Consider the following 144,179-nt stretch of genomic DNA (forward strand, 5'->3'; position numbering starts at 1 on the left):
CTGTAGGAGCAGGAGGTCAAGTTGCTCAAGGGAAAGGAGAAGGGAGATTGCTGTCCACCCGAGCAGGAAGCAGGGTTGGGCACGGTGCTAAGAGAACGAAAATAAACTTTTCGTTTCCTTTCTCTCCAAGGTCTTTAGAGTCTGTGGTAATCAATTTTCAATGTCAACTACGAGTAGAAATAAAGTCACCTCGGAACACATCTAGGCGTGTCTGTGGGTGTTTTCAAAATGGAGCTACCCCGTTTCCTGGGTTTTGATTCCTTCCTGGGCCGAATAAAAATGAGAATTTGAGGCGGGCACCAGCCTCCATCCCTCACTGCTACCTAAGTACAGATGCAAGGTAAGAGCTGCCTTGCCTCAAGGCTTCCCCACTGTGTTGACTGTACCCTCAAACTGGGAGCTAAAATAACCCTTCCTCCCTTGAAGTGCTCTTGTGGGGTACCCCTTCTGGGATTCAGCAAAACCACTGCTCCCTCCACATAGAGGAAAATGGATTGGATCTCGAGAGTGCAAGGCAAAGAAGATCATTCTGCTTGCATGCGCTGACCTTTGTCTGCCATTCTGTCAGCGTCCTGGAGCACAAGCCCCTGGGCCTTCTCCGCAGCTGCTCCTGTGAAGGAGGCCAGTTCCTTTTTGGCTCCAGTCCACAGCGTCAGTCTCAAGCCTCCAGACTGGGGAAAAGCAAATTCTAACCCATAGATTCTGGAAATGTAGTTAGAGGGGAAGCCGTAGGAGACAATGAACACAGCAGTCGGACTGCATGAACCTCGGGAGAAAACTGATTCTCAGCCACTGACTGAAAAAAACAATTACATTTTTCAATATTCCTCTGGCGGAGGCTGAGATTTAGCACCACAGAATGCAAAAACCATTGGTCTGAGCCTCTTTTTTTGCAGTTTGGTTGGGTAATCAGGAAAAATTGGTTACACAACACACACACACACACATAAGCACATAAGCAAATGCCAGGTTACTAGGATTTAAAGACTGGGCAACATTTGACTAAGAAAAATATTTATTTGCAAGAAATGGAAATACAAATGCATTACAATTTCAATTTTTTTCAAACTAAGTACAAGTATACTACAAAGCTTCATTTTATTTTTTTTTTATCTTTTGGTATTTTATTAGCTATGATGAAGGATAAGAAGCCATAAAACAGTGCAAAAGGTCAGGTGACAAACTTGCAATGTGCTTGGATTTAAACAATGCTGAATTCAGTGTTTCAAAAGAGAGCAGAAGTCAGTTGCCAAACTAGGTAAGGAAAGCCAGTCGATAACCACATTACCATCTGGGCACCACTCTTCCGTGTAGGGAGGGTCACCCACAGGGTGTCCCAGTGCTGGTGTTTGCCAGAGACCCACAGTGTGCTTTATCTGAAAGGGACAGTCTCCACGCTGTGCCCAAAGGGCCCATGGTCACCCTGCTGATGAGCAACAAACAGAGCAGAGCAAAGGAGCCTGAAGCCCTGGGTTCCCTTCACCCAAGCCTGTGTGCTGTGCTCTCCAAAGACAGGATGAGAAGGGCAGCCGCCAGCCCTGCAGATGGCCCTTCAGAGACAGGCGGAGAGCTGAGCACTGCACAGCAGGGTCACTGCAGGGGATGGCATCGTTTCTGCCCAGAGAGCCAGGCACCTCAGAAAGGACTCCACAAACTACCATGCCTCCCGCGGCATCCACTTCTCAGGGTGCTGAGCCACCTTTGCTCTCTGTTCCAATCAGGTTCAAAGGCTCCAAGCTTACCGAGCACAATACACAACACCTCGGTAAATACTCTGGCAATAATACCTCCTTCCTTCTAGAAACCAAGACAAAGGAAGGCAGTCCTGAATTTTATGTTGCCACAAACAACTGCTAATGCTTTTCTCCCTAGTGCATAGTGCTGACCTCTTGGCCCAGAGGCACGGAGTATTAATCTTCAAATGGCCTAGTGCCTTTGCGTCCAGAAAACGCTCTGTGGCGAGGATTTAGAATACCTTTAATCCTGCCTGGCCATGCTTCTGAAGGTGATTGCACCTCTGTCTACATATTCCTAATGGATATAACCCCATTTCTTTCCCCCAGACAGGCAATTCTAATAGTGGCTTCCTTTTAGGGAACAATCTCTGAGCCTCTGGAGAAAGTGCCCATCCTCAACTTCAACCTAATGCTATATGGTAATAAGTGACACATTCCAGGGACAGGAGATTCCTGCCGTCCTGGGTTCAGATACAAGGCACATTGGAGGCATAAGTACCTAGGAGAGGAGGGGAGGGGAGGGGAGGGGAGGGGAGGAGAGGAGAGGAGAGGAGAGGAGAGGAGACTAGCATTAGTACTTGGGTCTTCCGAATGGCTACCGACAAACTGGCTTTCCAAGTCCCTCTTATTCTCCAACCTTTCCTAGGTCTCAGAAAGCCTGCTCTTCCTTAGTAAAACTGCAAAGTCTAAGGAGTGAACAAATGAATGAGTGAACGAATGAATGAAGCTGAAATCTGTGTCTGGCTCCTTCCAGCCCCTGCTTCACTGCTCTCTCCACGCCTGCCTTTGGGGGTCGGAGTGTAACTTATCCTATCACCCGTGTGCTAACTGCTTCACCTCAAGTGGCTCTCGCTAAGACCCCACCACTGATGGCTCCACAGGTCCCAACAGACTGCAAGCAAGTGCCGATCTCATCCAGGTTTCTCAAACACTTGGCTCAGCGGAAACAAATTAGCAACTAAAAGCATCTCTCCCATGTCCATGCCTCCACGCTGGCCAGGGTCAGGCAGATGTCTGCTCCTCAGGCGGGGGACAAGATGTCTCTATTCCTCCACTGGGCTCACAGACACACCTCACAAGGCACGCACGTCCACAGAAGCTGGCTCAGAGATACTTCGATTCTGTTTTGTTGCTTTCCCTGGGCCTGGGCACATGGGATGGATGAAGTGCTTGAAAGAACGCTAACGAAACATCCATGGTAAAAATAATGACGTGGGCTCTGTACCGGCACGAAGAGGAACTGGTTCAGTATTCCCGCTGTGTGGGACAGAGATTCATAGCCACTATGGGGCACCCAAGTAGAACTGATGATTGAGGGGGGCTATCTGTTAACCTGGCATGAACAGCTTAAAAATGATGCTGCCCTGAAGCTGTTTTCCCAACCCACACACATTCTTGCTATGGACCGAAAGGTTATCTAATTTTGCCTGATGTCAGATCCCAGCCCGCCCCCACCTTGGGCCAGGAAGGAGCAACTGAGTTCAGCTGTCGGATTTTTATAGAACACTCTCTTTCTGTGCGCTACACTCCAGAGTCCTGACACTTCAGAGGCTCTTCCTCAATGCCCGGTGCTGGCTCCTGTCATTTACAAGATCCATTTCCCAGTGTGAAGTTGGAAGTCGTGAAAAGACCCGAGGGAGGGGGCAACTGGGTTACTCGGGTTTCGTCTACAGAAAAAAGATGACTTGTTCTCTAAATCTTTGTAAGACATCTCCATCACTAAAGTGATCTTAATGTGTGTGTGTGTGAGTGTGTGTGAGAGTGTGTGTGTGTGTGTGTGTGAGTGTGTGTGTGATCTTAATGTGTGTGTGTGTGTGTGTGTGTTGGGGGGATTGTTTACAGGATAAAAAATACAACCAGCGGACTGATTGTTCCGGCTCCTCTAACGGTCTAGCAGTCTCAGGCATTTTCGAAATTTCAATTTAAGGTGTAAAGTCTGCCACTATTCAAAACCTTCAGAGATATTCGGAAGTTATTGACTGGTCTACGGAACAGCTCAGCTGGTGGGGAAAAGACCAATATTCGAGACTTAAACTTTGAACACGAAGTGTGCACACACCCATTAATTATTAGCCACCCCTCCTGTCTTATGCCACTGGGGGTCCCCTGACTGAGTATCCCAGAGGGGTCACTGCTCAGTCCCCTCTAGTCACCCAGCAGGCAGCAGAGGGCAGAAGGCCGAGTTTTTCTCAACAGAGTGGCAGTGTTGGCTGCCGAGGGCTCCTTTAAAGGGCTGTTTGAGTCCTCTGGCTAATGTCCCACGTCTCTAGTTACAGATTCTATTCTGGAAGGCCAATTTCCCGCAGACAAAGGGCCTTGCTGTCTGGAGAGAGTGACATCCAAGAGTGGGTAGAGAAGGAAATAAAGTTGTCAGAGAACTAGACACGACGAGTCATTTCCTTCTCCCTCCTCATCCACAAACGGGGTCTCCACCCTGGACCTCCAGGGACATCGCAAACCAGGGCTCAGCTCAGCAGATGTAGAGACATCAGTCTAAAACCAAACTTCTACCCTTCACTGCGAACTCCACCTTTCCCACCACACAAATACTACCTCACCCTGGTTTCTGTCTCCCTTCTTAGGCTCTCATGGGCATGACATTTTAAATGTTTACTATGTATAAACATATGGTATTGTAAAGAACAGGATGGGCCAGGCCCAGGAAGATCAAAGGAAGACAGAATACCAAGGAAAACAGAAGCAGGGCACCAGCAACCCTCCTCTCTGTACAGTCCCGGTATCTGAGCATTTAAGGGACAGTGACAGCCCTGTGGGCAGCAGGGCTGCCGGGATCACAGTGGCCTTGAGGGGCGTCTCACACATTACAAGGTGAGTTTAGCCATCTGTTGGCTGGGAAGCTACCATGGGAGGGAGGGACGTGCCGAGGGAGGACTCCCTATTATAACCTGGGCAGGCCAAATAGGAAGCTGCTCATGGAGCACCGCAGCAAACACTCATGACACCAAATCCTGTATGTGACATAGAATGCAAGGACCAGTGTGGACATAATCTCTCTCAAATAGCCTCAAACAGTCACACCGATGACAGAGGAAAAAAATGAGACAGAGAGAGAAAGAGAGAGACAGAGACAGAGAGAGAGAAGAGAGAGAGAGGCCAAAACTAAAGGCCCTTCAGCTGCTGCTAAAAATAAAATACAAAGTGTAAGCACATTTCTTACATAAAATCTTTTACAAGCTAGGAGGAAAACACTTAAAAAGAGTCTTCTACCTTATACAATAAAAGAGTAATTTCCATTTCTTATTTGTATGAAAGAGAAAAGGATTTTTTTAACTACAAATTTTACGATTTAATCATATAAAAAAAAGGAAAGGAGTTTGAGGGTTCGTCATATCTCTTTGGGTGAGCTGCAAAGTAGCCAAACCTGACTGTAAAAGGTATGACTGTGGGTGCACAAATGTCCCCAACTCCAGTCCCCCCAGTTAAGGCAGGTGGAAAAATGTCCCCAACTCCAGCTCCCGCCCCCCAGTTAAGGCAGGTGGAAAAATGTCCCCAACTCCAGCCCCCGCCCCCCAGTTAAGGCAGGTGGAGCGAGGGCAGAAGCAAAGGAGGGAGGTGAAGGAGGAGAGCAGGCAGGATGCAGGACAAGCTAGCAAGGTTGTCAGCAATGCCTATTGTCAGGGGCAGGGCTTCCCTTCTCTGTCCCAGGAACACACAGAGAGAAAGCGAGTGGCCATGGAGCCTGGAGCCTGAACAAGAGGACAGCATTCCATCATTCCCCATGGATTCATCCAACAGGGGACACATGCTTAAGGGGATTTCCCAGTGGCGATTATTTTATAGGTTTCCAATTTTCAAAAGGAAGGAAAGGGAGACAATAAGGCATCAGCTAAAAAGACTGGGGGTGGTGGTGTCCCAGGTCCTGGGGACTCTCCTGTTCCAAAGGCCAACAGAAGACTTTGCTTGTTGGAAGGGGTCATGGGATTTCTTTACTACGGTCAGCAGGGAGCTTCAGCAAGCTAATAAATACTATTTACAAATCGGGAGGGGAGGCCAGGGAGACAGAGTGGCTGTCCAGTGGGGATGCAGGCTGTGTGTGTAGTGTGTGTGTGTGTGGGGGGGGTATCCTACAAGCAACACAGTGGGCAGGGTGGCCTGGAGGAGAAGAGCCTGACGCCTTCAGGAATTGCACTTGCGGCCTGAAAATATGGTGGGAGTCCTGTCTGCCTGTGCAGGCATCCAATGCGGGTTCCAGGAATGGAGAGAGAGGCTGGAATGGCATTCAGGCACTCTCAGTGGGGACAGGGCCACACTGGAGTCCTGGTGAGCAAGGGAGGTCAGCAGACGGTGCTTCGCCACTCCCTGGTGTGCTGGTGGCATATCTGTGGCCAGAGTCTGGGGTCTCAATTGAGCATAAGTCATGCAAATCTTCTTCGACGGGGTCACATCTCACAGGGAAGGATCACGCAGTATCTTCTTGATACCAGTGGAAGCAAGCCTGCTCCTCCCACCCCTACCTCACCCCTACAATACTCTCCTATGGCGGCAGTAAGAGAAAGGAATGAGAGGTTGCCAGCTCCTTTCTGTAGAGCCATAGGGTCAGGCAAGAAGAAACTCCTAGGCTGGTCTCCCATACCAAGCCACGAGCACTAGTCCACATCCTCCTCAAGGTCCAGGGGTGACGGGGAAGCTTATGGGCAAGACAGTCTGGGGGTGCACAGCTGGAGTCAGGAAGAGAGAAGGCTGGAGGCAGCGCCCTAGAAGGTGGCGTTCACTGGCCGCTCGAGTTCCACGACTTGGAGCGTTTCATTCCCTTCCAGTTTGCTGCTGACCCTGCGAAGGCATCGCACGGAGAACGAAGCATTAGTCACGGGATTCTGCTAACATTCTCAGATTTTGTATCACGGTTCAGTCACACCTTTGTGGGCTGGCCCTGGCAATGTCTTTTAAACCCCTAGTGTTATTCTTTGCTCCTCCAAATCTCCCACTGGTCACATGCTCACCTCTACATCCCCACTTTTATCTGGGCCCAGAGGAGACCCATGATTCTTAGATGCTGACTTATTTTAAATTGCTTTCAAAGTTGCTACCTGTTTATTAATGGCCTCAATACCGTAAGTTATGGGAAGGAGAGTGAAGAGGATAAGGGCTGACATCTTCTCTAGGATTAAGAATCTCAACAAGGATTCTTTTAAAGAGTCAACTTAAAATAACCCAAAATATATACCACAAAATAGATACATGATCCAGGCCTCGCAGCATTATGACGGGAGCCAGGAAGACTTTATGATTTGAGAGACATTGTGGTAGACTGAGAGAGCTGAATGGGGCTTCTACACATTGAGCCAGGAGAGCAGACGGCTACGAGCCGTGTTATCTGACTGCTCGGTCCCCTAGGGCTTCCAGTGCTGGCTCCAGGTTCTCTCCATAATGGGGATAAAGTTGAGGCTGTACGTTTTGGGATACTTACAAGGTTTGTCATGATAACACATATGGGCAGGGGTGAGTACTAGGAAGTGCTAAACATGTGCATGTCATGTATACATACAAAAGCACCTATGATTATGAACTCTACCACACAGAGTTAGGAAAGAAGTGAAGAATCCGAAGTGAAATCTCTGCTACGGACCCTGGAGCAGCCCTGCTTCTGGGCCATCTAGGAGCACAGATTAGCTAATGCATCAGTTTAGCACACAGTTTTAGCACACACGTGCTTTCTGTGTTGACCAGAGCCCCAGGTATCCTCATGCACGATAACAATACCTTGAGATCGCATCAGCTGTTATGTTTTCAAAAGGATCCCCACCCACCAGATGTGGGAGAGGAACAATGCATGCAGAATTAGAGCCACAGGTGGATGATTTTCAATGGGGAAGACATACAGAGTTTCATCAGCACTGCCCTCAATATAAGCATATAATGTACACAGGTGAGCATCCCCCATCCCAAACTGCTCTAAGTACGAAAACTTTCTTACCTAGCATAGATAAATTGCACATTTAGACTTGGGTCTCATGCCCAGGACACTTCATTATGTATATGCAAATATTCCAACACCTGGAATATTCTATTCTAAGTACCTTGTGGTCCCAAGCATTTTACACAAAGGGTGGTCCCTTTGCAGTCACAGCTGATTCCTGTACACTGATATGTAAATCGTTGATTGTATTGATATCCAGCATAACATTCTCTTCCTCTCTAGAATTGGATCAAAGGTGCATTTGCAGAATAAGCTCTCTGATGTCACCAGGCATTTTTTTTTTTTTTTTTTTTTTTTGGAGACAGGATCTCATGTAGCCCAGGCTAACTAACCAGGAACTCACTATGAAGTTGAGGCTGGCCTTGACTCACTGACTGAGAGGACTCACATCCCTCCTCCTCTGCAGGGCCAGGGCTGCCAGCTCTGAACTGACGGCCTGGATACTGGATTAGCTCAACTTAGACCTTTTCTCTGTTAACAGCCATCAGCAGACTCTCCCCGGTGCCAATGCCTTAAATGGATCCCGAGAGAGCTCCGGGAGAGTAGACGCCCTCCCACTGGGGCTGAGTCATATTCCACCACCAGCCACAAGGTCTGCGCCTACGGGACTCACAGGTGCTGCTGCAGCGCCAACAGCACTGACTTCTCCAGGCTGGTCTCATTGGAGATGATGAAGTGGGGAAGATCCACCTCTGGCAGGGCCTCCAGTCCAGACGCCCTGAGCAAGGAGGAGCCTCTGTCCCAGCCCCCAAGCTCTCCGGCGGAGGCTGGGCTGGACGACTCCTCCAGGGGAGAATGTTCCTCATAGATTAGCAGGTTCCTGGATCTCACTGGAGAAAGAGCAACAGATATTAACAGAATAGCATAGGAGGCCCATGCGAGCCCTTTACTCCCAATGCCCAAGGCCAGTGGCGGATGACAACATGTTCCCATCCTCTGGGCTGGAGAGGGCTAGCTGGGTTGGGCTCTCTGGAAAGGCTTCAGGTTTCAGAGTTTATGCAGCAAAAAAGATACCAATTATACAGGCTGGAAGGACAGCATGAAAGCAAACCACTGCAAAACCACCTTCCCCCCTCACTGCCTTCAGGAAAAATGTTTCTCATCCCTACCCATAACTGTCTCAGGGAAAAGAGTTCGTGGGAAACGTGGGTCAAACACTTGGAGTCGTCAAAGCCCAGACAAACAAGGAAGCATCCCCCAGAAAGCAGGTCTTAGAGTCTGCAGAGATAGCCCAAAGCTGAGCCCAAAAGTCGGAGGCAGACAACCCCTGTTTCATTATAGGGCCCGTCACACAGATGACTCTGTAGCCATTTCCTGGACATAGAAACTGTGTGCCCATTAGCTTCCAAAATTTAGACCTGTTTCCCTCAGAAAAAAAAGTTCCCAAACAGCCATTGAAATTATCTTAATGGAATGTCATTTTATCATGCATCTGGCTGGGATATAGCTAACTGCTGAAAAACACAGGCTTTCTGAGGATGGCAAAATTGCCCCTTCCTCAGAGTCTGTATCTCCTAACTGTGTGTGTTGTTACTAACACAGCTGTGCCTTTCTGTGCATATTCCTTCTTTATTATCCCTCTGTTTTCTAAATACTCAAAAGACATCTTTGGTCAAGGGGCGGACAGTGTGTGCTGCCAACGTGAACACCAGAGCCTCCGACTTCTCTAAGTCTTGGGCACGGGGCGGGCCAATGCTTTAATTCTGCTGCGAACTCCTACTGCAGTGGCATGTAATTCTGCTCAGGGAGTCAGAGGTACAAGAGTGATCCCGGGATGTCAGAAAAGTTAAATGTCCTCCCTACTCTCTAGTCTTTCAAGGGTCACATCTCCTCACATCTGAACCCAAAGTTGGGGGATGTGGGTCAGGCTTCCCTGGTGCTACACAAGGGTGTCCAGTGGCCACTCCCAGAACACCCCACCTGTAAACAGAGCCTCTCCGCTTTTACACACTGGGCTTTCATAGGAGATTCCTTGCAGAAAGCCGGGAAAGCCAACTGTAGGCAAACAGAACAAGCTGCCGACTTACCCACGGAGGCTGTGTATGGCTCCGACAGGCGATGCTGGCTGGGCAGAGCCATCTTGGTGGCTGAGGGATAGGGCCCATAGCCTTGAAAGAAGCTGCCAAACGCAACAGCAAAGCACAGCACAGCGACCTGGAGACAAGGACAGAACGTGGGGAGCTGTAGATCCCAGACTGTGGGGAGCAGACTCTCGGGAACAAGCCACCGGGAGCACTGGGAGAAAGAACACCCCTCTGCCAGGGGACAGATCATACCCTTAGTCCTGTCCCTGCAATGACATGCAGAGGGGAAGCCTTGGAACAGAATGTATGGTCCCTTTGGCTTCATTCACTCTTTGCATTTTCAAGGTAGGGGAATTTGGACATAGGGGGCTGGCCGGAGGGAGTCCCTCTGAGAAACTCACCATGAGGCAGGTGCCAGTCTGTGTGCCGGCTAACTTGCAGGTTCGAGAGACCTTCCCCATCACCAGAGCCTGAAGCTTCTGAAGTTGCTGAAGGAGAGTCCTGCCGAGGTGACAAACGAAAGCCAGGAAGGGGCATGTGAGATAGCAATGCTCTGAACGACCTCCTGCAGAAGTCATGGAGGCTTGGCATCTGCATCTGAGCTGGGTCCAGAGGGGCTGCTTTTCTGGGGGAAAGATACTGTCTGAGGACCACACCTGCTGTTGTCATCACTACAGAGCCCTCTGGAGCTTCAGATAGAGCCTCGATGACAGCACCACAGCCTGTCCTGTTCTTTAGCTGCTTTGGGGAAGAGAGGGGCCCCCAAATTACCCAGACAGGCAGAAGCTTGTTTGTCAGTTAATGAGGAAAAAAAAAAAAGACAGACTGATTGGATGGTCACCATACTTTAAAGTTTCTGTGTCCCCTCTAAGTCCATATGTTTCAAGTGAACCTGCCATATGATGTTAATAGACAGGGGTCTGGGGGAGGTGATCAGACCGCGGCAGTGGAATCTTCATAACAAGATTAGTACCCATATAAGGGGCTGTAAGTAGATATCTTCACTTTCACTACACGAGGACACAGCGAGGAGCTACCTTCTTTTTATGCACCAGAAGGCAGCCCTCGTCAGACACCAAATCTGCCAGCACCTTGATCTTGGCTGCCTCGGCCTCAGGAACAGTAAGAAATAAATTCCTGTTGTTCCTAAGCCGCTCCATGTATGGTATTGTGCTACAGCAGCCTGGACGGACCAGGGCAGTGGTGATTGCAACGAGACTCATTTCACCAGGAGATGCACTGAGCTCTAAAAACCAAACTGTGAGAAGGAAGAAATAAAACCAAAAACCAGCAGAGAACAATTGAAGGAGTGGCCAGAGGTGGTGACTGTGACTGGAAATGGCCAGTGCATCGCTGAGAAAAAAGTGTCCAGGGCACACCGCAAACAGAGGGAGGGAGAAGGAGGGGGGGGAGAGAAAATGGGGGGGGGCAGGATTTTTATTCCCCAGACAGGATAGGAGGTGAGTACAGCAATACATGCTCCGCATACAATCAAGATGTAGTCAGAGATCTTCCCTGCAAATCCTAAACCAAGAACGATAAGACATAGCGGGGCTCTGGCAGGGGTTAGGGTGTCCCCCAGGAATTCAGTGTAACTATCAGGAAGCCCAGGAGGCCCTCCTCACCCTTATCTCCTCTGCCCAATGCAAGAGTACACGACCAAGTGGAAAGGTTTTATGAGAAAAATGAGGTCTCCTGGGTATCAAAGATTTTCAGGAAAATGCATACCATAATGTCATGTGTCAGGCAAGAACAATTCTAGAATTTCTTTCAGGGCTTCTTCCCATCATAGCTATCCCCACAAATGGCTTTCCAATGCTGGAAGCACTGGCAGGCTTTTCTAAGGTCTGCTACCCTTGGCCAGTAACAAAGGCTCAAGCTCTCTTAGTTTAAACACAACAAGTGCAGGCTGGCTTTAAGGGTGGTTTTGCCTTCTGCCATTTAAGTAGTGGTGGGATTGGTCAATGAATTGGAATAGCCCTCAGCACACATAGTAGAAGCTTTCTGGACTCAAAAGAAGATTCCCCCTGTGGTCCCATCTACCTTTTTTTTTCTTTGTGGAATAATCTCAAGATAGTGAAATAATATTGACTACAGAAGACTATTGTACTTAATCATACTTTTCATTTTGGCTATATAAAAGCATGGCCAGATGTGGTTAGACACAACTCGTGTTCATTTATCAAAGTAGGATATGTTTTAAAAGCACACTGCATGTTGTCAAAGCTTGAGAAATACTGATTTTATACATCTATTTTAAATTCTACTCTTAAAGTTTATCCCCAAGAGTTCCCGTGCTGTAGAACCTTTCTTCTGTCATTGAATTTATTCTCTCTTCTACCAAAATGTCCTCAGAACACCTCTGCACAGCCCAAGAGCACAAAGCCCCACCACAGCATCAAATACTGAGGGATTTACTGCCTGGCCACTGGCTGAGTAGAGCTCCTTCTACAGATGAGATTCTGCAAGACATGGCATGCATGGGATAGACTGTTATCCGAAATGCCAGCCCCCAGTTCTAGCAAGTCCTGGGGCTTATATACGAGCAAGCCCACAGACAGAGCCACATCTTCCAAGTAATCAACTCCTAATGTCTTAGCTGCTTGCTAAACTACAGCAGAGACCTCACTGTTTCCAGTGTCAGCTGACACTCACTCGGTGTCTTGGCTCTGCCTTGAGCAATCTTGAGCCAGCACGCAAACTCAGCTGTCCTCTGCCCAGAGGTAGGTGTCCTCTCACCATCCAGCCTTCAGCTAGACAGACCCTTCCCAAGCTGGACCAATGCCATCTAATTTGCTCCAGTGTCCTCTGGTGTTTTGGAAGCAAAACTGTCCGGGCTATTTTTTTTCCCCAACAATAATCCCTGTTTACCATCAAACATTCTACACTTCCTCTTCACCCACTCCATGGTCCTTGCCCAGCTTCCATATTTTTTTAAATTTTATGAACTGATTAATTAATTCATTTCTTCCCAGCCTGGTCACAGCCCCTCTTCCCTCTCCCCAGGCCTTCCCCTCAACCTCCTTCCTGGCGCCCCCATCAACACTCCCTCTCACCTCTCCCCAGAAAAGGGCGCACATCACCCAACCCTGGTACACCAAGTCACAGCAAGACCAAGCACCTCCCCCCACCAAGGCTGGACTAAGCAACTCAGTAGGAGGGCGGGTCCCAAAGAGGGATAACAGAATCAGAGACAGCCATTGCTCCTCTGTTAGGAGTCTCACAAGAAGACCACAACTGTAACCTATGTACAGAGGGTCTAGGTCAGTGCCCTGCAAGCTCTCCGGTTGACAGTTTAGTCTTTCCATATTCATGGGAACTGCTGAGAGAAGAGATTTCCCAGAACAGCAGAAATACCCCTCCCTTCCAGTTTCTAGATGAGATTACTGGGGTTAGTGTCCCCTTCCCTAAGACAAACATTCTCCCACCAGGTCTTCCCCCAACAAAGGACTTCTAGCAAGGCAGATATACCTAAAGCCCCTTGAAGAATAAATGCCACAGGTTCCAAGCCAGACATCCACTCCAACCCTCCCGGTTACAAGTGCCAAATGCTGGAAGTTTGGGGGAATCACTGAAGCCTGGCTGGAGGAAGCTGACTGGAGGGGCTTCACTTGGCGACCATCAGCTCATCCTTTCCAGACTCAGAGACATCATACACCGAGTCAGCTGGAAAGGAAACAGTCATTTAATGGGTCCCAATTCCTCACAGTTTATAAGCCAGATCTTTAAGATGAGCAAACACGCAGTCTCAAATACACAATTTTAGTCTGGCGTCCTGGCAGAGTGCGACAGCTTGATGATGTGCGGTTTGCTGCTGCTTTTCCTGCTGGAGTTGGTGAAGGTGAAATGAAATGATGACAGATGTGCGCACGGGCACACATGTGTGTATGCCCAGCACCCCAGAGGCCCTGCCGGTCGGCACCCCTGCAGCATCCTGTCAGTGAAAATCAGAATAACTCATTCACCTTGAGCCTTCATGTATGTTCCTTTGAGCCAGCAAAGTTTGGAGAATTCATGGAGAATCCTACAAAACCACCATTTTCACCTTAAGAAAGTGAACAGTGAGTGAGTTTTAGGGGCTAAGCATGCTGCAGTGATAAGCAGCGACCACAGAGGACTGTAACTAGCGAGCCCCTGGGCCAGCGTGCCAACCACCTGACTCCACAGCCTGCAGACCTTCCAATATGTACAGCAAGTCCGTTACTCAACAACCTAATGCGATTCACAGTAAAATACTTTTGAATTACACTCTCTTAACATCCAGTCACATTAACGTGACAGTAATGTGACTGGAGCGCAGTTTGCACTGCGACATAAAATGTCACTATTACAGATGACCACAAACGGGAAAAACCGCAACAAAACCCAGGCGAAAATAAATGGCTACGGTAACAGTCGGTCCAACGGCAGTGAGGTGTGTACCAGCTAACACTCAGTTAATAATGACAAGAATACATGTGTGGGATACATGTTTATATGTGAGTGTACATGTATGTGATTGTGTGCTTTTGTGTACCTGTGTGTACCTGTGTGCATGGTGTGTGTACATGTGCATGTGTGTACATATGTGTGTATGCATAAGTGTACTTGTGGGTAATGTGTATATATGTGCTCCCATGAGCATATGTATACATGTGTGCATACATGTGTATATATGTGCATGTGTGTCCATGTGATACAAGTATGTATATGTGTGTACATGTGCATATTCATATGCTGTGCATATATGTGTATACCTATTCATATGCATAAGTATGCATATGTATATTTCTGCATATTGATGTGTATACCTATGTGTACATGTATGTGTATATGTACGTATGTATGCATGCATGTTATATGTGTGTATAAGTGTGTATACTTGTGTGTGTTTATGTGTATGTATATATGTACATTTGCATATGTGTGTATGTGTGCATGCATGTATATGTACATGTGCATGTATGTGTGTAATAGAAGCAGAAAGGGGACCAGGAGAGGGGAGAGAGAATACCAAATGCAGGTGACTGGACCACGGAAGGCAGACAGAGAACAGCAGTGAAGAGAACAAACAAGAAGCAGGCACAATGAGAAACAAGAGAATGCCATGATGGAAACTTCCTTTAAAACACTCATAAACAGTTCAGGAAAATAACCCCTTATGGAACTGCTTTATGTGCGTTCAAGATAATGCAAGCGATGGGCGGGGAGGCTGCGATGAGCCCTGCACAGGTTTCGGTGTTGGGAAGTCAAACCCAGGATTTATTTGTTTATTTATATTATTTATTTATTTAGATAAATGGAAGCGATGAGACCTCTTCTGTCAGACGCCAAGTGTAATGTAATCAGGCAGGCCAGTCCTGAAGACCTAAGACCTTTGACCTCATGCACTACTTGCAGTGATGCCATAAACATTTGAATTGCACCAAATATGAAACATGTGTGGAACCTCTGATAATGATAAATATATATCCCTAATAAGTCAGTATCCATAAAAGTATGGATCGCTCTAGTGCTGCTGAGCGGAGCACGGATGGCAGGACAGGAAGGCTGGCTCTGAGAGCGGGGGGGGGGGGGGGAGCCCGAGTTTAGACCTCACCATGACAACTCGGAGCCTCTAATCAAGTTACTTAAGCTGTGTGTGCTTCAGCAGCTAAGCAAAGCTAGTTCCGTAACCACATCAGCTAGCAGGATCACGGAAGAATCACTCTGCCTGGGGAAATCTGGTTTGCTGGAGCAATGCATCTCTGAAAAGCACTTGTCTCTTCACGGCTGGCAGACGAGGCAAGAGCCCTTCTCTGGAAAGCCTCAGAATAGAAATAATATTCTGAGGTGATGTGGGGCGTTCTATGACGCCACCAGGACAGATGTCACCACCTACAGCACTCAAAACTTGGATGACAACAGCCAATCAACCAGCCTGAAGGACTTGATGTAAGAAAGATCAGGTGAAAGAGAAATACTGCTTCAGAACGAGAGTTATGAAAAATGGCTAGAAGACCCCAGCAGTCCTCCAAAGTGCCATATGCATTTCCCATATTACTGTATTTTGAATCATCACGGAGTAAGACCAATTATGGCTTAATGAATTCTTGGGCTTCTGGGATCAAGGTCTTAATTTAGAGGGAGAAACACTTAACATACATTTTTATCTGGGCCAACAGATTTTCCACAACTTGTTAAATTGGAGTGCCCTATGCTTGATTGGCAATGTAGATTCTTGTCCTATGCTGAAACGTAACAATAAACTTAGTGGCTCTCTTCATACATATGCTTGCAAAAGAGCATCAAAGGGAGTTACATCCTTGTCCCAAATAAAGTTTCACCCTGTGTCCTGCACAGCCTATCAAAGAAAAACATTCAAAGTCCACGAGTACGAGATGCAATCTTACAGATGCAATGTCGCAGTCTCCAGAAAACGACACCAATGATCTGGTTTGTTATCTTTCTATTTGGCCTAATTTAGTTTCCCGATATATCCTTTATTTCCAAGATGGAGAGAGCAATAGAAAGTCTGAAAGATTACAGCTAGTATGGGTAAGCCTTTGAACAGTCGAGAAATTCATTTCTCACTCAAGTCAGAAACCAAGAAAAAGAATAAACTGATGGATCCCAGTCACAGAGTGGAGAGTCACCAATACCCTCTCCGTGGACACACCTTCCATTAAATCTCATATCATACCTTACTAGAAATATGCTGTGTGTATGTGTGTGTGTGCGTGTGTGCGTGAGAGAGAGAGAGAAAGAGAGAGAGAAAGAGAGAGAGAAAGAGAGAGAGAAAGAGAGAGAGAGAACAAGTGTATGAGCTACTCTCTAGGTGAACCAGCCTCCTTTAGAAGACAATGAAACATCCTTCCTTCCTTCCTTCCTTCCTTCCTTCCTTCCTTTCCATTCTTATGAGTACATAGAGCAATACTCTCCAGATGCCGAATTATGAACCTTTAGTGAGACATAAGATCAGCTGGGTTATAACTGGTGTATCATTTTAATGAAATGAAATCAAACAGAAAATACAGTATTGAAGAGCAACTGACAGTGACTAATAATAATGAATAAAAGACTCACATTAGTTAGTTACAGCACATATACATATATGTTTTGTGTTATGTCTGCTGTAGTTATTATAAAATGTGAGGTGATTTTCAAAAGAAAAAAAGTCTCAGTGTAACTTAACCAGCTCTCTCTCTCTCTCTTTCTCTCTCTCTCTCTCTCTCTCTCTCACACACACACACACACGATACCAATGCAACAAGTCAGGGTCTCAGTGGAAAAGATAAGTACTCATGTCCCTTTGGAGCAAAACCCACCACATTCCTCCTAGTGTGGCCCTGACCACATTGCCCCTGTGCAGTCATACAAAGCCAGTGTCTGACAAGTTCTGAGCCTCAGGGAGTCCCAAGGCCCAAATACCTACCCTGTTGGGTGGCAGAATGCAATATTAACAATTAGAAATTCCATGAAGATCTTTCAGAAGGAGCATGAACTATCTCAATACCTTAAAGAGTAGCAGCTACAAAAGACAGCGACAGCTAAAACTCTTAAACTTTAATTCCTGCTGGTTATATTCTTTTGGTTTCTGACAGTCATTTATGGGACTCCGGCCTAAACAAAAAAGAGGAAGTGGTGTATGGGGGTGGGGGAGGTAAGTATTGCTGTCTCCTTTATCCGAGTAAATTATTTTTTAAAAATTTTATTTTTATTTTATGTGTATGGATATTTTGCTTCTATGTATCTGTGTGCATCACAGATGTACCATGGCTGTGGAGACCAGAAGAGGACTTTGAATCTCCCGAAATTGGAGTTATAGACAGTTGTGAGCCATCATGTGGGTGCTGGGAATCAAACCTGTGTCCCCTGGAAGAGCAGCCATTGTTCTTAATTACTGTGTCACCTCTGCAGCCTTCTTCCTGAGGGACTGATTTCTATTTATAGAACATTTATTTTAAAGTACCAGAAAGCATTTCTGAATTACTGCATCAGCTACTTCCCTAGGAACACACAAAAGAGAATTTTAGAATATTTACCAGGTCTGTGTAGTTTCTAAACTCACTACTAAGGCTCACTAAGATGCTCTTCTGAACCCTCCAGGGGTTCTAGGGTAGAGCTCTCCACACCTCTTTGAAGTCTGTGATATTTCCATATGAAAAGGAAACACACTGCATACAACAGAGGGTATATACAGGAGATATAAAAAGTGAATTAAACCAAGATGAAATTCTAGAGAAACGTAATATGGGTAATTTCTCTGTGGCAGAGGGTGGGCTCAGCCAATAATCTGTCCAAAAGAGATGAGATGAACTCGTACAGAGAAGACACGGTAGTGTGTAGGGGGGAGTATACAAAGACAGTGCAAACTAACACAGATTTGTAGGCTCAACAGACAGCCCTGGAGGGCCAGGCAAAGCCCAGCAGACTTAACTGGGAAGAGCTGCAGTGGGAACCCTTAAACAGGGTCTAAAGACCAAGAAAAGCACACTAAGAGAGGATGTGGTAATAGAAAGCTCAAAGAGTGAAATTGGTCCATTTTTCACTGCTGATCAAATACACACCCCAACTCCTGTGCTCTGAGGAGAGGCTTTTCCTCACGCCACTCCAAGCTGGCCCGACGCTGTCTAGAAGACACTATCAATACCGGCCCCTTGCAGTTTTTTCTCTACTATGTTTGACATTGGGACTCGTGGACTCCCCAGATGTCTTCATTCCAACATTTTAAACCTGGACCTGGGCTGAGCCTGCTTCCCTTGGTTTTCCAACCCTGGCTCTACCCCGCAGCACAGTACAGCACAGCACAGCACAGCACAGCAAAGCACAGCACAGGGAAAGGACAGTACTCTCTAGTATCGTGAAGAAACACCAGAAGCTTAACAGTCGATCTTCAGTGTCAACTTGACTAGATTTAGAGTTGCTTAGGAGACACACCTCGAGGAATAACGGGAAGTCTTTCCAGAGAGGTTTAACTAAAGTGAGAAGATCCACCCTGAGTGTGCACGGTCCCAGCCCGTGAGCTGCAGTCCACGACTGAATGAAAAGTAGGAAGGGAGGAAGCCAGCAGAGGACCAGCAGGCACGGTGTGACCAATTGCCTCACCCTCCCACCATGGCTTCATGTTAGACTGTTGCCTCCGACCATGAGCCAAAATAAACCCTCCTTTCTCACAAAGTTCCTGTCAGATATTTTGTGACAACCAAGGAAGGGACTGTTTCGGGACGGGAGCAGGTGCGGCTCTCTGGGCAAGCCAGGACTGAAAGGTCTGTCCGCCCTTCCACACGGGCCCCTTCCCAGGCCCGATTAGTGAAGCTGGCAGCCTAGAGGGACAGAGTAATGGCTACCACTGCGCATGAAAGCAGGCTTCTTTGCAACTTGCTATAGAAACAGGGAGCCCTCAAGCCCGTGGCCTTCTTAGCCTTAGCCGCTGGGAGGGCAATGTCCACCCCTGGCCCTTTTCTGGAAGGGAAGTAATACTAATGTGTCACCGGTCACACTGCCTGCTATGCTGAGCACAACAAAGGCCTCTGTCTTCAACTCCAGAATCTCAGGTCGTCTATAGTAAGGTCAAGTGAAACCCCAAGCCTGACACTTCAGGAACATTCTCATTCGCTGCTCCTTCTCCCTACCCCTCACACCTGTCTCACACAGGTTCCTACCACACACAACCTTCACAGGGGACTATCTCTGGTACTCCTTCGGCTTCGGGAGTCCGTGGGTCCCCTCGTTTACCCTTCAGAGAACAGACTCGAAGCAGAAGTCCACGTAGACCCTGGAAATGAGTTAAGAACATCTGGACAGAAAAAATTCCAGGATCCTGGGTACCAGTACGGAGTGTGAGCTCTGGGGAGACACAGCCTTCTGGTCTTGCTGACCGTTCATTCCATGGAGAAGGTGTGGCTCTGGAGAAGAGGAAAGCAGCATCCTCTAAAGCAGAGGCTCTCTTAGCCAGGTTTGTCCCACGCTGGGTAGAAGGAGAGGGCAGCAACAACGCGGCACTGGGAGGCACATCAAATTAGGGTGACAGTCAAGGGGCTGAATTCCGGTCCCCTTGCTATTTTCCGCTACTTTTATGACTTCAGCCTTACTGCGCCTTACAGTGACTGGCAGGGAACCAACACGTTCTCCAAGATGCATTTTAAGACCAACTTCCTAAGAGTCTGAAAATCGAGGCAGGAAGAGAGGGACCGGAGCCCATAGGCTTTTAGAGGCAGAACAAAACAAGCGATGATTGGAATGGCACAAACTGAGCCACAAACACTTTCTCGTGGTGGGCTGGGTGGGATATGTGCATCACTTAGGCGAAGCGGCCACAGGGATAAAGAACAGGATGTTCTCGGGAGTGAGACAGGGGTGGGTGGGGCCTTCCCCGAGAGACCAGCGGTAAGCTCGGAGAAGCAGAGTCTCCAGCAGCCCCAACTGGCACAGCTAAGTGCAAATGTACTTGCTGACGGAGCTTAGGAGGAAGGGTCCCCTGGGACACCATCTCACTTCCCTCTTCGCTTCCTGGATGGCATGCAATTAGTGGGCCATCTTACTAAAGGCGGCACGTAGGTACATAAGCACCATGTGTCAGTTCCGGGGAGAGAGGAAACAGGGACACTACCCTCATGCCCGCCTGGCCTCCACCCAGGGTCTTGCGCTCAGAAAAGGGAGACCTTTCCCCTAGACACCAACATGCCAGGAGTCTCTTGCTGAATTTGGTGCACACAGAGCCCAGGTTGGCTCAGAACCCCAGCAGCACTCTTTGCCTCTCATAGCTAAGATACCCAGGTATCTTAGCTATGAGAGGCATTCTTTCCCTCTAGTGATGAAACGTCCACTCCTGTGTCATGCATGTCCCATGAAATGGAGCCACTCCATGTCTCCGGCCCGCTTCTTGTAACTGAGTCCCCATCGACATTTGCCTTCTGTTTCTACGTCTGCCCAAAGGACAGTGAGGGGAGAAGTGTCAACAGTAGCAAAAACACAGCTGTGTGTGCATCCAGGCCAGGTCTGTGCTCAGTTCAAACACTATGTGATGTGATGAGGAATCCAGAAGCCTCCCCGGCCACCTGCCTCTCTGCAGCTGGGGTCAGGGCATGGGGCATCGGGGATTGCATCATAGTCATTAGCAAGGGGAGGCCCTTGCAAGACACAGGAGGAGGGCAGAAGAGAAGAGGTGGGGTGGGGTGGCAGGCTGCACCAGAGCCCATGCTTCAGCAAGAACAGCTCTTCTACACATTTGCCTTTTCAGCCAAAGTACATGAAATATGGGTCATGGACTTGATGACCGGAGGAACTTCTCGGTAAAACTGTCAAGGAATCAAATTCTAGACAACACCATCGCATAAAGGTTGCTCACCGGAAGCTAACTTTGAACCGAGAGAAAAGGAAGAGAGTAGCAGGGACTCACAAGGAAGCCACACGGAGGTTCTTAGCAGTCAAGGCTAGCAAAGTGTGGGGCTGGCTATCCAGAGAGGCTCCCTGTGAGAGAGTGAGAGAGCCTAGACAGAGCAGAAAAATACTATGGCACTGTTTATATACAGAATGATTCGCTAAAAAGCCATACTCAGAAACAAGAATGTGACATTGGCTCAGAGGACTGGGAGCTGGGGAAGGAGGGAGAGGGTTGTCAGAGGCTTTGAGGTGAGAAGCTTCTGTGAGTACAGAGGGTCACTGCAATTGATGGCCCGGGAGTAAGACTTCTGCTAACTCTTATGTTGACCTTAAGCATCCACATGACAGAAAAAGAGAGATAAGCACATGTGTGGTGTGTGCTGGGGGTTGTAATCTACTACACTATGATAACCATTTTACAACGCACACATATGTTGAGTGATGATGCTCCAAACTGTACAGCTTTATCTGTCAGTTACAGCCTAGTAAAGCTAAAGACACAGCAAAACAAGCTAAACCAGTTCTCTGCTTTGGCCAGTGCCAATATACGAGCCCTGACTGCAATCAGTGACAGCCACTGCCAGGGAAGGGCCAAACGCCAATGGCCTGAGCCAGAGTTCCAGATGAGGAGCTATAGCAACATGTCCATGGAGTATGTCCAGCGTATGTTGTTCAATGAAAAATTTTTAACAAAGAAATATGTACAATACAAACACAAACATATAAATTATCCCAAGAAGTAATGATAGAGCCAAATCCAAAGAATTCTGAGGTTTAAATAGGCATTTGATATAAGTATATATCGAATGTGTGTATTTGTGTGTGTGTGTGTGTGTGTGTGTGTGTAGGCCAGAGGTGTCCCCCTTGCTGCTCACCAAGTAGGTGAGGCTGACTGGCCAGTGAGCCCCAGCGAGCACTCCAGTCCAATGAGTAACGTGTTTGCCACACAACCATGGAGAATTTGGATGGCCAGTGTCCCTTTAAAAGATGGGTGTCATAGCCGGGTGGTGGTGGCGCACGCCTTTAATCCCAGCACTCGGGAGGCAGAGGCAGGCGGATCTCTGTGAGTTCGAGACCAGCCTGGTCTACAGAGCTAGTTCCAGGACAGGCTCCAAAGCCACAGAGAAACCCTGTCTCGAAAAAACCAAAAAATAAAAAAATAAAAGATGGGTGTCATAGTGTGCTCTAGATACCCCAGCTCTGGTGTTTGGGGGAGTAATGCAGAATCCTGGGGACTCTCTGGGCAGCCAGTCTATAGAAATGGCAAGCTCCAGGTTCAGTAAGAGAGGCTGTCTCAAAAAACAAGGTGGAAAGTGAGAGACAACGATACGGATTTCAATAGCTAGCCACATGCATACACATGCATCGGGCCCCACAACGCTATTAATAAAAATATAGATCCCTTCCTCTAGGTACTTACTAGAAACTGCTGATAACCAGAAAAACGAGTGTTCCCATACCTCCCGAGGAAGATGAGAGGACCCTAGAAGGAATTCATACCTAAACTCAAAACCAAAGCAAAGCAGTCCACAGTGAACACAGGACTGTCTAAAGGGCACCACAGGCATGCCAGACTTGCGGAGGCCGTGGGATGACTGGCTGGGCTCTGCACTAAGCAAATACAGACTTGGAAGATAATCTGCATGTTAAAGATAAGAAGACAAGCAATGAATGCCTACGCTGATTTGAACCTTTTGATGTGTGGATACCTGATTTAAGTCAACACACAAAAATTTAAAAAAATGTTCACGCCTGGACGTGGGGGTGCACACCTGTAATCCCAGCATTTAGGAGGTGAAAAGCATGGATACATTTTTAAACGTTCATGGCAATCAAGGAATAAACAAACAAAGCAAAGTGTAGCCAGATGGAGAGGGGAGGAGACCCCCCCCCCCCAGGGCAGTAGGTTTGTGGGCTCTTTTTAGCAGGCTTCTTCTTGGTCCCCACACAGCCCTGTTGAGGCTTTGCTGCCCCCGTGTGGCCAACTGGATGTCTAACAGCCGAGCCTGACAGACACAAAGTGCAAGAATAATGTTGATGGATTTCCTCCTGGGCCTTCCCCAGCCCAGGGCCAAGTGACAGGCAGGAGACAGAACGCTAAAGGAATGGCTGAGGTGGAGGATCCAGAGGACCAGAAGCGCCTGGGAAGAAGGTGACTCAGAAGAATGGGGGTCAGAGACGAGCAGCAATGAAAACAGAGTTTTACAGTATGAGGAAGTTCCACCAGGTTGGGGTGATGTCACGGGCGGGTGGGGGGACTGATCCTGCCTCAGGCAATCTGAGGACACACAGGGGTCAGGTAAAGAGCACCTGACCCCCTCTGTGAGTATCAGATAACCAAGAGGGGATCTAGTGGACTCTCATTGAGACCAGTTCAACTCCTCAGCCTACTGTTAAAGCAAAAAACCACAGAGCCACAGGACACAGACTTCAAATGCAAAGTCGCTGTTGAGAGCTCAAAGTCACTGCTGAAGAGATTTAGTCAGACCCCTTAGCCTTTGAAATTTTGTTATTAGGCATTAATGCTCAACAAATTAATATTTTCTTAGCTAATTCGTATTTTCTTAGCTCCCAGTGAATTTTTCTGTTTGTTTATTGAACCTATAGTTATCACTAAGGGTAGCAGTTCTCTCTGACAAACAAATGACATTTTCAGAACACAGGGAGGCACCATGCATGCCCACATTCTGAATCATGCATAACATACCTTATCCCATCCCAGTCCCTTGTATGAGCCAGAGTTAAACCGAGTAGGGTCCTTCTGTATTGAAATCCACAGGGATAAATTGTTGAGCAGTGCTGGGCAAAACATAGCCTTTTTGTGTCCCAGACCTCATCTGGGTAACGGGGATAATCTCATACCATCTCACAAGAATGAGCCAATATCTCCGATGTGCCCAAAAAAAGTAACTGACATAGAAAATGTCAATAGAATTAAGGACGATAAAGCAACTGAGAGCCACAGCTAATTTTTCAAAATGGGACTGAAATGTAAGTCATTGGATTTTGAAAACAGGCTTCCAAAACCATGAGTCTCTTTTTAAACTAATAAACGTGATGATCGTTATGTTTAACTGACACTAAATCCCCGTGCTTCCTCGTCCACCCCTGAAACCAAGCAGCATTTTCAGGAGAATCAGACTTAGGGACGCCATCCTGCTCCAAGCCCTCCCAACATTTCCTTATTCATTTCTGTTCTGTGGCACTCGGGACTGAACCTGGGGCCCCATGCATTCTAGGGCAGGCATTCTAGGACTGGGCTATACGCACGGCCCATTCTCTTTTCGCTTCCTTATAACTGTCCGTGTTTGATCGTCCTCCCTACCAGTCCTTCAAAAGGAAGGAACACGCATGTGGTATGTGCACATGTGGATTGGTATACACCTGTGTGTATGTGAGGAGCCCATGAAACAGAACCGCTGGGTGGTGCCCAGCTCCTTGAATATCCAAGGTACAGCCCCATTTATAGCAGAATCCCCCTTCCCTCCTGCTCACTGGACATAGCCCAGGACAAAGGTCCTCCCACCTTCTTCTGGCCACGCTCACCTATTGGTGTTCTCCAACACCTCCACCTTCTTCCGAAGTTCCAAGTTCTCAGTTGAACAAGACTCCACCCTGAGGGGAGAGAGCCAAGACACACAGTCACTCTCCAGAGGGCAACTGCTCAGCCAGGAACTAGTGTAGAGGTGATTGGCATCACAGAGAAAGAGGCAGGAGTGGTCACTGAGGAAGAGCTGAGACAGTCTGAGTGGAAGAAAGAATGAGAGTTCAGAGGGACAGCATGGCAGGCCAGGGCTCTTCTTAGGGAGGAGCACGGGGCGGACACAGAACCCCTGTTAGGCAGCTCAATCTGGTTCCTCATCTCTTCCCACAGCTCTCAGTCATCACTGCACTACAGGAAGGAGAGCCACCAGCGAGCGGCACTTCTGGTGAGGTCTGCTACAGAGCTTAGAGCTTGTGTGAAAGGCAGGACCAGAGCCCAGGCCAGTGAAGTGCTGGGAGCCCACGTGCCCAGAGAGGCAGAGAAGAGAGACCCGCAGAAACAACCTTGATTATAGAACAGGACCTAAATCAGGTCACAGACACACTGCTTCCCATAGAAACTTCTAGAATCAGTTGGAAGCTAGCCAGTGTCTTAGCGCACATGCGCGAATAAGAAAGACTCAGTTATGCGTCTTCTAGAACCTCCTCCCTATCTCAAAGTCACACCAACGTCCTAGAGATGGTAGAGATGGGGCTCAATTCACACTTCCCTCTGAGCCCTCGGGGCATACCAGGGCTTTCAAAAGAACAAAGGGTGCCTTCATGTATTTTTACAAAAAAAAAAAAAAAATTAAAAAAATTTGTCTGCCCACGGCATGTATTGCAGAGTAGAGGAAATACCAGAGTGTGATTCGTGTCATTCGAGGCCAACAGGACCTGGGTAAACAACACTGCTCCTGTAGGCTGAAGCTGGGCGTCTCTGAGGAGTTTCAGGTATGCTAGTATCTAAGGATTGCTCAGGGAGCCTAGCAACAAGTATTCAAGATCAGGGTCAGAAAGCGGGAGATTCACACGCCATAGTTCTAAGCAGATCCTCCCACATGACCACTAGGGGGCAGGCAAACACTGCCAATGCACTGGGGGAGGGGGCATGGTGGCCCCCAAGCAGCCCCTCACCCTGCTTGGTGACTATTACCTAAAAATACCACAACCAGTCAGTGAGCAGGCTTACTTTTTCTCCAGGCTGTCCATGTATTCTTTCTTCTTTCGCCTGCTTTCCTGGGCAGAAATCTGTGAGATGAGGGGTAGGGGCGTGAATTTCCATTTTTGTAAGTAAAACAGAGTGGATGGAACCCCGGAGGTCACCTGGACAACTTAGGCTGCCAGCTTCTCTTTAGCCTGTGGACTCTCGTCTATTTATCACCAGCTCTGTTTCTGGCTCAAACGGATCCTCCCAAACCCGCCAACAAATGCCTGGGTCACAGACTGATCATTGAAATAGCCCAGAAACATGATGTCAGCTCTCTGGACCTCGGCTGGCTCGATTATATATAAAACCAGCCAAGTGGGCCTGGATGTGTATAAACTGTCTGCTGGCCCTGTATGAGAGCACAGGGGTGTGACTCTGGTTCTCTCTCTGCCTTCCTCTCCTGCTCTTGGCCTGGGTCACAGGCCTGGGCCCCACAAGCTGCCTTCAGCCGTGGGGCAGCAGTTGAGTTCAGACAGAGACCAGGTGGCTACTGAAGATTGTTTTTATCACAGGCCACTATCAAGGAAAACAAACCTTTAAGTAATCCAGCATAAAGCTACAGTTGTTTATAAATTACGTATAGAGCAACTAGAAAAAATATTATAGACATAAAAATTGGAAGACTTGGATTTTCAAAAAGACACATAAAGGGAGATTCTTGTATCTTTTCCTGCTTCTGAACAGGCTATCACATAACAAGGAGTATACAAGTTTAAGAGCTCACACCCACGCTGGGCAGAAAGAGCTGGAAAGGATGGGCAGATGGTGTCTGTGCTCCTGGCCTGGCTCTGGGAAATCCCACTATGACTCTGGGGTGCAGGTGAGGGACTCTGGGGTGCAGGGGAGGGCTCAGTTCTTCCTTGTTAGTCATGGCTCACCTTATTCTTGATTTTCCTCCGGATTTTCTTCAGGGCCTTCTCCTCAGATTTTGTCAGGGGCAGCTTGGTAGGAATAGGATAGCCCTCAGCAATCAAGGTCCTCTTCTCTTCCTCTGTCAGGACCAGTGGGCCAGATCCCTGCAGCTTCTGTGCAGACAAAGGGGGGCAGAGAATGGTCAGACAGGAGTGGCTGGAAACTGACCTCAACATAGAGTACGGAGAACCCGTCACAATGGCTCCCTAATGGTGGGTGCTTTGAGTAAAAGACAAGAGAGATATGCCTTTATAGGAGATTTATTTATTTACTTATGTGTGTGTGGCATGTGTAGCATGTGCTATGTATGTGTGTGTGTGTGTGTGTATGATACATGCATGCAGAGTATGCATGTGTGCCCATGCAAGCACATATGGAGGCCAGAATAGGACATAGGTCATCTTCTAAATTGTATGAGACCACAAGTTTGATGTTTTCACCTAGGTTGGCTGGCCAGTGAGCGCTTGGTATCGATCTGTCCCAACCCCCAGTGCTAATGTCATAGACACAGGCAGCCTTGCCTGGCTGTTTTTATGTGGGTGCTTGTGATTCAAACTCAAGTCCTCCCGCTTGCCAGGCAAGTGCTCTCATCCCATGAATCACCTCCCCAGCCTCCCAAGTGGGGGTTTTCAACCCAAGAGCCCTAAAACAAAGGGAAGGCTGAAGAGGCCTCCATCCACTGTTTCCCGGGAAACACCCCATATCGAGCACACACAAAGTAACAGTATAGAATCCGCACCCCATATCCCTGGAGGCTTAGGGGTGATGGAAAACTCCCTCGGAGCTCGGCTTCATTCAAGATTTGTATTGTTCTCCTGCTGAAGGGCTAATTTTATAACCGGTTCTTTCCACACCACAGTAGCTCTTCCCCTCGGTTTACAGCTAACAGGCCTAGAGCCCCAGAGAGTCACCAGCAGGCATCTTTCATTGAAGTTCAGGCTTCCGGGAGTCCTGCGCTACCCGTTAGCAATGAAGATGAGAACCACAAGTCCTTGCATTTAGCCCAGGACAAAATGACGTGTTTATGTTAGTCATACAGGCTGACTCACTGGGGTTAATCTCCATGCTCCCTGTCACTGGAGCAGGGGTGGGACGGGGGAGGGGGGGAGGGGAAAACTGAAAACAAACCCCATCTCTGAAGTGGCTCGGGATCAAGACTTAGGGCAGAAGCACCACCCGTGAAATCTGGAGAGCAGTTCAGTGCTAAGGGTGATGTTGACTGGAGGAGCGTTCAACTTCTGGAGAGGGAGAACCCGTGTGAGTTCACGGGAGGAGAGGAGCCTTAAAGTAGGAGATGGGAAAGGCTGCTTTCTGGAGAAGTGGTGCCTTCTGAGGATGGCGTGGGGGGCGCAGTCTGAGCAAAGCGAAGGGCAGTGCTCTACTTAGAAAAGGAACGGGAGATGCCTCAGCCCAGGGCAGGTGGGCTCATGGGGCAGGGACGGCAAAGGGTGACCTGTTTAATACAAGCAGAGGTTTCTGGGCCCCACAGGGCGCCTAGCTGGAAACACTGCCTGACTGCTAGCAAGAGTACAGGGATAGGGGCCTCCCCCCCACCCCCCGAATGTGCAAAACAGGTAAATCGTGGAAGGAGATGCAGGTACAGAAGATGAAAATAATTCCAACAACCTAAAGCCAGGTTCAAGTAGAAAAGGCAAAAGGGGGATGTGAGTTCTTTTGTTCGAAGGAAAGGTGAGAGACACATTATTAAGATCTAACTCAGGGGACAAATGAATCTGACTTTCGACATTATCTTGGTTCCCATACTTTCTTAAAATATTTCATTTATATCTGTTAGTCATATACATTGTGGGCATGCACAAAATTCTCAAAAAACAAAATATTATCTTTAAAATTTGTTCTTTGTGATAGCATAATTTTTAAGACCTCATAGAAATCAGATTCCCTCTTCAGACCACTAAAATGTGAATTCCCTACCCCTCCTTTTACATGTGTGTGGGATGAATAATGACCTGTGATTTTTGTCCCAGGACCCTGGGTTAAGAACCCCCAAACCCTCAACACACACAGAGATTAAACTATGTTTCTGAGCTTTTGACATCAAAGAACTTAATCTCAGAAAGAGAGACTTTCTTTTCAAATTTCGCCCAAGAACGCTTATCTGAAAGATGAAAGGCATTCCCTAGTACACGCTAAGTAAGCATCATCTACACAGACGGCGAGTGTTTATGCTGGCACATAGAGGGGAAAGAACAGAACAGAAGCCTTAGGCTTCCAGCCCTGGGAAACAAACGAATGTGTAAGAACCAGGCCTGTGAACATGAAAACCAGAATTACTGAGATCTGCAGCCACGTCTTCACAAACACGTTCTTTAGGGCTCTTACTGACCCACTTTGGTGCTGCATCTTGGACCAGTCTGTCCCCACCTGGAGGCTTGGTCCCCAGTGTGGTGCCACTGAGAAAAGTGGACATGAAGAATACATGTCATTGCCTTTTTGCAAAAGTGAGTTGGGTCTCACAGGCTTGGATTAGTCACCGCGGGGGTATGCTGCTACACAGGTTCCCTGTCTCCTAGTACATGTGTTTTCCCCTCTTCTTTCCGTTTTCCTGCTAAGCACGGAGCATCCTCTCCAGAAGCTAAGCAGATACAGGCGCCATGCTCTTGGAACTTACCACCTCCAGGACTGTGCACCCAAACAAACAAAACCCACAAAATAATCTTTCCTAACTTACTCAGTCTTGGTTATTTTGTTTCAGCAAGACAGCATGGACAAAGGCTTCTAATCACTAAACAAACATTTCATTACAATGAGAAAAATGGTACTGAGAGGATTCCTGGCTCCTCAGAAGGGCCACTCAGATACTTACATGTGGAGCTGTGAGGAGAGGAGATGTGGACAAGGCAGAGGGGCCCCGGGGCATGGCTCTGGCCGGGCTGTGGGCCTGAGACAGGCTGAAGGGATGCAGGCGTGGGTTGGGGCTCAGGCTGCCCTCAGAGTCGCTGCTGTGGCTACTGGGAGGTGTTGGTGGTAGGTGCAGTTGATCCACGGGAGCTGAGGAGGAAGAGAGCGCATTTCATCCATCACAGAAAGGGAACACAACACGAGACCCAGTTAAACACACGTGTGTCTCTGCACCCGAAGACTGGGATGGGTGCACAGGTGGGCACTCTCTCTAGGCTGACCTGAAAAGTGCTTTAAGACATGGTGAGAAGGGAGCCAGGCACAGAATGGTACATCCAGTTGTCCTCTTCTTGTATGACAAGGGAGAGAAGGTGAACATAGAGCCACACTTACCAGTCCAAGCACAAAACTACCCCGGGCAGGCATGTGTGTGAGACACTAACAAAAGGTTGACTCTAGGGGTGGCCTGGGAGGGTGGGTGCCCCCGGCATGGTGTTGAAAAGACTGATCACTGTGTTCCTTTGTAATTTTATTTCTGCAACATAATTTTGAAGCAGGTACTCATGTTCCCCAGTCTGGCATTGCATTCTGGATAACTGAAGATGACCTTGAGCTTCTACTCCTCTTGCCCCCACCCCCTTTCTGGAATGTGGAAATTGAAAGTGCACTCGGCCATGCTTGGTTTTATGTGGTACTGGGGGTGGAATCACAGTCGCCATGCATGCTATGCTAGCCCTCTACCGGAGCGACATGCCCAGCCCCACTGTATTCTTTTTATATGGTTCACACAGGTTGATGTGCAAACCGCGTTAGCCATATGTGGTTGGTTTAAAACAATCTTTTAATAAACTGCCAACCTGAGAGGGCTCGTGGAATCCTTGGAGAAAGACTGCTTTGTTTCTGGAGGAATGTGCCTGGTGGGGCCTGCAGGCAGGAGGCCAGGCATTCTTCATTCAGAAACCCCACTTCTACCATTAGGCAGATAAGTAGTCAGAGGAAAAGAAAATGGGGGTACAAGGTACCGTCTCTCCTAAAGTCATTCTTTCAGGGCATATTATTAAGGCTGAGAACACCGCACAGGGCTCAGGCCAGATTCCCAGGGCAGCTGGAATCCCATAGCTTCTGGATGGGGAACACACCTGGGCTCCACCGAGGGCTCCCCCCCCCCCTTTTCTTCTGAACAGGATTTTTCTGTTCTGCCAGCCGCTGCTGCTGAGGGAGTTTACATCCGAGGGTCCCTCACCCCAAGCCCCTCCAGGGGGCCCAGCTTCATGCAGCATCTCTGTAGCCAGAGAACGCTTGTATGCCCACTGAGTAGCTCAGGGGTAGGCTGAGTCTGTCCCCTCAGAAAGTAGGCATGTCATAAGTATCAGCCAAGGTTACCAAGGCGTCCCCTCTGCCAGGAATATACGACACCACGAATCAGATTAATCAACCAGAGACTCCAGCTGAACTCCCAGGGACACCAAGAGTTCTTCGGCCCCCTGGCCTGGCACAGGCGAAGCTATGCTTTTCTCCTTTCTAAGCCGAGCGCAGTCCCCAAAGGAGAGAAGCCGGCTGACAGGAGGAGCCTGCCCATCTGGACACAGGTGTCCCGGGATCAGATTTCTAAACATCATTTGAAACGCTGCTCCTAAGCTGCAGAAGGAGCTGGGGACAGCAAGCTATTCTGCCTAGAAACTTTGATGTCCGCCAGAATATTCAATTTCTTCATCTGTCTTTATCCAGGATAACGAGGGAGGATTGCCCTTTCTCCTCTGGTGACCCTAGATCCCGCCGCCACTATGGGGCTCTATTGTTTGAGTTGTGACACTTTCTGAGCCGCGTCACAACAGAGCGAAAAGAACAAGATCCATTTGGCGGTGGTGAGCAGCCATAAAGATGAAAGAAGCTGCCTGGAAGCAGACGCTAGGGCTCAAAGACATGAAAACAAAGGCGCGATACAGACGGAAAATATTAACTTTTCACTTCTTTACACACAGTGAAGGCAGTCATGGCCAACCCTGATTCAGGGGTCTCCAGTCCAGCCCTGGGTGGAGTCCTGAAGGAAGGAAGGTAACACGCGAGCCTTCTCTGCAATTGTGTATGCAGACTGCTTTGTTGACCATGCAATGAACTGCACATCTAAACATATGTTGAACGTGTAGCTAAGGAAGGTGCAGCACCAACAGACACAGAATTTTAAGAGGAGTGTGCGCCAGGCTCTGTGTAAATGAGGTACTGAGAGCTTCCTGTGCCCCCCTGAGGCGGAGGGTCTGCATCCAGGATCCCAGCACGGCTATATATGAGAACACAGAGGGGGAAGCCAGAAAAAAAAAATGATGTAGAGAATGAACACAAAGTAAACAATTCCAAGGCGTAGTTAGGCTCTAAATGAACGACAAGAAGCCCAAAGAGGTGCATCATCAGGACCACAAACATTACTAAGCAGAAAAGGGGCGGGCTCATCACAATTGTGACCCAAATAGGACAGCTAAACTCTGATTGTACAGACATGTTACAGCTTCATTTACAGAGGGTTAAGTTTTAATTGAGCCAGAGTCACTGTGGACTGCGGTGTACCCGTGGGGTGCTGGTGGGTTCACACTAGGGGGTGAAAGCATGGGGCGGGGGGGGGTCTCATCAACCTCATGCATGCCATGGCAGTCGGAAATGGCTCTAAAAGCCCATCCTTGGTGAGCATTGAACCCCACTAATGCTCGGGTGGCTGGCAGTAAAGAACATAAAGAGGAATAATTTTATTATGGAAATGTTTAGTTCTCAAAATGTTTCTTTGGAATCAAGATTCTTAAGAACAGGATTACTCCGTACAGCCAGTTACCTCCTTAATCCTGGAATGTACTGGGCTCCCTTCCCTTTAGAATGGGCACCTGGAGTGACGGAAAAAGGGGTGAGGGAGGAAGGGGTGAGGGGCATACCTTCCTTATGAGAGAAGTTTAAGAACTGATCCACTTCATGAGGTTCCAACTTAATCTTAGGGATAATTGTCTGGCAGGAGGAATCCACCTGGGAAAGGAATTTCAGACATGAGTTTATAACTTAGTAACAGCCTTTACAGAACGGGCGGGGGCTATCTGTCTGTCAACTGTGTCTTACTATGGGCCAGCGCGGTAAGGCATGGGCTACATCATACCTTCTCACAGCCAAACCTGAGATCTGATAGCTCTAGTCAAAATTCAAGGCTCAATATTATTATTATTGTTGTTGTTATTATTATTATTATTGGCGGCAGTGGCAGCAGTGCTATAATAAAGACATCTATGGTAAAAATACTTTGGTAAAACTTCAAAGAGTCACAGGCTTCCCGTTTGTCCTATCCCTCCAGCCTCCTCGATGACTGACGGCAAGGTCTAACTAAAAAATACCCACAGGGAAAGGGGAGAGAGAGCAGAAGGACAGAATCCTGACAGTGAGTTATGCACATACTTCAGAACCAACCAAGGCCTGAAGAGGTGGCTCGGCAGTCAAGAGTGCTTGCTGCTCTTGAAGACCTGGGTTCAGTTCCCAGTACCACCCAGTGGCTAACAATCACCTGTAACTCCAGTTCCAGGAGATCCAGTGCCCTCTTCTGACCTTGTACCTCAACCATTCCCCTCCACTGGAATGAAGGCCAATGCCACGCACAGCTTCTCTACTGTGTTGTCAATTTCATAATAGCAATTAAGGAAAAAATTAAATCATCTTTGCTACTGATTTTTCTGTACAACACCTTCAAAAGTTGCCATAATCAATGTTGCTAACAACAACATATTCTTGATACGCTCATGCATACAAACATGCCTGAATGCATGCATACATACATGACTATGCCCCCTCAAAATACATGAATCTCCTAGGATAAATGTTTTATTGCAGACCAAAGATCTCTACCTTTCGATATCTATATTTATAAGGAAGAAAACTGGACATACCCCAGCATTCATATCCAGAGGAGACTCTTCTTTCTCAAAGGGAGTAGAAACGGCTGTGATGGTCAGAGTGACAGAGGGGACAAGTCCTGGGGGTTGCTCCTCTGTGATTGGCTCTGTCTTGATGGTGGCTGAAGGAAAGTCTGCAGACAGGTACCACTTCTCACTCTCCACTTCCTCTGTGGGAAAAGGACAACCACACGTGAGCACATCTGACACGTGACCGCCGGCCACTCCCCAACCACAGTTCTAAGAAAGGACTACTGAGAAGGCAGTGAAGGGACACAAGCGTGTGAGAGGAGAGCTACACGGACGGGGAAACAGAGAGCAAGGAAAGAATTCTCTTAGCTGTGTATGGCCAGACATGATAAGCCTGAAGAAATGTTGGAAGGGTTACACGGAAAAGACAGAAACCGGCTGTGGCGGTTTGAGGTTTGAATAAGACTGTCTTCGACAGGCTCCCGTGACTGGATACTTGATTTCCAGTCGGTGGAGCTGCTTGGGGCTGAGGAGGTGTGGTCTCGCTAAATGAAGTGTGTCACTGGGGTGGATGCTGACGTTCCAAACACCCATGCATGCCAATCACAGGGCACTCCCCATCTTCCTGCCTACAGCTCAAGGTGTGAGCTCTCAGCTCTCATCTCTTCTTGTCACCATCTTATACCTGCTGCCATGACTCATTGCCATGAGGGACTCGAACCCTCTGGAAATATAAACCCAAGTAAACCCTTTCTTCTATAGGCTCTTGGCCATGCTGTGTTACCACCTGATAGGAAAGTAGCAGTGCACTGGGCATAGCAAGAAGGGGTTATGCACATAGAGAATGAGATGGGAGGAAAGGCTTTTAACCATGTAACATGTCACACTTTTGGGGTTTCAAACCAAATGAATATGCTATTTAATAATAAATAAGTATAGTCAAAAGAAAGAAGAAAGAGGCTAATGTTTGGCAAATAAGGCCTCAGGACAGAGGACTTCTCCACAGGTATTTGTCTCCTTCCTTCTTCCCTCCCTCCCTCTCTTCTTCCCTTCCTCCCTCCCTTCCATCCTTCCTCCCTTCATTTTTTTTTTAGTTCCCACTCCCTAGTTTTCATCCTTTCCTATTTTCTCCATCTACATCTCAAATCTAACTAGGCACCCAGAGCCATTGCACAGACCCCTGGGAAAGTTCTGGGTTTGCTTGGCTGAAATGGATGAAATACTCATCTAGGGAGGAGAGCAGGGTCTTGGTGAGCCTGGGCTCTGTCTTGTCACCCAGGTTTTCATGATGATCACCGGGCCTGGGGAGAGATAACTGCTAAGCAGCAAGATGGAGCTAGTGGGGCTCCTCAGACCCTGGACACACTGCTCTGAAACTTAAGCTGCACCAAACTGCTTCAGAGCAAATGACTCAGCCCGGCCCTGCAGGAATAGAGGGTGGGGTAAGGAAGGAGAGCCAAGAGTCTGGAAACATGCAGAGAAAAAGGAAAGGCCAGCAGTTCCCGAAGCCCACAGCCCTCAGCAGACACCGGCTTTACTAAGAAGGGGCACACACAAACCAGATGTGCTCCTCTGCTCTTTGAAAACAAGCCCCGCCTACTCGGTCACCTAGCAGTTCCCACCATGAACACACACTCAGGAATTTGGCTCCAGTTTTCTTATTTAAAAAAATGGGGGGTGGGGAGAGGTATACAATCACACAGAGGAGCATGGGAACTTGGCGAAAGCAAAAGCTCACAAAGATAAACTCCAACTCCATAAACTACATCCTTTGAGCACAGAAAAGGTTAGGTTCCCACTCACAAGGTGGCATTCTGCTTTCAGAGCCAGTTCTATAAGCTGCCCAGTGTCTGGTGTGATGGGGGGATTTCCGCCACAGGGTGTGGGCTACATCCTGGACCAGGAGGGGCTGGGAGGGAACAAAGGACCTTTTAATGGCTGCTAGAGGGAGGGGACCACACTGTACTTACACCCAGTTCTGCTGGCCAGATGGGCACCCTGCTCAGCTTATAGAAACAACTGAACCACAGGCCAAAAGAAGACTAATGACTCGGGGCTGGAGAGATGGCTCAGGGGCTAAGAGCATTGCCTGCTCTTCCAAAGGTCCGGAGTTCAATTCCCAGCAACCACATGGTGGCTCACAACCATCTGTAATGAGGTCTGGTGCATACATAATAAATAAATCTTTAAAAAAAAAAAAAAGACTAATGACTCTCCCGCAAGGAGGCTCGGTACAAGAAGACTGTCCATAGCTCAGAAGACGGGAGGAAGGTGTGTTTAGGACGAAATGAGGGTGAGAGAGAGAGGCAGAGAGAGGGTGTGGATCACTGTCTTCAGTCAGCGGTGAGATGCCAAAGCTGCTGCTCGTAGAAATCACACTCACAGCTCAAACTGAACATGGTCTGCCACAAGAGGCTATAAGAAACATAGTAAGAAGAAATGTAGCTCTGGGTATAATAAAATGAAGAAGAAGGGTCACTCCTGGGAAGATGGCTCCATGCAATGACCAGCAAATTGTGAGGTAGGGCCACATATCCTAATGTTACAATCAAAATGACTGTGACCCAGTTTAATTCCCAATAGACACACCAGGCAAAGTTAAATGAAGAAAGTACACTTGAACTTGAAGGCCGAAAGGAAGATGAAATTGGTTCTTCTATTGGAGCAAAACCATTGTCAATAGATGTATGTAGAAACAGGGAAGGAGTTCTTTCCATGTTCTTCATGCTCAGCACCATGGTCCTATCTAAAAACATCATCACAGCTGCCTTGGGAGCAGAGGCGAGGGAGCCAGCAATGGTACCTGCCTGCAGAAGGAAGCATCCTCTCTTTTTTTTTTTTTAATTTTTTTTTAAATGTTTATTTATTTATTATACAATATTCTGTGTGTATGCCTGCAGGCCAGAAGAGGGCACCAGACCCCATTACAGATGGTTGTGAGCCACCATGTGGTTGCTGGGAATTGAACTCAGGACCTTTGGAAGAGCAAGCGATGCTCTTAACCTCTGAGCCATCTCTCCAGGAAGCATCCTCTCTTAAAGACTATAGGAGTCATCCAAGTGAGGAGACCAAGGCTCTGATCCCCTAAGCTTAGATGAGGAAAAACAACTGGTGTCGCCATCATGCGTCCATTCCAGTACTGCCGTTCAGTCCTCCATCTTGAAGCTGCTCTGAGTTAAAATGAAGCCCAATCTCAATGGTGTCTTTTCTACAGACTGTAAATCTCCTCATTGCCACCTGAGGCCCCTTGTTGTCACCTGAGGTCAGACCCAGATCTCTGCATTCCTACCAGCATTCTTTCCAGGAAGGAAACAAGTCAACATGTGGATCAAAATTTATACATATGCTCAGTACACTCTTATTTAGAAAGACAAAATGTAGGAAACAACCAATCCATGAAGGAGAAGATGATGAGGTGGATTATGGTTTGTCTATACAATGCAATATTTACACAGACATTGGCGTATTTACAAAGCCTTTTCAATAATAAAGGAAAGGTTCGTAATACGCTAAGAAAAACCTTGGCATAATGATATACTATTGATGAAGAAAAGAGATTGTGGTAGTTTGAATGAAAATGGCCCCCATAGACTCAGAGGGAGTGGCATTATTGGAGGTGTGGCCTTGTAGGAGGAAGTGTGTCTCTGGGGGATGGACTTTGAGGTTTCAGAACGTCACGCCAGGCCTAGCGTGGCACTCTTTCATGCTGCTCTTTTGGGTCTGGATGCAGAACTCTCAGCTATTTCTCCAGCACTGTCGGCCTGTATGGCGCCATGCTTCCCACCACGATAACAATGGACTAAACCTCTGAGCTGTAAGCCAGCCCCAATTAAATGTTTTTCTTTCTAAGAGTTGCTATGGTCATGGCGTCTCTTCCCAGCAAGAGAACACTGACTAACACATTAACAAGAAAGAGACAAAAGAAACATGCCTGGACAGCAAACATAGATAACCATTCAGAATATTGCGGCTTCCTTCTTATTCTTTAACGTTTTTATAGTATTTCTAGAAGCCTGTATTTGAAACTATTAATATCATTCCCAGTTGCCACTCATGGACATGCCGGCCTTGCCTCCTCTTGCTTTGGGGTGGCGATCCCCGGACAGAAGCTGGAGTGGCCGAGAGACCCCACTGCTGACTCCAGTTGACTTTTCCACTTTGTATAGCTGCTTTTGTTATTTCCGCAATAAAATATCCAGACAAAAGCAACCTGAGAGAAAGGATCTGGGTGGCTACAGTTTGAGAAAAATCCATCATGGGTGGGGACGACATGGTGGTTAGGAGCGTGAGGCAGATGGTCACATAGTACCCATGAAGTAGATAGAGGGAATGTTGGTGCCCAGCTAGCTGTTGGCTTCTTAGGTAGCCTAGGATCCCAACCCAATGGGGGTTCCCACATTTAGGGAAGTAATCTGCCCCAATTAACTCATCAAGACAATTCCTCACAAGAATGTCCCATGGCTCTTTTCCTCGGTGAATCTTGGTTTAGTCATGCTATACCGATATAAGCCAGCACACCCTCCAACTGTGTCTTTTGCTATATGAGTGTTCAATACCCCCCAGCTTTGCCCTGCAACTTAACCTAACCAATGGCACACTAGCTTCTTAATACAGCAGAATCTTGGAATGTTTTAGCGAAGGTCGGGTTTATGTTCTTATGGTTTTTAATATCACATAAGATAGTGCCAGCGTGTGCCAGGATAATTGATCTCTTGATCCTAGATGAAGGAGCACAGCCTCACAGATCAAAGGCATGCCAAGGGGAACTGAGCCAAGTCATCAACTCTTGACTAGCCTTAAGATGAGAGCGAATGCAGCTGGAACCAGCAGTTGCTAAAACTGAGCCCATGTCCATCAGTCAGTCCCCAGCAGTGGAAATGTACAACCTCAAGTAATACATGATATTTACTCCAAGTACTGAGATTTAGAGCTGGGAATATAGCATAATTGATACAGTGTTTACCTAGCATATACAGAGCACCAAGTGTGATTCCCAGTACCACATAAACACTGGTAATCCCAGTGCTCAAACGCAGGAGGCAAAGGCAGGAGGACCCAAAGTTCAGGCTCATCATTGACTTCAGACCAAACTGGAGACCACCCTGGAATAGGCTACCCCCACATACACACAGAAATTAAAGTACGGGGTCTGAGATGGCCTCTTAGCATAGCTAGTACAACACGGCTAGAATTACGACATCAGAATCTACCGCAATAAGATAACTGCATTGATTTTTCAGAATAATTCCTCTATGTTGTAAACTGGAGGTGGTGTTAATAAATATTTGTAGGAGCCGGTGAGGTAGCTGAGCAGGTCAGAGCACCTGCCTCACGAGCCTGATGACCTGAGTTCGACTCCTACAAGCTACAGAAAGCTGGAAGGGGAGAACCAACTCCCAAAAGTCGTCGCCTGGCTTGCACATGCATGATTAATGAAAATAAGCAAGCATTTGCAGACTGGCCAATCCGACCCACCAGACACACTGTAAAAGGACTGAGGTTAGATTAAGGAAGTGCAGTCAGTACGAAGCTTGACGAGAGCAGCATTCCAGTGTGGCTGAAATCAGAGAAGAGAGCTTGCATTCCCAACCCTGAGCTGTTGGCCTAAATTTTATCCCCAGTGGAATTAAAGATCAAATTAGAGAAAAGAAAATTACAAATGCAACCCATAAGGTAGAAGGTAAAGAAAGGAGAGAATTAGAATAGGAGTGGGCTCTGCAACTTGCCCGGGGCCTCAGTTTTGTAGCTGAATTTTATTGGCAAAAAGACCACTAAGGCTTAGAGTTAGACACATCCTCAGCTATTTGCATAACTAATTGATTAAACAGAGAGATAACTAAGTACTTGAAATACTTCGGTCTGCAACTTTTCTAAATTCTGCACTTCAGACTTTGAGTCAAACAAAGGTGTTTTTTTCTGAATTATACTTACAGACCTTTTAAGTTTCATTTGAAATGAAAGACATCCTCCCCTAATTTTAATATGTTCTGCATGATAAGCATCCTCTAGAGCATCAGGTTTTATTTGCACAGCTTTCCCTAGAGGTTGATTTCTGAGGCTGCATCTCCTCGGTCTCATGGTAGAGAAGATCAGGTGGCCTTGGAGACCAAAGGACAGAGAGCTGCTTAAAGGCAATGAAATGATAGCATCAGGAGTAGAGCCTCAGTCATTTCCATATGCAGACTTGTGTTTTATAGACACATACACAGGCAATACACACACATACACACACACACACACACACACACTACAGAACATAGAATAGGAATAAACATATATTCCTAAGAGAAATCACTTGGTACAAATAGCATCTATATGATTAAAAAAAAGCCCTACAAGTTTCCATTTATCGTCCAAATAGTATATATAAACTGAAGAAAGTAAGTTACATGTCTCCTCTAAACTTTCATTTTATTTCTTTACTCTTTGAACATGTTGAAAGAAATTGACAAATCTTTTTCCCCCCACATAAAAATCTCCTGTGCCTAGAGACAGCTCAGTGGGTAAGAGCACTGGCTATTATCCCAGAGGACCTCGGGGCCATGCCCACCACTCACAGGACAGCCCACAACTGTCTGTAGCTCCAGTTCCAGGAAGACTTTATGTCCTCTTCTGGCCTCCATGGGTACGAATAAATAAGAAAAATTCCAAGGCTGAGATCTGGAAGGCAGGACGCTGTGGGGTAAGAATTCTGTGAGACGTGTCAAAACAAGGAGAAAAAACTATGGCTCATTGCGTAAAAGCCAGCGGCCTGTCTGCCCATGGTGCCCTAAAATGAATTCTCATATAGAGTGGTGTAAAGAGGTGTCCATGGTAGGAAAATCAGCATCACCGTATTTGCTATGGGCCGGATATTGTTCTGAGTACTTTGGAAATATTAGCTTAGTCCTAAGAGTAACCACAGAGGTTAAGACAACTATTGTTCCCATTTTAAAAACAAGGAAACTGCAAGATTAAGTAACTTGCCCAAAAGTGTGCATCCAGCTGGTGTGTGGCAGACGGGGAACTCACATAGGAATGAGTCCCACAGCCTGGGCTCACTCTCATGGGCACACGCTGATTTCCAAAGCAGCAATGGTTTAATACAGCTCTAGCCTAGAAGGATTACATTTGAAGAAAAAGATACTGATTACTCCTGTCCATGTTTCTGATCTGAAGAAGCATTGTTTAAGACCAATGCATAACAGCTCAAATGTGCTGTGCTTAGTCTTTGGCAGACACCCAGGCTGTGCTGCAATGGACCTCGGAGACCAACACAATCAGCTATCTCTGTCACTCTGTGTTCTTTCTGTGCCTGTGTCCATGGAAGCTCTCCCTCCGCGCCTGCCACTCCTATGCAGCCACGCGGTAAATTATGTATTTAATTATAGAGCACGCCACAGAAGAACAATGGCAATAATAGCTGATACTTATTTGGTGCTTGCAAAGTGGCAGGCGCCGTTCTAAGTGTTCAATAAATATTAACTCGGTGAAGCCCTCCAGCAAAGCTGTGGAAGTAAATATTATATTCTCATTTTAAAGATCAGGGATGGGGAGACCAAAGAGCGAAGCAACTCACTCAAGATCACGTCATTCATAATCCGGGCAGCGCCGAGACTCAAAGCTAGAGTCATACACAATATAACTCTAGCGATCCGCACTGTACCTGTACTTGAATCTTTCAGATTCACTGTTTCTCCCGCAGGATGCTGTGTTTAGAGCACGAACCACGTAAATACCATGGAACAAAGGGCTGATTTGAAAAGCCTAATTGAGTACACCGATGTGCACAAAACTCCCACATATATTTAATTTTTCTTCGTCAATAATAGAGCTGTTATTTCCGAATAATCCAAGTAGTTTTACTTGACAGATGGCTGTCAACTCACTGCTGGCTGTACTATCCTAACTCCACTAGACTAACTATTCTAGACTGCAGGGGTTAAGCAAAGGGATCACTGCTTTGCTGTTCTGGGGGGAGCACTGTTATATTCCTCCCCTGTGCTCCCACCCAAACACACGCAGGCTCTTTCAGCACCCCAGCCAAGGCAGAGGACCCAGTATAACCACATCATCCTTTTCTGCCCCTCTAGAATGACTCACACTGATGCTCTTGACACCAGCTCAGAGCAAATGCGATTAGCTATTTATCTCATCTCTGGGTCTTATTTTTTTCTGGGCCCCACTTCCTGGGAACACGTCAACACAGAGATCCTTCCAAGGCTAGAGAGCAGAAACCCAAGTCACCTGTGACTCACCCGTGACCTTTCCTCACACACACAACCCTGTGTGAATCCTGCAGCCTATTTCTCTAATCAAAAAAACAAAAAAACAAAAAAACAAAAAAAAAACACTTTCTTTGCCATTGGTTTCTCTGCAGCTAACTCTCTGTGCATCCCTCCCCCGCTCTGCAGCCTCAGCCTCAGTCTCTCCTATGACTCTCCAACAAACACCCCCCTCTTTGCTCCAACCCTGTTTCCCAATCCTCTCACTGTGTTCGACTCCGGAGTCCTCCTCCTCCCGCAGCCTGTCTCATTCTCCCCTTATGACGTCACGCCAGCACCAGTTACTCACCTCCATCCAGCTCACTGAGGTCTTGCTCCCATCTGTCACTGTGGAAACAGCCCCGTAAATTGAAAGGATCAATACTGAGCCCACCCAGCTAGCTCTAGCTTTTGCAAACCCTGAGAAACCCCAGTGGATTCATCAGCAGGACAACTGGTCACAAGAGATATCCCTGGCCTGTCTAGACTCTATAGACCTGAAACAGCAATCATCTCTTTTTTTTTTAATAAAGATTTATTTTTATTACTAATTTTTAAATTGAGTTAAAAGGACAGGTAGGTGCACAAGAATGCAGTGCCCATGTGGGCCAGAAGAGGGTGCCAGGTTCCCTGGAGCTGGAATTTACAAGTGGTTTTGAGTCACCTGATACACGTGTCAGGCACCGAGGTCTGGTACATGCCCTTAGCCACTGGGTCAGCTCCCCGCTATTAGTCTCTTATGAAAGTTACCTTGGCACAAATGCATTATCTACCCCTTCTGATTAACCTGCTGATATTTTATAGACTTTTATACCCTATTCTTACACAAGCTTGGAGGACAGGGGCCACATCAAGTTCTCTCTGAATGGCCGGGTCTAGCGTTACTAAGTTTCTTCTTCAGGAAAAACACTAAAATAACAGAACAAAGCAAATGTGTACCTTGTGCTATAGTTTACAGATTCTTCAACTGAAAGTCACATAACTGAACACGGAGATGTGACAAATTAGGCAACAGTAAAAGGCTTCTCAATGCACAACAGACAGAAATTAATTTAAAAAATCAAACTTACGATGGTGGCGCACGCCTTTAATCCCAGCACTCGGGAGGCAGAGGCAGGCGGATCTCTGTGAGTTCGAGACCAGCCTGGTCTACAGAGCTAGTTCCAGAACAGGCTCCAAAGCCACAGAGAAACCTCTCTTGAAACACCCACCCCCCCAAAAAAAATCAAACTTACACTGTGGTAGTTTAAACAAAAATGGTTTCTATAGACCCATAGGGAGTGGCATTATTAGGATGTGTGACCTTGTAGAAGTAGAGGTGGCCTTGTTGGGGGAAATGTGTCACAGGGAGTGGGCTTTGGGTTTTCAGAAACTCAAGTCAAGCCCACTCTTTCTTCCTGCTGCCTTTGGATCTGGGTGTAGAACTCTCAGCTACCTCTCTTGAACCATGCTGTATCTGCCTGTGTGCCACCATGCTTCCCATCATGATAATAATGGAGTAATCCCCTGAACTGTGTGCCAGCCCCAATTGGATGTCGTCCTTTATATGAGCTGCCATGGTCATGGTGTCTCTTCACAGCAAGAGAATCCTAACTATGACACACACTATATCAGAGGCTCTTCTTGCAGGGCTCACCCAGTGTTGCCCTGAGCAACTTTACTGCAGCTTTGGTTATGAATATACAATGTGTGTGCCTTGCCCTGTGCAGGATGTTATACCACGAATCATCATCAGCTGAAGCCCCAAATTCCTCAGCTCAGCTTCAGGACCACTGGCTGTCCCGGGCTCAGTGTCCATACAAAGTTTCTTCTTATAGAGGCAGACCAGTTTAAATACAGAAAACAAAGGTCTTTAGTACTTCCCAATGTCACTCTTCAGCATGCAAGTAACAAAATAGCGCATCTTTGGAGTCTATTGTGTTAGTATGCTTGATTTTAAAAAAATTGCTGTTAGACTTTCTGACTTGTTTCATTTTTTAAAAAATTAGCTCACAGCTAGAGAGATGGCTCAGCAGTAAAGAGCACTGGCTGCTCTTCTAGGGGTCCTGAGTTCAAATCCCAGTAACCACAACCATCTGTAGTGAGATCTTATGCCATTTCTGACTTGGGCACACATGCAGATAGAGCACCCATACAAAAAATAAATAAATCTCTAAAAAAATGGTTAGATGAATTTGACTTGGGATTAGGATAAAATTTCCAATAATTTCTGAAAAGGCTTAAAATGCATTTGCCATGCTGCAGTTCATGTTCATGCAAAACAGCATTTTCAGTGCTGATGTTTTAAAATCAAAATACTAACCAACTCTGAAAACACTGAAGACACACTATACCTTTTAGCATTTGGCCGATTATTCTTTATATAATGCTTTACATAAAGTATGTTTTATATAAAAATAACAAGTATTGCCAATTCTCCTTAACTGAATATTTGCCTTTGTCTTTAATAAATGGTAAAATTATATGTATACTAAAGAACTGTCTTAAAATCCATTTATCATTTATTAAGGTAGATGTTTGCTTTGCATGACTATTTTATATACCTACACATCAAGGGTCATGCAAAAATTTCTTGAGCAAAACGTTGCCCTTGAGAGGGAAAAGTTCAAGAAGGCCAGTTATCGTGTGGCTCGTGTCTTCCGGGGTGCATGTGCTTTGTGTCTGGCACTATTGGAAGGTGGTGGAGCTATAGGAGGTGCAGCGTAGCGGGAGGTTTGGGGTCAGAGGGTGTATGTTCTTCAAGGGGATTATGGGACCCCCAGTCTCATCTTCTTTCTCTTCTCGGCCTTCTGGTTCCAAGGCGAGCAGTTTTGTCTCACTATGTACTTCCGCTGTGATGTGTCGCTTCACCAGAGACCCCTCAGCAACTAAAGACACAATGGAACCTTTAAAGCTGTCACAGGGAACGGCTCTCCTCACAAGGTGAGTGTGCACCGGGTATCTGCCATAGTAACAGAAACTGCTCTCTTCAGAAAGACAATAAACCCACCAGCCCAATTTGATTACAACGGAATACGACCCCATTTCAATGATTACAAAGATGATGACCCCTTGGGGGTCACACAAGGTCAGCTCACCCCAGTATCGTAAGCATAGCCAGGAACGTTTTACTGGGGAATTTCTTTCAGCCTCTTAATTTTTCTCCTTTTTATACTTTACTTTTATTGTTGGACAAGAAGCACTCTCAGCAAATGGTCACCAGTCTGCACCCTGAGGAGAGGTGGCTGAACGGGGTGGACACTGCCTCCAGTGTCCATGAAGGCCAGCCATATTCCCAGGCTTGGCTTCTGTGGCCTGAGCCCTATGCAACTCTGTAGCTCCAGCGTTTCAGAGACGTTTCTAGTTAGCTCTGAAATGGATGAGCCCTGTGCTGCATCAGACCAGGGGTTCTTGACTTTTGTCATCATGGGATCTTTCAAGAAGCTAAAGTTATCAAAGCCCACAGCACAGATCAGTGAGTAAGGGCACTTGCAGTTGAGCCCAGTGGACCTGAGCTGGATCCCCAGAACACATGTAGTGGAAGGGGAGACTTCCACCTCAGCATTTGTGGAATATATATACGTACACACCCTTACATGGGGGCGCGCACACGCACACACACACACAGCATACACACATACACCATATACACACATACAATAATTGTAAAATATAAACTAAAGAAAGCTATAAAGCCTCTTACCAGGAAAGCTAACAAACATAGACAGCCCCAAATTTGGTGCATATTTTAGGGGTCTAGAGTCCACTGTGTAGGGTACAAGCATCCATTTGTTCTGTATGATTGCTCTAGAACTCAGGGGAGGCAAGTGGAAGTAAGGAGGAATGGCCAGGGATGGCAAAAGGGTTATGGCAGGAGAAAGGGAAAGTTAGGAGGGACAGGGAGGGACGTCAGAAGGGTTATGGCAGGAGGAAGAGAGGAAGATGAATAAAAAGGAGCCTCTTTCTACACTAAGCCTCTCCTTAGCTCTATGTCCCAGCACGGCTTTCAAGCTTAGAAACACTTACAGAAGAGCGGCGTTTGCTCTAAGCAAAACTGGACAAGGAGAGCTGTATCACTGGCTTTCCCAAGAATGAGATTCTCATTATCCACCACTAGAAGTTAGGGCTCCTACTATTGTTTCACCTATTGGGGACTAAGAGGTAAGGAATACTAGATTTAGTGCCAACAGCTGCTCTTAAACACCACACATCTGCATGTTTCCTAAAGAGAAATCATAACTTATCTGGGTACTCACCTGCTCTGAATGCTTGGATCTGGAAGGGTTGACTCCTGCTTTGGAGGGATATAAGGTATGGCCCAAGAAAATAAAATAATATTATTACTACACACTTGCTCACTCTCAAATCTCAGCGTCACAACTGTAGCTAAGACCCAGGGGAGGCGATGCTGGATAAGTCTACCCTCATCTCCGTTCACCCATGCCTTCGATGGCAAACACCTCAAACAATTCCTATCCCATACTATTGCTTCCCACTTATAAACATGAGAGAAAACACCAGAACTTCCCAAAGGTGAACTGTGGATTGTATGCCCTTTGCAAAATGCTTCTGAATGCCCCCTGCCTCTTTTCAGCAAAGAGCAGCATAAACCTGTCATGGCACAAAAGCTACAAAGGGAACTGGGTGCCAGTTGGGGTACCCGACAGTGTATTTTTGGTCTTACTCAACAAGATCTACCGATTGTTTCTCCCCACACTGGGTGTTTAGCTTAGGTGCATGTATGATCCCTTCATGTGGAAGGCCAGTAACACAGTGGAAGGAGGGTTGCCATCTTGTATTTGTTGTGTTTCTTTCTTGTGCTTTGAAAGTCTGTAGGGATGAATGGGTCTCCTAGTTAACTCCCTGCCCCCTTTCTAATTCTATTTGGTTCTTTTGCTTTCTGGGAGTCCCCCAAAGGGATGTCTTCGCCATGACTCAGTCCCAAACTACCAACTCCCCATAATGAAACCCCAGACACCAAGACGGCAGAAATGTCCTTGATGAATTCAGAGTTCTTCTTTTAACAGAATTATGTCTATATAGATGACTCAAATAAGCAGGTGTTCTAAGGAAGTCTATCTCCTGACAAGACAGTCCCCAAAGTGAGCAGAACAATGAATTGGAGAAGGAAGTCCAAAAACAGAGAAAAAAAAATCAGCAAGGAAATCGAACACGCAGTTCTGTAAGTGAAAGAATCAATTGGTTAAATAAAAGCTACATTAAAAAGTGTCGGCACTAGACAAGCCTACACAGAGGAACGAATTTCAGAGACAGAGGACAGAGTAGAGACAATATGCCCAGACACAGACAAAGGAAGACAACTGATGAACGGAACAGGAAGGAACCCTGAACCTTTGGAAATCTGCTTTGTGTACGAGCTTTTGGCTGAGGATCTTTTTTCAAAGTGCTGGTGTGTCCTGGCCTTCTGCTCCTCTGCTCTCTGTCTGAGGCCCTCGAGCAAGCCCCAGGGGCTGACTCCAGGCAGCAAGCCAAGGCCCAGCTGAAATCCTGCTTCATTCAGGCAGCTCTTCCTGACTCCTGAGTGGGTGTGCTCCCTCTCTCTCTCCTGGAAACTCCTACAGTTTAATTTCCTCTTGGAACGCTCCTCAGAATCTGCCTAATATGGTAGCAGGTACATTATGTTTTCATCAGACCCTGATTCCTCCTCACAGGCAGGGTCTACGGGTCACTGCTGGGTTTCCTGAGTATCTAAGTGGGAATCTGGTACATGATATGTGTGCAGCCTACATGTGGAAGGGAACCAAGGTTAGTGTACTGAATGTCATTAGACCACCTCCAGCTCGGGTTCTGAGCAGCAAACCGCAGGTGTGAGACACACACCTGGTGCTTCCCCGTCCACTAGTCCTTGTTTGTGTCACCTGTCACAATGTCGAATGTCAGCGCTCTCCCTTCCTTGTCCTATTTTTCCATGTCACTGATTGACACTTATAAGATACAGTACTAAAAAAAATTGCTATGATATTAGTTTGAAGATGAGCCACAAAGCATTAACAACACACCTGCTTCTCTTTGGCACCATGTTTGATCTGCAGATGGAAGCTGCAGTCAGCCAGGAGCTCGCACTGGTGAAATCCTGCCTCTGTCGTGTGTGCAGAGGCAACAAGTGGAATGGAGCAATCGCCTCCGTGGTATTACCCCACAGGTCAGAGATGGATACTCCATCTCTCGTATCGTCTTTTACAACTGGCTATACAAGTCAATGGTATAAATGTTTCCTGAACAGCTTCAGAGTACCAAACATCATGCTAATTGCCAGACACAGAACGGATCGTGCCCTCACACAGCTCAAAATACAGAAGGAACCCAACAATCACATGGGTAATTGAAATACATGGATAACTAGTAATCTCCATGCAACTAAAAAGTATTATGTTTACAGTTCATTTCTGTCCCCTAATCAATTATAATCTGGGGCTCATTCTCTGGATCTAGCTGACGTATTAAAAACGAACTAGCAAAAATTAAAAAAAAATCCACTAATAAGTACCTACTAAATTTCATAGGCTGCTAAATTGCGAGGTCCTCTTTCACAGGACCAGGAAGATGGCTCAGTGGGTAAGGGCACTTTCAGGGAAGCCTGATGACCTGAGTCCAATTCCTGGAACAGGCATGGTGGGAAGAGAGAACTAACTCCTGCCAAGTTTCCTCTGACCTCCACACATGCATGCTGTGTGCACACTCATGCTCCCCAAAATAACTAAAGTTAAAAAGAATCCTCGACAATGTCTGACTGAGCGTCCTGTCCTCGCGCAGACCTCAGCTGTAAATAACAACGGCAACAGAGCTAAGAGCTTTCCTGCTTGCAGCCGGACACTGGGAGGCAATGAAATCTATTATCACACTTAATCCTCAGAACAAAACATGAAAGCCATTCTCACCCTTGTTTTACACACAGGGAAGCAAGGCTTGAAAAGTTAAAGGACCCTTCCAGAGTCAATCGGTGTGATATAGAATTTGGAACACGTATGAATAGCTTCCACTAGGGTTGACACATGTATAATGTTTTTATAATCGGTTGTGTACTGTACACTTCCAATCCTCCCCTCCTGACAAATTCTGGGAGACCAATGGACAAATGTCATTTTCTTTTTATTTCTTCAGGGTCTTGAATATAAACATAAGAGCCTCCGTACCAATGAACAGAAAGTGTGTAGCCTAGTAATACCAGGTAAAGGAATCCAGACACTGAAAAATCACTTCACTTCACATGTGGCTGCCAGCACCCAAGACGGTCTCCAGCACCTCCTGCTAAATGCCTTCTTGTGCAGTTCCCTACCACAATGAATCAGTGCTGTCCTGTGGGCAGCTGGGTCTATTCCCTGGCTGTGTCAGGAAAGGTAGCTGACAGGTGGGAAAAGCCGACAGCCCCATGGGGAGACCCATAGGGCAACTGACTTATCACCTGTGGCTGGTTGACTACTGCAGATAGCTGCTTTTAGGGTAGCGTGTCTTACCCTGGAATGTCTCGGTCAGCATTGGATTCTAATGTCAGGATAAATTATGAACCAAACCCACAGAAGTATCACTTCAGAGGACTTAAGTACAGAACATTTGTTACACAGCATACATGGCCAATGCAAAAGACACTGAAGATTATGCCACAAACAAAGAATGGTAGGAGACAGAGGCTCCAATGGAGTTATGAGAAGAAAATAGATAAAGCAATGACAAGAACATGAGGGAACCTTGCATGAAGGCAAGCACATCCCCATAAAAAAATCTCAGAGTTAGAAGAAATCTTAACAGCCATTTTGTTTGACCACTCACCCATTTAAAAAATACTGAAGTTAACTCAGGGCTTGCACGAATTTAACCTGAAATCCAGACAACTGACTTCCTTGAGCTGGCCCGCACACAGTGAGGGCTGGGGACACAGCCGCTCCCTGTTACCTATGCTTCATTTTCCATGGTCTTAGTTACCTCTGGTCAATCACAGTCTAATGATATTACATGGGAATCAGAGAAATATGTAGTTCATAAGTTTCAGATAACTTTCGCTGCAGTATGCTGTTACAGTAATACACCTTTAACAATGAGGCTAAGGGAGAACACGGCACTAGTCACAACAGAGAGCACAGATTCTGCATCTGATCTGATGGCATTTCTGAAATGAACTGCACAAACTGCAGGATGGGGCAGGCACCGGAAGAATATGGTTTGCTGAGATGCTACGCAGAAGACATTTCTCTGAGCTTTTTAAACATCAAATTTTATCCTCCAAAGCACCCATATATTCTCGAATTAGCTAAGTTCTCTGCCTTTCTTTCCGGGAAGCATGACACCTCATCCTATTGGTGCAAGACAGGAATAACTGACAGACCCTAGCAGAGGGCTAAATCCCTATGCTCCCAAACTCCCCATAACAGAGGGGAAATCAGAGCATCAGGGTGAGGTGCCAGCAGGATAGAGAGAGCCCACTCCCAGGTTCACAGCACCCCTGTGCTGAGCATGGAACCACACTCTTCCCCATGTTGATGGGTGTGACTGTTCCATGAAAGAATGTATCCTAGGGAGGAATGGGAATTATTCACACTCACAACATTCTGTGCCCCGAGAGAAAGGTGTGTTACTGGTACAAGTTAATTATTTTAGGAGCTAGTAATGAATTCCTCTTTGGGGGGGGGGGCTTCCTTATGCATGTGGATATAGGCACTGGCCTTTAGCCACAGGGAAGCATTAGGAAATGCGTTAGGTGGGGAGCAATCTGTAAAAGACACCTGTCACACACACATGGTATGAAAGGGAAGGCGGGGGGGGGGCTCAGAGCAAAACCCAAAGAGATATCAGTTTAGTAGCCACATCGTATGACATCATCCTCCTGCGGAAAAAAGTATCACATGCTGGAATGAAAGTAGGAACAAGGTCTTTAGAGTTTACTTAAAATAGCTGGCTGTCCCTCTAAGAAAATAAAACACAGTTCAATTGTGTGTGTGCACGTGCACATGTGTGTAAACATGTATGTGTATGAATGCATGCACACATGTAAAACTGGCAAGGTAGAAAATACAGCAAATAAAGGCTTATAGAGGAATGATCCAGACATCTTAGCACCTCTGGGGTTAGAAAAGCCAGTCCTCCAACAATGACAAGCTGCAGCACTGTTTATGGGAATAGGCATGAAATGGATACCAACAAGAGAGTCCAAGAACATTCACCAAGATCCCATACACGTAGGGTCAGTGGAACTTGCTGGGAAACGAAGAGGATGCCCCCAGAGGTTTCTCTAGATAAGAACTGTCATAAATAATCCTTTGTCAGGAAAACGATATGATCCTTTAAAACAACTAGCTAGCTCCCCATACTGCTGGTATCATCAGCTGAGAGGCCAGCTCGGTTGCACAGAGGGGCTCTGCTGCCCAAGGCCCATGCCAAAGAGAGCAAGATGATTCAGTAACAGCAAGTTCCCTGAGAAGCAGCCTAGCAGAAAGAAGGGTATGGTGTACCCCCTGGCATTTACAGCCTTAGCACCAGATAGTGGGTGTGTGGCTAATGCGGATGCTAACAATTACAGAGCCCACACCCTGTCTCCTCGACAAGCTAGAGTCAAAGGGGTTAAGGCCCCCCTGTGTCTCGGTGCTCTCGGTTTTTACCGTCATTGAAGTCATCGCTGGCAGCCGCATGGGTGAACGGTGACTGAGCCCGGGGCTCCTCGCTCAGGGAGTAGCTGTGCTCAGCCTGGATGAGAGGCGCTGGTGATGTCGGAGATGGCTCCACCTCCATTGACACATTCTTCTCTGAGAGGAAGGGGTCATTCAGGAGCTGACCCAGGACGTTCTGGGAAAACTCATCCAGGAGCTCTGAGAAGTGCTGCAAGAAGCAGAGGAGGAAGAATTCATGTTTTCTTCATCTGACACTCAACACATACTTCAGGGCAAAGAGACGGGTGGTCACTCGCAAAATTCATTTGTCTGTTTCTGTCCATCAAACCATGGCAGTGGAAGCCGGAGAGATGACTCAGTTGGCAAAGTGCTGGCTATGCAAGTATGAGGACCTGAGTCTGATCACCAGTACATACATGAAAACACAGGCACGGTGCTGTCTGTAATGCCAGGGCTGGGAATCAGAGACTGGTGGACTCCAAAGGCTGCTGGCCAGTCAGACCTAATTAAGGAGCCCCAGATCCCTGTATGAGACACTGCCTCACAGACACAGTGAGTAGCCTCTGAGGGCACTAGGGTTGCCCTCTGGCTGTACATAGTTAGTGTTTTCAACTAATCATAACCTATCATTCTTTGTCGTTCTGTGGGTTGTCTGGGTGAGAAACTGACTTCACAGAGGTACCATGATACAGTCACACTGAACTGCATGCTTGGCTAGGGCCTGGGCTCAGGCAGCTGGACACCTGGGCCCTCAGTCAAACCTGTTATACACTAAGCTAAGGTCAGTGTATGGTTCCCTAAGCAGCCTACACTTCTGGCCTGATGGACTGACCGACGGCGAATATTATGAGGTGTTGGATGGTGTTCCCTTTGAGAACAAAATCACAGTAACGGAAAGGGAAGTAAATAATGCAAACCATAAGATTCAAGAGCAAGAACTGATCAGAGCCTGCCCGTTTCCAAACCACAATTCCATCCCGAGCTACAAGGTCGACGCTGGCTTGGACAGGCTGGCTCTGCTAAGCCTCTAGAACACCGTTCCATCCGGAGGCAAGGCAAAGCTGCCTAGGCTGGCCTGCTCTGCTGACACCCTGTTTTCATTTCTGGAGCAGCACTAATGAATGTTTTCATGAACATCCTCTCGATAACCAATAATAAACCCCCGGCTCTGTTTGCCCTCCTCAGGCTCCCCCTACTTTGGATGATACAGTAATTATCATGTTATGAAACAATTTAGCCCTAACGACAGTCAGCCCTGAAAATTCAGTTGTTACACCATAGCCTCCCCATCTGGAGAAAAGGAGCTCCCCAGAAGCAAAGACCAACAGTGCCTAGCCATGCACCTTGAAATAACCACTGAGTGGGTTCAGGGACAAAAGAGATGGTGCTCAATCAGTTCTACCAGATGCCACAACTTAGCCCAGCAAAATGGTGCTGGCCAGGTCTACTTGGCAACTTTGGTCTTGGGGACCTGGCAGACAGGTCAACCTCCTACAGCTGGTGAAGCGCTCAGGCCAGTAGCAGCCCATCACTGATACCAGCATTATGGGCTAGTGGTCCAAAATCAGAGAAAAGAATGAAGCGGGCTTCAAAGAGGAAGACCTTCTGCACCCTTCAGATACTTTAGCAACTAACTCGAGGGTTATATAAGCATAGTTTATATAAGTGTAGTTCAATTGCTTCAGAGATAATAGCATCACATTTTACCACCCTGCCTATTTAATCTAGCTTTGCTAGTTTACTTTCATAGCCTGCTCCATACTCAATGATCACAGAAATCTTGTGAAGTTGCCTAGCAACCCACAGTCATCTATCACAAAGCCTTGTACTAGGGTTCTCTTATTTCTAATCGATGGGATCCCCCCCCCCCCCTTGCTTCTCCCAGGAAAGAGATATTTGAGTCTCACAATCAAGCTGCGTGGAAAGTTCCTCGAAATAGTTTAGGTGGCATGGTAGGCTTGCCTGGATCCTCTCCTACTAGAGAGACACACCTCTAGATCAATGAGAACACTGCGGACTAGGATAACCCAGTACTTTGCCCAGGGTTGTGCTGTTGATGAAGCATGGGACTGAGGATGCATGCCAAGCCTAAGTGTCTCCACATTCCGTGCCCTTTCTTCTACAGCATGCTCACTGGAATCTGCCTCTAATGCTAAGCAGACAGACTCACAGACAGTCCATCCACGAATGAGCACAACAGTCTTCCACATGAAATCTGTAAAACACACCAAGAGAGTGTCCAGTGGAGAGGTACCCAGTACTGCCTTCTATGCTCCACCAGCAAAGAAGGTGGAGGTATTGTCTGGCTCCTAACATGTATTTCTGAGATAGGGTTCAGAGGCATCTGGATTAAAACCTACCTCACCACATAATGTGTTTCATCCAACTCAGTGAAGACACTCGTAACTTCTTTTAAAGATTTAAGAATGGTGTCAAGAGCAATAATAAAGACCCACTATGGGAAAACTATTTTTTTTTCTGGTTAAAAGGATGAAATCTCTGGGCTGGGTGGGGACCTAATCTCCCAGTTAGGCAGGTCAATGGCCAGCCTAGGAGATCAGCCCTAGAAGGCAGTCTCACCTAAGTCAAGCTAAAGTGATAGAGTAATGGTCCCTTTAAAAAGATACCTATACATACACCACATACATTCACACACACCCCACACACAAACACAACGTAGGTGAACTAATGCTAATAACTGCTCCAAGATCTGAAGGCATGAGGGTCGGGAAGAAGAAATGAGATAGAAAGAAACTGAAGGGATTATAACGAGTTCAAATAACTGGTACACAGACTTCCTAGTTTCTTCCTCAAAGCACTCACTCCCGAGGCCACTCATCCAGTGTGGCTTTATATACAGCTCTCTGGACAAGGCACTGGGCCAGGTGAGGGGGCAGGCAGGAAAAGGGAAAATGACTAGTCTCACGTATAGATGGATCTGCAGCCCACAGTCCTGGGTGCTAACAGCCTAACAAGAAGAGAGCAGACTGGGACTCCGCGGCTGTCAACCTATCGCCTATGTGAAGCGCTCTCTCTCTCTCTCTCTCTCTCTCTCTCTCTCTCTCTCTCTCTCTCTCTCTCTCTGTGTGTGTGTGTGTGTGTGTGTGTGTGTTTGCTTTGATTCAAGGACCTACTGAACAAACTCATACATGCACTAGACCATCTTGCCTGGGACACACCCACAGCCACAGCCACACAAACCCTACTTACCCAGGCTTGCCCACCCCTGAAGTCTGTCCCAGATAGAAGGGTATTCCATGCACTACAGCTAAGCCCTGCCAACAGAGATAATAGTAATCACTCACAAATACTGGCAGCCCATGGTTAGTAACCTATTCGGCTAGGGCACTCTATAATTTTCTAAAATGTTGCATGCAACATGAAATGAGGATATATAAGCTTTCTACCCCAGAGGAGAAGGGAAAGGGCCCTCTCCTGTTGTGGGCTTGCTTGTTTTCGTTGTTGTTGTGGGGGGTTGTTTTGTTTTTGTTTTTGCCCCTGTAACCTCTACCCTAGGGGCAGTGAAGCAGGTAAAGGGGTTCAGATAGAGGAACCCCAGGGCCAGCCATCAGAAGCCCCCAATTTGTACTCATTAAGTGTCCTATTCTCTGGATCTGTGGTCTGGGAGTTAGGACTGCCTTCGCTGTGGGCCCCTGCCTGAAAAGACTGCACTTGGACAGGAAAAAAAAGAAGGCTTTGTACTTCAAAAATCAAAACTCACAGCTAGGAGCCTTACACACACAGCACAGCAGGCCCAAGGAGGGAACCACGGAAGTGGGGAATGTGGCGGGCAAACTGACAAAAAAAAAAAAAAGATTCAGAGGACACGCCTTAAACTGACTTTAGAAACAGAGGCCTCTCTCCAGCAAAACAGTCCTGGTCTGGGATAGGAGGGGCTGTCTGCAGGCGCTGGAGACCACCAGCCTGCTCTCCCTGTCCCCTCCCCCAGAGGTCTTAGACCTGAGAAGTTCTGACTCAGGAATCTGTATACACAACCAGAGGCAAGAAGGCAACATTCAAAGCTACAAGCCAAAAAGAAAGAAAAAAAGGCTGATGAGTCAAATCCCGTTACTGCCCAATTTGTTTCTGGCACTAAACTTTAGGTAATTGCAGATGTCTCTAAATTAAAAAAATAAAAGGGGCCAAGCCTTGGAGATCTTTTTATTATTAAAGGGGTTGGGGGTGAAGGTATTTGGGGGGGGGTTGATTTTACATTGGTAAATGCCATTTGTTTTATTGAAATCTAACTAGTAGTAACAAAAACTGTCTCAAGTCTTACCATAAAACATATACACTGAAGAATGTCCTATCTTGGTATGCTTTTCTTTGTAGCTAAAACAATGTAATAGAATTAATCAAATTATAAAGGCACGGGTGGATTCTATCTAGGAGAGCAACTATGATGCCACAGGTAGGTGCCACCCACAGTTTATACCCAGAGTTACCCTGCAGGAGAGGGGACAGGGACACACCAGGATTAACGAATAGTTAATGCCTGTGCATGCGACTGTCCTGCTGACATATGTCCATACACATTTTTCCACACTCCCGGAACGCACAACGCTGAGGGAAGTCTAGCATGCACTGCTGACTCTCCAGTGAAGGGTGTGTCCACGCTCATTGGCTGTAACACACGGGTCACTCCGACCCAGATGATGATCATGAATATAGCTGTCTGGGAAATCTTTAGGGTTTCTTGTTCAGTTTTGCTGTAAACCTCAAAACACTTTTCAAAGGTTTCTTGTCACCACTTATTAATCTAAATGTAAATTTTTACAGATGCTATTTGTCTGACGTCGTGCACCAGAAAGAGCAGCTTTTTAAACTGTGTAACTTTCCATCATTAAAAGAAGATACTATGAACTTTTACCAAATGTAGCCTAACCCTTAATGGCCCACAGCAGGCCTTCTTGGGTTTGCTTTATGGAAAATGCACTGTTTCCTTTGAAGACTGTCTATACTTAGTGTACACACACACACACACACGGTATGCATGTAAAAGTTCATAACTTTAAGGGAGGCCTAGCCCATCGATGGGCACCAGGGCTCCAAGAGTTCCATTCAGCTAGCACAAACAAGTTACATCTGCTTTCTGCTTGCATCACTGACATCTACAGCTGCAAATGACCCCCAAATGTGTTTCTGAGAGATTTCTGAACCCCAACTAGCCTGGAAGCCTGACAAAGAGCCTTTCCTCGAACTGCCCGGGGTAACCATCTGGTCCCCCATGGAGGCTAGCAAGAAGTTACAGCAATGTTTTCCCTCCCTGCTCAATGTGTGGTGTTTTTCAGAGTACAGACTGCTTCCGTGCTTGCTGTAACTATCTTCACAAGACTAGCATAGGCCAGAGGGTGGAGACTGGAATCCGCAGGAGCAAGGCAGGATTCCTAGTCTCCAGCTTGCTTTCCAGCACTGTCGTCCACTTCCACACCTCCACCAGAGAGCTAGTAACTCAGATTCCTAGTTGTTGAAAAAAAAAATGCTTTTAGTTTTTTTTTTTGAGACACGGTTTCTCTGTGTAGCAGTCCTAGCTGTCCTGGAACTTGTAGACTATTGTAGACCAGGCTGGCCTCGAACTTACAGAGATCTGCCTGCCTCTGCCTCCTGAGTGCTGGGATTAAAGGCGTGCATCACCATCACCTGGCTATGCTTTTAGAATTGTAACTTGGGCCCCATCGGCAGAACCATCTCTTTGCGGTAACAGAGAAAACCCTTAGGATCCTTCTAGAGCAGTGACAGAGGTGGGCTCTTTGGTTTGTTTTGAGCCTGTGAGCTCTTCTCTTTTTCTTCTACCTTAGCAGGCAGCTGAATCTGACAGTCAAATGAAAGTCATTCAAAACCATGATAGACAGAGCTAACCACTCAATGCTAAATCATGAAGTCTGCATTTCTACTCTCTCCAGCCATAAAGGGGAGATAGGGAGACTCGAGATATGAAGAACGGCTGTCTTCATGGCCAGCCCCTCCTTCTTCCCTTTCTCTTCTTCCAAGGCAAGGTTCAGATGAGTCACCTCCACTCTTAGACGGGAGTGCTGACAGCAAAGGGTCCCGTGCCTGGTCTTCCCTACACACCACAGCCTGGAAAACGTGCATTCTTAACTCTACCACACTTAGAAAACAGATTCCAGCCGGGCGGTGGTGGTGCACGCCTTTAATCCCAGCACTTGGGAGGCAGAGGCAGGCGGATCTCTGTGAGTTCGAGACCAGCCTGGTCTACAAGAGCTAGTTCCAGGACAGGCTCCAAAAACCAAAAAAAAAAAAAAAAAAAAAAAAAGAAAAAGAAAACAGACTCCAACACAGCTCAGTCTAAACCCAACTTACCCACAGGTTAGGTTAAAATGGATTTAAATTTCTGATTTACCATCTTCTCTTCCTGGTTCCTGTTTGTCCCTGGTTGATTGCTAGCCCTTCTTGAACTCTTTACATGTTCATGGAGTACGCAAATGTGGAAGGTATTTTGCTCGATCTCTTCTAGAAATCTTTCCCCTTCTCCACGGAAGCTTTTAGGTTCCTTCATTCTTCCACAGAAAGTATACCCACCTATCCTCAGCTACTATCTTCGGTTGCCAACCTTTGGGCTTTGTCCCAACAGTGCAGGGTGTTCTCTCATATCCTTCAGTGAAGACACTGTTAAGATACTCGTTCCCAGTATCTTGAGTCCACTCTGAATGACGAACATCCGCCATTCCTGAAACACTTGTGGGTGATAACACGGAACCAAATTCAGAGACTACTGACAGCGGCAGAAACGCTGGAAATCAGTAGTAGCCTGATCAGTCCAACTTGAGAAAACCAAAGGCCGAAAGTGGTATTTGAATCAGAGTCAAGGGTTGATCAAACACAAGGCTCCATAAATGAGGGAGGGAAAAGGTTCCCAGAGTTGCCCCCTGACCCTCCACGGCTGCTGCCACTGGAATCTTCAGAACAGGATATATACTTTGCTATTCAATCTCACCTTTAAGGGAAGACCTAATGCCAAAGATGTCAGGTATGACGAGGTAAAGAGGTCATGAAGTTTGTACACTTCACAGACTCTGGGTCTTATTTATGAGCCAACTATGTCACAGGGCGGGGGCGTTTCAGACGTACAAGGTACCTACCGTCTTGTTTAACCTCCCAGGGAGTGGCTCACTGCCAGAAGCAGCTCCATCACCCTAGATAAGAGCAATAGGAATCCCACAGGTTCTGGCTCTCAGCCATGCAGTCTCTTGATCCGTCAGACTTTATGAGCACGCCCCACCTCTCTGGAATGATAGTGACTACCGCACAGCAGGGGACCTTAGCCAAGTGGAGCCGTGTCTCACTCACTGGATTCACACACACACTGCAGGTTCTCCATCTGCAAACCATGGACCCAATAACCTTGGACCGAAACCAAAAATGTTGGGAAACAACAAAACCGAAACAACCATTTCTGTAATGAACGTTAACTGCCTTCTTTTCTTGTCATTATTCCCTAAAGAACACAATGAGCATCTATTTACATAGCCTTATTCTGTAAATTATTTAGAAAATTTAAACTACATGAGATGATGTGCGTAAGTTTATGCAAATATTAAGTCATTATGCAAAAGACTTAAATGTCTACAGATTTTGTTAATCACACAAGAAGGAGGGCGCTCTGGTACCAATTCTCCTTTAGATCCTGAGATATTTCTGGTTTTTGCTTTTGTTTTTGTTTGCTTGTTTAGTTTTGGTTTTTCGAGATAGGGTTTCTCTGTGTAACAGCACTAGCTGCCCTGGAACTCACTCTGTAAACCAGGCTGACCTAGAAGTCACAGAGATCTGCCTGCCTCTGCCTTGTGCATGCTGGGATTAATGGTGTACGCCACCACTGCCTGGCGATGGCTGTATTTTTAAGTCAGTTCTATTACTATCAGCATCTGACCTCGGCCAAATCATCTGTACTTTCTATCTCATCTGAAAATCAGAAATACAATCTGCCTTTCAGAATTGTAATGACAACACATTCAATACGTACATATTTTAGGCATGACATAATAAAAGGTTATTGGCCGAGGAACCCATATGAACATGAAAGCTATGCCCCAATTGCTAGATGGTAATTTCTTATCTCCATCTTGGCTGGCTGGTTAGCAATGGCAAAAACTTAGAACACAACAGCCCCTGGCTGCCCACTCCTATATTCAGATGCTTTAATGGACTTACGCCAACTGAAATAACAAGCCCTTCTCCACCTCCAAAAGCTTCTAGAACACAAAGGCTGAGCAGCCTGCTCAGGCCAGAATGTCCCGAAGCAGTGGAGAGTGACGAGCCTCCTGTAAGTCCCTGCTATCCTGCCCTGCCAGCCTCAGGAGAAGCCCTAAGGGTAGCCACATTGCCAGAGATATAAACACTTCAGGTGAAGCTCTAGGGACTCCCTGTCTCCTCTCGAACACGCGGTGTGATGTTTCTCTGGTCCCTTAGGGCAGCCCTTTTCACGTAATGTGAGATTAGTGAGGTTTGCTGCTTTATTGTTGCCGTTTTCATTACACGCTAAAGCTGGGACACGATACCAAGCACTTCTCTCACCTGTCCATAGAGTAGTAACACTATAAAAATGATCAAGTTCACTAATTAATAATATCATCTTTTTCATAGTGAACTCACACCAGCATCCTGTTTGCCCATCTTACTTAGCAAGGGTTTCGACGTTTAGATCATTAATTTATTTTTGAAATTAACTTATTTATTTAAAAAGGTTATCATGGGTTCAAACTCACTATGTATTCAAAATGACCTTGAACTCCTGCTCTTCCTGCCTCCACCTCCCAGGAGCTAGAATTATATATACGCATGCAGGCACATGTGCATGTACACACATACACACACATATACACACACACACACACACATTTATGCAGTGATCGAACCCACCATTTTGTGCACGCTAGGTGTCAAACCACGGCTTTGTACCTGTGAGGCAAGCGCGCCATCAACTAAGCCACATCCCTGGCTGCCAGTTCATCAGTTTATAATGGATATCTTTTCTTTTCCCTTTCTGCAAGAGGCCCACACCTCCACTCTCAAATCCTCTCTTTCACTCCCTATAACTGCTTCCCCATAATCCAACTTTGAGCACATCTGTGATATTCTTTGATGCTCTTCTAGCCAGAAATCATAATTTTGTTTGTTTTGTTTTTTGAGACAGAGTTTCTCTGTAGCTTTGGAGCCTGTCCTAGAACTGGCTCTTATAGACCAGGCTGGCCTCCATCTCACAGAGATCTGCCTGCCTCTGCCTCCTGAGTGCTGGGATTAAAGGCCTGTGCCACCACCACCCAGCTCAGAAATCATAATTGTATGCAAATTTCCCACCCATGGGATAATTTTCCCTTTATTTTTACTTTATGTATGGGTGTTTTACCTTCATGTATGTCTATATATTACATACACACCCAGGGTGGCCAGAAGAGGGCCTCAGATTCCCCTGGGACTGAAGTTACAGATGGTTCTGACTTGCCCTGTGGATGCTGGAAATGGAATCGAGGCCCTCTGGAAGAGCAGTTAGTCCTCCTAAGTGCTGAACTATCTTTCCAGTCCGCACCCCAGACTTTTATAAAGGAACTGGCCAGTGCTAAGCGGCATTCCTGTTTTGGTGAAACTGCTGACCAAAAAGACCCAGATGACTTAAATTAATCATGATGAAGCCTGGGAAATATCCTCACTGGGTCACTGGGAACCCATGACAGGGCCCAGAACAAAAGGAGTGACCTGCAACAGCTTGACAGACAGGATCATGACCACACCCAGTTTCTTTAGTCTGATTCTAAGCAGCAGAGGTCACGTTGCTGTCTTTCGAAGAAAGAGCACAAATGGAACCCTGGGATCTTAGCAGGTTGTTATAAGAACAACCAAACTGAAAATATTCTGTTGAGTCTCTCTGGAAAACATTTGTAAACACCGCATGTTAAAACTTGCTGCCAAACAGCGTACTTGAGGTGTGTGCTCTTGTGTGTGTGGTGTGTGTGCGTGTGTGATCGTCATCGCCAAGGCCTTCCCTCTCCCTTCCTACACTGAAGACAACATAGGGTCCTGCTTCTGTGTATTGCTCGTGCCTAAACAATGGTGGAAAACTGCTCACTGCGGCATGATCGGAGAGCTGCCTACTGCTCATAAAACATTCGTCTCCCCCACCGTGCAGCCGGTGGCCTTGAGCACATGCAGCTTGAATGGGATCGTGATGTAATGCCTTGGTGGGAATACTTAGAAATATTAAAAAAACATTTTAGAAAGGCGAAGCTTCACTAATAAATTCCGAGAAGTCTGCTGTGTCCTGGAAAGAACGGCTCATTGGGAATCTAAGGGTTTTAGTTTTAGACATATTGTCACTACCTGATTCTTTAACCGCAGATGAATCCTTAAACCTTTCTAGGTCTCTTTTCTCAGATTATAAAATAAAGGGCGGGCCTGGTCTCTCATGGCCCCCTGACATTCAGAAGACAGTAGTGATACGGTTGGCCTCGGCTTCCCCTCACACCTAAGGGAATATATAGTCTGAAAACAAGTCTTAAGCCTGAGTCAGTGTTCCATTCTTTGGCCTTTTCTGGGCCTCTTGGCAATGAATTTGCTCCCCTGAGGACAGCTGAGCTAACAGCTGGAGAGTACTGGCCTATTTCCACCCTTCCCACAGCTGGCCTCAGAGACAAACAACCAGAAAGGCGTTTATCAACAAAACAAAACCATGACTCAACTTTTACAGGCCAAGTATAGATGAAGACTTAAAAGCCCTGTACTACTTTTCCCTGATCTACAAAAGCCAACATCTCCCTAGCCTTGGCTCTGAATAAATACCTCAGAGGGGAAAAAGAGAGGCAGGACAATTTATTCCAGAACAATCCAAGCCCATGGTTTCATGCTTTCTACACCACTCCTCAGAAGAAACCCAACTTTCTGAAGTTGCATGAGGAACTCAATCAGGCCATGCTGTAAATGGCTGTCCATGCATCAGGACTAGCCTACACACAATAGAGCTTCAGGGCACAACATGCAAGTGGAGTCCCCTTTCTCATCATGGTGACAACCAAACATGTCACCATATAGTCCAAACAGTCAAAAAGGTATACTGTCACAGGAGACCCTGGGTTGGGGGTGTTGCTCGGTTGGCAGAGCGCTTAGCTAGCACGCCTCAAGTCCTGAGCTTAATCCCCAGCATCACATGAAACTGGGTACCACACACTTGTAACCCTAGCACCCAGGAGGCTGAGGCAGGAGGATCAAAACTTCAGGGTCATCCTTCTCCCCACAGAGAATTTGAGGCAAGCCTAGTGTACGTGGGACCAAGTCTCAAAAAAATAAAAAGGTTGATATATGAGTTGATGACTGCATGTTCTGCCCTGCCTGATGTCCCATGAGAATTCATGTGCCACATGCCGCCATGCCCTTCTCATTGGCAAAGTCAGGCTTTCAGCTAAGCCTTAGAGTCAAGGCATTACCACCGTCCTTTGCTCACCTTTGTGTAAGCGGATTTCTGCCCCTGCAGCCCATTCAGAAGGAAAAAACGGAAGACAAAGCCCAGTTCACTGAGTCCATACACAGAGCCTGTGTGTGGAACCAAGGTGCAGCTGGACCACCCCGCCGCTTCGTGACGTCTGCCACGCACGGTCAAACTGGGAGACTGTAGCAGTGTTAATACCCCTAGATTCAACAAAGTGGTTTGTTTATTGGGGCTGCTAACTCACAAAAGAGGCATTTAAAACCGCTGCAAGGAGCCTGGGGAACTGAGCAGGGGAAAGGCAAATACAGCAGGAGTTTGGCCTTTGCGAGCAGTAGGCTCGCTGCACCAACGAGCTTTGGGCAGTGGATCGACACGCAGGACCGCAGCCACCGAGATGGGTCTCCTCACGGAGCCGATCATCCTGCACCACCACCAACCTCCTGTGAAACAGAAAGGGCCCCGAGAAGACTGCTGAAATATCTACATAACGGTTTAAGATGCTGCGGCAGAAATCCACTTGTTAACACATTTTAAAAAGCTCTAACATATATACGCATTGAGAAACCTGGGATTCCCGTAGCTTCTCAATGATAGGAGAGCAAGCTGCTTACAAAATGCCGTGAAGTAGGGATAAACAGGCAGAGAAATGGCAAAATAAGGGAGAGTACCTACGGAGGAAACCAGATATGTAATTTTCCTGGCCTACGTTTTCTGCAACAAAAACTTTCAAGTTTGTAATAGCAGAGGAAAAACAAAACACCTTTTCCACCTTGAAAACAGACTCTATTTAAAAGAATTAAGTGAAACCTGGTTTAAAACGTCCTCAGGGAACAAAGGACAGTGAGGATACCTGACTAGGCAGTGTCTTCTGTTCAGGGGGGCAGATACTGGATATTCCATCCCTTCTAAATAAGTAAATAAAGAGCCCACTGGGCACCGTGGATTTAAAATACAGTCTGCACAGCAGTAATACCCCACGTCACCAAACGTCTCTCTAATCCTCCCCTTCACTCTCTCCCCCACATGAGTAGCAATTAGGACTTGCAACGTCTGAGCTGTTCTGGTGAGAGGACAGGCCTGCAGGCAGCTCCAGTCAGAAGCTCTTCACAAGCGATTCCCAGGCCCTGCCAGAGACCCTTTCCTTCACAGCTACTCACCAGGCAGGCTCCAGGGGGCGCCACCAGGGCTCCACCGGGGCTCCCAGCATCAGTCTACCACGGACTTTTCCTCTTGTGTGAATCCAAGTCTCTGTCCTGAATTGCTTCCGTTAAGCTCAGATTTCTGAGCTGTATTTAGGGGGACTTGTGGCCACCAGCAACAAATAGTTAAAAGCATAGTTCTGACCCTGCCATCCAAATACCTACCCACTGCTGCCAGCAAGGGCACCACACAGACCCTGGCCACTCACTGGAACTCACCTACTGCGGTGAGCCAGATTCCAAGCTGATCCCAGGTCTCTGCTCCCTGCTCTCTGGGTAGTAAGTCTCTGCCCTAGAGTGCAGTCTCTGCCGTAAGAGTAGGTTAGACAAAGGAGGCTATGATCTGAGGGCTGTTTTACAGATGTAATTGAGGTTCTGATTTGGTTGACTGAGTTCATTAAATGGGAGACCAGTCTGCCTACCTGTGTGGTTAGTTTTAATCTTGACATGAGTTAGAATTATCTGAAAGGAGAGAGCTTCAACTAAGAAAATGCCCCCATAAGATCCGGCTATAGGACTTTCTCTTAATTAGTGATCCACGAGGACAGCCCATTGTGGTTCTGTCGCTGGGTTCAATAAGAAAGCAGGCTGAGCCATGCTGATCGAGCTAAGTAGCACCCATCCATGGCCTCTGCCTCAGTTCCTCCCTTTAGGTTCCTGCCCTGGTCAAGTTCCTGTCCTGGTGTCCTTCAGTGATGGACCACAGTGTGGAAGTATAAGCAAGAAACACGTCTTCCTCAGCTTGCTTTAGTTACGGTCTTTCATCGCAGCAATAGTAACCCTAACTGGGACTCTAGGGTTGTCCTAACCAGAAAGTTCTTTTTAAAATGTCTTCAACTCAAGGAGACTTCCCTCCTGCTGATCTGGAAAAGGCAGACCAACTACCCAAAAATATACACGAAAACCTCAACCCAGCTTCCAGCTGGCTAGAGAACCCAGAAGAGAGGGGCAACAGAAAGGCTGAGGCTCCAGATGACATCTGACTACAAGGTGGTAGGAACTGAGAAAGGAGGTAGCTAGCCATGCCCAGATGTCTACCAATAGAAAACAAGACACAATAATGTGGTATTTCAAAATGCTGTTTCTGTGGCCATTTGTAACGATGTGAAAGACAGAACTGTATTATCCCACAGCTTCATGTTTCGGATCCCTAAAGCCCAGTGTGTTGATATTTTAGAGATGGGTCCTTCAGAAGGTTTTTAGGTTTAGGTGATGTCACAGGGAAGGGTCTTCATGATGGGACCAGTTCTTTCCTAAAAAGAAGCAGCAGAGATGGCTCAGTTGCTAAAGTACCCACTGCACAGGTGTGAGGATGTGAATTCAATACCCAGAACCAATGTCCGATGTCACAAAAGCTGGGTGTGCTGGCTGGCACTCTCTCTCCTCTTCTCCCTTCTCCTCTCCTTCTCTTCCTTTTCTTTCCCTTCTACTTCCTTTCTTCTCTCTCCTCCTCCCTCCCTCTCTTCTTCCCTTTCTTCCTTCTTCAATTTGATTTTCTGAATTTCCTTTATTTACATGATGGGGGAGGGATAGGCATGTGGAGGGTTGGCTTCAGGAGCTGGGTCTTTCCTTCCAGCATGTGAGTCCCTACAACCAACCGAACTCTGGTTGCCAAGCTTGGTGACAAGTGTGTTTACCTGCTGGGTCATCCTTCTGGTCCCTTTTCCTCTCTCTTTGAGAACATGATAAAACTCTATAAGCCAAGATCAAGCCTTCAACCAAATCCAACTACACTGGCTTCCTGGCATGTCTTCTCAAGCTCTAAACCTGTGAGAAGTCCCCACTCTGAAGCAAGTCTAGCCACGGCGCATTATTACATACAGTCTCTCAGGCAGACTAATAATACACAGAACAACAGAAAACTCAGAGACCCCCATCTGGCCTCATGTCTGTCCACTCCTGCACCTCTCCTTGGTTCACCCCTAAAAATGGTTATGTGAGAAAAAGTGAATTCTGAACAAGCATGCCAACTCGGGGAGGCTGTCACAGACACCCTCCAGCCTGGAGTGAGGGGCCAGGTCTCTCCCTTCAGCACTGGTCTCTTCAACCTGATGTCGCCTCCCACCTGTCGCTTCCCCGTCTGAGAAGTCTGACCACAATATAAGTCTGGCTGGAACCTCACCTCTAGCCTCCTTGCCGCACTGCTCTGGCCCATGTCTGGGGGGAACTGGGGATGTGGGGAGTGGGGGGTCTGTTTTCCTAACAATCTAAGGCAGCAAGAAATTGATTTCCTTTTAAGGAAAATGTTCACAAGAAAATGGAAGGAAGGAAGGAAGGAAGGAAGGGAGGGAGGGAGGGAGGGAGGAAGCAAGGAAGGAAGGAAGGAAGGAAGGAAGGAAGGGAGGGAGGAAGGAGAGATTTTTGATAGGCACAAAGGAAACATATTAACATAAGATATGGTGTACTCCAGACTGGTCACAGCCCAGCTTCACTTCCTGAGGCTCCCAGAAGACTCATCCTTACCTCTGCTTTCTCCATCGCCTGTCTCTACAAGTTGACAGGGCACCAGTCTCCCTGCAGCCAGTTTGAGCTGGCTCCCTAACTCCTCTGTAGGCCCCTAGCCCTTCCTCCATGTAACTACCCTTCCAGGTCCTTCTCCTCTGGTTCCTGGCTCCACATAGGAACAAGGTCTCGGTGTGAGCTGAACAACTCCTCTCCTACACCTAACTCCAGGTCCCGTTGACGACCGTGTTTGCTTTACTCACTGTCTTGAGGCCTCCACCATGTCTCCCTCAGTTCTCCATCCACTTTGTCTTAAATTCGGAGAAGATACAAAAGAAGGCAGGATGAGTTGGGAAGGCTAGACTGAGTCCTGGATGTACAAAGAAACTGCCTCACAGCTCAGGGCCTAGCAGGACACTAGAACATGCCTGCTTATCCATTACGGAGGCTGGTACTACATTCTGCCAAAACTCCATTCAGGATCCAATTATTTTCCCCAGCTAGTGCCCAAGCTCAATGCTCAATGGTAATCAGAGAAATACTATACGTGTATGTTGGGAGGAATAACACAAGAGTTACTCGTTGTCACTCTCTAATTCTATAAGACTAAAATAGAAGTGAGATAGTTTTTGATGTCCCCACTTGGCTCTCACTAGCAGATACCTGTTGCAACTACCAGAAGGAAACGAAATGTCTCATTTTTTTTTTTTTTGATTTTTCGAGCTCCGTTGCTTTTTGGTTCCTGTCCTGGAACTAGCTCTTGTAGACCAGGCTAGCCTCGAACTCACAGAGATCCGCCTGCCTCTGCCTCCCGAGTGCTGGGATTAAAGGCGTGCGCCACCAATGCCCGGCTAGGAAACGAATGTCAATTCACCTTAACCAAGATGAGTATTAAACCCTAAGAGGGTCCTCTTGGCTGTGAAAGTGTGCTTGGGTCTTCCAGCTCGGGTTTGCTAGTTTGACTCTTTCTGATGAACTGATGTGGAGCATGAACACTAGTGAACTTCTGCAAAGCAGCCTCATCACAATAGCCTGCCACCCATCCACTGTTTTAGACTGTAAGATCTGACACATGTGTTGGATGCACGGCAACACCTTTGCTCTGTGTTCTAAACAGAAACAACTGGTGGGTATCCGAGGGACGATCAGAATGATCATGGGACGTTGTGCATGTTCACTTAAGTGGGAACTAGAACAGATATCATGAGAGGTGTGCTGGGATCTTCCCACATCATGGGAAAGTGACCGAAACAGGTCCAGGAAGAAGCCCTTCTCCTCGTCATTGTTGAGAAATGAGTCAGCTCACATCAGGGTCCAGAGATCATCATGGCCCCAGGTCATCTACAGGTCAAGCCAACATGAGCAAAAGCCATTTTCTCGCCTGTAGATATTAGCTATCAAAGATAAGAGAGAAACAGCTACTTGGACGTAGAGTTTAGCCTGAGATTGATGACCTTGTCGTCTTTGCCATTGTGAGGTTGACCTTAGGACGTACTCTGGTAGTCGGGTCTCACCTGCCAACTTCACATACAAGGCTTTAAAGACTTTCATGGGCAGGGACTGAAGCTCAGTAACAAAGCATTTGACTGGCATGCCCATGAACCTGGAGCTATTCTGCAGGACCATAAATAGATTCTTAAAATAAAATATAAACCTTGGGAAAATGTGCTTATGTGTAAGGTACTGCTCCGAACTCCAAAATTAACCACATAGTACCACATAATTGCAAAATTATCATAAAGGGGGAAATCTTTATGTCTCTAGTTTAGTACCTCAAAGACTTGGCTATTGGTCAGGATCCTGTGGTTCAAGTCATTCCTGGTCCTGCACTTTTCCATTGGTGAGATGGGCATCACACCAAAGGAGGAGCTTTCCATACCTTTCACTTGTCTATCATAGCTAGCGAGCATCCCCAAGCCCCTTACTTAACAGCTAACACATAAAACCTAGCAACTACTCCTTCAAGATTACAGAAAAAAAAATCTACGGGAATCTCCCTCCATGTTTACTCTAGAACATTTGTGTTTAGAAGAAAGAAAGTACACAGTGCCATTGGGTTGGGTGTTTACTGATGCAGAAGCCAGTGTACATTGGAGATATGATAAGGTGTGACTGGGAGTGATCCTCTCCCGGCAGAGCAGCTGGAAGGCAAAGGTCACAGTCTAGCCGATAAGCCACCAATGAAGTAGCTATCCACAAGCACCTTGCCATGGGGGTACAATGAGAAAAATGGCTAGATATATTATTTGAATAAATCTTCAGTCCAGACATATGAGCTAGGTAATTATCCTAGTCAGTTTATCAGTGAGAAAATATAAGCTCAGAGAGGCTCTACAATAGACCCGAAGGCACAGTTAGGACAGGGGTGGAGCCGGAAACTGAGTCTATTTCCTTGAGTATAAGAACCACTTCCTTGCCGCTATTCTATCCTTCACCATGAAAGGTCAGCATCCACAGCTAATTCATCCTTCAAGGTGAAGATACAGATGGAGCATAATCATCACAAGCACACTGGAAAAGAGAACTATGCCTATGTTACTAGTGTGGGGACGACATAAGCTGTGGTTTTCCAGCATGCCTAGTCTTACCAGACAACAGTGGTCATGGGAAGAAAGGATCCAGATTCATCTGTGGCTCTCAGGAGAGTGGGAAAAATACCTGTCCATCATTTTAGGTGAAGTCAATTCACAGCTGCGTCATTTTCTGGGCAGTTAGTACACAGCAGAAACTCACACATGCTGAAGCTCCTACTGAATGAAAGGCGAGCCTTCTGAGACATAAGGGGCTGTTTCTCAGCTCCCTCAGCCTTTTTAGCTATCTCTTCCCCGGGTTTTCAAGATTTGGCTCCGTGAACGGAACCGTGTTTACAGTGAGCCATTCATTTCCCATACTGTCAACCCCACACCACCAGTCAGCAGGACGGCGGGACACTCTTCACTGCCCACAGACTCTGTATCTGTGACTCATTTGCTGGCTACAGTTTCCTCGCCCCTCCCAAACCAGTGGCAGTGCCATGGTCTCCTGTGAGTCTGTAAAGTACGGAAACAGTGGCCATGTGCAGCTCGACTTCAGGCGCCGGGAGCCCAGCTCCATCCTCACGCCGGAAGCAGCGTCCTCATCAGGGTCTGTTTAGTGTCGTGTTTACACATCTTTGCACTTTTGAGGAGGTTGCTGTTTGAAGCAGTGCCAGGCACAGCTGTGACCGATGCCATGTCATCCCTAAAGCAAGGAGATTATGATGGGCCTTTACAGAAAACATCCTCAGGACAGATAAGTTCCATTCAAGCGAGGTATGGAGCTCTTGGCTATGGGCCTGTGTAAATAAGCCCATAGAATACACTGAATGAGGTGTCTCTAAACAGAAGAACACACAATCAAGGTTCCATATCAACTGACTGAAGATAATGCTAGCATGAGAGGCGAATCTCCACATTTTTCCTTATCTGTTAGCTAATCCAGTGACTTTGTGGGACATAACCACTGCAAGAAGCGATAATGAGAAAAATCTACATGTTCTTATCATCATTTGTGTGACTGATACCACGCTAGGCTTCCCCCACCCCCAAAGGTGATTAAAACCATCTGGGAAATGTGGAAATGAGACGTGCATGTCCTCTGAGGCGAGATTTCTATTACCCATCCCCACCGCAATGCACAACCTTCCCCACATCCTAGCTACTGTTTCTAAGTTCCCCATCCAGGCCCTCGAATGCTTAGCTGCCCATCTCCAAAGCCAGCTCAGGAACACAGCGCCCATGCCTCCTCGGGGGTCACAGGCCCTATTTTATCAGCCACATTGCCATTATCTGAAATCAACATTTATCTCTTCTGAACTTTCCTATCTGACTCCCATTTTGTTGCCTGTTTGACAGCGACCCTACCCCACCTACACGGGAAATTCCACACATAGGAGGTGCTTAGTAAATATTTGCTGGCTTTACCAATACTAAGGTTTCCTGGCATCTCTTTCTCCTTTGACCCCGGGTTCAGCCACAGTCATTTATTTCCCTGCTCGGGAGTTTAAGAATCCTTCAACCATTTAAGAAGAACTTTGAAAAGAGATACGTGTCGGTATCTCTTGACTGCATCATGATTTGTTTCCCGGGAAGTCGCAGGGCTCAGGGTTAGGGAGTTAGTTTGCCCCTCTAAGTCACTGTACTTGCCTAAAAGAGGATCGGCTCCCGGTGTTGCTCTGCTGAAAACCTGCTTATCACCTGGCTGATTAATGGCCACTCCACATGACACATTCCTGCTTCACAACCGACTTGGGGGCACCAGTGTTCTTGTTTCACACACACCCCAGTCTGGCCGAGCTTCGAGTCACTGATGGGGAAAAATAACGTCTGGGATTTTCTGTTGGTTTTTGCCAATGTTCTTTAGAAAGGGCCAGCAATTCACAACAGAGTCTCCTTGAAAGGAAGGTAATGTGGGGTATAGAGGAAGGGAGGCCCGGGTTATCCGTGACAGTCTTAGAATGTTGACTACAGGCGCACTGTGGCATCTCCGTCAAAGGTCCGAGTTGCAATGCCATGTGCCTTAAGGACAAGAGGTATATACATTGATCTATTTCTAACGCCAACTTTAATCAGAAAGCACCCATGATTTATATATATATAAAAGTTTTATCCAAGCCTGTTTTCATGATGGTGTCTAGACAACTCTTGATACAGACTGGCTCACAAACAGCCAGCAGACAGATAACCAAGTGAAGGAGAGATTTAGGCGGGTAGACAAACAAAGAGGACCTTTGCTGAGTGGAAAAACATCATTGAGACTTTCACACCAGCCAGGGATATCACACAGACGTGCGACCTAGCAACCTGTCAGGAGGAGAAGAAAGCGGAGGGGGTTTGTGAGCTGCAGGCCTGAAGAATAAACAGAGCTGTCCTGATGAGTCGTGCACACACACACACGCACGCACGCACGCACGCACGCACACACAAACAACCCCACCTTGCTGGGCTTCTTGGGCTTCTGCTATTTCCAGCCTCCACAGTTCTGCCCTTTGACCCTGAGATATGGGGTGGTATCTGTTATGCTCTCAGAGACTTGATAAGCAAGATGACCATGGAAATTGAGCCAAAGCTTTAAATGATTCTAGGAGACAAAGTGTAGCATTTGGCACGTCGTGACATTTTGTCTCAATTGTGTGCCATTTGTCATAAAAAGAAAGAAAAGAGGCCGGGCGGTGGTGGCGCACGCTTTTAATCCCAGCATTCGGGAGGCAGGGGCAGGTGGATCTCTGTGAGTTCGAGGCCAGTCAGGTCTACAAGAGCTAGTTTCAGGACAGGAACCAAAAACTATAGAGAAACCCTGTCTCGAAAAATCCAAAAAAAAGAAAGAAAGAAAGAAAGAAAGAAAGAAAGAAAGAAAGAAAGAAAAGATTACGGTACTAAAGATATAGCTGGCAGATGACAGAGATGACAGAGAGATACCCTTTCCAGCCTGCAGAGGGTCAACGGTTGCCTAGTAGGAAGGAGTGAAGCCAGCAAGAGCTGCAGGCTGGGGTCACCTCTCAAGTCCCTGCTCTCCCCGTGAGGTCCTCAGCTGTCAGGAAACTCACAGCGGATGGAAAGGATTGGCACAGGAGCAGCCAAGAGCATCACTTTGGGGTATCACTTTTTCACAGGAAGCTCGGACTTATGCCCAAACACCTGAGGAGCACCCTATTATTTAAAAGGATCATCTAGAGTACCTATAGCTCAGCAATAGAGAACTCGCATAGCATATCGTAGGCTTTGGATTGAATCTCCAGTACCCCAGGGATATGTGTATGTCTCAAAACAGACTTTTCTTTCTTTGTTTTTTTTTTTTCTTCTTTTTGCCAAGTTCTCCAAGGCCCTCATGGTTGAAAGTTATTCTTAAAGCAGAGAGAAAAGGAATCTGGAATGTTCCCTGCCTTTTTTGGTCATGAGTGAGGAGAGAGACGGGAGGATAGGAAAGTAGGGTGACCCATTGCCCCAGTTTGTCCCCGACTTTCCTGGTATACCCCACAGTCCCAAACACCCAGAGATAGTTGCTACATACAAAAGAAGAGAGAAACGGCTGTAGATTGCCTCAGCACCGCCACTTGGCACTCCTAGGTCAGCAGAACACAGATGCAGGAAGCCCCGCTCCAGCGGGATATTACAATACAGCTGCACCCCACCCCTCTGCTGGGATACAGCAGGCTAGGTTCCTGATTAGCATTAAACAAGATTCTCCAACTTTTCCCATCCTCCCACCATTTAAACACACCTTTTTGAGACAAGGTCTCACATATATTCCAGGCTGGCCTCAAACTTCCTAGCAGCCAAGGGCAACCTTGAACTTCTGCTCTTCCTGTCACCATCTCTCAAATTCTGGGACAAGGCTGTACCGCCACACCCAGTTCTGTACACAGCACTGGGATCAAACCCAGGGTTCATGTATGCTAGGGAGGCACTGTAGCCAAAGTGCATACCTAGCCCCATTCTAACACACTTGAAAGAAACATGATCAATGGCTGTGATCAACCAATAGTCCCCTGACCTTTCAGAATCTCACCCTCCTTTTTCTAAGTGGCTAAACACACAGTCGCTAGGCACTGTGTAGAAACTCTTGCTCATTTTCCACCCTTGTGGTGTAGAGCGAGAAGTCACCAAACAGGCATAGGCAAAGCATATGTTCGTAGGCATTTGTCACAACCAGTGCCGACTGGTAGAGGGAAATGCCATGACATAAGGGCAGTTTCAATGACGGCGCTGTGATTAACTGTTTAGTACCACCAGGTCACCCACCGCCCCATGAGCCCTGACAGCCAAACACAGACCAGTTCAAACTCACCCCGAGTCTTAGAAATATGTATGAAAGCCCTTGGCACTTTCACTCCCAATTGGGATTAAAAATCCATGCATTTTAATACTTAAAACATAATTTGAAGTTCCCCCGATCAGCTTATCCACAGGAAGTAGCGGAAGTGCCTTCCCTTCTGGTTTCTTTGGCCTAGATGGCAGAAGCAAGATGCTGAAAGGAACGGCATGCTTTAGAAAGCCAAGATGTGCCACTGTGGCCCTGAGGCCCGCCACCTTCAGACGTCAACCTGTGGCAGATGTGGCTGCCCTGGCAAACAAAGAGAAAGCGTACCTGGAGTGCCCAGGCTGAGCGACAAAACACTACTGGGACCAGGTGGATGAGGAACCTAAAAATTATCTGTTGCAGATTCAGACATGGGTCCCACCTAAACCCAAGAGGGTGACTAATGCAGCGTGCAGTTCATCTCGAGGATTTTAATCAGTCATAAATAAGGTTGTTTCAAAAACAAACATACACACCAAAGGAAAAGAATAAAGAAAAGAAAGAAGAAAGGAAGAGAGGGAGGGAGAGAGGGAAAGTGTTTCAGGAGAAAAACTAACAAATAATTCCGCTCCGTTTTTAGCTATGGGATTCTGCTCTCTTAGCTTTAGATTTAGAGAAAAACTGAAGTGTTACAGATAAAACTAGGAACGTCTGAAAGAACCAGTTCAAAGAGGATGACTAACGTCCCCTAGGCCATGTGGAGGGCACGGCCAGATTCCAGCCTTTTTTGATATGTGGATAATTTATCCTCTCACCTGCAGGACCTTCAAGTCCCTTGAAATAATCACCAGCTTGATATTTAAAACACTAGCCAAGCCCCAAGAGGGCAGGACTCAGGTTTTCCTGCCATCTTATACTAACAGGTGCCATGTGTCACGTGGAGGGTGCCACGACAAAGTGGGGTCCCAAAGGTCTCACAAGGATTTCTAAGTGGCTGACCAGATCTGCAGGGACTGAGCTAGAGATGGTGACTGCAAGTGAATGCAGCCTTAGCATGGCACAGTTCCGTGTTCGAACCTCGGCTTTCATTATAGAAAAGGAAGTGACAATTTCTTGGGCAGCATCTGTCTGTCACTCATCTGTCAATCTGATGACCACTGTGTGTGTGTGTGTGTGTGTGTGTGTGTGTGTGTGTGTGTGTGTGTGTACACGCGCGCCATCTTAGGTGTCAATCCTTAGACACTATCAATCATTTTTGCCAGACTAGGTCTCTCACTGGTCCGAAGCTCACCAAGTAGGCTGGGCTGCTGGTCCCGTTTCCAGCTCCCCGGGGCTGAGGTGACAAACAAGCACACACCAACACATAGGCTGGGCCGCTGGCCACCTGTTTCCAGCTCCCCAGGGCTGAGATGACAGCACACCTCAACACACCTGGTTTTAAAAAACAACAACAAATGTATGTGGGTTCTGGGAAGCACACTCAGGTCCTCCCGCTTGCTAGAGAAGCGCTCTGCCAACTGAGCAGCCTCCCTCGCCCTCCAACTGCCATTTTCACCAAGAGAAACGGGTGTGTCCTGCTGGGGCGTGTCCTCTGGCTCTGTGAGATGAACTAATTCCCAAAGAACTTTAACTTTGAACGGTAACCGAGTTCTCTCTTTCCACAAAGGTCTTGCTCTGACCTCAGACCCCTTCACAGAGCTTTCTCTGCACACCTCCCATGCATAGAGAGCGCCATGGTGAACAGCCAAGTAGCCATAGCTGAGCTACACCACACAGAAACGGCGCGAGAGAACAACAGTATTTACTTTTGTTCGCACTTCATTGTGCAGACTCTAAATCCTTTGACTTGCCACAGAGAACAGTGCTTCCTGTAAAACGTTACTGCACAAGGAGAGGTGAAACTGTCCCCATGTTGGGAGGATGCGTCCACCCTTTTTATAGGGGAAAAAGAGACAAAAGATCTGTCTCACGCAGGGAAGTGTCCACGCTGAGTGACAGCAGTGATAAAGAGCAGCTGCTGGCCATGGGCAGCACCGCATTTTGTCAAATCCAGGCTTCTCTGAAAGTGGTGTGTGTGTGTGTGTGTGTGTGTGTGTGTGTGTGTGTGTGTGTATCTAAGAGAGAGAGACAGAAAGACAGAGAGAGAGATTCTCATCTCCATCCCTCCCGACGTGAAGATTTTTCAGAATGTTTTGTCTCTGCTTCTTCCTGCCCCTCCACTCTACGCCAGTCTGGCCAGCTGGAGAGATAAGGACGTCACCAAAGCTCCCCGCCTTGGACACATCCTGGAATGGATTGGAAAACCCTGATATGATTTTCCTCACTTCTCTTCCTGCAGAGCTTTGCCAACCTCCACGGCACAGCCTTTCCCCAGTCATGATGCTTTGCACCCAACGTGTCCCCCAAACTTGCCATCCCTTCTCCTGCTACTGTCATCAGTTCCGCCCAGGTCCCCTCTTTTCATGGATGGGGCCACTGACCATGTCACCCCTAGCTTTATGATGGGAAAGCCTTAGGTTACCGGGGAAAGGCAAATAAACCCTTGCTAAACTAATGAATGCCGTGACCCCATTGTTTTCATTGCTCTTCTGTGCCACATCCTGGCCACCTCCAGCGCTGCCTGGTTTTATAACCCCAGAGTCACCTTTCAGGCTATAATCTCCACTCGGGCTTCACATCCTCTTGTGTGGGGGAGGGGGCAGGGCAGGGAGGGCAGTTTCCAATTCAAACAACTGGACCAGTGCCTTAACTTGTAATGAACCTTTAAGCTCAAGGAAGTATGGACAATTTTTCTCCATTTTAGGAAATTAAAGACTATTTTGGAAACCCCGATAATTCCTAATCCTTTCAGTTCAATTTATCCATTTCACAAGTTTCGTCAAACAACACAGGGGAAACTGGGAGCTTACAACATGTAGGTGACGTGTATCTCTGCCCCCTGCCCAGGCATTAATAGAACAGTAAATAAAAACACATCAGATGAGTTCACCATGCTTTACCTTTCTGCTTGCAATCTAAGGTTGAAGAAAGACTATTTGGTCCTAAGGAGGGAAGTCACACAATGGGGCCTCTTCTCCCGCAAAGTCTGAATACTTGGTACCCTGAAGTCCCATTAAACTGGGTCAGTCATTTTCTAGATTTTTCCTATGTCATCACCTTTCCAAACTTCCATGGTCACTAAGGGAAGCAGACATCGCTGCTTGCTTATGCAATTCCCTGGAGTGGAGCCTTAAAAATAGAGTTACGTTTGTGAGCCAGGAGGTAACTGCAAGCATAGACGACCAAGGAGATGAGAAACTTAATGTTTTGTGATGGTTTTATACTCACTGTCAATATTCACCCCAGGGCTAGCACTCTAGGGTCTAGTATCACCTAAAACAAGGCCTCTGGACATGCCTGTGAGGGTTCTCTAGATTAGGTTAGCCTCCGGACACACCCACTACAGTTCTCTAGATTAGACGGGTTCTCTAGATTAGGTTAACTGAGGCAGGAGGATTCACTGTAACTGTGGGTGGCATCATTCCCCAGGCTGGAGTCCTGCACCGAACAAAAAGGAAAAAGCTAGTTGGGCCCAGCATCCACTGTTCTCTGCTTCCTGACTGGACCCGATGTCACCTGCCACCTCCTGCTCCCGCTCCCGCCACTCCTGCTCCTGCCACCAGTAACTCCCAACAGATGGTATCCCCAGGAATACTTCTTTAAGTTGATTGTTTTCACACAGGGATTTTGTCACAGCAATGAGAAACAGAACCAAACAATGGTGTAACAAGAGTTAAAATGCTAAGGTAAAATACATGTTAAAAAGAACTCCTGTCAAGTGTGAGACTATGAGACTAATCACTAAGGCCCTGGGATGGTTTGAATGAGAAATGTCCCCCCATAGCCTTGGGCATTCGAACATTTTTAGTTTGTAGCTGGTGGTGCTGTTTGGGAAGCTTTAGGGAGTGTAGTCTTGATGGAGGAAGTATGTTACTTGGGGGAGAGCTTTAAGAGGTCAAGGCCTTACCCTACTTGCAATTTGCTCTCTCTGTCTCTCTCTTTCGTTGGTGCTTATGGTTCGAGACATGATCCCTCTGTTTCCTGATCCTGTTGCCATGCTGGTCCCACCACAGTGGCCTCTAACCCTCTAGAGCTGTAAACTCAACCAAGCTCTTCCATAAACTGCTTTGGTCATGGTGCTTTATCTCAGCAACAGCAGAGTAACTAATACAGATTTTTCTCCTCCCTCCAAAGAACCAGAAAATTAATTCTTAGCTACTTCAAGCCAATGCAGAGCCAACACAGAGACTTAAGATCATCAGATGGATAGAGAGAGCTTAAAATCGCCCCCACATTCTGGGAACTCGTTCATCTCCCCTGCATCTGCTGCCTTGACTATCTCTACTCTAGGACAGCCAGTGAGGTCAGGAGGAGCCTGTTGGCTCCTGCCACATCTTCTGTATCAGAGACACTGAATAAGCCGCTCCTGAGCCACAGGGCAGCCTCCAGAGGGGTCACCCAGCCGACCTCTCTACTCATCCTGGCCACCACTCAAGTACACAGAAGTTCATCTTGTCAGGGTGGCTATCCAGGAAAGGTCAGCGGGGGTCAGACCCCTATCCTCCAGTTAACAAATGAGATCCCACTGTTATGGGAGGGATGTGAAAGTAGACAAAGTCTTCTCACTCTTCCGAATAACTGTTTAGGTAGTGAGCTTTCAGCTGCTATGGCAAAGGCCTGTGATAAGCAACTAGAAGAGATTTACCTGGGCTCACAGTTTCAAAGGGGTCATTCAGGACCTGGCTTCTTGGCCCTGCTGCTTGTAAGCCAGTGGCAAGGTAGTGGCAAGACACAGGGGAAGCCTGAGGCAGAGAAAACCATTCACTTCACAGCAGCTAGGAAAGTGAGTGTGGCTGGGACCCCAATATCCCCTTCAAGGGCATGTTCCTAATTACCCAACTCCCTTATGCTTCCCAATAATGCAGGCTGGCAACTAAGCCCTTACCATGTGAGCAGCATTTAAGATCCAAGCCATGAAATCAAGGCATTAAACAAAAAGGGCTAAAATACAATAGAAAACGCCACAGAGGCCTTGAGGAAACCAACGAAAACAACCGTAGACTCCAAGGGACTCCAACTGATTGCTCAATAAGTCTGCAGAATCGTTGTTGGAGGAAAGAATTACCCCCTCAAAAAGGACTAATATTTTGCAGTTGTTTCCCTGGAGAGGGGGGTCCCCACCCACTGCTCCCTAAATCTGGAATGACCTTTGGAGTTGCTTGGGTCCTAGAACACGATGGAAGTATCACTGTCCAGCTTCTGAAACTGAGTCTCCAGAGTCCTTGGCATTTCCAGTCTTTTTCTTAGAAGTCCAAGCTGCCCTGAGAACAAGCCAGGGCTAGTCTATTGGGTGATGAGGGACCAATCTCTGCCCCTCCCTTCTTCTCTCTTCCAAGCTGATGACCTGAGAGCCATCCAACCCTAGAAGCACAGCTGCCTGCCCACCAACGGCGGACTCACACGAGGACCCAGCAGCCACCGGCAGAAGAACAGTGCACCTGAGTGAGCCCAGGCAAAACACTGGTCCGGAACCTTGGGTTAAATTACTTACGGGTATTCTAAGTTAGAAAGATGTCTCATGATTTGAGATACAGGAGAAAAAAAAGAGAGGAAGCAACAACAGCAAAACCAGCCGTATACTAGCCTCAGATTTTCTCCTCCCGCCAAAGAACCATGAAATTAATTCTTAGCAACTTCAAGCCAAGCCAGAGACTTAAGATCATCTGATAGATAAAGAAACCTTAAAATCCCTGTATTCAAGGAACTCATTTAATAAACAGAAGAAATGCACGTCAATAGCATTCAATTCTTCAAAGATGGGGAACCAAACCAGTGATTTCTCAAACCCCGCCAAGTGGGGTAGTGGAAATCAGTCATAAAACCCAAATTAAATTATCCTGGGTGAACCGTGTCCATCGCTGCCCAGCGGGGAAAGTCAATGCGTTCCCTAGGGGGCATAACGTGAGCTTAGTACTGGTTTCTAGGCAGAGCAGAAAACACCGTGATAAAATACACCCCTCGATAACTTCTGGCTTTCACGCTCTTCCCTCGGTTTCTCAGCGCTCTGCTCTCCCACGTTCCCGTCCCCTGTCTTTTATAGCGGTTCAGACTTGACATTCCCATTATAGCCCTCAAACAAAATGCCAGTAAAAGCAGTTTACTAGGTGCTTTTAACATCTAGTAAAAAAAAAAATGCAGTGCGAATTTACTGCAAATTCTCACAACTACCTCATTAGGTAAATACGATAGGACCCATTTTGTGCCGCAGTAAACCGAAACTTGGGTTAGCACGCGGTTGGAATGTGTGGGAGCGAGAATTTAAACCGCCAGATGTCTGATTACACGGTTAATGAATTTTACATTGTGTAATACTGCCCCTAAGGAATAACGAGAGTTGAGTTTATAAGATTGCTCATGAAGATGCAAGCTCAAGAGACAGCTGACCACAAACAAATGCAAAACTAAATGTGCATGCGCGCACGCATGTACACACAGATAGTTCAGTGTGGATAGAGAAAAGGAGAGTAGCAACTGCGTCACCTGCAGCGTGCCCAGCTCTCACACACAGTTCCTGACGACAGCAACTACCCTCCCTGACCATTTCTACACCTGGCAACTCTCCGCCCTTCTTTAAGGGGTTGCTGCTCCCTGGAGAACTGAAGCTTTTCCATTGTTCTACACCCACCGGTAGGTCAGTTCTCTCCTTCCTCCTTGCTTCTAAGGCAGGGTCTCCTTTGTTTCTCTACTGCAAACTCTAGGCTAGCGAGCCTGATCCTGATTCTGTTATCTCTGCCTGCTATTTTGTTGCAAGTGTGCTGGAATTACAGACGCATTCCTAAGTCAGGCCGCCAGGCTTGACCAGCAGACTCTGACCTATCCTGTCTCTGCTTGACCTTTTAAAATTAACCTTGCAATATATAGGTCAAGCCGGACGATGGGAAGCTCAAGTGATCCTCCTGCCTCAGCCTCAAAAGGTAGAACCTATGACCATGCATAGCAAACCTAGATGAAGCTTTGGGGGAACTAATGGTTTGTACGCCATGGTGGATACAGAACCCAAGGCTTCAAGCATTCTAGGTAAGCATTTAACCATCCGGCTGAATGTTCATCCTCAGGACGCCTCTTTCTTGCCTAGTGGCTCCTCACCAGCCTCTAGACCTTGGCCATGACCACCCGTCTCTACACTCTGTCCCTGGACTTTCTCATGCTCCTTCTTTTGTGTTCCTGGCAGGCAGAAACAGTCCTAGCAACTGAGATCAGGGCCCCCTAATCCACCACTGCTCAGTGTCTTACAGCTGACCCTTAACCTTTGCGAGTCATAGAACTCCTAGAAAGCACCCCATCCCCTGTGACCAAATTAACACCCAAACCCATCAACCCTAGCCCTCTATTTCCCTTCCCGTCACCCCACCTAACATCAAGCCCAAAGCCAGGCACTTCCAGCGGGAGGCCCACAGCGAGGGACCTAAGAGATTTGCAGTGGAACAACCTAACACAAAGCTTCATTCTGTCAACCTTAAAGCATCACGTAACTTCCTATGGTAGCCAGGGCCCTGCCTTCAACACTGTTCCAGTCGCACATTTGAGAAGGGTCATGAAGGACCAAGCCACCACCCTCACTTAGGACCAACAGCTGCTCTCCAGGCCCCTCCTCTCCCCCCTTCTGCCTGCTCCAGGTACCAGTCCCTCCTCCCACTTCCCTTGCTTGCTCTGCTCCAAGTGTATGAGGGCTCTTCAACTCCCCACCCCACACCCACACACACTCATATAGTTAGATATCTTAAGAACTTCTTTTCCCAGCCATTGCCTTGACCACGTCTTTACCATCTTCAATATCTAAGAGGCCTTCCTGCCTCTTCCAACTTACGCAAACACATGCCACCACCAAGCCCACCTCCTCCCACCATGCCCTGCTTTGCCATAAAATGAGCCTCTTCCTAAGAAGTTATGTATGTCTGCGTTTGTTTCCCGTCTCTCACTACATGTAAGCAGCCTGGCCAGACCTTCATCCATGTGAATAACTATTGTGAGTCCAGGACACAAACCACAGCACAAATCCGGTCCTCTCCAATTATCTATTCCAGAACTGCAGCCCTCCACCCTATCCTCACAAAACCCCATCACTCCTGGCACACTGACTTTCTCTTAGAGTGTGCCAGCCAACCAGGTTTTGTACCTAGTGAAGTGACGCGAGACATGGAGTCTAACAGGACATTCAGGCAGCCTCTCCCAGCTTTTTGGGTCCCCCAGATTTTCATGAAGAGGCCTCTTCCCTTCTGTATCTCACTCATTCCTATACCCTGGTATGTTTCTTGCTGATTCCCCAAGCTCCTCCGGTTTTCCGTTTACAAAGCCCCACTCCTGAAGCACTAAGCCAGACTCTGCCCTCTCTGAACAAACTCCACCAAACCCCTGCAAACCTTAGCCCGACTCCCTGGCTATTCACAAAGACCGGTTTAACAATCAGCTCTGTGTGTTTTCCAGTAACTTTTCATCCGTCAGAACTGCACCCAGCGTTGCAGCTTCCAGGCCCCTCCTCTTTGCCTTGCTGCTCCTTGCACGAGCTTCTGACAGCCCAAATTCCTCTCACAGCTGTCCTCAAACAAGCCTCAGTCTCTCTGCCTTCAGGGGCACATTCTGTACTCTAAGATTAATGGAAAAATTTCCAGATTAATCTTCGGTGTCATGACCACCCCTGCCCCTGCCATCTCCTTCTTGTTCTGTTTTTTTTTTTCTCTCATATCGGACCAAATTTAAATTTTCTCCTAACTTCATCCTTCATGAACCATATTTACACTAGAATATCTGGATGTGGAATTCATCCAAGGTCCCTCCTGGTCCTCCTGAAACCCTTCTTCTTATATTATAGACACAGTGGGAGCCTGTGACTAGACATTGCTTGATTTATGTTACTAACTAAGTGGTGTGTGTGTGCGTGTGTGTCTGTGTGTGCACATGTGTGGTTGGTCAGAGAACAACCTCAGGTGTTACTATCAGAGCCACACACCTTATTTTATAAAACACGATCTCTCGTTGGCCTTGAACTCGCAGAGCAGGCTGGAATGAATGGCCAAGAAACCTCAAAGAGACACCTGTGTCCACCTTCTCAAGCACTGGGTTAACAAATGATATCACTGTGCCTGACTCTTTTTGTGTGTGGATTCTAGGGAATCAGTCTCAGATACTTACACACGAAGGCCAGCACTTCCCTAAGTGACCTCTCCAGCCCCTCGCTGTATTTTTGTAATAACAAAATAGAAACACTTATTCCTTTCATTACCCTTTCTTTTTAAACTATTTTTCCTCAGTGGTTAGGGCAGGATCTGGCACATCTGTTCAAAGACAAAGAGAGAAATAAGAATGAACAGTGATGACATCAGAAGAGGACTTCATCACAACCTGGTTTCTGGAGAAACACATTCCCCGGAGCATCGCCATGCTAAAGAGAGCCTCAGTTTACCCAGCAGCTCCCAGCACAGTCCAGACCAGCCATGTGTTCCGGTGGGGAAATATTCCCCCCTGTGTTAACCATTTCACGCCATCGGTGCAGAGAACGAAGTACCGAGGCTCCTGACTTGCCAAATGTGAGGATTGTAAGCCACTTCAAAAACCCAGGTCATTCACAAAAAAAGGCTGGCTTTGTGTTGAGCCACCACCTCATCCCACCGCACCCACTCTACGCCATCCCTGCCCCTAGCTGGGGTTGAACCCCACACGGAGGGGCAGGAGAGAAGCTGATGTCATAGGAAAGGAAACCCAATACTGAATTTCCTGGAAACACTGCTTACAAAGTCATTGCATTCTCCGTTTTTCTTCAGGTTACAGGGACCTGAAAACCAGCAGTAAACAGAATCTACATCTGTTACAGAGATTAACCTGCTATGGAAGTGAGTTAGATAAAGAAAGGACTCATATACTGGCCCTCTGAAAGCAAGCACCCCTAATCTAGGTATCAAAGGGCAAGAGAGTGAGCCCGCCCACAACCCCAGCACCACCCCTTCCCCTCAGATAACTGACCTTTTTCCAATGAGCAAATTCTGCCTGCCTTCCTGCTGTCATTCAGACACACAGCACACAAATATACTTACACACACACACACACACACACACAAATATACTTACAACCACTGTAAGATAAGAAAATAAGCCGGGCGGTGGTGGCGCACGCCTTTAATCCCAGCACTCGGGAGGCAGAGGCAGGCGGATCTCTGTGAGTTCGAGACCAGCCTGGTCTACAGAGCTAGTTCCAGGACAGGCTCCAAAGCCACAGAGAAACCCTGTCTCGAAAAACCAAAAAAAAAAAAAAAAAAAAAAAAAAAGAAAATAAAAACTAAAAGAGAATAAAACAAGACAGAAACTTACAGAACGTTACTAATTTAAGCCTTCAACTTCTCCCATAGAATGATTAAATCAAAGCAATGGCAAAGCCATTTTTTTTGAGGCTTGGGAACCCTAACTGAGATACTGGATATCACTCGCATTAAAATGTTAAGAGAGTCCATGGGTGGTTAGGTCAATGCTACTAGGTCTTCTGGAATATTTCCTTGTATCACCTTTCAAAGAACCCTGGTGTCAGGAAGCACTGATGACGCCTCCAAGAGGTGGCATGGGCCACACGCATGACCGAGGAGTAAGAACAAAGAAGCCCTCAGTGCCCAAGTGAACACTGCTACCATCTGCTACACTTTGGCACAAACCGTGAGCACTCATCTGAGTTGAACTGACCATGGGGGCGCCCTTCACTGTCTCACTCTACTTACAGTGGTTTGACGTCTAGAGACAACCAAAACAAAATGCTGTTACTTATGAGGGCCGAGTCAATAAGGAGATAAATATCCACAGACTCCATCTAATCTGACGCAGGAAATCTTAACCACTGGGGTGCATCGGAATCACCTGGAGCACTCACTAAAACGTGGACACCCCTCGGGTTTCTAATTTACTAGGTCTGTGGAGATTCTGCCATTCTAACAAGTTCTCACACTGCCTAGGACCTGAGGAGCACACAGGAAGAACCACTGGTCATCAACGAGAGAACCCTGATGTTCGCCAACAGGATGAGGGACTCAGGAGAGCAGGGACTGGGAGGGGAGTTATAGGTGACCCTGGCCAAAGAAAAGAGGTACGTGTGTGGACAGCCATGAGACTCTTCCAGAAAGGGGAAAGATTAGAACTGACTGCATCTTATAGTATCTCCTAACAGATATTGCTATATAATCCACTCTTTGTATGGTATTTGGATTATATGACTTGCTTAAATACTTCTTTAGCACTATGTTCTGACAAGCTTGGATGATAATACGATGCTCTTGCAGAAAGCAGGTAAAAAACAAAAGCAAATTCTGCACACAAAGGAATCTGGAAATGCTAGCCGTTCTGGGCCCTGATATGAATCCTATGTTGACTTTAACCATGGTTCAGTGTGAAGAGGGAAAGTCTGGAACAATGGCCTCTATTGAAGAGAGGTGGGAGAAAGCTCCACTTTGAGGCTATAAAAAGTTCAATTTGGAGGTTTTACAGAGAATAAGCAATAACATTTTGCCTCAGGTTCATGTCTGGAATAAGGAGTAGTATAAACAGGAATGTATATGAGGCAGAAAGGAATACCCCATCCAGTATGGGAGCTCTCGTGAAATCCTCAAGGATGTTTAGTTAGAACTGTAGTTCCATCGCTTGCTACTGCCCCCGCATCAAGGTAATGTCCCTATTAAATAGAGGTTCCCAAGTGTGGGGAGATAGGCCATGGAAGGAGAGGATAATCGAGCCCTCAAAACTTGTATGTTGAAACTCCAGGCTGCAATGCGAAACAGAGGCTTCGGGAGGTTCTTGTGTTTATGTCAAATCACAAAACCCAGGGTTCTCATGACGACTCATGAGTGCTCTCATGAGAAGAAACCAGAAAGCATATGGAGCTTGCTCTCCCTACCCTTTTTCATTTCCTCCTCCCCCTCCGTCTGTTAGGACACAGCAGGAAGAAGTAGCACGCAAGCCAGAGGTGCCTCTCACTAGAACCACACCATACTGGCATGCCGACCTTGGACCTTGAGTCTCCAGAACCAGTGTTTCAATCACCTCATCCACGGGGCTTAGCCCCCGAAGCCTACGCCGACAGAGGCAGATACAGATGATTTTAGACCAGCACAGGAGTCTGACTGTGAGTTCATAATGGAGGGATCATCACCATCTAGAGCCGAAAGTCTAGCAGGAGGCCAAGGACGCAGGCAGAGAAGCCCCCTCTGAAGTATAACCGTGGTTATCCTGTCACTAACAGTTCTAAAAAGGAAATCAATGCTGGGCTTTGTTTGAGAGCCAGCCTCCTCCCACAGCAGCTCCCGGCCTCCCCGTTCATCCCCAGTGTGAACCGCAAACAAGAGATGCTCACAAATGGTTCAATAGCTAGCCACCGTGGCCGTTCACTCAAACCCAATGGGACTGTTGATTCTGAGTCCTAGGTTGTATTCTTGTTGCCAAGCCCCATACTTTCTGATTGAAGCCTAGCTTCAGTATCTGCTTCTGAGATCAGCACCCATTTTTCAAAGTTCCATCGTATCTGGTAGAGCCCGCACTAAACTCCACCCCAGACATCATTCTCGTTTTGATCACCTGCATGAACTGCCAGCCATTCACCTCGGACTTCCCTGGTCCAAACACTGGCCAGAACATCATGTGAGTACCTAATGGTCACCAAGTACTGAGCACCATCTGAGTGCCAGGAACTCTGCTGTGGGATGTACGTTTTCTAATCTTTAACACAGCACTGCAAGATCGACAGAACTCTCATTGTGGGAGAGGAGCACTTAGGGTTAAATACCTTTTCCAAGATCCTCCAAGGGAGCCACTCAGGAAAGATATGATATGTTCATGTGACTTTCAAAAGCCCACACTTTTCCCAACATACCACAGTACCGCTTCTACTCTGTCTTGGCAGATACAAGTGTAAAGAGGGGAAGAGACAGAGCCAGGGGAAAGGAAGGAAAATGAGGAAGGAGAAAAGAAAAAAAGACAGAGAAAAGAGAAGACAAGAGAAGAAAAAAAGGTGTGGCACCCAGTGAGATGATAAATGTCAAGCACTGTGTGGTCAGAAGGAGCAGAGTGTGACAGTCTGGAAGCACAGCAGGACCTGGAGTCTTCAGGAAGCAAAGGAAAATGGCTCCTGGCTGGAGATGAAGATGCCCATAACATCACATAGGTAAATTTGATCTATGTCTGGAGTAAAACCAGGAACATCTATAAAGAACATTTTGGGGACAACTGGAGCAATTTGAACATGGACATAAAAGGTAACAGAGTAAAAATTTTTGGGCAGTATGACTTTGAGATTGAGATTATTCAAGGAAATGTCTTGGATCTTCAAAGACACTCGCTAAGCATTCTGGGGTGATGTCATTATGTCTCAGTGAGCTTTCAAAGAGTCATTAAGCAAACAAGCAACCAAACAAATAAATAAAAGCACTGAATAAGTGCCCAACTCCACAACCCCAATTATACATCTGTAACATAATCCCTATACCTATATACCTAAGGCTCAGGGAAAATCACAAAAGAGGAGACAAAAAAGTTTCTAAGAGCCAGGAGAGCAGGAAGTCTGCTTCTGGCTAGTGTCCTCAAACCATGACAGAGAAGCTGCACCAATGAACTCTCAACAATATGGCTGCCTAAACAAGACCTACCTAATGACAACAGTTGACACGCCAACGTGGATGGGGAAGTTCCACAAGGTACCACCCCCTAGATGAAGAGCTACAGCCAGGTAATGGCTGATAAGCGAAGAACCATCCATCAGGAATGAGATTTCACATAGGTCATCCAATGCCACATTATCAGCCCTGGACAAAAGTACATCCAAGAAATTATAAATACACTCAGTAGACTTTTTACACATGTGTATCTTATGTAACAAAAATAAAGAAAGAAGACAATGTCATGAGCTTAGAAGGGTGGACATGGGAAAAATTGGGGATACAGGAGAGGGGCACGAATGATATAGATGTGGTTGGAATGTATCAAGTTCTCAAAAAGAATTTAAACAATAAAACAGAAAATAAAACCCTATACATGTACATGGAAAGACACAGAGATGAGTTAATGTGATAAATATTAACAACTGGAGAATTTAATTGAAAAATAAGCATCTTTGTTGCAGTGGGTTCTTGATTGCTTATTTGTTTTCTAAAATTTATATTACTTTTATTTATTTATGCAGGGGTTAGGGGCAACGTGAGCCACGATGGTGTAGAGATTGGAGGACAAGTTGAAACAGTCAGCTCTCTCCTCCACCATGTGTATCCCAGGCTCAAACTCAAGTTGTTAGGCTCGGCATCAAGAGTCTTTTCCTCCTGGCCCTGTTGCACTGTTTATATGACTTCCCTTTGGTTTCAACTTTTTCAGAATAAAAACTTAAAGAGGGACAGATAGATGACTTAGTGATTACAAGCACTTGCTGCTCTTTTGGAGGAATTGTTCTTGATGTCCAGTACCCACATAGTGGCTCACAACTGTCTGCAAGTCCAGTTCGTAGACTGCCATGTGGGTGCTTGGAGCTGGACCTGGTCACTTACTCCTCCCAACAGCGGGGCCATCTCTCCTTCTTCTCTGATGCACCTCTAACATGAGAGTGGGGTGCTGGGTCTCGACCAAAGCTCTGTGTGAATTCTTACAGATGTGGTCTTCTCCTTTACACTCTGAACAAAGCCCATGTGAAAAAGAAACCATAGGAGGAAGGAAAAAAAATAAGAGAGTTTCTACAGGTAAGTGGGGGGCCTCTGGAATGAGGGGGATGGCCTAAGGTGAGGCCTAGAGAGCAGGCTTCAGCCTTCTCTCTCTCTCTGAGTCAGGGCCTGGCTGACTAGGAGTGCAGTCCAGACAGAGCACATTCCACAGGGCTGCAGGGTGGGCAAGGGGCCAGCGGGGCCGTTAAACACCACTTGTCTGGAGCCAACAGCATGCGCCTTGTTCTGAGAACAGCTTTCTCCTTCAGCCATACCGCTGGCTTACGGGAGCTCCCTGAACACCACACAGACACATACCTAGCTCCAGTCCCTTTAGAACTGTGTGCCCCTCTGTGAGATTCTGGGAATACCCACACCTCTAAAAGACCTGGAGGATGGCAGGCCTCCAACCTCAGCATCATCTGAGCCCCGAAATAAAGTCAGTGGGATTTCTGTGTGCTAAACACAAACTGGAAAGAAAATAATCAAATCTGGACAGAGTTTAGCACTGCCTGCTTATTCTAAGAGTTTGAGTTATGTCAAAAATTGGAGTGCATAGAAGGGGCTATGTGGGATTCAGGGGTTTGTGGGAGGGCAGTCAGCAGAGCTCACTTCGTGGGACAATGCGCTAGTGTGTGCAGAACTCATGTCCTCAGCGCGGGTCCTGTGTTGCCTTCCCTGTGGCAAACTGCCTTGCCTGAACCCTGGGCTTCTCAGATCGTCTCAGCAAAACCACCGAGTCGGGCAGATCTCACCCCCTGAACTCATTAGCTAGAAACAAGGACAATGGATTTCAAGGGCAAAATATAGGAAACAGCTGATAAGTAAGTGGGTGTTACTTAAGAAACTACAAGCATACTTACAAAGGATGGATAGGTATTGAAATAGGAAGGCTTCTATTGCTGAACACAAGGATTGCAGCCCAACAGACAGGAGACTATAGTTCACAGCCCTGTCAAGACTTTCATAGCGAGCGGTGGGTGATGGTCTATCGGAATAAGTGGCAGCTGGGGAAAATTGATAATGGATTTTTGAGGGATCCAGGGCTTTGCTTTTTAGTTTCTATGGAGAGGTGATACTTTTTTACAATAAACAATAATGACAGATTTTTTTTTTCTAGCTAAGAAACTGGGCAAAGCATGAATCTAGGATAAGATTTCTTATTTGGAATTCCATGCACATCTGAGCGCGGAAACCAAACACTAAAGTCTCTGTAATATTCACGGGCAAATACTTGCGCTTTCCTGCCAGCAGGTACCCAGATGGACACCCTGGCAGCAGAGTCCTCCTGCTGGACTTGGGGAACATTCCCAATCCAGCACAAACAGGAAGAAGGTTCATTCATCTCTCATTCTTTTACCCTCCCTTCCTCCTCCTCCCTCCCTCACCACCTCTGCTCCTCTCTTTCTCTCTCTCTCCCTTCAAGAATTTAAAACAGTGAAGCTGGTATGAAATCCAAAAGTGGCTTCCACCCCTTCAGCTAATGCTGGTCTGAGTGCTGCAGATAGACCGTTTTCTCATAGCTTTGCCTCAGCCAGAAGACTTGGGTCCACCAAAGACTCCATGAGCTCAAAGTGACTATGCCTTAAAAGTAGTCAACTGTGAGGAACTAGTTTAATACTGAAGCAAGGCACACAGTTTTCTGGACAACCCAGGGGTACCAAGTCTCTTTGAACAACACAACGGGAAGCCAAAGAGCCCTGGGGAGCTGGAGGAACCAACTTCACCGTAAGTCAGTCTACTGTACTCTTCTGAAAGAGCAAGCAGCCAACTGTGATAGGAGATGCCCCCACATCAAGAACACACAGGCCCAGAAGATCTGAGATGCAACTGCCAAGGGCTATAAAGGAAAACATGGGAGTATGGAGAGACGGGCCCTCAGCTATTTCTACAGTTCAACCTTAAATCTCTCCTCTTACAAACCCTGGTGTACTGTGGCACCAGCTCTTGATACTGGGCATGCAACCAAGCACTCCCCTCTAAATGGACATTTCGGCTCCCCCAAAGTTTACTGTGCAAGTTTTCATCTGATGTCTAGCTATCTGGAAACATCTCACAAAATTGCATTGCGCATTCTGAGGAGCAATTCCTTAAGCAAACGACTATGCATCTCGAACTCTGATGAGAGAATCATTTATGCAACAAATTTTTCTGAGACCTGGGCACAGGAGTGGGCAACAGTGATGACAAGGGAAGAGACCCCTGCTCTATCAATGCTCAAATTAACAACAGACAAGATGTCGATCAAATAAGAGTGAGCCAGAAAGACAGCATGCTGTAACCTCTCTCTTCTAAGGCCAGAGCAGCGAGTTCTTCTCTTATGCCGTGAGCTAGACCAGCAGGACAAGTAACTGTGAACTGACCAAAGGAAAAGGTCCCAAAAGAAAAGGTTGAGGTGGCCAGATAGAGAAACCAGGTGCAAAGGCCTCAATGTAATAAGGAATACATGCATTTAAAGAGCTTTAAGGAATGAGAGTGGAAGGGGCTGGCGAGATGATTGCTTGGGGAGCTAAGAGCACTTGCTACTCTTAACAGAGGGCTTAAGCTGGCTTCCGAACACAGACATGGCAGCTCATAACCACCTGTAACTCTGGTTCCAGGGGCTCCAATGCCCTCTTCAGGCCTCTGCAGGCACTGCATGCATATAGTGCACATACATACAAGGAGGCAAACATTCGTGCACATGAAATGCAATTTAAAAGAAAACAAAAAGAAAGGAAAGGCACTCATATCTGAGAAGAGAGATAACTGAGGTCAAGCCACAGAGAACGCTCTAGGCCTCACTGGGTGTCACGTGGTTATCCTAACAGCCACGTAAATGTCATTGCGGAGTTAAAAGGACCAGAGTGACACAAGCAGAGCTACTGTCCCAAAGACTTCTCATAAATCCCAGGGACACAGGAAGTGGAGAAGACAGAGCACATTCCAAGGGAGCCGCTCACAGGCTACCCCACCAGAAAACTGGGCTCACCTTGTCCTACCAAGGCAGCCAAGGAAAAGACAAAGTACATGGAGCAGCTAGCAGTCAGGAAGGCAGGCTGCAGATGTGCGAGAACAACTGGATTTAAGGGGAAGAATGATGTCAAGGGCACGTGACCTCACTGTTCACTCAGGTGGGAGATGGGTCTGGGGCAATGCTACAATATTAGGGACATGGTTGAGGAGCCTGTGACAGCCTAGTGCAGGGACCTGATGATCACCTTGTAGAGAGACCCCGGATAAGGGGTTAATGAGGTATCCATCGTCTATAGGCAGATGATAACCAGAGCAACGAAATTAACAGTGAGAAGTCATGTCACTATGGCAACATCCAGCCTTTCTAGAAGGTAATATGAATTAAAGGAGATAATAGTAACGGTTGAGTTTTATAAACAGTGAAGATTTTAAAAAAAAAAAATCAGTTACTCCAGCAGCTAAGAGGAACTAGCAGGGAAGCTTCCTCTGTGTTTCTAGACAGAGATGTTGATAAGGCTGCAGGCCAGGCTCTCCAAGGCCATTCATTGCACCCACTCAGCAAGAGTTTAACTTAGAACAGACCTCCAAAAACGCTGAGGGAACAGTCTGAGCTCCCTCTGGGCTCTGAGGAGGCTCCAGGAAGGGGACTGAATGTTCCGCAGCAACAGCGGCAGCAGGGGAGTTCTTTTCCAGAACCCACAAGTGAGCCCCATACTTAGGCCTCAGCTAACTGCAGCTCCTGGGCCCCCACTGACACACTGTAACCTCACATCTGCAACACTCTGGCCTGTCTCCATGTCTTAAAGGGCCTTTGTCACTTGTTCCCCAGCCTCCCGGGCGAGACAGAAGGCCCTTTGCTTCTGCTCCCTCTAAAAGCAGAAGTCAGAGGAGTCGGGGAGCTGAAAGGAGATAGTTGGGGTGGCATGGGTGGGGGATGGGGGATGAAGAGCTGACAAGAGGGAAGGGCATGGGACACTGCTCCTCCTATAGACCCCAACACTCATTTGAAGGAGCAGGAAAAGGCCATCAAGTGTTACATAAGACCAGCTTGGAGACCCATCTGCTGGAATTAAAAGTGCCTTCGCTCTCAGAACAGCACCCCAGAGTCCTCTGCGCAGCTGTATAAACGGAGGGCAGTTCACCGAGAGACACCGCGTGGGAGGCTGGGCCAAGCGGCCCTCTGTGGTTCCCCTCGCTCAGCGTTCTACTCCCACATGTGAGAACCAGATGTTTCCCAGACATCAGCTCTGTTGAAGGAGTCAGTCTCTTCCAAAACACCCATTCTCTCTACGAGAATATGAGGACCCATGATGCTCAGAGCTCGGATTGAGCAAGTTTTGGCTTCCACGGGGATAAGGGATCAACCAAGAGTCTCCTCTTACCCACCTCCTCTCTAGGGCTTTCTGAGATTCCTTCCCCACTCCCTAACCCCACAGCAGCCAGGCCCGCTGCTCCAATACTCCTCCATAAGGCTGGGAAGTCTCTCTCCACCGACCTCAGCTCTCAAGCTTTGAGGCATCGGCCACAGATTCCGTGCCCTAAATATCTCATAGCTGGGGTCAACGTTTCATACTTTACCTCAGGGTCGTCCTCCAGGAAGGTGTGCTGCGTTTCCCCGACCACTCTCATTGGGAAAATGTGAATCCCAGAGAAGCTGAAAACGAATAATTTGTAACACTGTATGCCTACTGCCTAAGGCAGTGGTTCTCAATCTGTGGGTCGAGACCTTTTCACAGGGGTCCTGTATCAGATATCGTGCATATCGGATATTTACATTATGATTCATAACAGTAGCAAAATGACAGTTACGAAGAAGCAAGAAAACAAATTTTATGGCCGGGGGTCACCACAGCATAAGGAACTGTATTAAAGGGTCACAGCATTAGGAAGGCTGAGAACCATTAGCCTACAGGCTAGCAATAACATTTCTGTGTTCTTACCTATCACAAATCTATATATTCTACGGGAGTCAAGCAGCCTACAGCCCGCAGCTCCCAGGCTTCACCACCACAAACAAAGCAGCAAAGGAGTTACAGGGAAACATTCTCTTTATTCCAGATGTTCAGACATCTGGATGTTCAGACACCCCCTAAGTGTCTGCACCAGGACATGGTCACTGCCTTGGTACCTCACTCCCTCCTTGATAATCCCCCCATTACCTCTCACCCACAGGAATGTTGCAGGGAAGTGGGGATACAGAACTGCTCAAAATGTCGACAAGAGAGAAGCCTGCTTAGCTTTACTAGTCTCCCAGAAGATCCTAACCCAAAATGCTCTGACATGACAGGAACTGCCCAGTTCCTCTCAGAGATCCTGAATATACAGAAAAAAGGGGACCCCAAAAACAGTGGCTGCAGGCACACTAGTGGGGTAGGTAAGATTCACGGGGGCTCAGAAAGGATGAGGAGCTATGACTTGGGGGAAGAACATCACATAATCCATTGGGCATCTGACTGAATCACTGGCAGCCATTTCAGGATGGCCCAGACAATTTCATGCTGAAGGTGATAAATGATGCATAGATTATGATTGGCAGACAGGTAGAGATATAGAGCGATAAGAAAGACGTTGGTAGATGATAGAAGAGAGAGGAAAAACAGGAAGGACGGCAGATGGATAGGTTAGATAGGTTAGGTAGACAGACAGAAGAGATAGATACACACAGATAAATCAACAGGATGGATGGATAGATAGACAGGCAGACAGATAATCATGTATAATAACAAGCATGTTTTGGTTTGTTTACAGAGACATGGAGAAGCAGTTTCCAGGAATGCCTTATAATTAGAACTTAACGCCACCTGACAATTGTGGCGGTCCACTTCTCCTCCTCCTCAGAAGTAATCTCAATTCCTCTTCATACCAACTCTGTGAAATGAAAACCACTATTACCACGGCCTGTTACAAATGAGACCAATGAGGCCAAAATAAATAAAATTACACGAGACCCCTAAACTCAGCAAACCCAAAATTGACATTTTCAATTTCTCTAACTTCAAGCCAGTTTACAGAAAATCTCATGTCAGGTAGAACAGAATGATCACTGTAAAAGGACTGCATAAGAGACTAATGTGGGCTGGCAAAACAGTTAGTGCAGAGGAAATAAGATGTCCTGGTGCCGTTTCCAGTTCCAGCCTTAGGAGCCTTGCAGTGAGTTGCACGGGTGACTCTTTTTATGAAACACAGAGAGAATGCCATCTGTAGCTGTCTAGAGCTCTGCCCAGGTGGGTTTATGCAGGTAAAACATGTGCTCCATTTCTGTAAATTTTCCGACGCCTCCAACTTACCCCTGGACAGCCTCCAAGACGTCCACTGCATGGCCTTTTCTCGCATTGGTTGGCAGACTGTTGAGGGGGACATCTTTTAAGAAGCAAAAATCTTTTACACCCTCAAAACCTATACTTTGTTTCAGCTCGCCTAGCATCTCAGGGTTCAAGCTTGGGATGGGGAACCATGGAAGCTGAGGGGCAGCTGTTCCTGTGAACTGATCCTAAGTGCTTCTTCCTTCTGCACTCCTGGGGCCACCTTCCCTGTGTCTGCTAGGTTCATGAGGGTTGTCTGCGGGAGGCAGTGAGGGGAGGAGGGCCTGCACCTGTCACCTGTGCTCCTATCTCAGCTCTCAGATGCTTTATCTGTTTTCTCTAGTAAAACTGTGTAGCTTGAGTTTCCTGCTTCCACCTCCCGAGGTCAGGACACGGCAAACGCTGCCAGGCAGGCTGAGCAACACACAGAGCCAGGTGAGGCCGTCAGTTCAAACTATCAAAGAGCACAAGCTGTACACAGACCTCCTGCCCGACTGATTTTAACAGAACACTGACCAGATCCATGCCTCGGCGCATGCTGGGGCTTTTGAGTGGACAGATGGATGGAGTTCTGGTGTAGAGGTGCAGGGGGACCCCAATACAGATGACGAGCTGACCCCTAAGGAGGCATTCTGGGGAGGGGGCTCATTTTTCTGAACTCCCTCAGCCTCATCTGGCCTCGGGATCTGACACACTGAAGAATGTCGAGGGTCCAGGAAGCCACGTGCCGGGGTGGTCAGACCAAGGCTCAGCCAGTAGTTCCCAAATTTAATAAGCACAGACTCACAGAAGAGTGTTTCTCTCATCAGCAAAGAAACTTCTCTTTGCAACAGAAGGAGACCATTACAGAAAAAAAACCACAACTGATCAAAATGCAGAGGACAAGAGATTATGTGGCGTCCAGCCCTAACCGATCCATCTACGACACAACTTCTGCACCTGACACTCGGAGAACGCAGCAGGAGAGTGGGCGAAGGGATTGCAAAACCCAGGGAAACAAGACGTCAGTTGTGAGACTCCATCAGTTAAAGGAAAAGAGACCGGAGACTATGAACTTGAGAAAGAGAGAACAGGACAGGTTTAGGGAGGAAAACAAAAGGGGGAATGATACAGTAATACTTGAATTTCAAAAAAATACTGTTTCCAAGTATCAAAACACAGCGACGGGAATACGGGGAAACTTTGATAAACATTAATCTACCTACCTGTATCCCCAGAGCGCACAGTATCTAACTAGTTATAGTATTTGCGTATATTTAACTGCAGCAATTCAATGTGTTTTTTTCCTGTTCCAATGTGCTTATTTAGATATTACTTTAGTAATAATTCATATGTGCGGTGGAAAAATTATTAACATGCACAGGTGTGATGTGGAGCCGTTCTGCTCCTCAGACTTGGATTCTGGAAGAGGGTCTGGGATCCTGTGTGAAGGACGAACTCTCCAAATCCTCTGAACCCAAATCTGAGGCTGCAACATTAATGTCACTGTCTTCTAAGCTCCGAGGTCGTTGTGACTTGCCACCAAGAGTGAGCACCCTTGCTGTAGACGGTGAGGTAGTCAGAGCAAAGCTTCCGCAGCTCCAAAAGGGTTGGATTCAGCCAAGGAGGTGACCAGAGGCCCTATTAAGAAGGTGCCATACAGCAGGGAATCCCCTAGGCCTAGATAGGTGCAGCTGGAGAAAGGGAGAGGGAAGATGACTGGTACCCAGGGCTTGCTCCAAGCTTACAGACCTCTATAAAGAGCAGCTGAGTTTCACATGTCTCCATCCTACAAGTTCAGCTCCAAAAATACACAGCAGAGATCTCTTAACTTGGGCTGAAAAACTGTTGGGGCTACAGACCCAGTGCTTCACCTGAACAGAATGAGGGACAGGGATAGCCAACCACCCATCAGATTCCTCATCCATGTCTAACTCTAAGAGCACCTAGCTCCCCATACATCCAGAACAAAAGCCATGCAGTTTCCGTACACCAGGGAGAAATCCACCCCAGCACGTAAAAATACACACCTTGTGGGTGATACCCTCCAAAACACTGTGGATGCTATGTCCCTCCAATGAAAGAGAAGACTCTTAAGAGCAGAAAAACACCAAGTTCAGGGCTACTAGAAACAGAAGCAAAGAGAGTGTCCAGAGAGGAAGGGAAAGGCAGGCCCAAGAGCAAAACGCACAAAAGAAAAGAGAGATAAAGGAAAAAGCAATGGCCATATGGGAAAAACAAATGGGGATGGTGGCAAATGCCTCCAGCACACTTCAAGGACGGTGGAGTGTACTGGGAGCCACAGCGACTCAGCCCTCAGCTAGGCTCGGAGTCTCTAAACCTTCACACTTCAAATACGTTCTTGTTTGCCAGGTTTTGAAAGGATTTTTAAGTAACTTGAAGGCAACCTCACAATTCAAGGTCAAATAAAATTCAAAATGGATGTAGAAAAGAATTGGCAATGCCAAGAACAAGAACGGGGTTTAAAATAAGTGTGAGACTGGAAAATACTCCAGCCTGCACCACAATCGACTCAGAAAAGTTCACCGATGTCCCAAATCAGCTAGCCAGGATAAGTGTACCGGACTAGAGGGGGAGCAACAGCTGAGCTCAGGGAAGTTATGGGTGAGCACACACCAGAGCCCACCACTGAGTCAGAATCTTGAGACTAGGGTAAGTTGCCTTTAATCAAAATTGTGATGTAACTAACATGGCTGCTTCTTTTACTTTTTTTTTTTAAACATTCATTCCAAAAGAGCAAAGTTTTGAGTACAGATGTTCAGCGCGTGGTGTAGCTTGCTGATGTGTGCCTCTCTGGTCCTTGGGTCATAAGCTCTGTCCTGCCAATAGCCAGGGTTGTAGTGATAGGAGGCAGGGCTTCTGGAAGATGCTCTGTAGAGCAGAGAGGTCACCGCAGGGCCTGACGTGTGTGTACAGGACACTGGTGGTAGGCTCACTGTGCAGTTTAGAAGAGCATTACGCGTTGCTTGGCTCAAGTCTGCTTTTCTTCAGAATTTCACAAGATATGTAGGTACACATCCAATATCCTAGCGAGTATTTCCAGAGGGTCCCAGTACAATCTGAGACTCATACCAGTTTGAGAGCTGCTGGGTTGTAGTCCCCTGGGTACTCTAACACCCCTGAGCACCAGTGGCTCAGGCTGCTCTTACAGAGAAAACACACCAGGCTTCCGGCTGCTTAAGGCACTGCTTCCAACCAACAAAGCTGCTTACTCTCAAAAGCGTACACCATCATAGAACCTTCATCTGGTGATGGATGGAGACAGAGACAGAGACCCACACTGGAGCATTGGACTGAGCTCCCAAGGTCCCAATGAGGAGCAGAAGGAGGGAGAACATGAGCAAAGAAGTCGGGACCACGAGGCGTGCACCCACCCACTGAGACAGTGGAGCTGATCTACTGGGAGCTCACCAAGGCCAGCTGGACTGTGACCGAAAAAGCATGGGATAAAACCGGACTCTCTGAACATGGCGAACAATGAGGGCTGATGAGAGGCCAAGGACAATGGCACGGGGTTTTGATCCTACTTAATGTGCTGGCTTTGTGGAAGCCTAGCCAGTTTGGATGTTCACCTTCCTAGATATGGACGGAGGGGGGAGGACCTAGGACTTACCACAGGGCAGGGAACCTGGACTGCTCTGTGGACTGGAGAGGGAGGGGGAGAGGAGTGGGGGGAGGGGTAGAAGGGTGGGAGGAGGGGGAGAAGGGTGGGAGGAGGGGGAGGGAAATGGGAGGCTGGGAGGAGATGGAAACTTGTTTTTTGTTTATGTTTTTTTTCTTCTTTTCTTAATAAAAAAAATTATTAAAAAAAAAAAAGCGTACACCATACCATATAGGGGAGCTCCACAAACCCCTGTTCCAAGTCAACCCACCCCCCACCCCGCCACACAGGCAGCCAACATCTCCGCCTGGCTACTCCAACTTCATGGCCTTTTCTCCTTCTCCCATTGACCTCTTTTTAGTGTCTCTCCCACCCAACTATGACTGTAGGCTGTCCTAGCTTGCACTTCCCAAGGGCAGGCCTGAGTCTTACAACGGCTTTTGTGATCGGTCCAGAAGGCCGGATTCCAGGCCCTGCCCTCAGAGGAGGCCCCTTAATTATTGTTGGCTAGCTGCTTTTCCTGAGAAAGCATAATCAGGTCTTTTGATTCCTACACACACACACCGCCTGTTCCCTGCTACCCACCTCTCCAGGGGAAGAGAACTTCACAGTCCACCCATGTTCCAGCCAGTTAAGAGATCAGGACATAAGCACCCAGCCAGAAGTGTCAAAAGTACCACTGAGGGTTTGCCACCCATCCCTCCACCCACCCATCCCGAGAGGTAAGAGAAGAAAATGAAGTAGTTCCCTTATCTGTGGGGTGAAGGGGCTGTGATTGGATCACAACTTAGGTCCAGACAAATCAATACATAAGCATGGACATACGCCACTCTGACGCAACAGACACTGGCCATGAAATAGCCACCTTTCCCTTCAAGCTAACCGCCCCCCCCCACACACACAACAAAACAAAACAAACAGCTTTTGTTCCAGGCTTGAAGGTACTCAGCTATGATAAAAAGCTTCCTGGCTACTCTTTCGGGTAGAGGTGGCCAAAGAAAGGTGAATGGGATTCTGCTGAAGGTCTTGGAGGAACCCTTGGCTCCTCATTCAGGCCTTCCTGCTTGACCTTTGCACATTCTTCCACCAGTGAGGTTAAGGATGGGCTGAAAGTGAAGCAGATGAATTTGTAGTCATAAAAGCAAATGTCTCTGGGCTAAAGACAGAAGAATAAATGTATAGGAAAATTCCAGGCTCTGTGAACACTGGACAATGGCATAAGTAGGTTCTTTACCTGTCTAAATCCCTGGGCTTTCCAGACAATCACTAGTTGATTGTGATTATAGTTTTAATTGTGACTGGTGTGTTTTCTGTTTTATTTTTCTAAAAGCTAATTGGCTGAAGCGAGTTTCTCAAAAGAGCAAGGAAAGTCTCTCTACCAGGATACTTTTCTTTCAGTTGGCAAAGACCAAAGGACAAACTTTTCCATGAAAAGTGTCTACATTTCATGAACGGCCAGAGACATCAGAACGCCTGCAAACATTGTAAAATGTTTTGCTGTAATGGAGCTCTACAAAGAAGAACTGTTGAGTAATTGGTTAAAAGGTGTCCGCCAGCACAGCGAAGGGCTCGCTCTTTCTTAGTCAACACCATGATCGGCAGTGATGCTTTAGAGAAAATAACAACTGTAACTTCCTGGGGGGATGGAAATTTAAACACAGGCTTCTAGAAGCGTCTTCCCAAAGCTCTGTTGAACTGACCAAAGTCATACGGCACTGGGGAAAGGGTCCATTCGCATGGCGGAGTCCCTGTGAATTTCTGTTGGATAATGCGGGCTGACAGGTCCAGACGAAAGGAAAGACAGATGCCACCTTGGGGCCCAGGTCTCAGAAGGCTCTCCGAGGAAGAGGATAGCCCAACTTTTATGGACATGTATTTATTATTTTTGACAGGAAGTAACCCTGGCTGACCTCAAAGTGTGGTGTCCCACTTATCTCCACTTCCCGAGCGTTTAGAGGACACGTACATACTACCACTCCAGGCTATTTTTATGAACTTCTTCAGAAAGCCCAAGACAGAATGCTGTCCAGGCCAGAGGCACTCCATGTAATTTCCGTGTCCTCACTCATGCCTTTCTCAAGGGCATGGGAGGCTGGGGGAGGGGAGGCTGTGAGCTTTGCGAAGCCATGGGTTGTAGCTCTACCTGGGCCACTCAACGACAGGCACACGGTTCCCTCCCCCATTCTCCTCATGCTAACAGTTAGATTCCTGACTCGACCACAACAGGCGGGAAGCTCTTTATATAAGAAAAGCACGAAGTTGGTCACCTCAATGTCCAGCAGTGGGCAGCTGCCACAGAGGCTGGGCAGGTATGTGGAATGGCCCGTTCCCTTCTTTTCCCCTCTTGTAACTGCAAAAACAGAAACACCTGCCTCAACCCTCCCCCAAAACTCACAGAAGAATTTCAGTTCCTCGGGAGCAGGTGCCCAAGAAATTAAAGTGTGAATTCAGCCATGCAAATCACCAAAGGGCCTGGGGCCCAAGAGGATTCAGGAGGGAGCCAAACAAACTCCCATCATCTATGTTCCCTCAAAGCCTGCTCACAACTGAGCCACAATGCACAGACCCTGTTCTGTTTATTGCTCTTTTCACCATAAGTTCATAATTCAACAAACTTTGATTCCTATGTCTGTCTGCAATTACTGAAATAGGAAACTAGAGGAAAGGAAGTTGGTCCCTTCTGAGAAGTAAGCAGGTCGGTACAACACGCAGCAGCACACTTACTCCGTGTCATCCTTTTTCTCCCATGGCCTCAGAAAGACATTCAGGGGTTGTTATACGGTCAGAACCACACTCATTCCAACATTTACCCATCACACGCAACCATTTTATTGCATAGCTGTAAAGTCTCCAACACTGAAGTTGGGGACCCCCATGGTGGCTAAACATACAGAGCTATGCGTTCACGGCATTTATCTGATTGAAGGAAGTCCCTGGCAACCATAATTCTCAGGGATTTCCAACAAGTGTGGCATGGGACACCCCAGCTCCAGTCACGTGGCTGGGAATGGGGAACCAGCAGTGGAAGCTGGAGCCCACAGGACTTGAGGTAGAATGGCCCTTCTGTGACTAGATTTATCCCAGACTTCAGGGCATCTATGGATACCATAATTTTCTCTGTGTGTCACGACAGCAAAGCTTAAACACCCTCAATCGTCTGCTGATGACAATCAGGGCTAGGAAGATGTATAAAAGCCAAAACCCCACTTCCATTCCCTCCCCCAGGGGCCGAGCCATCTGCAAACAAAAAAGCAAACAGCATCCCACCACAGAAACAGGAAGAAATTGAAAATTCCACCTCTCTTGGTCCACCTGACCTTCTGGCTGGTCCAGTTTCTCCCCATAAATCAAAGGCAACACCAAAGAACCTTATGTCCCTCACCAAATGATTTGCTACATGTCTGCCTGCCATTCTTTCTCACCACACAGGAACAATGTGCACCTCAAGATTGCCAAGGTCACTGAGTGTGTTTATATAGCCCATGATGCCCTGAACCCAAACGACGGCAGACCTGTTGCCATCTGGGTATCACCTGGTCTCACACCTAGGCGCTGCACCCGCCCCCCCACCCTCCAACCCCCACCCCCTCCACCCCCGCCTTCCGGAGGCTCCCAAATGTGGGTAATAGCATGCAGCAAGAATCCTGGAAAGAAAACTCACAAACCCAGAACAGAACTAGAAAAACAACTTCAAGCGGCATGCATGGCCAGGCCGGCAGCTAAAAGTCAGAGTAGCAAAGACTGGCTTGGGGAGTCTTTAGTTTTATGTAAATATGTAAATAGAATTTCATATATTCTCCAATAGATTCCAACCCTGTTTGCAAAGGATGGTGACTAAGTCACCTGGAATGGAAACGGGGAGCCAGAGACTCTTAACTTTTCAAGTGTTCTCTACTGAAATCCACCAATTGCACATGGGTGTTTGAGCAAGGGAAAGCAGCATGCGCATGCCAACGAGCCTGAGGCTCTCGTAGGCCAGTCCAGAGTCCTGCTATGGGAGAAATCATTACGACTGATCTGAGGCTGCAAAGTTAAAGTGAAGCACTGCCCCATGCAAGCCCAGCTGACGAAGCCAAGATCTCCAGTGTGACAGGTAATCCAGTAATGGAGATGCATAAGCCCAGGCAAGGGTCCCAGAAACTTCCTGCCCCTCTGCTCAGTTTTGCTATGTACCTAAAACTGCTTTTAAAACAATAGTTAGGGGCTGGAGAGATGGCTCAGAGATTAAGAGCAATTGCTGCTCATGCAGAGGACCTGGATTAGGTTCCCAGCACCCACGTGGCAGCTCACAGTTGTCTGTAGCTCCAGTTCCAGGGCATCCAATGCCCTCTTCTGGTTTCCTTGGGCACCAGGCACAAATGTGGTATATATTCATATGCAAGCAAAGCACCCCACACAATAAATCAAATAAATTTTTAAGATAAGGTCACTTTTTTAAAGAAAACATTTCTTTACAGATGTTTCAAGTTTGCAAGACATTTTCTTATTGAAAGAATGTGAAACGGCTGGGGTGAAGCCCTGCTGGCAGAGTATGCCCTTAACACGCACATGCCCTAGGTTCGGAAGCCAGCAACATATGAAACAGGCGTGGGGGCACATCGCTGTTATCTGAGCTCAGAAACTCAAGGTCATCCTTGGCTATAGGAGAGTGTGAAGTCATGGCTGGAAAGACAACCTAGTGGTTAAGGGCACTTGCTCTTCATGTGACCAGAATTCTCTTCCCAGTATCAATGTCGAGCGGTGTACAATGGTGTACAGGTGTCTATGATTCCAGCTCCAAAGGACCTGACATTCTCTTCTGGCCTCCCTGGAACACATGCACCTGCGTATCCGCACACAGAGACACATACACACATGGAACACGCATGCACCTGTGTATTCTCACACAGAGACATACACACATGGAACACACATGAACTTCTGTATTCTCACACAGAGATATACACACATGGAACACACATGCACCTGTGTATTCTCACACAGAGACACAGACACACATGGAACACACATGCACCTGTGTATTCTCACACAGAGACATAAACACATGGAACAGACATGCACCTGTGTATTCACACATAGAGACACAGACACACATGGAACACACATGCACCTGTGTATTCTCACACAGAGACATAAACACATGGAACACACATGCACCTGTGTATTCACACAAAGAAACACATGTTTTTAAAATAAACAACAAAAAAACTGTTTTCAAGGCCAGCCTGAGCTAGATGAGACCCAGTCACAAAAATAAAATAAACAAAATTCAAGACCCAAAGGCCTCAAGTTAGTTCTCTGTGTCCTAGCTGGACCTCAGAAACTCCCCTCCCCCAGCCACACACACAGGATGGTGGGGTGAATCCCAGCTCCCTGGGGAAGCCCTTCTAGAAGCATTGGGCTGGTCAGAAATAGAAATTCTCTCCACAGCCAGATCTCTCTTCAGCCCCCGTGTGCTTGACCACAACTCTTCATGTCCCTGGGAAGCCGAAGACATGAAAAGAACATCCCTGAACTCAATCAGGCTGAGAGTGAGTGCAGAACTGGGCAGGGGTCTGCAGGGGAGCAGGCATGTGTCCCCACAGCCCTCTGTGGCGGCAGTGGGATTGCTCATTTTCTTTGAAGCGGCGGTTATTTATTTTAGTTCTTCCTACAGGCTGACCATACTACAAAGCCATCTGTCCTCACCTGCCCTGTTATTTCATACAAAACTGGAGCCCATTTGTTTGGGGAAGCTTTTTTCCCCCCTCTCTATTCTTTTTATCTCTCTCTCCTTCCTTCATTTCTCTTTCTTTATTTCTCTTAGTGAAACAGAATCTCATCCATCAGGGGTTGGCATTTGCTTTGAACTCCTGATCCTCTTGTCTACCTCCCAAATGCTGGGACTCACAGGTTTAGGCTGCCACACCTGGCTTTCTCTCTATTTCTCTGGAGTGTGAATATTGTTGATGACTCTGTGGTACACCCATCTCAGACATGAGTGGGTATGCCGAGTGCTTTCTCAGGGAAAGAATCAGAAGGGAAGGAGGGAAATGGAATCTTTATGTCCATGTGATAAACTCCAGCGCTTTTATAAGGTTGTGGCCATCCGTCTTTTTGTGAACCACAAAGCCTGGGATCTACATACTGTGCAAGGGTAAATACACACACACACATACACACACACACCACTGTGCTGCCTGGGAAGGACATCCAGGGGCAAACAGACTCATCATGGACAGAATGGAAGTAGGGCCACAGAGGCACCAAGGATGCTGCTGGTTTTGAAAACCGGCATTAACCCTTTTATAAAACAGAGCAAACAGTATTGTGTATACACCTGCATTAGCTCCCCCTGGCTGCAGAGACACTGATACAGCTCTGGACAAACCAGCGAATCCATCCCTAGAGGGTACAGACTGCCTTCCTGACCTGGACCACTCCCAGCATCTTGCCCCTCTTTGGGATCCAGAAAAGGCAGTCTGCTCACTTTCTGCCCTCTCTCTGCCCTCTCTCTGAGCTCTGTGCCTATTCCTGAGCCATGCTGTGTTCCCGTATCCCCCATTCCATTCTCCATCTACTCTTCCTCTGCCCCTCACCCAGGGCCTGTCTGGACTACTGTATGTGGACCCCTGGCTTCACTACAAAGCACCAGAATCCCAGCACCCCAATTTAAGTCTCCACTTGGAACCCCTCTCCAGAACTCCAGATCCAATTTTCCAAATGCTTTTCAGACAACGTCCCTGAATATCTCACAAATATGTCTGTCACCAAGTCTAAAAATGAGCGCATTATCTTCCCACCAAACTTATTTGCTCTCCAAACATTTCCATTCTAGGTCAATGGCAACTCAGCCAGCCAACACAGGGGACAGGAAGTCTCCCATACCCAACTCTTCCTTCCCCACAGTCACCAAGTCTCCAGATCTGGCTTCAATCCTCGTACATACATTGCTCCTCCCTGTGGTTTCAGGTCTCATGCTGTCCCGCTCAAGGATGAACTCGCCAGCCAGCTGATCATTCTACCTCTATCAACCTTTATCTTTTAACCCCTTTCTAAGTTTCCTTCCTCAAACCCATTTCTACTTCCGCCCTTGCCTCCCATCTTCCCGTCTACAGAAAGAATGTGTAAACCCTTCACCATCTCGGACTAGCTCCAAACACTTCCCACAGAGTCCCTTTTCTCAAACTACATTTGAAAGTACTTGGGGATGTCTGTGGGGAGGTGACGGTGCCTATCTGCAATCCTAGTACCTGGGGAGTGGAGACAGAAAGATCTTGAGTTTGCAGCCCCTTTCTGAAACAAACTAACTAGGATTCCCAGATCCAACACTAGTGTTTTATAACTTTCTACGTTGTGTACTCCGATGGCTGGAGAGCTTCAGCGCCCGCTGTGGATACTGCATTCTCGGTTGTCCCTTTCATCTGTCGTTCCATTCCCCATGCTGTAAAAAGAGCCTGAGCACAGCTCTACTGCAAAACACATTCCGGTGTTTAAGGGCTTGTCATTCAATGACCTCCTTGCCTTCTTTCCTTCCCACTCTACAGGGAGAGCTATGAGGTCAAGAACAGATGTCGGCCTACGTACATGTGCAGGCTTTGAAAAGCAGTTCAAAAGGCAAGAAATGAGAGGGGAGGGACACAGAGACAAAGACACACACACACACAGAGAGAGAGAGAGACACGGAGATCTTGAGACTGGAGGAAGAACCAGCTGAGAGTGCTATTTCCCCAGGATGTGTGGGCAGGAAGCTAGGAAGGCCCTGATGATGGAACCCTTGCAAGGCTCTGACTGGCTGCCTCAGACTGGCTGCTAACAGGACTGCCCAGTAAGGGAGGCAGTGCCACCACAAATCCCATTTCCTCCGCTTGTCTAAAAACATCGCCCTATCGGTTTGCATCCCGCTAGCTTGCTCTCTCTCAGCCAAAAGGAATTTCCCTTTACACAAAAACTATTCAGACATTTCCAAGACATGAAATGCTACAAACCAGGATTTTCCACTCAGACAACTTGGAAACTGTGGCTTGCTTCTCCCCAGACACCTTTTATTTGCCAAGGAGTCTGAAAGGCTTTTTCTCTTTAATATAAAAAAAGTCTCCTACCTCCCTGTTTTTTTCCACTTTTGATTTTGTCTAGGTTTCACTGAAGCCCAACTTTTAAAGCAGAAAGCAGATTTCCCCATTATACAATATAATTTATCCAGGTGGGGTGGCATCCGTATGTAATGCCAGCACTCAGCAAGATGGGGCAGCAGGATCATGACCCTCAGTCCAGCCTAGGCTGCAGAGAGACTCTATTTAAAAATAAAAACAAAAACAAATGCACACAACTATACTCATCAATTAGGTTGTCCAAATGAAATAGTCAACCAATTGAACATTATTATTGTTGTTGTTTTTAATAGCCCATTCAACTGAAATTTGCTAGAGTTTTTTTAATGTATTATTGTTAGTATGCAAAGTAATGGGTTTCATTATGACACTAAGTAGCCTGTTTTTGTTTTTAGATAGGAGATTTTTAGCCTGGAGTAGCGACTCACACCTGTAATTCTAGTATTTCTGGAAACGGAAGCAGGAAGATTTCTGGTATTGGCTACACATTAAGTTTGGAACCAACCGAAACCACAGAACGACATACTGTACTCAAAAGACACATACACAAAAGAACAACTTTCAGTGGTAGGTATCCAAGACATAGACGGGATTTCGGCCCATTTAATACAAACGCGAACTTCTGATTGGGTAAACTTCACAGGGTGTGAAGCAAACTGCTGACGATGACTTCCACATCAAAATGCTTTAGACATGAGCTGAGAGCAGCTGACAAAGAACGGCCACGGAGATTTGGGCAGTTCAGAAGAATCCATCCGAACTCCTTAACAACAACACAAATCAAAGCTCTAGCAGGGCAGTCGGTGGCACACGCCTTTAATCCCGGCACTTGGAGGCAGAGGCAGATGGATCTCACTGAGTTCGAGGCCAGCCTGGTCTACAAGGCAAGTTCCAGGACAGCGAGGACTGTCACACAGAAAAACCCTCCTTGGAAAACAAACAAACAAACAAAATCAAAGCTCTTTTAAAATGCTAGTTAAGTTTAAATAAACTACATCAGAGGAAACCAACCCCAAAGCAGGCAATTTAATATGAACTGATTGCAGCCAGCCCTAAGAACAGCCATGAGACCCACAGACGTACAAATGACGTCACCTAAGGTCTGATTTTTGCACTGACCTTCCCAACAGTCAAACAACTCTACATATCACCACCACATCAAGTCCACAAAGGATTTCCCTAGCCAAAGTGTACGAAGAAATCCAGACAAAACACTGGCTGTGTCTGGTTGGTGACATTGAACTGAGAAGCAGCTGTCTCGGGAATGACCCATGAGAATACTGCACGGGTTGACACTTTGGGACTGCTATGTCACCAAACATCCCATGATAACGAGGGCACCTGATAACAGAGATCGAAGTAACCCCAGCTCTTCTTAGTCAGAAGAACACACTGTGAAGATTCAAGGGTTACACAGCCTAAGCTGATCTGGGGCTAAGGTGGATCCAGAAGAATCTGGGGTCATACTCCAAAGATCTCCATCTCTCCATCAACAACCAACAGACTTAAAGAATCAGCTACACTAGGAGCTGGGGAGTATACAGAAATAGAAGACAGCCAAGGACCCAATGGTCATGTTTAAGACAGGGTCAAGAAGCCAGCGATGGAGGGAAAGCTAAGTCCCTCACCCCACCCCCTCAGTGTTGCAGAAACTCAAGCAAAGGCCACTTGTAGCCAGGTACGGTAGCACACGCCCGTGTTCCCAGTGCTTAGAAAACTGATGCCGAATGACGCAAGAGTGAGTCAAAGCCAGCCTGGGCTACAATGCAAGACCCCGTCTCAAAGAAAAAAGGAGTTATGAGGTGAAGCCTATGGTCAAGACTGCCAAATAGTTCCACAAGACCTGGCAGGTAAACAGAGAAAAGAAGGCTGAACTTGAAGTTAGGGGGAGGTTAGAGAAGCCCACGGTGACGGGAACCAGCGCACAGGGTGCAACTGGAGAAACAGGGGCTGAAGCTGATAACTACATGTGTGAGAAAAAAAGAAAAAGAAGAAAAAGCTGACCATAAACAAGGCTGACAGAAACATGGGCAAGAAGCAGCAGCTGGCGAGCATGTGTTGAAGGCAGAAACCTGTGTTTATAGCTGAAGATAGAAGCTGGCAAGAGAGTTCAGATGCACAAGGGAGAATAATTATAAGCCCCCTCTGCTTCCCAAATGACATCAGACTCCCACGGGCGGGGCAGCTCATCCTCAAACAGAAGACATTTGACACAGAGGACAGAGTATAAATAAATGCATCCATCAGAAGCAAAGAAGCAAATCCAACTAACACACCCAAGGGCACCAGAGAACCAGTGGCCTGGATCAGAGACCCACCCATTCGACAGAACAGGCCCCACTCCCAACCCCAGTGAAAGCCAGGGCTCTTGGACAACTGTCCCACCCTCATTGTCTTCTCTAAATAAAGAGATAGATACCAAGTGTCCTGGCTAATTTAATGCCAACTTGATGCAAGTTAGAGTTACCTAAAAGGTAGGAACCTCAACTGAAAAAAAAAAAAAGCCTCCATAAAATCTAGCTAGCTATAAGGCATTTTCTTAATTAGTGATCAATGGGGTTGGGCCCAGCCCATTGTGGGTGGTGCCATCCCTGGGCTGATGGTCCTGGGTTCTATAAGAAGGCAGGATGAGCAAGCTATGAGGAGCAAGCCAGTAAGCAGCACCGCTCCATGGCCTCTGCATCAGTGCCTTTCTCCAGGTTCCTGCCCTGTTTGGGTTCTTGTCCTGACTCCATTTAGCGATGAACAGTGATGTGGAAGTGTAAGCCAAAGAAATCCTTTCTCACCAAATTGCTTTGGTCATGGTATTTCACCACAGCAACAGAAGCCCTAAGGCACTAGGCCGGTTCCACAGAGCCCTTATCAAACTAAATGTGCATATCTTTAAAAAGCCTTCAGATTTTGTGTGTGTGTGTGTGTGTGTGTGTGTGTCACATTAACAGAAAATACCAGAATCACCCAGCGTATCCATTTTCCAGGATGGCTGTGTGTTAAGGGACTCTCATGGATTGCTTAGCATTTCACACCTGACCTCAGCAAAGAGAAGAGCATGGAAAAACCAAAGGCACATCTGGCCTCAAGAAGCCTGTCTTCCAGAGGGGTAAATTACTTTATGACTCCAAGTCTCAGGTTCCTCATATAAAACCCACTCTGTACCCCACGGCTAAAGCATACAGTTCCTTCCAGGGAAAAATCAGGTCACCCGGAACTTTGACTGGAAGAGTTGGAGAACATCCAGTGAGCAGGGGGGATTAGCTCAAGGCTAATGATGACAGGTCTCATCTTTCCTTTCAGTTCTTCTAGCAGGAAACATGTATCACTGGGACAGTGCTGATGCCCTATGGCCATAGGCTCAACCACAGCCAATAGCCAGCAAGGCCTTAGGGCCAAGCCCCAGTCAGCTGCGAGGCCAGGCTATGGCAGCAAGTTCAAGCAGCAGGCAGACACACGGTGCCTCATCAATATTTGAATAGCCAACATCAAGTGGGAAAGCAGCTTTGAAAATGGCTTTCACCCTGCTGGCGACCTGGACTGGAACAAGTCATTCTTGCCTTGCATGATGAGCAAGATTCCTGGCCCCACTGGCTGCCTCGAGCCCTGGTATTTGGCTCAGATACTGAGAGTCTGGATAATGTAGCTAATTCTGCACGTCTCGGCCAATGAGCCAGGACACTCCCTCCCTGCACCTCTGACCCCACCCCATGGACAGGCACTGTGTGTCTTTCATAGGTTTTCCCTGCCACACTGCAGTTCCTTCCTTGGACCCTGGTAGTGCACCTAAACAATCCTTAGACTTTGCAAATGGCATCGACTCTAGGATTGTTCTTTTGTTCTCACGACTAATAATTGCCGATTCAAAACATTTTTATAGGTGCTAGCCCACCTTTGAGAGGCAGCAGGCACACCTTTGTTTGCTAATCAAACATAACTTTGGAAAGACTATTACACCAACAATCACACCTAAGTCTCTAGAATCTCTTTCAGCCCTAAATGACTAATCTAGGTTCATCCTGGCAAGCCTACATTCTTTCTAGCTGTTGGGTTAGATAATACTCGCATGACCCAATCCTTGACAATAAATTAAGTCAGCTGCCAAGGTATTGAAATTTTCTTAAGGGCTGCAGAGAGGGTTCAGCAGTTAAGAGCACTGGCTGCTCTTGCAGAGGACCAGGGTTGCTTCCCAGCAATTACATTCATTGGTTCGATCCCCTCAACCAATGAGGACCCAGATTCCCCATCAGGACTTTGCCAGGGGGCAACAACAGAAGATGATCTGAGTGAAAACATCTGGCCAAAGGCTTCCCTGCCCATTAGAACCATCCCAGACTCTGGGCATGCTGGCAGGAAGGTCAGACCCCTCAGCCTATGAGATGGGCCAACTCCCCAGCAGACAATGTCAGCAAAATGAGAAAACCAGATGCTTCCCACAGGATACCCTCAGGTTCCCTCAACTCCCTCCCTTCCACCGGTTGACCAGTCATTTTCCTTCAGAAACTGACCAGATGGAAGATCTCAGTAGAGGAACCCCCGACTCATTTTACATCTGCGCTACCCATGTAAGCCAAGCAGAACCTGTGGCCATCTCTGTGAAGATTACTTCCTATCTACTTGTTTTTAACTGGAAAGAAATAATTGCAAAAGTTGACAAAAGCCTTTATTCGCCAGATGGTATAGAAGAGGGGAAGTGACCAAGATGGCAAAGTTTATTCTGCACAACCCATGATCAGTCCTTCAACCTGGGAATCCCATTCTATCACGTGTCCCTGCTGCCTGGTGTCTTCACATGGAATCTGCCGCAACATATGTGATAAGCTTTAATGCAGTCAGTACTGATACCTCCTTTCGGGAAAATTACCTCTAGTCCAGATTTAGGTGAATCTACTTTAGTTTCGTTTCAGAGTCCAGTTTAATTGCCCTGGTGTCTTAAATTTCATTTTTTCCCTTTTTTTCTGGTCTTTTTAATAAAGTCTCACTACGTAGCCCAGGCTGACACGGAACTTGCTAAGTAGTAGTTCATGTTGACCATGAACTTGTGATCCTTTTGTGTCAGCATCAAATGCTAGGATTATAGTCATTACTATGACATCCAGCTCCAAGTCTTCATTTTCTAAGTATATCCAGAATGTAAAAATCCAAACAGTGGAGGCTGGCGAGGTTAAAGTATTTCCTGTGCAAGTCTGGCATCTGAGTTCAAAGCTTAGAACTCACAGTGGAAGGAGACAAGAAACCCCTGAAAGTTGTTCTTTGACCTCCACACATGCACACTGGCACATACATGCCGGTCACACACACACATTAGTACACACATGCCTAAGACACACACACACACCTATAGACTAGCACACAAGTGCCTAACATACACACATACACACACAGACATATACATATACACTAGTACACACATGCCTAACACACACACATGCACTCCAGTACACATGTGCCTAACATACACACACATATGCACACTAGTACACACATGCCTAACACACACATATGCACTCCAGTACACATGTGCCTAACATACACACACATACACACATATGCACACTAGTACACACACGCCTAAGACATACACACACACCTATAGACTAGCACACAAATGCCTAACATACACACACATATGCACACTAGTACACACATGCCTAAGACATACACACACTTACAGACAAGCACACAAATGCCTAACATACACACATGCACACACAGACATACATATGCATATACACCAGTACACACATGCCTAACACACACACGCACTCCAGTACACATGTGCCTAATACATACACACATGCAGACACATGCACATACACGCAAATAATAATTACAATAAATATAATATTTAAGTTGAACAGTGCCAGATTGTATACTATGTAGCTGAACCCTCTTCCTTCTCCTGACTCCAGAACTCCAAATCCTTTCACCAGAAACAATTTTCCATTTTTTAATCATATCCCCAGATCCAGACTGTGCACAGATGCATTAATAAAATTTGAATAGACTCTCACGGGTTCATATAACATCAGAACAGTCCAACATCCAAACATGCCTGTAAAAACGGGTTTTGCAGATGGGTCCCCAACTCCAATACAGGTCCTCAGTCCTGTGTTAGCCGTCACTTTAAACACATCTTCAGCCCTGACCAGTCTGGAAGCAGCAGCGTTGAGGGATGACTATTCGCTGAACTAGAATTCCATCTGTCACCTTAATCACACCTTTTTTTTTCTCTTCAGTGCTGGTGACAGACCTCCTGAGTCACACCTCCAGCTCAGAAGGCTTTAGAGGAGCCTCAGGAGGAAGCCCAAAGTTCTCCTCACTCAGAACCTGCTGAGCAGGCCCACATCCAGCCTATCCATGGGTTTCAGTATTCAGGTGACTTTAAACCTGTCTGCCCTACGCCTTGAGCCTTCAGGACAGAGGAGTCTTCACAGCTAGTGAAGCAAGGAAAGCATTGCTCTTCCTGTTCACAAGGCACAGCTGAGCAAGAAAAATCCCAGCCTTAGGCAACTTGGACATTTTCTCCTTTTGAAGCCGAGGACGTGAGAGGTTTGCTAAGACAGAGCCGTGGTGAGCACACCTGTTCACGAAATCCGATTTAAAACAAAGAGCCTGGTCGCAGGAGACACGGCCAGCCCCAGCTAGACGTGGGCTGCTTTGGGACTCAGCAGTTTCGATCACCCTGTCATTCTCTCCAACCTTCTAATCAGATCCCTTTCTTTAAGTCAGGAGATTTTAACCGATAGAATAACGGGCTTTGGAGCCAGGCAGACCTGGATCTGCATCCAGGCTACGTTACTAATTAGCTGTGGGGTCCAAACCCCACGACGTGCTCCAAGGCACCAAGCCTTAGTTTTCTTATATATAAAATAAACCTAATTATGTGTGTGTGTGGCGGGGGTGGGGTGATGGGCTCAAACAGCAAGATGGCTCAGCTGGGAAAGGGTATCTATCTAACTGTGCAGACCTGAGGACCTTATTTCAATAACTGGAACCATGGTGAAAACATAAACAAAGAAAGGCTCTCTCGCTGGGTCACCAAAGAGGGAAAACAGCATCATTTTAGTAAAGCATTAAATGTAACGTCTTTTCATGGGACTCCAGCATAATTTGAGGGAGCCCTTGCAAAACAAAATTATAGGGCTCCTATTCAAAGATGACTAAGATTTTTAAGATGGCGACAGCAGGGCTGGAGAGAGGGTTCAGACCAGAATGTGCTTGCCTTGCAAGCCCAAGGACTGGAGTTCAATCCCGAGAACCATTGTTAGCAGAAAAGAAACAGGCCTGCTGTCTCAGACTTGTGATCCCCGCACTGGGATGGGAGAGAAGCATAGATCCTGGGGCTCACTGCCCATTCGGCCTAGTCTACAGGACATGGACCTGGCCAGTGAGAGACCCTGTCTCAAACAACAAAGGAGGCAGAAGGTGCCTGAGGAATAACACCCAAGACTGTACTCTGGCTTCTGCAGGCACACAGTGTATACGCACGCACGCGCACACACACACACACACACACACACACACACACACACACACACGCATGCACGCACATGCGGTCAAAAAAAGGTAAAAGGAGAGCATCCAACCAAGAGTGAGGCCTGGAGAACCGCACAGGGGCACGTGTATAGCAGAGGCCCCCTCTTTGAGGTACAGACGGTAGCTATCATCATTTCTTCACGCTTTTCACAAAGACGTTCTTTCATCTACTCCCCACCCCCCACCCCACCCCCACCGCATACACCCCCCCCTCCCGTGTTCTCCTCTCAATATACTCAACTTCGAAAATTTCACTGGATCCATTCAAACCTGGGCCCCAGCATCTTGGAGGCAGCCTGAATCACAAGTTAGGCTAAGCTACAGCAGACGATGATGATGTTACAGACACAGTCCATGTCTGAGGTTCCCCACCTTCTGACAGCTGGCCTGCACCCAGGCTTCTCCTCTTGCAGAGATAACACTCCTCCTGCAAAACCCTGCACGGAGGCTCTGTCCTCTGTCCTTCCTCTACCTGAGGACTCTATCTTGGTGACATGGGTCTGCTTTTCCTTCTTCCATTGCTCTTAAGATGGTGAGCACGCTGTAGCGCTTGCTTCTCTTCAGGCTCATAGCATGCTGTTTATTTTTCTCAACACATTTGCAAACACACGCAGAAAAAAACTGCAGACGGCTCAGAGCCATGTGCTGCCGTCTATATTTGTTCAGAATGTATCCCCGGCGCTTAGAATAGTCTTGGCACATGGAGATTATTCAATAAATAGGAAGGGAACGAACATCTTTGAATGAAAACATAATAAAAACAGACCGTCACGTCATCCACATGGGGAATCGGCCCCTCTGCCATCATGGGCCGTCTACACTAACAGCTCAGTGTATAGACATCTGAGTTCAAGAGGTAACCGAGAAAAGTCCTGTTTTCAGATCATTCCCAAACCTGCCCTACTTCAGAGGAATATGATCCAGCCAGCACTCTTTCAGCACTAATTCATATACACATACTAATGACTAGCAGCAATTATGAAGGCATTTTGTACGTGTGAGCGGTTCAAAAGGGAGACACTTGCCTGAAAACCCTAACAGTTGTTGAAAAGCAGAGGATTGTCAGAAAAAGGACCCCACATCACTGCTGTATCACAACGACACAGGAAACCTGAGTTGTTGCTATCAAAAGGGATGCAAGGTCTCAAGCTCTGACACTGTAAAGACAGTAGCTGGAGCCAAGCCAAGCTTTTGTCCTACAGTTCCTGCCCGTCCCAGGTAGGGACTCATCTCAAAGCCCAGGGTACCTAAAGCTCATCCTGGCTTCTCTCAGCATCTCAGTACTGTGGCTGTCTGCACACTTTATCCCACTGGCTGGGTGAGAGGTTTTCACGATGAGAGCTGATGCTGAAAACAAGCTTGCTCTCCCTCATGGTCAAGCTGTAGCTCATGTCAGGGGAAACAGCTGGAGTCCCCAAATTTAGGAAACAGCTATGGGTCAGAATGTTCAGGCTCTTTCTCCAGCACATGAAGCACCTCTGGCCTCCCAACCCAAAGGCTTCTTCGGGACAGACAGTGGGCAAAGGCCAAGATGATCAGGATCACACTCAACATCTGGCTTTTAACCCAGAGTGAACTACCGCTCCCTCTCAACCCTGCACATGGCTTCTTTTTTTAACCAACCCTTCTCAGTCACCACAAACGCTTTGGTGGGAAGCAGCAGGGAGGCCCCATCCCTTTTCCCAAAATACAGTCAGCCAGCAGCAGAGGCCAAAGAGGTGGAGCCTGAAGGCCATTTTTTGCAAAAGTTTCAAATATCCTGGTACTGACCCCATTAACAGCACCAAGACAGAAAAGCAGCCAAGCCTGTCCTTACCTAGTGTCTGTCTGTCTCACTGTCTCTGTCTCTCTCTGTGTGTCATTACAAACTAACAGAAATTTCAAACAAAGCAGTATACCGGCCCTGGCTCCCAGAAACAGGATTCCCTTTTGCAAATTTAATGCCAAAAGGCTGGAAGTGAAGTCTTTAAATGAGCCACGCTATGTGACAGTTGAGTCTCCCAAGAGGTCCCTGCGGGAAGGAACTGGTGAGCTGTCCCATCTCTCCCCAAAGCCTCTCTGAAATGTGCAGCTGCCTCAGATTTTCCGGACTTCTTGCCCCTGAAAAGGGAGGAAGCAGATCTTCGAGGCTGTGTAGCTGAAGCAGCGAAGGAGGGCCTCCATCCCGTGTGGAGAAAGAAGGCTTTTCAACACTCACATACATTTTAAAGATATAAATTAAAAAGTTAAGGAACAGGAAAGGGGAAAGAAGATAAACAGATGGTAAGAAAATACTATATTAGCTTGTCCAATTTTTTTTTTTAACAAACCTTACCACACACACGAAAACAATCAATGTAACTGGGTGGAGGCATTATTCTCAAAACACATACCCTTCCCAGCACTGCAGTACCGTTAGCAATAGGAAATGTGCTGCCGATAGAGAAATAGTATAAACGGCTTTGGAATACAAAGGGTCACTACTCGGAAGAAAGTTTAAAGGGCTCAGCTGGGCACCTTTCCCTGCTCGTAGAGGAAAACTCCCATCCCCAGACCTCTTGTTATGGTCATGCCACTTCCCGGACGCTGCCTCCCAGTTCCCAGGTCTCCAGCTGGTGACAACAACTGCCTTTCTCCTCAAAACTCCCCTGGCCTGGCCGCGGGTCCTCACCGTGTGGTACATGAGGGCCTCGGTCTCTCCGGGCTCTGACAGCTCGCTCAGCTTGCGGTCCCATTGCAGGACGCTCTGCTCCCCGCTTTCCAGCACCTCCATGGCGGTGGGAGCCCCGCGGGGCCGGGGATGCTGAGGCAGGAGGAAACCTCTCAGAGCCGCCACGGGCCGGCGAGACGCCTCTTTCCGTAAGTGCTTGAGTGTGCGCGCGTGGAACTTATGCACTGGCGCAAGAACCAGGGAGAGCCCCGCCGAGAGCTCCGCGACCCGTGTCCTCGGAGATCTGTGAATCCCCGGCGAGGACAAGCCTGCTGGGCTCGGGCCGAAGATGCAGGGGTTAAATCGGGCTGTGCATCCAAAAGGAAGGCAAGAAGGCAGATCTCATCCCAAAAAAGTCCTCGCGCGACAAGCCCACTCCCCTCTACTGCTGCAGACAAACTTTGAGACTCCCCCGGGCTCCTGAGTTCGGCTCCTGGACCCAGAGGCGACCCCACCTCCTTCCAGGCCGCCGACCAATCGGACGCCCGTCTTTCCAAGTGTACCGTATCAAAAGTCTCTCTCTCGGCCATGTCCCACCCCCAGAGGCAGAGTCGCGGGAAATCTCCGCCCAGACCTCGGAATGTGGGCGGAGAGCTTCTTTGACGTCACTGGGGAACTCCTCCTGCCCAAGCATCGCGGCGGACCAATGGGATGCTTGGGTCTGGGAATGATCGACTGGAACATCGATCAATGAGAGAGAGGGATCTGGAGAAGACGACCAATTAAATAGCGACAAGAATACATTTTTAGAAGAGTGGGCGTGTGTGCCTACTGTCCTCCCTCAGAGTCTCCACTTCAGGAGGTTTGTTTCCCGGCATAATTTCCTTAGAGAAACCTAGCAAATTGGAGCGCTGCCCACATTTCAAACTAGCTTAGGTTGCCTGAGTCTGTCTGGGTTTTTAAAGAATGCACTACATATATATGAAAATGTGCTCGTGACTCTTGCACATGAATCCAAATAATAACAGTTCTAGCTCATCCATTGCTTGCTTTTTACCTGGTTTTGTGGACTTTATTAAACGGCCATCTAACCAACGACACACTTTTCCAAGTCCTAAATCAGTTGGTTAATATTCTTTGATTCATAGGTTTGTTGTAGTTTGTTCTGTATTTGAGGCAGGGCAGCGTGTAGCTCAGACTGTCCTCATCCTGACTGTGTGGATGAGGCTGGCCTTGAACTCCTGATCTTCCTGCCTCACCTCGGGAGAGCTGGGCGGATTGCAGGAACAAGGCACTAGTGCCTGGTTCACGGATCTTTTTTTATTCCCAATAGAAGTGTTAGGTCAAAAAAGAGAGAGACAGACAGACAGGATGAGCAGGTGCATACTATTTCAGACACTCGTCAGATCGTTTGAGTACCACATGTATCAAGTGGGGCTTAGGGGGAAGGAGTTGTTTTGATGGCTGGAAGATGCACCCCTGGTGGGAAAGAGTATTGAATCCGACCCCATTAGAAAAGAAATGACCTGTTGTGTAGAATTTTTCCCCCAACATAATTGTTCTTCTTCTCTTTACATGTTTCCGTTTATGGAAACGGCCGTTAGTTGGCTAGAGTTTAGCCATCTTCCATTAACAGAAAATCTTAGATGGGGACAGCCCGGGAGCAGAATAGCTTTGCGCCCTTGAAAGCATGGTTTTGCTGTGTGAGGATAGTCAAAAGCCTCAGAACTTTACATTGTCTTTAAGGAACATTTTGTTTTCATGTGAATGAGTCTATTTGTCTAGCCTAGGATCTTTTGAGACTACTTCAATATTTAAATACACACCTTTCTTTTTGTTTTTTTAGGATCTTCCTCCTTTTCCTTTTATTTAGTCTTTTTATTTATTTGTTTGTTTGTTTGTTTATTATGTATACAATATTCTGTCTGTGTGTATGCCTGCAGGCCAGAAGAGGACACCAGACCTCATTACAGATGGTTGTGAGCCACCATGTGGTTGCCGGAAATTGAACTCAGGACCTTTGGAAGAGCAGGCAATGCTCTTAACCTCTGAGCCATCTCTCCAACCCATTACACACCTTTCTTATATAATAATTTTAACTTTCCCATAAGCCCTTGGTTTTCCTTTTCTAACCTGCTACCTCCTTCACTAAAGCTCTTTTTTTAAAAAAAAAAAATTTAAATCACCCTTTCAGCTTTTAAAGCCCTATTTCTTTCTCTTTTTAAATTTTTTTTTTCATTTTTATTTTTCAAGACAGGATTTCTGCTGAGCAACGTGCTGCCGGCGGGAGTGATCTGCAAGTGAAACCTCCACCATGAGTTTCCTCAACAAACCCAAGAGTGAGATGACCCCAGAGGAGCTGCAGAAGCGGGAGGAGGAGGAATTCAACACAGGCCCCTCTCAGTGCTCACGCAGTCAGTCAAGAACAACACACAGGTGCTCATTAACTGTCGCAACAACAAGAAGCTCCTGGGGCGGGTGAAGGCCTGTGACAGGCACTGCAACATGGTGCTGGAGAATGTGAAGGAGATGTGGACTGAGGTCCCCAAGAGTGGCAAGGGCAAGAAGAAGTCCAAGCCTGTCAACAAGGACCACTACATCTCCAAGATGTTCCTGCGAGGGGACTCAGTCATCGTTGTGCTATGGAACCCCCTCATCGCTAGCAAGTAGAATAGAGGCCTCTTTCTTCCATGAGAGCCTGCTCCCTACCCTGCCGAGCCCTGCCCAATGGGATGGAAATAAAACCCTGTGTTTTTTGTTGTTTTGTTTTGTTTTGTTTTGTTTTTTTTAAAAAAAAAAGGACAGGATTTCTCTGTCTAAGAACTCTGGCTGTCCTGAAACTTGCTCTGGACACCAGACTGGCCTTGAACTTGTAGATTCACCTGCCTCTGCCTCCCAAGTGCTGGGATGAAAGGTGTGCGCCACCACTGCCCTGCAGCCCTATTTCCTTTTAACATTATGATCCAGTGAAGTTAGAATTGTGCATTCTTCTTAACACAAGGGTACAAACATTTCTGTGCCCCACATAACTACATGTGACACAATCTGATCCAAGTAATGCTCCAGTGATAGGCAGTTTCCACAATGGCCTCCAAGGGCCATCACCTTTGGGTATATGTGGGCAAAGAGGAGAAGTCAATAAAAAGATTCTGCGTCTATCATCTTGCTCTCTCTGTCTTGCTAGATTGCTCCACAGAAAGACAGCCACCGTGTTATAGTCTACCCTGTGGAGAGAGCAGTCTATCCACGGAACAGAGGGAAAGTGTTCAGTTACCAGCCAAGGAACTAAGGCCCCTCAAATATTGGACTCTGCTGACGGCCACGGAAGAGGTGGACCTTCAGGTGGCTACATCTTGGGAGAGAAGCTGAGCCACAGATTGCAGCTGAGCCACACAGGTTCCTGACCCACAGATTTTTGGAGCTAATAACATGAGGCTTTAGGCCACCAAGTTTTCCTTTGTAAAGTAGGTAGCATGATCATCCATACCCTGAGGCTTGAGTAGGTTTAGTTGATCCTGGTGTTGCCAGCATGATCCATGGATTTCCTCGCCCTCCTCCTCTCTTTCACGCTTGGCTTTCCTGGTAGTTGCACTCAAGACTTCTTGCTAGTACATTTTCCTGTTTCCTATCTTGAAGACTAAAGTCACACATCACCACCCCCATTTTTAGGACTTGGCAGTGTAGCTGAATCTTTTTCCACTTTCTTGGTGTCCCATGGACGTCCCTGCATGTAGTGGGTACATAGAAGGAGCGAATACCCATACAACTGCACTCCTTAGCGGAGCGAATACCCATACAACTGCATTCCTAGCGGAGTGAATACCCATACAACTGCACTCCTAGCGGAGGGAATACCCATACAACTGCACTCCTAGCAAAGCGAATATCCACTGCAACTGCACTCGTAGCGGAGCGAGTATCCACTGCAAGTGCACTTGTTCTCCTCTCCATTATCAAATGGTAAATGACACGCGGGTGACTTGAAGTCGTGCCTTCCTCAAACCAAATCCAGACACATGATGAGCCAGCAAGATACGTTTCTGACTTCCCCTGATGCTATTGTTTCCCTGTGCCAACCTCTTTACAAACTTGCTCTCTGTGGTATCTTTCCTTTCATCTTGGTCACTGTTGTTTCTGGAATCGACACTTGACAGCTTCCCACATCATGAAAACAGATTTCACCTCTATTGACCTGGTCCCATTCATTGACACACTTTGTACTGGGAACTGCGGACCATTAGACCCTGAATTTCCTTTTTACAACTTGTTTTCCTCTGCTCTGAAGCCTGAGATCCTGATGGCAGGGGAGTGGGTTCTGATGAGTCTGCAGCTAAAAGATCCCGAGAGCTGGGGCGTGGCCAAAGCCCTACAGAAGCTGCCCCTGAGCACAATAAAGGGGGCATTCTTGGCATTCTTCTCTCTCTCTCTCTCTCTCTCTCTCTCTGTCTCTCTCTCTCTCTCTCTCTCTCTCTCTGTGTGTGTGTGTGTGTGTGTGTGTGTGTGTGTGTGTGTGTGTGTTTAAATCTTCAGCCTAGTTCCAGTAGCACATAGCAAGTAGAGCACAGAATGGAACCGGAACCAGTGTAGTTTTACAACTTTGTATTGGATTGATCAACAAATATTAATTCATTGAATCTTGGATATGATTTTCGTGTCCAAGATCTTAGTCTTCCAAGTGGATTGGTTAAATATCTGGAAAATCCCAAACAGCGTTTTGTGCACATTTATCTAAGTATAAAACTCTCCTATTGAAATAAAGAGGGTGGTTCAGTCACCTGTTTCTAGACTCATACTTAGGGGGGAATTCAGTGTGAGCAGGAAGACGTGAAACCCATTAGGGAGAGGATGCGTCCCAGCATGGTGTTTCTCAAGCCTTCCCAAGGTTATAACTGACCTCTGCTCTGAAGATTCATTCAAAGAGACCGAAGTTAAGAAAGTTCAGAAAGGTACTGGTTCTCCTTCCTTCTTCTACAGTTGGAATCTTTTTCAGAACATTTATTAGTTATTTATTGTGCATGTATGTGGGTTGAGAGGATACGAACGTGCCACGGGGAGCATGTAGAGTTCAGAGGAAAATGTACATCCTGGGGATTCCACTCACAGCACCGGGCTTGGTGGCTGGGGCTTGTTCCCACTGAACCTTCTCTCTGGCCCCTCGGCTGTATTCGTTTTTTACATGGTCCAGTCTAGATCGTCACGACCTGGAGCCGGCTCGGTGTCAAGTGCGCCGCCTTTGTTATTAAGGGAAAGAAAATGCACGCAAGTCGGTGTGAAAATGCCGTGCAGAGAACTGCACAGCCCAACCTGGCTTTCTGAGAACGTCTTGTTCCTTCTGGGCCCAGTTTCTCCTAGTTTAGCCAAGCCTGTTTCCTCTCAACATCGTTTTCATAAATTCCGACCGAGGACTTGCTTTGCACCGCAGTACCGCCGGCTTTCGGTCATCTTCTGAGTTAACGCCATTCTTGGGAAGGGGAGTAAATGCTGACTAGCTTTACTTAAGTCTCCCTTCTTTCATTCTTCCGGGTTTAGCATCTTGTTCTGGTTTGTCTCCTTTGTCTTGCTAAGTTGCCCGTGCTGGTTCAGAACCCTTGGACTCAGATGATCCCACTGCCTCAGCCTTCTGAGGATCTGGGTCTCTGGGCCCATGCCACATGGTAGCATCTGACGATAGAACACACTTCTCAGCCTTGAAGAATCCCTTTGATTATGATAACATAATCAGAAATGATCTCCTCCTCCAGTTTTTAGTTGTTATTCTTTTGTGCATACAGCGTGCAGAGGGGACATAGTGTCTGGGAGAAACTGCAGCCTCTCCCTAAGAAATCTGAGATACTGGCACAAACCACACAAGAGTGGAAGGGGAAGATTGTCACCGAGGACTTGGTGCTGGGATAGAATTGAACATGAAGCTCATTCTTAAGGCTGTGGTGGTATTATTAAAGAACCAAAGACTATGTTTGTGGGTAAGTAAAAAGATTTTAGAAGAAAAAAAAAAGATGTGTTTAACTTGGAACTCGTATGGTAATGTTCTTAGGGAGCAGGTAGGTGGGACTAAGAACCTGTGCTGTTAAAATGTTAGGTGGGTCTCTCCCTCCAGTTCCTCGGGAAGGGATAGGAGAGCTGCTGCTCACCTCCCACGTATGCCTGTGAGTGGGAGAGAGCCAAAGGCATGCATGCCTCGGCCTCAGTGAAGACTGCTGGTGGGTAGAGAGTAGCAGAGGGCTCTTGGGTGCAGCCACTCTGCCTGCAGCAGAAAAGCAAGTCCCTGTCCCTCAGTTTCTGAACACTGGGCTGTGACAGTCCTGAGCACAGGACGTCCTTTAAGAATCTAGCGGAGATCTGTACAGTGACCTCTGCCCACCTTGACAAGATGAGGGGGAGAAGTCACCAGAACCACAGAGACAGACTGGGAGAAAGGAGGAGGGTGAGGAAAGAAAGGGTTGATGGTCCATGGGCAAGACGTGCTCAGTGTATACGATATAGTTATGAGAAAAAATTCATTTAAAAAGAAAAGCTGGAGGAATACTTCAGTGCCTAAAGTGCTTGCTATGCAACCATGAGGACAGGATTCCGAATCCCCAGCACCCACCCGCCATGGCTGTCTATCTGTAGTCCCAGGGCTAGGGAGGCCAATGAGATTCCCAAGGCAGCTTGGCTAGCTAGACTAGCCTGATGAACTAACTCTAGGTTCGACAAGAGAGGCTGACTCAGGAAATGCAGTGGAGAGTGATCAAGGTAGATGCCGAATGGTAATCTCTGATCTCCATACGTGCACAGTCCACACTCCTGCACCCACAGGTGACCACACTCATGCACACATGCAGACACACAGATGTCTAGACATACCACATACCCAAAGAGAAGCAAGGATAGATTTATGTATGCAAATGTGGTCCATATGTATGTACGTATATGAACATACATGCATTTGCTCTGCACAGCTTACATAAATGAGACTGTGGCTGCCTGTCGTGGAATATTTTGATTGCACTCTGACATTCCCGAGAATAAAGTTTACTTTGACGCAGAGGGCAGAGCTAGCTATGAGCTGACCAAAATTAGCCATAGAAATTTTGGAGGACCGAGGACATATATAGAGAGGAAGTATATATGCATATGTACGCAGGAAGTAGTGGAATGGGGTTATAAAGATTCTCAGTCTTTTTGGATGGAGGGAGGAGAAAAAGGAGGCCACTGATCGCTTCTCTGTGGCTTTGCTGATCAATCAGGTTCTTACCCCAATATCTGACTCCTGAGTTTTTACTGATAAGCAATAATTATATAAATGCTTCAGCTACCCATGTTGCTGTCGATCACCCTACCCCACCCTATCCCAGGTACACAGTGTTAACAGCCTGGAATTCACCTTCCCCTATCTTTCTTGATCAAGTACAATTTACATCCCTGTTGAAAAGCATCTCCTCCACTCTCAAGTTTTCCTCCCAGAAACACCTGCTATGCAACAAGGTTCTCTTCTGAACTGTCTGCGGAGTGCAGGGCAGTTTCGGTTAAAGTGACTATGTTTGACACATTGGGGTACCTGGTGTTCAGAAAATGGAGCTTGCTTATTGGGTGTAGGATCCAGACTGGAGTGAGGCATCTGAGCTGATGCACAGGGCCAGGGAAAAGGTAGCTGACTTCAGGGGTGTGCTGTGTTGTGCCCTGTTTCCCCTGGGGACATTCAAAGGACACTGATTACTCTCTCACAGGGAACAGAAGGCTTCTTGAAGGAACAGAACACAAGCCATTTCTAGGCAAATGCACAATTTTAGCCCTGATTTTAGTCCCTTCTACAACACTGTCACCTTGTGGCTATAGTAGAGCAATGCAGCTAGCTAACCCAAATGATAGCTTTGAAAGCAAATCTACTCTCTGACTTAACCAGCTCCCAGGGGAAGACACAGAACCTTTCCGCAACCCAGACCGTCCTTAGACTGTCTTCCAGTTGGCACTCCCCCGTGGGCCATAGCTGTTGTGGCATCCATAGATTAGACTCGCCAGGTTTTTTTTTAACATAACATGAATGGAATTCCTATTGAGTATTAGGCTGTATTCATGATATGTGTACAAACACGGAATGAGCCACTATTGTGTGTGTGTGTGTGTGTGTGTGTGTGTGTGTGTAAGATTATAAATGCATATAACCAACAAAAGTCATAATTGGTGTTCTTGTTTAAAATCTCATATTTAATAATTTTCATATCGTGGCCTTCTTGCACCTGGCTCTTAGCACTCCGCGTGGGGATCGTTTTAAACAACAAAAGGCATGAAAGTGTTAGAAAGGTGGCATTAAATAAATTATGAAAATAACACATGTCTAGCATTAGAGCCGATAGATAGCACGTGACTTCTGGCACCCACTGGAACTGGATGCAACAGGTGGTTACAAATACCCCCTGCATTGTTACTACTAAAATAAAGCAAAATGAGTGAAGAAGCTGATTCATTTATAGCCCCCTCATTGAATTTTTGAAACAATTAATAAGAATCTCATCTAAAGACATAAAGAGCTCTGGAAATGAACAAACTAAAAACAAAAACAAAAAAAAACCCAAAAAACAAAAAACCACACACACACACACTGTTGAGATTCCAACGCACAAACAGTTTTCCTCTCCGCTTTTAGATCTCCAGTGTCTCATAGTGATGTGTAGTTTTCAGTATAATGGCCTTGGATGTCATGCATTCCTAGGTATTTTTATTTGGGGGAGGGCTGTGCCCTAACAATTAATTTTCTAATTATTTGACTTTTTAAAAATATACTAACTGTGTATCCTGTAACCTTTTCAAATATACATATTAGTTTTAGTAATTATCTTTCTGGGATTTTCTAAATAAGCAGCCCATACCATTTCTCACCAGGGACAACTGAACACCTTTTGAAACTTGTATATTTTTATTTATTTGTGTTTATTTATTTTAGTCATATTACATTACCCAGGTGTGGTAGTTAATATGATTGCCAATGTTGTAGGGTGTAGAATCATTGAGGTCACAGATCTCTGGTCATAACTGTAAGGAGGTGTCTAGATAGGGCTAAGTGAGATGGTGGGGGTACCATTCCAAAGGCTGGGATCCTGGACTGAATAAAAAGGAGGAAGCAGGCTGAGGGCACCAGCATCCGTCAGCTTCTGCTTCCTGACTGTAGATGCCATGTGAGCAGCTGCCTCAAGCTCCCGATACCATGCCTTCTCTGTCATGACGGGCTGCATCGATTTTTACACTGCCAGCCAGAATAGACCCATCCTTAAGGTGCTTCATGCCAGGTATTTGGCCATAACAGTGAGAAAGGGACCAGGAGTTGCAATATAGTGTTGAGAGAAGCAATGGAAATGTTCATTGTCGCTATGTGCCTGGTCATAGAGGAAAAGAATTCCATCTTTGCCAATAAAGTGTGAGGTTAGACAAGGTGCTTATAGATGTCCCTTATCATTTATAGTCTTACTTTGTGGATCCCTTGCTAAGAATTACAGATGAATGTTGAATTCTGGAAAGTCCTGATCCTGCATCTATTGGCTCAGTCATCTAATTTCTATGCTTTATTCTATTAATATGGTGAATCTTGCCAATTAATATTCAGGTATTAAATGAACTTTACATCTGGGAATCAACTTTTTGATTTTAAATTTAATCTTCTAATATTTTGCTTTAGAACATTACGTCTATTTGTGACTAAGAGTTTATATATTTTCTCAGGAATATATTGCTTAAGTATATTTTGTGTTGGATTATAAAAAAAACATTTTGAACAACCATGTCATCTCTGTTTTCTGAAAATGTTCATGTCTTCCTTTTGAATGAGAGATTCCACAGGGATAACATCTGCACTTGCTTTGAGACAGTTCATAATAAAGTTTTTGATGTGTTGTCTTCTACACCTCAAGGAACATATTTAGAATAGTGACATAAACATAATGACATAGTCATGTCATAAACACACATTGTCATTCCTTGTGGACAATGTTACTTAAACAATAGAAAAAATTGTTTTTCACATTTATGGATCAAGGTGCCCAGATCAAGGCTCCATAAGATCTTAGATACTTAAGATAAATACTATGAAATGTTGGACTTCTCTTTCATTTGGAATAAGAGTAATTTCTTTCTCCATTAGAATTATATGTTTTCTTTGTTATTTTATATTAATTTGTAATGTTTATGTCTTAATTAATTCTTTGAAATCTCCAAACAATGCATTTTGATCATAGTCGCCCCCTTCCCTCAGCCTCTCCTAAGTCTTCTCCTTCCTCTCCACCCAGCTTCATGTACTCCCTTGCATGCTTGCTCTCTCTCTAACTTAAAATATTTTTACCTATTTATTTTTTGAGACAGAATCTTTCTCTGTAGTCTACAGTTCTAGGGTAGCCTGAAACTTACTTTGTAGACCAGGCTGGCCTCAAACACACAGAGCTCTGCCTCCTTCTGCCTCCTAAGTGCTTGTCTTGAACACGTGTGCCACTATACCCTGCTATAAATTCATTTTTATACAAAAGTTTCCTCTCTCTTTGACATAGATTAGTGGTACCTTGCTGTTGTCTATGAAAGTTAACACTATTTCCAAACATCCAGTTAATATTCAAATTCCTGTGATTGTCCCCAACTCTGTTTGAAAATCAAAAATAACTCAAAATTTGTCTATCATATTTATTAGTTATGTGTTTTTAAAACCAGAATACACAACCTGTGATTTATCTTTTGATGGTCTTTCTGAAGAGTCTAGGCTAGTTGCCTTATAAAATCGTGTGTGTGTGTGTGTGTGTGTGTGTGTGTGTGTGCAAAATATCCAAGGGAAAGCAACTTAAGGAGAGAGGGTGTATTGGTTGGCTTACATGTTAAGTTGCTTCAACCTAGAATCACTTAAGGAGGGATTCTCAACTGAGGGATGTAGGCCCATATTTCTAAATGGTATGACAGCCAGGCTCTAAGGCCATAATCAGTATCTGAAGCAGCCACGTGCCCTTCCAGACAGGCTGTCTCTACCCTAACAAAAAGCTCAGGATATGCTGCTCTTTGCTTTGTAATTATGTCGATCGCCTGAGAAGAGGTGTCAATTCCAAGCTAGTGACAGAGCTGTGGACGTGACAAAATGGGTACAGAAAGGTGTGGTCAAAGAGGTAGACATGACCAGAGACATTCGCATGGTTACCTAGGAAACACAATGCTTGTGTATCCACCTCTCAGTTCACGTTTTGGCTGTTTGGAAAATAAACGAGGAATTCTTCAGGATGTGAACTCAGGATTTCATGAGGGATCTCTGAGAATCTCCCTCCCGATAAACCCGTGAGTTGTGTCTTTATTCCCACGCCTCCACACCGGTCAAGAGAGAGATAGTTTATGTTGGGGTCTGGTCCAGAGAAATAATTAATGGTCTGGGGTTAGCACCGGACCCCGACATAGGGATTATCTAGACTAGTTGGTCTTTTCATTGACTGAGAACCTTATACCCAGAAAACTGAGTACTGACTAGGGAAGAAAGCCAGGCAAGGCAAGCACGGAGACAGCATGGATGCTTCCATCCTCTTTGCTCTTGACTGTGGTCACGCTATTACTGCCTGCTCCCGCCTCCTGCTTTACCCTCTCAGTAGTGAACCTGGAGTGCAAGCTTAATAAACCTTTGTCCTCAGCGCTGCCCAGAGTGTTTGTCTCAGCAGAGCAGAAGGTTTGTTTGCTCTGACGTCAGTTTCAGACGTTTCCTCAGGCTGTGGCTAATTGAATCTCAGCTCCGGATGAGTTCACTACTCAGATACTGTGATTTTTAGGTTCTCTCAGTATACAGAATTTATGTGTATTTTACCTTCCACTCCTGTGAGTTCCACATCTGTGGACTCAACCAACCTCAGATTGAAAATCCTTTGAAAGGTCTCAGCTCCCAACTAACTCTCCGTGGTTCCCTGGCAACCACAGGCCGCACCAGCAGGGGAAGGAAGTAGGTGATCCTCAGATCTTCATTCTCCCTGTCTACTCCAACCCTGATCCCCCAGTCTCATCCCCAGCCCTGCAACAGAACATCTGCTGCAGTCTCTCCTCCCTCTCTCAGTCACAAGGGACTAGGGACATTCCCAAAGGGTTCCTCCTTACTGTGGATCCCTTCAGTACAAACCTTAGCCCATCTCCGTTACTAAGTACAGCTTCCGATATCCAGAAACACATGCTACATTGAACCCCCAATGGCCACACCTGACAAAATCGTAAAAGCACCCCTTATCAGGCAACCCACAACCACCACACTCTCCTCAGAAACAGAGAGGGGAACAGAAACCAAGGAGTGGAACATCCACCCAACAAAGACTAGACCAGATATCAGCATCTAGATACAATAATCCTAAACCCTGAAGTCCAGGTACCAGTCTAAATACACAATCAGTAACAGCCAGGACAATATGTCCACTAGAGCCTGGGACATTTCCTAGATCAGACCCCGAGAAATCAATATAGCAGAAACATCAGACAAGGACCTCAAAATAGACTTTATGAACATGTTAGAGGTCCTTAAAGAGGAAATTGATAAATCAACTAAAAAAATATCAATGAAAATACAAATAGTACAATGAAATAAAGAAAACTGTTCAAAACCTATAAATGGAAATAGAATTAGTAACTAAAATGCCAACTGAGGGAAAATAGAAATGAAAACTTTAGGAATTTTAAGAGGAACCTCAGAGACAAGCCTCACCAACAGAACACAAAAGTGGAAGACATAATCTCAGACATTGAAGATAAAATGAAAGAAATAGATACCTTGGTCAAAGAAAATGTTAAATCTAAAACAATCCAAGAAATCTTGGACACTATAATATACCAAGTCTATAAATAATAGGGATAGAGGAAGGAGAATAAATCTAAAAAAAGGTACAGAAAATATTTTCAACAAAATCATAAAAGAAACTTTACCCAATCTAAAGAAGGAGATGTTTATCAAGGTACAAAAAACATATAGAATATCAAATAGACAGGGCTAGAAAAGAAATTCTCCATGGCATATAATAATCAAAACACCAAATATACAGAAAAAAGAATATTAGAAGCAGCAAGGTAAAAAGCTCAGGTAACATATAAAAGCAGACCTATTAGAATAATACCTGACTTTTCAATGGAGACTCTAAAAGCCAGAATGGCCCAGACATGTTCTACAACTCTAAGAGACTACAAATGCCAGTCCAGACTACTATAACCAGTAAAAGTTTCTATCAATAAATGGGGGAAAAAAGAAGTGCCATAATAAAACCAAATTTAAGCAATATCTGCTTACAAATCCAGCCAACAAAAGTTGTGCCACTCCAAACCCCTCCCTACTACTTCCTGTGTCTCTCTGTCTCTCCTGGATGCCCTATGATGTTCTATGATTACTTTCTGTCAACTAGTTGCTAATGCAGCCTCCTGACCCAAGGTTAATTTTATTAATCAACACAAAATGCAAGCTCGGGGTTCACAGTGTGATCAAGTATCCCCAACATATTTTGGGGGAGGTTGTTTTATCTTATTATTCCTTAGAAACCTGCTTGATTTCTAAGGAGAGACTGGTGGTTCACTGTCAGCATTTTAAAAACACAGTACAGTTTGGGGAAAGGTTTCCAGGCAACAATCAGTTTAATCAGTCCAATTCCAGGTGCACAATAAAATTTAAGGTGTGACTACCTAGAGACTCTTTTACAAAGTACATGTGATCATGAGGATGGATTCTATAGCTAGAAGGCCTAGAATCTAGACCAATAGCATGAAGATCAACAGGCCAGAAAGTACCTGTGACATCTCCCCTAAGGAAGACTCTTTGGAAGAGTCTGGGATAATCTTTCTGGGGAATTTGGGTGAGGTCTGCCTCAAACAAAGGGTGGCTGAGGCCTGCCTCGCCAGATAGCAAAAAGGTCACCAGGTAATCAGCTTTCTGGATGGAATGCAGGTACTTGATTTTTTTATCTCTTCCATTGAGGAGACACCCCTGCACAATTAACATTCCTGGTTCTCTTAGTGCGTATCCCTGAGTGCAGGGACCTCTGTGCCCTCAACAGTTCAAGAAGGAAGGGGAGGTAAGAGGAGGGGAAACTGTAATCAAATGTATTATATGAAAAAACATCACTTTTAATTTAAAAATAAAAAGGAAGAAAAGCTTTTTAAAAACAAAAAATACCTCTGTACCAAACATCTACATCCATTTTTCCTTGCTATAACTTCTTTTAAAATATACTTCTGTTTGACTTATTAACATTATTGTGTGTCTTAGGGCACGCATTGCCAAAACACATGTGTGGTGATAGGGGGTAACTTTGAGGAGTTGGGTCTCTTCTTCCACTGTGGGTTGCAGCAATCAAACTCAGATGGTCAGGCATGCACAATTTGCACAGCTAATTTCTGCCAAGTCATCCTGGCCCATTGTTGCCATCCCTTCTTAAATGATACAGCGTTAGTAACTGCTTCCATTGTATTACATTGTATTATACATAATTGTATTATAATAATCTAGAGATGAGTTAAAGTCTACAGCAAGATAGATGTAGGTTCTATGCAAATATTACATTATTTCATACAAAGATGTTGAGCATCTAAGAGTTTTGATATCTATGGGGGTCATAGAGTCTATTCCCCACAAATGCAAAGACTGACTATTACATATGCATGCATACATACGTACATACATATAGACAGACAGACATAATTTACCATTTTATTTTTACTGTTTAGTTATCTTTTTGGGTTTTTTGTTTATTTGTTCTGTTTTAGGGTTCTGTGCTTCCTTTTTGTTTGTTTCTTCTTGTTGAGACAGGGTCTCACTGTGTAGCCAAGGTAATGTATTTCTCAGTTGAGTTTATATTGATATGGTAATTCCAATGCAGAGTAATACAGCATTGCTCAGTAGCTCATTATCACTTTAAGCCTTGGTGTTAAACACCTCTTCTCCCTTTAACACCCCTAGACTTGCTGTTAAAAAACCTAATGGAACCTATCTCCCGGTTCAAGACCTCTGGCTCATTAACTCCGCAGTGGTCCCTCTTCACCCTGTAGTGCCTAACCCTTACACACTTCTTTCCACTATCCCTCCAGGAACCTCCCACTTCTCAGTTCTAGATCTCAAGTATGCTTTTTTCTCTATTCCTCTCAGCTCTCAATCTCAATATATCTTTGCCTTCACCTGGACTGACCCTGATACTCACCTCTCCACACAGCTCACCTAGACTGTCCTTCCCCTGGGATTCCAGAACAGCCCACACCTCTTTGGTCAGGCTTTGGCTTCTGATCTGCTCTCACTGTCTCTCCCTAAGTCTACACTTATACAGTATGTAAATGATATTTTACTTTGCAGTCTATCCTTGAAGTTCAGCAAAACCAATACCTCTGCTCTTTTAAATTTCCTGTCCATAAAGGGCTATAGAATCTCACCTGCTAAGGCCCAATGTCTATCTCTCAGGTCATTTACTTGGGATGAACTATTATCCCAACCCTAGACAGAAAAAAAAAAAAACTAATTCAGTCCCTTGCAATTCCTTCCACAAAAGAAGAGGTTTTATCGCTCCTAGGAATAACTGGCTTCCTGCGTTCCTGGATCCTCTTTTTTTCTCTCCTCGCCTGCCCCTTATATGAGCCCCTTCTCCATCCCATTACTAAACCTTTCCAGAGACTCCAACAAGCCCTTATCCAGGCCCCAGCTCTCCATCTCCCACACCTAACTCGTCCTTTCGCCCTCTATATAACAGAGAAGGAGGGGTATGCCTTTTGGGGTCTTAGGACATCAGCTAGGACCTTCCTTTGCACCTGTAGCATACCTGTAAAAAAAGCTGAACTTCACCACTCGGGGCTGGGCACCCTGCATAACATGCTTTAGTGGCCACTGAGCTTCTGCTTTGTGAGTCAAAGAAACAAACCACCACTGTCTTCTCTCACCACAATCTTTCCCATCTCTTAACTTACAAAAGCTTACAAATCTTACTCCCTTCCTGAGTTCTTTCTTTCCAGGTAGCATGAGTAGAAGATGCCACGCTCATTTTCCAATCCTGCCCACCCCTTAATATCTCAAATCTCCTACCTCAACCTAACATTAATTATTCCCCATCTCATTCCTGCATAGAGACCTTAGAGGATCTACTGCCCCACCCTCACATATACAGGAGGGCAAACTGTCCCAGGCCACTTATACCTGGCACACGGCACACAGATGGCAGCTCCTTTTTATGTGAAGGGATCTGTAGAGCAGGCCATGCCATAGTGTCAGACTCTGGAGTGGTAGAGGCACAGGCACTCCCTGCCCATACCACTAATCAGCAGGCTGAGTTAATAGCCCTTACCCATGCCTTCCAGTTAGCAAAGGGACAATCTTTATATGTTTACACAGACTCCAAATACGCCTTTCATATCCTCCTGTCCTATGCAGCTATCTGGAAGGAGCATGGGCTTCTTATGACAAAAGGAGGATCCATAACTAACTCAGGTTACATTATAGACTTGTAAAAAGCCTCCCATCTCCCCCAAAGCTATAGGAATTATTCACTGTCGGTCTCATCAGACCAACAGTTCCATTATTTCCAAGGGAAATAACCAGGCTGACCAAGCAGCTAGAACAGCAGCATTCCAGAGCCCAAACCTACCTCGATCATCTCAGGGGGTTCATACAGTATAGCCCACATCCTCGCAGACACCCCCTGACACCTGGAAAATTCTGTCCTACCTACATCAGCTTTTTCATCCTAATAGCTTAAGATTTGCTTCAGTTAAAACATTAAGGGGTCTAATAATTCCCCTTTCCAATAATTCCCAGTTCTTTTTCTCCCTCCTCCCCACTGTCTTCCATTCCAACACTATATCATTATAATCATAAACTTTTAATATGTCTAAAATGTATTTCTTTTCAAACATTTTTTTCATAAGCTCCAGGGAGCCAATTGGACCTACTTAAGCAGACCAGATTCGCCCAGAATAAGTATCATTTAATTCTTCCCTTATCATTCCTGGTCTCGAGAACCCCTGGGAAATTCCTTCCTCCACCTCCCCCAAAATAAACCCCCTCTATCTTCCATCTTGGGACTCTCCTCCCTTAATCACTGGGATCTAATTTTTTTTCCAGACATAATTTTCTGCCTTTCCAACATCTTGTGAGGTCCAAGCTGCCAGCCAGCCAGTTCCACAAAGCCTGAAAAAAACCCACAAAAGTAATCAACCACCCCAGGACGTGGTCAAGCATCTCAACTCTCTGATGCCCACAAAATCAGCAGGAAGCAGTCATGAGAGACAACACCCCATTCCCACCCATTAAGGACCCCAAACTCCCCAAATTTTTATAATAAACAAAAGGGTAGAATGTAATGATTTTTGCCACTTAAGGCTGATACTTCTGGGTTCTAGGGTTCATGCAGGTAGAGACAAACCCTAAAGCAGAAGTGCCTAATGGCCTCTGGGGATGTTAAAGGGCCCCTTGTGATCCACATATGACTCAGCTAAGCCCTTGCATGCATGCGTGAGCCCTGTCATCTGCGTATGATGTAGCCATGTCAACCCCCTGTGCGCACGTGCTAGGCAGCTTTTAAAGGTGGACACGCCATCTTCCTCTCTCTCTCTGCACACTGACTTCATAGGACTGTACGCACCCCCTCTAATAAACTCCTAAGCTGGTTTGTTGTGTGTTCCGTGTTTCCTTCTCACTCACGCCAGGTAATTTCAGGCCCTCCTTTGGCTCTGCCCATGATAACCCAGAGAATGAACTGCCTCAACAGAGATCTCAGTCTTTGTCAACCAGTGTCTGCCATTGCTCTGTAAAACTTCTAAACAATGGAAGCTGAACAGTTTTTTTCCTGTCTTGGAAACTCCACCACTTGGGAGTTTCTTCTCTTTTCCTTGATTTCTCACTTTAATTTTTCACTTTTCTTTTTTTTTTTTTTTTTGGTTTTTCGAGACAGGGTTTCTCTGTAGCTTTGGAGCCTGTCCTGGAACTAGCTCTGTAGACCAGGCTGGCCTCGAACTCACAGAGATCCGCCTGCCTCTGCCTCCCGAGTGCTGGGATTAAAGGCGTGCGCCACCACCGCCCGGCAATTTTTCACTTTTCTGTGATAACTCTTAATAAAGTCTGTTTCTGCTTTACCTGCACCCGTAAACATTTCTTTCATGTCATGAAGCAACAAACTGGACCCAGCTTCTCAGATCGACTTTTTATGACCTTGGGTGTCTGTAATTCTAGGTTCCTGAGTTACACACACTGGCCCTGTGTCCTGTCACTTTAAAGAATCCTGTATCATTACCACTAAGAAATGTTACAGGGTATTTACCAGAGAAGACTGCTCAGACACGGGTTTAAGCCAATAGGAAGTCTTTACCAATGGCCAACAACCACACTGGGCGTTTGATATTCCAGTATAGCACGGGGCCTTCTTTAGGGTTTGCTTTTAAACACAAAAGCCATGTCCTGGGTTGACACACTTCAGTTAACAAGAACAGTTAGCAGAAGTGGAACCACAGAAGCCGAAAAATGAGGTTAGTACATTTAGAGACTTTGATGGATTAGGCCTTTGTTTTAGTTTTGGCAGTTCAGTGGGTTTTCTACAAGCTGTGTTTTACATCCTGAATGGTATACTTCCACCATGGAGTCAGTTGTGCTAATGTTCGGGGCCCTGTTACAAAACTGAGCTAATGGGGGGAGGGACTGATTTGTCTGTAGCTCTCACTGACTTGTGGAGTGTTTAATCTGTATCTTACCTAAAGACACTCAGAAGCAAGTTTGATTGTCTCTGAGATTATGTGACTGTGTGAGGCAGGGAAACAGTTTACAAAGAGGAGAATCTTTTGTTCCAGCCTTTTCTTTGACCTTGATCCCTGACACAGAGCTCCAGAAATCAATACATTTCCAAGTGCCAGGAGCACCTAACACAAGTTCCTAAGTCCCTGGGATTTCCTGAGTGACGCCAGCACCCTTCCTTCCATTGAGGTCATTCTCGGTGGGCGCTTGGGTGAATGTCAATCACCAGAAAAGCCAAGTGTGTGAAGTTCGGTGTTTTGTGCTGGGTGTGGTGCCACAAACCCATAAACCCAACTCTTGGGAGGGCAAGACTGGAGGATCAGCAGTTTGATGCCAAACTGAGATGCTAGTTCCAGGCTGGTCTGGGCTAAGAGACCCTTTCAAAGAAAGCAGGAAGGATCTGGAGTGGGGAGGGAAGGAGGGAGGGAGGAAGGGAACGAATTTAATTAATTACTTAATTAAAATAAAACGATTTGAAGTTTGGACCTTTCAACCTCACCTGCCATGGTTTAGAGAGGGGATAAACAGTTGGTACCTACATGATTCCTCCGCAAAATCTCTAGACAATAAAACTCTGAGAGCTTCAACATGTGTCTATAACACATCTACAAAACAGCCAGTTCCATGCATCTAGGCACTCCCATGCTTAGGATTCTTGTGGACCTGCTTCCTGTGTGTCTTTTCATCCCGCTGTTCATTTACCTCACTTGTAATAAACCCGTAAATGTGTTTGCCCAAGTCGTTTGAGCCACTCCATCAAATGACAGCAACCAAGGGTCTCGGTCATAGGGTAGTCTAACCCATAGCCAATCCAAACAGAAGTTGTGTGGAAAGCGAATTCACACCAGTTGTAAGTGGCATCTGAAGTGGTGGCGGTCTCATGCCCATAAACCCTGGAACTGTGGGATCTGGGCACAGCTTAGGCAACGTCAGGTTGAATTGAATTATAGGACTCCTCATAGCTCCCCACAGTGAAATACGGAATTGCTTGGTGGGGAAAAAATTACCCGCTGATGTCAGAGTCAGTGATCCGTGCCAGGGAAGGTGCGGGAAGCTGAGCATGCGTAGGGAGGCCGTCCCTCTCCAGCTTGACATAAGGCTATGTTAATTTTTCCGGTGTTCTCCATTGCAGGGATCCTATTTTTGTTTTCTCTTGTGATCCAAATTCTGTTTTTTGAATATGTACTTTTAAGGTGAAAAGAATGAATGGGAAAATACAGACATCTGTTTGCACACCTAAGCCGTCCACTTCGGCTTTCCCTCCCACTGCCAGCCACTAGGGGGAGCTGATTCTATTAGTTTCTACCTTGTCCCTCTGGTGCTTTTTCTTGATTTGCATCTAACAATCAATGGAATACAGCCTAGACACACCACAATATCCACAGAGACTGGTTCCTGTAATCCTTCCCGATATCAAAATCCACGCGTATTCAAGTCCCTTATATGAAACGATGCAGTGTCTGGTATATAACCAACACCTATCCACCTTATACTTGAAATTATTTTTAGATTGCTCCAGCAATCAACCAGAACAGGGAACATGTTCTTGTTCGTTTGTTCTTTCTCTCCATGTGTACACAACACACTTGTGTGTAATGTATACTTGTGAGTGTGCTAATACACATTCGTGCAGAGGCCAAGACAGGCTAGCAAGAGCCTGCCTTAATCGTTCTCACCTTATTCCCTCGAGACAAAGTCTCTGCTGAACCCCGAGCTCACCGCGACGGCTAGACTGGCTAGCCAGCAAGCTCTCAGAACCCATCTGTCTTTTTCTCCCATTGTTGCGGTTACAGTATGTGCAGCCATGCCCAGCTTAGCTCTGGGCTCTGCGGATTCAAACACAGGACCTCATGCTTACAAAGCATGCACTCGTATCCACTGAGTTATCTCTGTAGGCCCTGTAAATAAATTTTATCGTACATTTTTCGGGAAATGGTGATAAGAATAGAAATATGTTTGTGTTCTATACACGTATAGCCATCGAAGGCCCAAGTACTCATTTGTCGTTGGCTGACTACACAGACATGGCACCCACAGTTATAAAGCACCAAGTCTATACCTCAGCAAGACATCATTTAGATATCTCTGCCCTCCATGGGAAGGATATCTTGCCATGCATTCTCTTCTATTCGGCGTTCTCTCATTTTACATGGGCGAAACTTGTGCACAGGATTCTGTAAAGCCGTTTTCCACTCATTTTTCTCTTGGTGTACTATGCCATTGTGTGAATATACCACAGACTGATCACCTAACTTTCTGCCCCTTGTATTCTGCGATTTATGGGGTCTTCTTTTTCATATTTATTAGGTGTTTCTGAGACTATTCTTGTTATGTTTTTTAATACTCACGTAAGAATTTAACTTACTCAGCCACGGAACTGATTAGAAGAAAGGAGTATAATGATCCATGACTGTAAAAATCTGGGAGAAAATTCCAGTTTCTGGCCCAGCATGTAAAGAACATAAATGGAATTGCTCGCATCAACAAGAAAAAAAAAAAAGCAGAATAAAGATCAGTATCTTTTAGGTGTGCTGGGGAATTGTGGTTACTGGACAAATCCCCGTTTCTGTACTGGAAAAAGGATTGGATAGACAGAACCAGGAGCTGGTGGAGGAACAGCAGCAGCTGGAATCAGTCCTGGTGCAGGTAGACAGCCTGGTAATGATGCAGAAGAGACTAGCATTTATGGCGATACCTTTCCCCTCCCCTCCCCTCCCCTCCCCTCCCCTCCCCTTCCCTTCTCCTCCTCTTACCTCTCTTCCCCTCCCCCTCCCCCTTCCTTTCTCTCCCCTTCTCTCACAAGCCTGATAAGCCCCACAACAAAGGCAGACAAGCAAGAGAAAAGCCTTTTATTTGATCCAAGGTTTCCATGAGGTGAGACCAAGGAGATGTGTTCACTGCTCTACCTAGACCTGGTGATGGTGTGAAACCGTGTGGAGATGAGGCTGGGCATGAGGGGAGTGATGGGCTTCAGCAGGCTGATTCGGGGAAACTCAGTAAGGCATTCTTCCATCCCGGTCACAGGCCAGGGGAGAAGGAAGGGCTTGGACCTGCTGTACATCGCTGCTCATGCAGAAGAGATGGAGCAAAGCTAGTGTGGTTTTCTAAGTCAGTCACTGCTGGTTTCCATAGCTCACTTATATCCTGGTCACAAGGACATACTTAAAATATCCTAAAATGGGGCTGGAGAGATGTCTCCATGGACAATTGCCCTGGCTGCTCTCATGTTAAGATGAGGTGTCGGGTGGTGGTGGCGCACACCTTTAATCCCAGCACTCTGAAGCCAGAGGCAGGTCTACTGAGTGAGTTCCAGGACAGCCTGTCTCAAAACAACAACAACAACAAAAGACTAGCTTCATTTCCCAGCACCACATGGTTGGTGAATCACATCTACCTGTAAATATAGCTCCAAGATACCCGACTCTCTCTTTTCTGGACTCTGTGGGCATCAGGCATGCATATGGTATACATACATACATACATACATACATGCTTACATATCAACAAACACTCATAAACATAAATAAAAATAAGTAAAAAAAGGTTTTTTTTTTAAATACAGCATCTCATACTCTTTAGCACTACCTGGTGTGAAGCTCAAAATGTAGATCAGGTGGCCTCAAACTTATAGAGATCCACCTGCCTATGTGTCCCTAGTGCTGGGATTAAAGGCCTGGGCCACTACACCCAGTGTAAATCTTTTTTAAATTCTTAAATAAATAAAAATTATACAAAGCTCATAAACGGCAATGGGATTAAACCAGAAAACAATAAGAGAGAACTGGTAAACTCCCCAGAATACCTGAGAATAAAGGACATGCTTAGAAGTAAATATAGGTCAAAGAAGTCACAAGAGAGTGGACTATAAACATCAAAACTTGTGTGATAAAAATGGGCACGGTAACACATGCCTACAGTCTTATATTCAGTATGCTGAGCCAAGGCTACATACCAACTTCATGGCCAAGGCCAGCCAAGGCTACATACCAAGACCTTGTCCAAATAAACAAATTAATTAATTAATTAATTAATAAGACAGTGTCATGGCATTCACTTAGATAGAGGTAGGAGGATCAAGAGTACAAGGACAGTCAGAGCTACACAAAAAAATTCAAGGTTAGTCTGGACTACACGAGACTCTGTTTCAAAGGGAAAAAAACAGTTTCCAAAAGTGAAAGAGACAGTAAAAACAGAATTTTCAAGAAATTTATAACATTAAAACATATATAAAAAATTAAGAAAGACATAAACTCAATAATTTAAGATTTTACTTTAAGAAATGAGAACCAGGGCTGGAGAAATGACTCAGTTGGTAGAGTGTGAGCAGGCAAGGGTGACGGCCCGGGTCAGAGCACTCAAGTAAAGGAGGATGCTGCTGTCCTCTGCCTGCCTCTCATCCCAGCACTGGGCAGGCAGAAACAGGAGAGTGCTGGGATACCCAGCCTCCTGGTGAGCTCCAGACCGGTGAGAGAGCCTGTGTTCTCCCTGCACATGGGCACATGTGTGCACACACACCAACAATACACTCCCACAGGAACCTACACACACACACACACAGGAAGGAAAAGACAGACAGAAGGACGGACAGATGGGGAAATAGGGGGAAGGGGGGAAAGAGGGGAAAGAGAAGGAAAATAGAAAGGAAGGAGAAGGGAAGGGGAAAGAGATAGAGGAGGGAGGGAGGAAGGAAAGAAGGAAGGAAGGACAGAATGACAAATCCATTCATTCATATTTGAAAACCTAGATGAATCACCACATGCAGAAACAATCTGAGTAGGTCCATGTCTATTTGAGAGATGAAATCAGTAGAGACCTGATGGGTGTTGTAGACCCCTGACCCCTTGACTTTCTTTGCCTGCCTCAGACCCTTTGCCTGCTAGAGTGAAAAATCTTGTTTTCCTGTTCCTACAGCTGCTCTGAGCATGAGACCCTCATGAGTTCCTAATGGCAGGGCAGTGAATTCTGGTGGGTTTTACAGCTAGAAACCCCAAGAGTTGGGATGTGGCTATCAGTTAAGGATCCCTATATAAGCTTCCCTGGATCACAATAAAGTTGGCATTCTTGTTTCAAGGATGACCCATGTCCCCGCGTCTCTGTCTGTCTGTGTGTGTTTTTAAATCTCCAGCCTAGTTCCTGGCTCACTTACCATCCCATAGTGCAGGTGCTACAGAGACTGCAAAGTAAGCAGACTAAGCCTCTCTCTCCTCCCATTTTATATTCCCTCTAGTGCTGGGATTAAAGGCATGTGATTCCCTACGACTGGGATTAAAGGCATGAGTCACCACCACTTGGATCTGTTCCTGCATTGATCTTGGGTAGCCCAAGGTGGCCTTGAATTCAGAGAGATCCCTCTGCCTCTGTCTCCCAAATCCTAGGATGAACGTTCCCAAGGTGGCCTTGAATTCAGAGAGATCCCTCTGCCTCTGTCTCCCAATTCCTAGGATGAAAGTTGTGTGTCATCATTGCCAACCTCTAATGACTTTAGCTTTGCCTCTGGTCTTCAGGCAAGATTTATTTATCAAAGTATAAATAACATACCACTACATTATTATGTGTGAGTGAGTGTGCACATGATACGGGGGGGGGGGGGGTCAGAGCACACTTGTGGGGATCAGATGACAACTTTGTGGAGTTACTTCTCCTCTTCCATATTTACATAGGTTCTGGCACCTAGCGCAGGTCACCAAACTGGAGCAGCAAGTGTCTTTTCCTCTGGGTCATCTCAAAAGCCTTCTTTAATTTTTTCTTTCTTTCTTTTATTTTTAAGGAGTGTTACTATGCAGGACTGGGCACAGGGCTCAGCTGCTATCTCACAACCAAGACAAGAATCCTACTATGTAGCCCAGGTTAGTCTTGAACTTGGTTTTCCTGCCTCAGTTTCTAGGATGTTGGGACTGTAGGCATGTACTACCATGCCAGGTTCCACACCAGTAATGAGCAAGACATTTTACTCTAGCACCAAAACTACATATCTGATCATACATACATACATATATATGATCTATATATCATACATATGTACATATATATGATCTATTTGAGGGAAACTATAAAGCTCTGAAATAAAAAATCCACCCAGTTGGGGGGATGTTTTCCATGTACATAGATGAAAGCTGCACTCACACCAACACATACATTAAGTCCAGTTTCAATTATGGATTCAATGTATTCCTAATCAAATGTTCATTAAGTTACTTTTGAAAATCAACAAAGTAATTCTAGGGTTTATATGTAGAGGAAAGAAGAAGAAGAAGAAGAAGAAGAAGAAGAAGGAGGAGGAGGAGGAGGAGGAGGAGGAGGAGGAGGAGGAGGAGAAGGAGAAGAAGAAGAAGAAGAAGAAGAAGAAGAAGAAGAAGAAGAAGAAGAAGAAGAAGAAGAAGACAAATAGGACTTGCTGTGAATAGGGACAGCTCATGAAATAGTAGGTCCATTGGCCAGCACAACAGAACTAAGCCCCAGAAACAGACCCACACAGAATCAACTCAGCCTTGACAAAGAAGTTGAGGCAATTCAGTGTATAAATGGTCATTTCTTTTTATCAAGTATTTATTTAGCTTTGTTTTATGTGTATGAATGTTTTGTCTGTGTGCGTGGATGTGCTTAGAACCGAACCCAGATCCTCCGCAAGAGCCAACAGCGCTCTCAGCCTCTCAGTCATCTTTCCAGCCCAGAGCTAATCTTTCAGTAAATCGTGCTGGAACGGAAAAGCACAACAGCAACAACCTCAACGAGCCTGAGCGGCCAAGTGAAGAAAACTGAAAAGAAGAAACATAAAAGAAAGGAGGATCTAATGTAGACCTGACCCATTTTATCATGCCTGGTGCTGGAAACTTACACAGTTGCCCAGGGCTGGTGAAGTCGTGGTCTTGGAGGAAAGCCACCAACACCACTTTACTAAGCCAGCATAACCCATAAGCACATTCTAAATATTTGTCCTTACACACACAGGAAAGTATAGCCCTCACCTTTACCAAGGAAACTCTTCTTCGCAACAGCCAGAGAGTATTACAGAAAATCACAACCAATCAAAATGCAGAGTTGTGGAGCCCAGATCCAATGGATACACATAAAGAACAGCTCCTACACTGGGGGCCGAGGAAACCTGTGGAGTGAAGAAGGAAAGACGATATGAGCCAGAGCGTCAGGGGGTTTTCTGTGAGACTGTGTCATTTAGTGATAGCAGAAACTACAGGCATGGAGTCTCACTGATATGACTGTTTAGACATGAGCTGAGCAAGGATGGCCCCGACAGACATCCCAGGTGGATGGGGTGGGACTGAGAGGCTTCAGCCCTACATGAACTACAGACAGCTAAGGATGCTGAGGGAGGAAGAAATCATCTTCCTCAGAGAAGAGCACACCAATTGCTTATTCAATACTAAATGGTCCTGTCTGAAAATATACATTCGATTAACTTACACAGGTTATATTTAGGAATATATACACATATATGCATATGCACATATAACAACAGTCAATGAAGAAAGAGGGTATGGATTTGAAAGAGCAAGAAAAGGTTTGAAAGGAGGAAAAGAAAGGGAGGAATGATAAAATTGTAATCTCAAAAAATAAAACAATTTAAAGTTCAAAACCCACATTAAACGTCTAGATTTTAATGTAACAGTCAAGCTGTAGGACCTTAGACTTCACAGTAAATATTTGTAGCACATAAAAAGATTAGTTCCTTTAAAAAATAGTTGCAGAGGCTTATTTAAATTTAAAACTCTGCTCTAGGAAAGATGTTGTTAAAAGAGCAGGAGGAGAAAACAGATTAGGAGAAAATATTGACAAAACCTATTGATAAGGAGTTGATGCTCAGCTTACAAAGAACTCTTCGACAGTCAGAAGACAGGAGGAAGTGAAATCAGTACGTCACAGAGGCCTCTGCATCCAGACTCGCGGCAGCATCAGCCTCAAAGCCAACAACAGATGGCAATAGCCTAAGTGTCCGCCAGCTGAGCATGGACAAATGAGAACTCGATACGTATGCGCAGCAGAATACTATTCAGCCATCAAGCTGGAGGACGTCCTCTCATTGGCACACACGGAGCTGCAGCTGGAGATCCTGCTGCTACGGGAGATAAACCAGATGTGAAAAGATAAGCACTATGTGGGGGGAAAGATGAGAAAGTGTTCCTCAGCGGGCGTGAAATTCCAGTCAGATGCAAGCGCTGGTGTGCTTCCGCGTAGCCCTGCAACTCCAGATAACAATTGCGCACTGTGGCCGGGCGGTGGTGGCGCACGCCTTTAATCCCAGCACTTGGGAGGCAGAGGCAGGCGGATCTCTGTGAGTTCGAGACCAACCTGGTCTACAAGAGCTAGTTCCAGGACAGGCTCCAAAACCACAGAGAAACCCTGTCTCAAAAAACCAAAAAAAAAAAAAAAAAAAAAAAACAATTGCGCACTGTGTACGTCAAGGAACTACCTACAGCTCTACGTGCCTTTCCAGTAATAACAACAGAGACGGTGATTGGTTCCAGAAACCCTAGGGTCATCAAGGAAGATACATGGGAGCCTGTATGTATGAATGATCTCAAAGAAATTAAACAGGCTGTCATGACTTTTGGGATGCATGCCTCTTTTGTTAAAGAGATGCTAAAATCTTGGGCCACAACAAGCAGAGCAACCCCCTCGGACTGGCTCCAGCTGAGCTCCGCGGTCCTTGAGAGTGGACCGCAATTGAAATGGAAATGCTTATTCAGGCAAGAGGCTAGACTTTTAGAACAGCAGGAAAAGGCGAAGGGAATTGACAATTCCCTAGATAAAATTCTAGGTGAGGGGCTCTTTTCTGACCCTCAAGAACAAGCTAATTTGGATGAAAACACACTTTCCATGTGTACTACAGCAGCCTTAAGGGCTTGGGACAGGGTTAAAGACCCAGGACAGAGAATGGAATCATTTGTCAGAGTTAAACAGGGTCAGAGAGAACCCTTTAGTGACTTTTCACAAAGACTAACTAAGGCTGTACAAATAGGGATATCTGACCCAGAAGCAAGACGTATAATGATTGAATCTTTGGCATATGAAAATGCAAATGTGGAATGCAAAAAGATCTTGGGGCCTTTAAAGTTCAGATCAGCACCCTTGGAAGAATGGGTCTTGCATACACTGAATGTTGACACATTTGACTATGGCACTGAAGCATGGGTAGAAGAAGCAATTTCCAATGGTAAAAGGAGACATCAGAATACCAAATGTTTTAATTGTGGCAAAATGGGTCATATGAAAAGGAATTGTAAACAACGGATTTTCAGAAAAAATAATAATGCATCTTCTAGAAATAACAGAAATAGAAGGACTCAGCCTTCAGGTTTATATAGAAGATGTGGAAAAGGCAGACACTGGACGAATGAATGCAGGTCTACAAAAGATAGACAAGACAATCTGATACAGACAGGAAAACACCCCCAGAAATAGGTTACATAATGCTTTGTTAACCTTGAATTTTCTCAATGCTAATGAGAAGGGAACGACAGCTGCAGAAAGACATTGGATAATGGAAAAGT

General features: G+C 46.4%; 1 protein-coding gene and 1 pseudogene across 1 annotated transcript; one reads left to right on the forward strand and one right to left on the reverse strand.

Moving 5' to 3' along the window:
• Positions 1 to 997: 997 nt before the first annotated feature.
• Positions 998 to 116,429, reverse strand: Creb3l2 (cAMP responsive element binding protein 3 like 2). Its single transcript, XM_041675601.1, has 12 exons — positions 115,983 to 116,429; positions 51,268 to 51,484; positions 33,459 to 33,634; positions 32,466 to 32,553; positions 29,513 to 29,697; positions 26,652 to 26,798; positions 25,756 to 25,814; positions 24,588 to 24,656; positions 10,100 to 10,199; positions 9,702 to 9,828; positions 8,288 to 8,504; positions 998 to 6,527 (listed from the first exon to the last, which is right to left on the reverse strand). Exons 1-12 carry the CDS (start codon positions 116,082 to 116,084, stop codon positions 6,452 to 6,454), a joined length of 1,563 nt encoding a protein of 520 aa, XP_041531535.1. The 5' UTR covers positions 116,085 to 116,429; the 3' UTR covers positions 998 to 6,451.
• A 1,846-nt stretch (positions 116,430 to 118,275) lies between these two features.
• On the forward strand, positions 118,276 to 118,731 carry LOC121463496 (annotated as a pseudogene).
• Positions 118,732 to 144,179: the final 25,448 nt, after the last annotated feature.

Source organism: Microtus oregoni, unplaced genomic scaffold, assembly GCF_018167655.1.
Source record: "Microtus oregoni isolate MIOR12 unplaced genomic scaffold, Mior012 000026F_ref0000081, whole genome shotgun sequence".
In the NCBI taxonomy this organism is placed as follows: Eukaryota; Metazoa; Chordata; class Mammalia; order Rodentia; family Cricetidae; genus Microtus; species Microtus oregoni.

Coding starts and splice junctions, on each gene's coding strand:
- Creb3l2 (XM_041675601.1), bottom strand. CDS start 116,084: ATGGAGGTGCTGGAAAGCGGGGAGCAGAGCGTCCTGCAATGGGACCGC. Junction 33,635..51,267: donor CAGCGATGACTTCAATGACG/GTAAAAACCGAG, acceptor CTTTTCCCACAG/AGGAAGTGGAGAGTGAGAAG. Junction 9,829..10,099: donor AGACTGGCACCTGCCTCATG/GTGAGTTTCTCA, acceptor CCTTGTCTCCAG/GTCGCTGTGCTGTGCTTTGC.